Source organism: Meles meles, chromosome 19 (assembly GCF_922984935.1).
Source record: "Meles meles chromosome 19, mMelMel3.1 paternal haplotype, whole genome shotgun sequence".
NCBI classification, from domain to species: Eukaryota; Metazoa; Chordata; class Mammalia; order Carnivora; family Mustelidae; genus Meles; species Meles meles.
Genome location: NC_060084.1, coordinates 57,589,495 through 57,724,582, shown reverse-complemented (window position 1 = coordinate 57,724,582; position 135,088 = coordinate 57,589,495). Strand labels below are relative to the sequence as shown.

Below are 135,088 nucleotides of genomic sequence, written 5' to 3'. Positions count from 1 at the left end.
GGCCACACGGAATTACCCACACCCTAATGACTGAGGGGCTTTGGTAGGGTCGGCCCATGAAGGTCAGGAAAACCAGCAGGAGCGACCTGATTTGGGCGCAGGTCTGTGACCGAGCTCGCGAGAGGGCTCTGGGGCAGCGCCTGGAGGAGCGCGATGCGTCGCCGTGGCCCAGCTGTCGACTTCACTGCGCCCGGCGCTTGCCCAGCGCGCGTTTGGTGCAGTGACCGCCGTACTACCGCACGGAGCGAGCCCGCGGCGTCCTCTCCAGCCAGCACAACTGCGACAAAACACATTTCGTCTTCCTCATCGGACAGACTCGAGGGCCGCGGCTGGTTCTGAAAACCCGGATCTGGGGGCGCGGGGGGCAACCACTCCACGGCAGCCAGGCCCCCGCCTGTTTGGGGCGGGGCGGGGCACCATTCCGGCACCTAACCGTCGCGACGCTGTCCGCTGTTCGAGAAGCCGCGTCCGGTCTCGCAAGGGAGCGAGCCGGGGCTCGGAGAGACGGACGACGAGCCCGTCACACAGCCTCCGCGGAGCTCCAAGAACGGTCCGTGCAACCCCGACCCGGGCGCCTCACGGAGGGCGCTCACACCCCGACGCTGACCCCCGCGCCCCCCCGCCCCCGACGCGCCCCGAGAGCGTCTGCTCCGCAACGCGCGGAAGCCCCCACCCGCCGCTTTAGAACGCCTCTACCACTCCCGAGAGCTGCGGCGTGGGACTCCGCGCGCCTGCGCAGCAAACCTCCCTCCGCCCCCGCGCACGTCCGCCCGCACGCATGCGTGTTCCAATACTCCCGACCGCGTTCCTGACCAACGCTCCCACCGGAGACACAGGGAGCTGAGGCCCCGCCTCCGCTGTCGCCCGTACGCATGCGCATCCTAATCCGCAAAAACTTCCTCACACCCAGGCCAGTCCCGAGACCGGGGGAAAGGAGACCACGCTTTTTTTGGGTAAGGGCTTCTGGTTCGTTCCTAACCCAGGCATTCCCGGTTCTACATTCGTCCCTCGATACTGAAACTCTGCCTCACGCTGGGCAGGGCGGCGGGGCGTTCGGGACTCTGAGACCACGGTCGCGGAGGCACGCATGCGCACACCGCAGCGGAGCAGACTCCCAGAAGCCACCGCGGCACGTGGGCGAGGTCGGACTGTGAAGCGGACTTTCGGGTCTGCACGGAACCTGGGAGAACTTGGGCGGGTGCTGGGCCTCTCGCTAATTGGGGGTGGTCTTCACCACACCGCTTGTTGCCAGGACGGGTATGGGGCTTGGGCGAGGCGGCCTGCGCTCAGATCCGCTCATTCCGTGTCCAGTAACGTAAAATTTCCCAAGTGTTGACCTGTGATACGGCTTCAGGTAATGGTGGCGTGCAGGGCTCCGTAGGGAGGACCGTGCGGCCAGATGCAGGTGACTGGAACCTCTGAGTCACCGTGTGCGGTTTTGGGGAAGGAAGACCAGCTGTGACCAGCCCTACCCTGACTCGTTCTCCGTGAGCAGCTGGGAGTGGAACCAAACTCGTGGCAGGCTCGGGCGGAGGCAGATGAGGCGGCGCGTTTGCGCCCGTGTTGGAGGCACTGCCAGGAAACAAAACTGAGTGAACTGAAGGTCCGATCGCCTTCATGAAGCGATGCCTGCACCTGGCAGCGAACTAGCGAGTACCCGGAGCACCAAGGAGGGCCGCGTAGGAAGGACTTTATCGGAAGCGGGTGGGCCGAGAGGGTTATTAGCAAAAGAAAAGGGTTGTTCGGGGCAAGGCCATCTTCCCTTGGAGGAAGGGCGGGGATCCTATTTTAGTATATGTGCTGCGGAAGCGAGCACTGGGCGGGGATCCTAATTCGGTGGGCCACCTCTTCCTTTGGGGGACAGAGGACCCCTGTGACAAATGACCGTTATGGTGACCCGGAGGTTCCTGCCTGACAGGTTAAAACTGCATTTCTGGGAGAGGACAAAAGTGCATTGGGGTTAGTTAGTACGGCCCCGATTTGGTGACGTGGCCTCAGTGACACCATTTGGGGCCAAAGGTTTTCTTTTTTTTTTTTTTTTTTTTTTTTTTAGATTTATTTATTTGACAGATAGAGATTACAAGTAGGCAGAGAGGCAGGCAGAGAGAGAGAGAGGAGGAAGCAGGCTCCCAGCCAAGCAGAGAGCCCGATGCGGGGCTCGATCCCAGGACCCTGGGATCATGACCTGAGCTGAAGGCAGAGGCTTTAACCCGCTGAGCCACCCAGGCGCCCCCAGAGGTTTTCTTTTTAAATGTCTTTAACGTTTGTGGCTACATAACAAAATCAACCCAAAATGGAGTAGTAGCTAGGGCGAGGACCACTTTATTATTTCCTGTTTCTGGGGGTGAGGAGTTCAAACTCGGCGGGATAGGAACGATTTACCTGTTATTCGGTACCTGCTGGCTTGGATACCGAAGATGGCCGCTTCGTTCAAAGCGTGAAACCAAACTGGAAGTCCCGTGGCTAGGCCTCTGTTTCCGCTGCCAGTGGGTTCCTCAGCTTTATTTCATGTAGTCTCAGACCGTGTCCCTCTTCACTTGGTCTCTTATGCCTTTCCTGCAGGATGGCTGGACTCCTCCCCTGGGCTTCCCTGAGGATAAAACAGCCTTCGTAGTTTCTGACCTGGAGCTGGCACTGCGTCACTTCTGTCACGTTCTCTTGATGAAAGCAAGTTGTAGGCCCAACCCACATTGAAGGAAGGGGGAACTGCATTTCATTTGGCAAAAAGAGTGAGTTAGCCTGATAGCCTTCCTAGAGATCCACTAAACGTAACCTGCTTTAGATTGTCTAAAGTGGAATTGATTACAAGTGGCTTTCAGTAGAATCTGGGTGTGTTCATATGCATATGTAGGATTCTAGAAACCACTGTGATAGGTATTCAGTTCTTTTTAATCACCCTGTTTATCTTGAACTTTTCCCTTATCATTAAATATTTTTCTTTTTTTTAGATTTTTATTTTTTTATTTATTTGACAGACAGAGATCACAAATAGGCAGAGAGAGGGGGAAGCAGGCTCCCTGCTGAGCAGAGAGCCTGATGCCAGGATCGATCTCAGGACTCTGGGACCATGACCTGAGCCGAAGGCAGAGGCTTTAAACCACTGAGCCACCCAGGCGCCCCATTAAATATTTTTCTGCACCCAGATTGTAATGAACAAATAGTATGTCACAGTATTGCCCTTTAGTGATAAAGCTAAGCTGCTCTTAAGAGACACAGATTTCTGATCAGTTCCTTTTCGTGCCTCCGAACTTCCTATTATTCAATTAGATTCTTTTAAGAAAGTGTTTGTCATTTCAGGGATCAGTGACATTCAAAGATATGGTCATTGGCTTCTCCAAGGAAGAATGGAGATCACTGAACTCTGATCAAAGAGATTTGTACATTACTGTGATGTTGGAGAATTACCAGAATTTGGTTTGGGTGGGTAAGGGCATCCAACCCTTAATTCAGCATCTGATCTTGGATGTGTCGTCTTGTTTTGCTGGGAATTTTTGGTGAGGTTCTGATCTTCCATGAAATGTAAGTGGCTGTCTTTATCCCATCTGCCAGATATTCACCAGGACTTTTCTCATTTTATAATGGCCTCTATCCCAGAGTCCTGGGATAGAGCCCCACATCCGGAATCTCTGCTCAACAGGGGGCTTGCTTCCCCCTCCCACCTCTCTGCCTACCTCTCTGCCTACTTGTGATCTCTCTGTCTCTGTCAAATAAATAAATAATCTTAAAAAAATTTTTTTTAAATATGGCTGTATCCAAACACTTAAGTAACAACAGCTTGGCCAACACTTGCTATTTTCACAAGTCTTTCATTTCTACGTCTGATGTAGTTTCACCGTAAGAGCATGGGAGACTGCCCTGAATAATAGGAAAAGAAGAGATGAGAGGCCCAGTGCCAGGTGGGTATGAGGAACCAGGTCGGGGTAAGCCATGCATATCACAGGCCAGCTGTTCTAGAGGGCAGGATCTTCAGGGTATGAAAGATGCTCTCTTCAGCAGTTTCAGACATGTGTGGAAATTGAGGCTTCTTGAATTTGCGCTCCTACAGGAGTAGTGGTCATCTTCTGAGATCACCCAGCATTTACATCAACCTTTATAAATGCTACAGCCTCAGAAATTATAGGTGTGTCTTTCTTCATTAATCTTTGATAAGGTTCTTGCTCTTGCTCTTTTTTCTCTCTCTCTCTCTCAAATAAATAAAATTAAAAATAAAAATATAGGAACTTGGGACGCCTGGGTGGCTCAGTTGGTTAAGTGGCTGCCTTCGGCTCAGGTCATGATCCCAGCGTCCTGGGATCGAGTCCCACATCGGGCTCCTTGCTCCACAGGGAGCCTGCTTCTCCCTCTGCCACTCTGTCTGCCTGTGCTCTATCTCTCTCTGACAAATAAATAAATAAAATCTTGAAAAAATATATAGGAACTTAAAATTTTTACTGTTTTTTTAAAAGATTTCTTAAAAATTTATTTATTTGACAGAGATCACAAGTAGGCAGAGAGAGAGGAGGGAGCAGTCTCCCTGCTGAGCAGAGAGCTCGATGCGGGGCTCTATCCCAGCACCCTGGGATCATGACCTGAGCCAAAGGCAGAGGCTTTAACCCACTGAGCCACCCAGGTGCCCCAATTTTTACTGTTTTTTTTTTAAGCTTTTTTTTCTTTCACTTCTTAAGATTTTGTTTATTTGAGAGACAGCACAAGCAGTGGGGAGAGGGAGAAGCAGGCTCTAGGCCGAGCAGGGAGCCCAGCGCAGGGCTCGAGCCCAGGACCCTGAGATCATGACCTGAGCTGAAGGCAGAGGCTTTAACCCACTGAGCCACCCAGGCGCCCCTCAATTTTACTTTTGAGTAGAGGAACTAAGGCACGCTTCCATGGACCGGTCCAAACCAGAAACTTTCATTAGAAAGATCTACATTGGTTGTTTTGAGATACAGGAGTGAATACAGCTTTAGTTTTGAATCTTGGTGATACTTAAGTGGATAGAAAGTGAGGAAATGAAGCACACGTGTGATGTATTTATTAAGGAATCATTTAGAGTTGAGCTCTAGCTTGACCTATAAGCTGGAAATGTGTAACCGGGTTTCAGTAGATGAAACTGGACCCAAGATGAATGTGTATTTCGTACACGTGTATACATATATACCACACAGTCTGGTGATACAGCCCTAGGAACAGAAGAAATGGATTGCCTATGGGTAGCAGAGAATCCACGATTGATTAGTCAATAGTAGGAGAAAGAAAAATGTCCTATGTTATAATTCTAAGGCCTAATACAAGTGATGGATTTACACAGCCAAAGAGCTGTAGGACCTGGCTCTCCAGATACCACATTACAGGCACCTTGATCTTGGACTTCCCAAACTGCACAACTTTGAGAAACGTTTGTTCAAGCCACTCAGCCAGGCATTTTGTTACAGTCGGTTCAAGCTAAGAAAACCTATAGCCAACATCGTATTTATGGATGCTTATCTCCTCAGATTGAGAATCACAAGGAAGTCTGCTCTCACTGCTTGTATTAAACATTGTCCTGGAAGTTTTAGCCAGTGTAGTAAGGCAAGGAAAAAAACAGAAGGCGGATCAGAAAGGAAGCAGTAAAACTCTCTGCAGATGGCATGATCATGTAGAAAGTCCTATGTCCTATGTATTGTACAGAAAGTTACTTTAGAGCTAAGTGAGTTTAGTAAGGCAGCACATTATAAGATCAATATATAAAAACCAGTCACTGGGGCACCTGGGTGGCTCAGTGGGTTAAAGCCTCTGCCTTCCGCTCAGGTCATGATCCCAGGGTCCTGGGATCGAGCCCCAAATCAGGCTCTCTGCTCAGCAGGGAGCCTGCTCCCCCCCTCCCCCCCGCCTGCCTCTCTGCCTACTTGTGATGTCTGTTAAATGAATAAATAAAATCTTAAAAAAAAAAGTCACATTTCTATCTGCTAACATTAAAAAATTAAAATTAAAATACCACTTGCAATAGCACCAAAAATAGGATATATTTAAAAAATCTGTACATTAAGAACTACAAAATTCAGGTGAGAGAAATATTGAAGAAATAGCTATGTTACATTCATCCACTGGAAATCTCAATATTATTAAGACATCACTTCTCACCAAATTTCATTTATGTGGTCAGCACCATCTCATTCAAAAATAGAATTCAACAAGCTGATTCCATAATTCACGGGGAAATGCAAAAGCTACAGTAATCAAGACAAATATTGGCATAAAGAAAAAGAGGTTAATGAGACGGACTAGAGTCCAGAAATAAACTGGTACATACGTCGTCAATTGATTTGGGGGGGAAAAGGCTAAGGCAAAGTCAACTCAGTAGAGAGTGAAAAGTGTTTTTTCAATTGGTCCTGGAACAACTCAATATGTATATGTAAATAACAACTTTGATCCGTGCCACTTTGTACCATATACAGAAATTAACTCCTAAATAGAGCTAAATGTAAAACTTTAAAACTAGAAAACTTTCAGGAAAAAGTATTTGTGACCTTAGATTAGACAAAGATTTCTTTGCTATTTCACCATAAAATATAAAAATTATAAATATAACCTCATCAAAATTAAGAATTTCTGGGGTGCCTTAGTGGCTCAGCTGGATGTCTGACTGTTGATCTCAGCTCTGGTCATGATCTCAGGGTCATGCGTTCAGGCCCCATGTTAGACTCCACACCCAGTGCGGAGCCTACTTCAAAAATTTCAGATTTTCTACCCCTCAAAAAACACAGCTAATATAATGAAAAGACAACAGCCTAGAGAAAATTATTTACATATCACATATGTACATAGGTACTTGTATCCGGAACATATACAGAACACTCAAGACTCAAGGCAGACAAACCAATTTATAAATGGGTAACAGAATTGAGCAGATACTTCACTAAAGATTAAGTAATGGCAAATGGTCACGTAAAAACATGCTCAGGGTGCCTGGGTGGCTCAGTGGATTAAAGCCTCTGCTTTGGGCTCAGGTCATGATCCCAGGGTCCTGGAATTGAGCCCCACATCTGGTTCTCTGCTCAGCAGGGAGCCTGCTTCCCTTCCTCTCTCTCTGCCTGCCTCTCTGCCTACTTGTGATCTCTCTCTGTCAAGTAAATAAATAAAATCTTTTTAAAAAAATGCTCAGTATCATTAGTCATTAAGTAAATACAGATTAAAACCACAATGAGATACCATGATACACATTAGCATCTGAAATTAGAGGGAAGGACTATATACCAACATTGCAATATTGAATAAATGTGGAAAAATACTAAATTAGTGTACTGTTTATAAGCATGTCAAAGTGTATGTTAATATATGACACTTAGAAGGAGTAATGTTAATGTATTAGAAATCACTTTCACACATAATTATTGACAATTAGGGGCACCTGGCTGGCTCAGTTAAGCATCTGTCTTCTGCTGGGGTCATGGTCCCCAAGGCCCTGGGATGGAGCCCTGCATTGGGCACCTGAAGCAGGGGTCTGCTTCTCCCTCTCCCTGGCACTTCCCCTGCTTGTGTTCTCTGTCAAATAAATAGAATCTCCAAAAGTAAAAGAGCTTTATGCCTAAAGAAATTCCCACATATATGGCATTTAAAGGTTTACTTTCTCATATGCATCCTTTTATGTAGCTTAAGGTAATGGGTTACCAAAATTTCTCCACTTACATGGTTGCTTGCCAGCATGGATTTTCCAAAGAATAATAATTGACACGTAGTATTGGGAGACTTTCCTTTTTTTTTTTTTTTAAAGATTTTTATTTATTTATTTGACAGAGATCACAAGTAGGCAGAGAGGCAGGCAGAGAGAGAGGAGGAAGCAGGCTCCCTGCTGAGCAGAGAGCCAGATGCGGGGCTCGATCCCAGGACCCTGAGATCATGACCTGAGCTGAAGGCAGAGGCTTTAAACCACTGAGCCACCCAGGTGCCCCTGGGAGACTTTTCTACATTACCATTTTAATACGGTCTTTAGTGATGAATGTGACAATGTGAATCTGCTGATAAGTATAACATGAGTTGAACAAATAAACATTTCCACACTGGACAAAGTTTGTACATAACCATAAATTATTTGTTGTTCCATAAGGGGGAAAAAAACAGTGAAATCTTTACTTATTTATAGGAATTTTCTGTAGCATGAATTCCTTACGGTTGAGGAAGATGACAGTGTCTGAAGGCCTTCCCACATTACTACATATATAAAGAATGATGCTGAATAAGTTGTGAACCCTGACTAAAGGCTTTGCCACATTCCTTACATACATAGGGCTTTTCACCAGTGTGAATTCTCTGACACTGAATAACTAGTGTTAGTGATTAAAAGCTTTTCCACATTCAGTACATTGATATGGGTTCTCACCATATAGTTGCTAATATATCCATGAAATTATAAAATCCAACTAAAAGTTTCCATTACACTTACATGGTTTTTCGCTAGTCTGAATTCCCTGGTGATGATAAAGTTGTGAGCCCTGCATAAAGGCCTTCCTACAAACCTTACATTCATAAGGTGACTCGCCAGTATAGATCCTCTGATCTGAGGGAGATATGAATGATGACTGAAGGCCTTTCCACATTCATTACATTTATATGACTTCTCATCAGCATGGATACTTTGATGTTCATTAAATTGTGTGATAACTCTAATGGCTTTCCCGTATTCCTTACAGTCAGGGTTTTTCTCCAGTATGAATTCTCTCATGTTGAATAATTAGTGAGAAGTGACAAAAAGCTTTTATGCATTCAGCATATTGATAGAATTTCCCCCCAGTATGAGCTCGATGGTGTATGTTAAGTTTTGAGAGCCAAATACAGCATTAAAAAAAAAATCCTTATATTCATAGGTTTTCTCACCAGTATGAATTCTCTAAATTTGGGTAAGGAGTGAAATAAGACTAAAGCCCTTTCCGCATTCTTTACCTTCATAGGGTCTTTCCCAGTGTGAATTCTATGATGCTGAGGAAGACCAGAACAGTGATGGAAAGACTTCCCATATTGCTTGCATTCATAAGGTTTTTCAGAATAATTTAACTCCTTAATAAGGAACCAGCATGATGGCCAAGCTGCTTCAAAGGAGAAGTCCATTAAGTGAATAGACAGACAACACAAAGAAATGCTGAAATGAGCATGCTAATACATCAAGAACTGGTTAATGCTATACAGAGTCTGAAAATCATAGCATCTGGGGTTATTTTTTTCTGCTGGCCAGCAGTGTCCAACTTAACAAGCTAACTGCATGAGTCTTGGTCCTAATCGATAATAAACAGTAAGTCAAACAAAGGTACAAATCCTCTAGAAAATGAAATAGCCCTTTGCCATACTTGTTAGGCAATTTCCTAGCATGATATTTAAAAAGCATGAGTCTTGCCTACCAAAATTCCCTCACATCTAGGAATTTACCCTGATGATACACTTCCAGCAACATGAAAATGCATATGCACAAGACCATTCATTACAGCGTGCTCATCATTTTAAAATACTGGAAACAGGGGCGCCTGGGTGGCTCAGTGGGTTAAGCCGCTGCCTTTGGCTCAGGTCATGATCTCAGGGTCCTGGGATCGAGTCCCGCATCGGGCGCTCTGCTCAGCAGGGAGCCTGCTTCTCTCTCTGCCTGCCTCTCTGTCTACTTGTGATCTCTCTCTCTGTCAAATAAATAAATAAATAAATCTAAAAAAAAATTTTAAAACATTTTAAAAAAATAAAATAAAATACTGGAAACAATCTAAACACCCACATCCAGGGGAGGGGTTCAGTAAACTATGATCTATCTACACACAGTGTTACGCAGCTGCATACAAAAATGAAAAAAACTCCACAAAATTATAATTTCCAAGATATATTCTCAAGTCGAAAAAGCTAAGTGCAGAAGAGTATATAGAATATGTGACACTTTCTGTAAGAAAGACTATATAAGAAAATATACCTATGTCTACTCCTTTGTACACAAGAAATACCGGAAGAAAAAGAATGTAAACTACAGAGGGAGTGGGGATGAAGTTGAAGAGAGGAGAGTGGGGGCATCTGGGTGCTCAGTCAGTTGAGCATCTGACTCTTAGTTTCAGCCCAGATCATGATCTCGGGGTGGTGAGATCAAGCCCTGCATCAGGCTCTGCACTCAGCAGGGGGTCTGCTTGGGATTTCCTTCCTTTCCTCTCCCTCTGCCTCTCTCTCTCAAATAAAAATAAATAAATCTAAGTAAATTTTAAAAATCTTAAAATACATTAAAAAAGGAGTAGGTAGCAGGAATGAGGGGAGATGCCATACTTTTCTAAAAGTATGCTTTTTTGTACAGTTCTGACTCCTAGAACAATGGTAATGTTTCACACAGCCTCCACATAAATAACCAAAATAGAACACAAACAGTGATGAGTGAACCTGCCTCTACCACAAGTGAATACAGCCCCAGTGAAGTGAGTGGGGAAAAAAGAACTAACTTAAGTGTATTTAGACAGCAGTATTTTGACTATGCACTGTAAGGCTAAAAACAAAAAAACCTCACACACAAATAATGTACTCTTACTCTAGTTAATGTATTTCTCATGGGGTATGCTAATAACTACAAAAAATTTGATTATATAGAATTTTTTAAGATGCTAAAAAACGTTTGGCAGCAGAAATGATAGGCTAGTGTAATCCTACATCTGAGGATGAATCAGAAGCAACTTTAGGGCCCAGGTCAATACAGAGTCTTACTCAAAATGGAAAATGAGAAAACGTGGCTCAGTTTGTTAAGCGACTGCCTTCAGCTCAGGTCATGATCCTGGAGTTCAAGAACCGAGTCCCGCATCGGGCTCCCTGCTCAGTGGAGAGTCTGCTTCTCCCTCTGACCCTCCCCCACCCCCATGCTCTGTCTCTCATTCTCTCTCAAATAAATAAATAAAATCTTTTTAAAAAGATAAGGTATATGATAATACCAACACTAATTTTTAATAGAAGAAAGAGAAGAGTGGGTTGGCTGGGTGGCTCAGTTGGTTAAGCATCCAACTCTTGACTTCAGCTCAGGTCATGATCTCAGGGTTGCGACACTGAGCCCTGTGTCAGGCTCCACCCTGGGTATGGAGCCTGCTTAAGATTCTCCCTCCCTCTGCCCCTTTCCCTCCCTCTCTAAAAAGAGAAAGGGTGAAAGAATGTACAAAATCTGAATCTGGAAAAACATGTCAAAGGAAAAAAAATCATTGGACAGTAGCCAAAATAAGCTATTTGTGGAAACATAGTTTTAGATGAAAATAATGACCCAACTATTAAAAAAAAAGAAGAGGGGAGAAGCTGGGAAGAAATAATGTTCCCTGGGTACATAAAGTCATACTTCAAAGAAAGCACCTTCCTCTTTGAATGGAGACAGGCTCAGGGAGTGGTGTGTGTGAGTACAAGAGAGGCCCCTCCAGGAGCTCATGCTGATAGGAGTAATACCCTGTTCGGAACACCAGGGACTCTGACGGGATCTTTCCAGGCATCTTCTCCACTTGATCTTAGCCAAAAGGCCGAGAAGCGATTCCAGGCATCTTCTCAAAGGGGCTCCATCCCCTTCACCTTCTGGGCCATTACCTACAGTGCCACTTCTTAATAATGCCCTTCTTAATAATCCTTCACTCACCTGGCATGGGCTTCCCATCACATCTCTTTCTGCCCACCAGGATTCCTTCCGTGGTTCCAGTAAGGAGATCACGTTTGGCTTAGAAATAGAAAATCCTGTGTACCCAAGAAGAAATGCAGTAGAGTCACAAAGGGGGGTATCTCAGAATTAATTTCCAGTTCCTGGTTACCAGAAAATAAGGCCAGAGAAGAGAAGGAAGTCATTTTTGGAATGGAGAAGAAGCTTCTTTAGGTGTTATCCTACAGAACTATCCGTCCCCATTCTGTACAATCTCGTTGAGAGCAGAGTGGAAATTCAGCCAGAGTCTTGAAAGGCACCTCAGAAATCCACACCAAAGCCAGTGGTCAAATTACACCCTTCCAGGGTCCTAACATCTTACCTAGAGATGAAATTGCTTAAGTTCTCCAGCATTCTGTCTCTGCACAAATCCTAGCAGGGTCCGGCCTGCCCCCTCAACCTGAGAAGACTGTCGCCACATTCTTATACATCACTGACCCTTGAAACAACAAACCAAGAATGTGTGCCATTGAATTAAATATTTATGACTAGAAAAACAGAAGGATGGTAACGGACATGGCAGAGCTGAGGCTGGCGAGCACAGTAAGGCAGCCGTGGCAATTCAAGGGAAGGGTCTGTACTCGGTGTTTCTGTTGAGAGCAGCACAACTTCCTTCATCAAGGGACATATGTCCATCGAAAGACACTTCAAAGAACAAAAAGACCTCAAGTTCAATGCTTCCCCAATCAATTAAACTCTAGAAGTTCAATGCACAACTTCCTAATATGTCTGAATTGTCTTTATTCCTTCTGTTCGGAAATTAGAGAACGAATATGAGAACATTGATGTATTTTTAAGAGTTTGCGTGGTTTCATAATGTTTCAAGAAAATCCAAACGAGAGAAAGGGTTCTCAGGGGCAATTCCGCACCCAGAAGACAGCTGGCAACACCTGCAGCCATTCTGCTTAGCACCACGGAGATAGGGATGTTGCTGGCACCGAGTGGGTAGAGACCAGAGATGCTGCTGACCATTCACCAATCTATAAGATAGCACAGCCACGAACTACAAGCCTTAAATATCATTAGTACTGAGCTTGAGAAATTCTGAGCAAGAGAAACTTTTTTTACATGGAATCATTGCAAAATGGTTAACAGAGTCTGTTAGGAATTACGAGTGGTGAATTATTTTAAAATACATTGAAGAGGGGTGCCTGCGTGGCTCAGTGGGTTAGGGCCTCTGTCTTCGGCTTGGGTCATGATCTCGGGGTCCTGGGGTTGAGCCCTGCATTGGGCTCTCTGCTCGGTGGGGAGCCTGCTTCCCCCTCTCTCTCTGCCTGCCTCTATGCCTATAAATAAATAAAATCTTTTAAAAAATAAATAAAATAAAATACATTGAAGAGTCGGGTTCATCATTGTCTGAATGTTGCCTTTCCTTACTAGGTCAACTTCTTTAATCCAGATTTATTTTCACTCACTGTACACTTTCCCATGACATTGCACTAAGTGGCTCAACCTTTCTTTTATTTGGGGGCCCTTGAGGGTTGAACATGAGATCTTTAGGGACATTCCTAGCTCTGCTGATTTATGATTTTCAACACCTCACATACTCTGGCTAGTCTCACCTAGCCCATCCACAAGTGTGTTTTTTCCTTGTCCTTGCACAATAGAATACTTATGGGGGGGTGTGATCCAGGCTCACACAGATGGGGCCCACCACCCACACATGCAGTTCAACACGGATCCGACCTTGGGTCAGGCGTCCATCTGAAGGGACTGCAGGGCAATGTCTCTATAACCAAATTCCCAATGCCACCCCCAATCCAAAAGGTCTGAAAAAGCACTGTCATCACATCCTGAGGCTGAGACCTGTCTTAATCTGTTCTGGCTGCTGTAACAAAATACCTCAGTTTGGATGGCGTGTTTACAACAGAAGTTTGTTTTTCGCAGTTCCGGAGGCTGGGAGTCCAAGACCAAGGTGGCAGCAGGACTGAGCTCTGGTGAAGGCCCTCTCGCAGGTTGCAGATGGCCAACTCCACATTACATCCTCACATGGTGGAAGAGGGTAAGGGATCTCTCTAGAGACTCTTTTATAGGGACATTAATCCCGTTCGTCCTGACCTAGTCACTAAAATACCATCACATATGGACTGGAAGAACATTCGGACCACAGCAGAGACCACCACCACCACTGCCCATCCTGTCTAACTAGGAAACCCTGGTCTGAGATTACCACTGAAGCATTATTATGTGTGGTTCCTTTAAACACCGATTAGTCCATTAAACTGTATTTCACATAGGAGTCTTTCACGCTTCACCAAAGCAACGCATTTCTGGTCCATCGAGTCTCCTGCAGAACTGAGTCCACGCGAGATGCAAACACACGAACCCAGGTCAGAGAGAGAGGGATTCTTAGCAAGAGCTTAGGGTTATTTGATCCTTCCATGCATAGGGTGAAACTTAGGCAGGAAATCCCAAAAAATTTTCCTACATTCATATAAAATAAGCACAGTTCAAGGAAGGAGAAAGAAAGCATGACTCACCTAGGCCATGGCTTTCAGAAAAGCAAGGACCATTGAGTCTCCTTCAGGTTCCTCTCCTGGGGAAGGGTGAGTCCTGACAAGGCAGAACCAAGGAGGAAATAAAACATGAACAGTCAGGCTTGCCTCCCAAAACAGGTTGCAATTCTCTTCTTCTCTCATCTCATGTCCACCTTCCAATGTTCATGAAAATACTGTGCATTTTGGACAGACTTCGAACACATACCCCACTCCCAAATTCTGCTCCTCCCATGTTACTTGTCCTGCATGATTATAATTTTAATTCTTGGGACACCTGGGTGGCTCAGTAGGTTAAGCATCTGCCGTCCACTCAGGTCATGATCTCAGGGTCCTGTCACTGAGTCCCACATCAGGCTCCCTGCTCAGTGGGGAGCTGCTTCTTCTCTCTCTCCCTGTGTTGCTCTCCCTACTTGTACTGTCAAACAAAAATTTAAAATGTTAAAAAAAATTAAAAGGGGGCACCTGGGTGGCTCAGTGATTTAGGCCTCTGCCTTTCGCTCAGGTCGTGATCCCAGCATCCTGGGATCGAGCCCCGCATCGGGCTCTCTGCTTGGCAGGGAGCCTGCTTCCTCCTCTCTCTCTCTCTCTATGCCTGCCTCTCTCCCTACTTGTGATCTCTATCTGTCAAATAAATAAAATCTTTAAAAAAAATTAAAAGATTTTATTTATTTGAGACAGAGAGCAAGGGAGCACAGAGGGAGAGAGAGAAGCAGACTCCCCACTGAGCAGAGAGCCCAATGTGGGGCTCGATCCCAAGACCCCGAGATCATAATCTGAGCCTAAGGCAGAAGCTTAACTGATTAAACCGTCTAGGCACCACTACCTGAGTATATTTAAGTTGAAATGGAAATCATGAGTGGGTCTGGCAGAAAGTAATGTAGGCATCAAATAAATGACATAAGAGCAAAACTAAAGGCTTCAGACTCAGTTTATGTTAGTGAAATGGAGGAAATGTGAAAGGATAAGCTGTGAAGGAAAGGAGAAAGAAAGCAAGAGCGTTCTCTTCTTGGAGGAGAGTGGCAAAGGCAATTAATGGTGGGTGAGGAGGTTTAATATTGCTTTCGTTCTGCCCAAATAATGATTAAGAATGGGGAGAGGGACACCTGGGTGGCTCAATTGGTTAAGCAACAGCCTTCAGCTCAGGTCATGATCTTGGGAGTCCTGGGATCGAGTCCTGCATCGGGCTCCCTGCTCAGCGGGAAGTCTGCTTCTCCCTCTGACCCTTTCTCCTCTCTCACTCTCTCTCAAATAAATAACCTAAAAGAAGAAGAAGAAAAAGAAAAGAAAAGGGAGATAACCACTACCTAAGCACAGTGGGACATTCCAACTTAGCAAAAGGGGAAATAATCAGGCAACATAAGGAAAGGGAAAGACCAAAATAACACAGATAGGACATACAATGTAAAATGAAAGAGATGAGGTTGAATTACATCAAAATGTGAATTTTAGGGGTGCCTGGGTGGCTCAGTGGGTTAAAGCCTCTGCCTTCGGCTCAGGTCACGATCTCAGGGTCCTGGCATCAAGCTCTGCATCAGGATCTCTGCTCAGTGGGGAGCCTGCTTCCCCCTCTCTCTGCCTGCCTCTCTGCCTACTTGTGATCTGTCAAATAAATAAAATCTTTTTAAAAAATGAATTTTATACCAAAAAAATCATACTTTGAATTTTTAAAAATCAGCTGTTTCTTTTTTCCAGTTTTAAGAAATAACTGAAATGACAGGGGTTGAAAATAAGGGATGAGCAAAAATGTACCAGGTGAACAAAGACAAATCATTATTAGTAGTGTTACCCAGTATGGAAATAAAATGCCAAAGGATCTCACTAGGCCAGGGTTGGCAAACTTTTTATCTGAAGGGCCAGTCAATATAGACTTTGTGGTTAGTCTTTGTTGCAACCACTCAGTTGTGCTGTTGCAAAAGCAACAGTGCAAAAGCAGTAGAAGATGTGTAAATAAATGAGCATGGCTGTGTTCCAATAAAGCTTTATTTATAAAACAGGCAGCAGGCCAGATTTGGTTTGTCAACCCCTACACTTGGCAGAGTAGGATATTATATAATGATAAAAGGTACAATTCATCAATAGAGGTCAAGTTGCAGGTCTTTAAAAATCCAGCAACATAAATTAAAAAGTAAAAATCTGTGAAAATTCAAGATTTGGGTTTAAAAAATTAATTTTAGGAAATTCTGATCCAGTGTACCAAATTACCTAAGAACCTGGAGGATTTTATCATTATAGTTCACTGGCTTAAACAGAATCTTATAACCAAGAAAAGTAGAATATATACTCTTTTTCAGTGTTACAGAATATATACAAAAATCCATCCTCTATCTAGCCACCAGGAGAAATGTCAAATTCAAAGAAGTAGGTATTTTCAGGCCACATTTACCAATCATAGTAAAATAAAATTTGAAGTTACATAATTTAGGATGGTTTTGGCTACATGTTTACAAAACAACTAAAAGTAATTTCAGCAATGAAGGGTTTTTTTTGTTGTTGTTGTTTTTGTTTTAAACATAACGAGGCTTCACAGAGCTCCAGAATTGGCCTGGTGGCTCTGGGTCAGCTTCTCTGAGCTCCTCAGTTTTCTCCTTTTGGTTCCAACATGGCTACAACAGCTCCGGGCATTATGTTCTCACAGGAGAATATTTAAAAGCAGGTGAGAGGAGAGGGAGTCTTCCTAATAGATCTGTCTCTTCTGAATGAGGAAAATCTTTCCCAGAAGCCCCTACAGATCCCTAGAACATACAGGCCATCCTGAGCTGCAGAAGAGACTGAAAAGTTCGCATCTGATATCATCAGAGTATAAGGCAAGACACAGATGCTGCCAGTAGGAAAGGGAATCGGGTATGGGTGCTATGTAGCCAACCAGCCCCTTCTGTTTGAGACAGGAGTGATGAAAGATAATCTAAAACAACATGGAAATCGAGAAGTACTAGCTTAAATTTTGTTTATTCTTGGGTCAGGGAGAAATAAAAACTGAGATTATTGTAAGATAACCAGTTTCTAATTTCATTATTTTTATTTTGTACCAATTTGTTCTTTCATCGCCTTAGTGTTTGGGACTGTCTTTTCTGGCTTCTTAAATAGTACACTTAATATATTTGAGGATAATCTTTCAGGTTTTCATGCTTTGCATGCATTTAAAAACCATACAAATTCTTCTGAGTAACCTTGTCCACATCCTACAACTCCTGGAATGTGAATCTCTCAATGGTAGTTCTTTTCATTATCATGCATGATAATCTGCATGATTTATTTCTTTATTAATCCAAGAGTATGGGGTAATCTGGCTGGCTTAGTCAGTAGAGTATGTGACTCTTGATCTCAGGGTCGTGAGTTTGAGGTCCACATTGGGTGTGGTGCCTACTTTAAAAAAAAAAAAAGTTGAACCCAAGAGTAATTTGGGTGGGTTTTCTTTCTAATCACCAAGAAAATTAAAACTTTTGGCTGTTATTGGGATGCCTCGGTGGCTCAGTCGGTTAAGCATCTGCGTCCAGCTCAGGTCATTACCCCAGGGTCTTGGGATCAAGTTCTGCATTGGATTCCTTGCTCAGCAGGGAGCCTGCTTCTCCCTCTGCCTGTGCTCGCTCGCTCACTCTGACAGACGAATAAATAGAATCTTTAAAAAAAAAACAAAAAACTTTTGGCTGTTGTTAAAGTTATTACAGTGCGGTTAAAAAATGTGATCCTGTAATATGTCAGAGACGAAATGTTTTTCAACCTTCCCTTGCTTCTTTAATAATCATGGTCTAAACAATTTATAACCATAGATTTTTCATTATGAACCTTACGACTCAGGATAAAGGACAGCTTGAAGGCATTCCTGTTTGCAGTACATTTTTCAAGTCTTTCTCCAAAATACAAGGAGTAAGTTGGGCCTTGCCTAAGCTAATGGGCTCTCCCCATTGCTTCCACTGATATGGCTGCTTGCTAACATAAACTCTCTGATGATTAGTAAAGGATAAGTGCTGATGGAAGGCTTTTCTACATTTATTATATTCCTTTGGGTTTCCTTCTTACGCATTCTCTGATGCTGAACAGTAGTTGAATCATGATGTAAAGTCCTCCCACGTCCCTTATAGTCACAGGATTTTCCCTCAGTATGAATCCCCTGATGCTGAATCAGTTGTGAGCAGTGACTGAAGGCCTTCCCGCATTCCTTACACTCGTACGGCTTCTCACCCGTATGAATTCTGTAATGTACAGTAAGATGTGAGACCCGTTTGAAAGCCCTACTGCAGACTCTGCATTGGTAGGGTTTCTCTCCAGTGTGAATTCTCTGATGTTGCTTCAGTTGTGAGCTCACCCTGAAGGCCTTCCCACATGCCTTGCATTCATAGGGTTTCTCACCAGTATGGATTCTCTGATGTCTAATAAGCGTTGAGCCTTGGTTAAAGGCCTTCCCACATTCCTTACATTCATAGAGTTTCTTGCCTGTATGAATAGTCTGATGCTGAATCAGCTGAGACCGATGACTAAAGGTCTTCCCACACTCCTTGCATGCATAGGGTTTTTCACCAGTATGAATTCTATAATGTACTTTAAGATGGGAGATCCTGTTGAAGGCCTTGCCACATTCCTTACATTGATAGGGTTTCTCACCAGTATGAATTCGTTGATGTTCAATCAGCTGTGAGCTTCGGCTAAAGGCCTTTGCACAATCCTTACATTCATAAGGCTTCTCACCAGTATGAACTCTCTGATGTTGTATGAAATTTGAGCCAGAATTGAAGGCCTTTCCACATTCGTTACATTCATAGGGCTTCTTGCCAGAATGAATATTCTCATGTTGAATTAGTCGTGAGCCGTATTTAAAGGCCTTGCCACATTCCTTACATTTATAGGGTTTCTCATTAGCATGAATGCCTTGATGATTAATAAGGAAGTCTTCCTGCCAGAAGTCTTTTCTACATTCGTTATATTCGTAAGGTTTTTCTTCAGGATGAATTTTCTGATAAAAAGGAAAGGATGCTTGTTGGTTTAAAGTGGGTATTTCTTCATGATTGATCACCACTTGACTCAGATGTCCATCCACATTTCCCTGTTGTTCGTCAAACTGGCTTCTGCATTCCCAATCATCTTGGAACCTCGAGCACTCAAGTCTGTAACTTGTAAGGCTTTCCATTATCTCCCACTGTGGCAACTGCATTTCATAAATGTGCTGCTCTGGGGAGGAAGCCTGGCTATCACACTGGGACTCCGAGACTGAAAAAAACAGGAAAACAAAAAACCAAGTATGTGGTTTTTTTCCCATTTCCAGAAAAAGGAACTTCTGTAGTGAAAACCAGAAAACTTAAACCCATGATTATACCTATAAGCGCTTGAATGTGGCTGGGCAATTAGAAAATGGGTAAGTAGAACAGAGACAGAGGAAATACCATAAATTGAGATGAAGTAGTCAGAGGGAGGTTATAAGACTAGATCCAAAGTGTTAGTGTGGATCAGAATCACCTCGGAACCATGTGTTTTTTGTTTTTTTTTTTAAATGAATGTTTCGGGGCATCTGGGTAGCTCAGTGGGTTAAACGTCTGCCTTCGGCTCAGGTCATGATCCCGGGATCCTGGGATTGAGTCCCGCATCCAGTTCCCTGCTCAGCGGGGAGCCTGCTTCTCCCTCTCCCACTACCCCTGCTTGTGTTCCCTCTCTGTGTCTTTCTCTGTCAAATAAAGAAATAAAATCCTTTTAAAAAAATGAATGTTTCTATGAACCCCTGGAGAACACATACAATCTAGAGTGACAGACGAAATCACCGGGTGCCTGGGGCTGGGAAAACGAGCAGTCATGTGGAAGAAGCACAAGGGAACTTTTCAGGGAGATGACAGTGTTCTCTAGTCTGTGGTTACAGTTATGCCAAGTGTATAGATGAGTCCAAACTCATCAAAATATTGTACTTAAAATATATGCATTTTATTGACTATAAATTACACCTCCATAAAGAGATTTTTAAAAATGATGGGGAAGGGTGGCTGGATCTTCATCTGGCAGGGGGTACACGACAGCACATCCGCTTGCGAGGGGAAGTGGTAGGAAGGGAGGCTGGTCTCGCCTCTCCACCGGGAGCTACAGTAACACAGTTGTGGTGTCCTGCTGTGATGTTTTCTATCTCTGAAGTTCAACTGAATACCATGGCTTAGACCTGGTGGTCTAAACCAGCCTCTCCGGGACCTTTCCATTGCCTAAATGTGACCCTGGAAAAAGAAGGGCTCTGTTCCTTGTTTAGAAGATCAGGCCCCAATTTAATGGGGCGAGTTATTTGGAGCAACATTCTTTGCTGCCTATTCCGACTGCAAGGAAAAGTCAAATGGTGTACTCGATCCTGGTTTTAGCTATGACGTGCTTTCAGCTGCAGCAGCCTGTTTTATGTAATCACAGCAACCGATCCCATTTGGCTAATAAAGAATTAGTTAGAGCTTAATGCAAGGAACTGTGGGGAGAGCAAATGGGTGCTTTTGAATGTGCTTATAAAATGTAGCAGACAGGAGTGCCCAGGGGTGCTCAGCCAGTTATGCAACTGCCTTCAGCTAGGGTCATGACCCCAGGGTCCTGGGATGGAGTCCTACATCGGGCTCTCTGCTCAGTGGGGAGCCTGCCTCTCCCTCCGCCTGCCGCCCCCTCTGCTTGTGCTCTCTGCCAAATAAATAAATAAGATCTTTAAAAGAAAAAAAAAAAAGTGTAGTAGGCAGATGACCAAAGAAGACTTTATAGGAACAGGTCTGCTTCATATGGTGGCATACCACAGAACATTATTCACTTGGTTATCTGTGAAAGTATTAAGGAAAAACTCCTAAAATAAAAAATTAGTTTGACAATGAAACATGATGAAGAGTCTATGAAAGAAATATCAGTTTGTGGGAATGACGCTGCTGTCATCTCAAAAACTCGTACTATAACCCCAACGCGTCCATGTGAAGTTGTAAGAATAAGACTACGTGAAGAGGACACAAAGTATAGATATTTTTTTTCAGACACCATGTGTGGTTGTTCAGAAGGAAGGTTCTGGGTCTATTCACTGTGGTCTGGTAATTCTGGTGAGAGAGATTCTGAATCAGCCACGATGATGGCAACCCGTGAATTAGTGGTTGACCTACTCAATGACGAGCAACATCCGCCCACCATCCTTTAAATGACAACCAGAAGACCGCAGTGGAACATGGGCCCTTAAAGCCAGCCTGGCAGAAACAGAAGACAAATTTGGGAACGCTTACCTATGCCCAAATGGGAATTTGGTTTTAGGAATTAAAGTAAGGCACATTACTTGTTTTTTGGGCAATGTGGGAAAAAACCCTGGCTGCCTCCAAGAACAGGCCACTAAAAACACTCCTCTCTCTAGAACACCACTTTTTCCATTTTTCTATCACAGACATCTGACACAGTTGTGTTGATTTATGGCAGAGTATGATATTGTTTATTATATGAGCCCTTTCCCACTCATCTAAATTAAGCCATCCCTAACCATATACTGTGTTGGAAGCATCCAAAGGTAATACTGACAGTCACAATTTTCTGACTTCTGGCTTCTGTTCAGCTCCCTATTAAGTTGCAAAATTGCAACAAAAATAGTGAGGTCTCTTCTGTATTAACTTAACGTTTTCCTGACAGAGACTGGCAGAGTACTGTAAAGTTCATTACTTAGCATTAGTAGTCACTGTTTCCAACAACCGAAGAAATATGTCTAAAAATCTAACATATAGTCTCAGCATCAAGATATTTTAGTTTACTTGGGGCACCTGGGTGGCTCAGTGGGTTAAAGCCTCTGCCTTCGGCTCAGGTCATGATCTCAGGGTCCTGGGATCGAGCCCCGCATCGGGCTCTCTGCTCAGTGGGGAGTCTGCTTCCCTTCCTCTCTCTGCCTGCCTCTCTGCCTACTTGTGATCTCTCTGTCAAATAAATAAAATCTTTAAAAAAAAAAAAAAGATATTTTAGTTTACTCATATGAACCTGAAGGGATCCCAACAGTCAAAATAATCTTGAAAAAGAACAAAGTTGGAGGTCTCACACTTCCTGATTTCAAAACATACTACAAAGCCAAAGTAATCAAAACAGTGTGGTACTAGCATAAAGTCCAGATATATAGACAAATGGAAGAGAAGAGAGAGCCCAGAAATAAACCTCCATGCATATGGTCAAATGATCTTTGCTAGGGAGCCAAGACAACACAATGAGGAAAGGACAGTCTCTTCCACAAATGATTCTGAAGAAACTGGATATCCACATGCAAAAGAAGGAAGCAGGACCCTTACCTTACATCATATACAAAAATTAACTCAAAATGGATTAAATACCTAAATGTAAGACCTAAAAATGTGACTTCCTAGAAGAAAGCACAGGGAGAATGTGCAATGTCACGACATTGCATTTGGCAATGATTTCTTGGATAAGGCACTAAAGGCCAGGTAACAGAAGCAAAAATAGACAAATGAGACTGCCTCAAATGTAAAAGCTTTCATGCATCAAAGGAAATAGTCAGCAAAGTGAAAAAAAAAAAAAAAGAAGAAAAGAAAAAAAGGTATACCTTCAGAAAAGGAAAAGGAGAAAATATTTCTAAATCATGTATTTGACAACAGGTTACTATCCAGGATATACAAAGAACACCTACAATTCAACAACAAAAAACTACCCTATTCAAAAATTGGCAAAGAACTTGAATAGACATTTCTCCAAAGAAGGTATACAAATGGCAAAGAAGCATATGAAAACATGCTCAGCATCACTAATCATTAGAGAAATGCAAATCAAAACTATAATGAGATAAGGCTACAAAGCCATTAGGATGGTCACTATCAAAACAAAACAAAACAGGGTCGCCTGGGTGGCTCAGTGGGTTAAAGCCTCTGCCTTTGGCTCAGGTCATGGTTTGGGGTCCTGGGATCGAGCCCCGCATCGGGCTCTCTGCTCAAGCGGGGAGCCTACTTCCTCCTCTCTCTCTGCCTGCCTCTCTGCCTACTTGTGATCTCTGTCTGTCAAATAAATAAATAAAATCTTTAAAAACAAAACAAAACAAAACAGAAAGCAACAGGTGTTGATGAGGATTTGGAGAAACTGGAACCACTGTGCACTGATTGTGGGAATGTAAACGGTGCCATCACTATACAGTATGGAGGGGCACCTGGGTGGCTCAGTCGGCTAAGCATCCAACTTGGGTTTTGGCTTAGGTTGTGATCTGAGGATCAAGCCCTACGTCAGGCCCCTTGCTCAGCAAAGATTCGCTCCCTCAGCGCCTCCCAGCAGCTCTCACGTAAGCTTTCACGCTCTAAAAATAAATAAATAAATCTTTAAAAAAAGAAAGGAAGGAAAGAAAATGACAGTATGGAGGGGCACCTCCTGGCTCATTTAAAAGAACACGCAACTCTTGATCTCAGGGTCATGAGTTTGAGCCCATGTTGGGTGTAGATTACTAAAAAAGAAATAACTTTAAAAAAAACAAACAGTATGGAGAGTTCTAAATATAGAATTACCATATGATATAGAAAGTCTACTTGAGTATACATCCCAAAGAACTGAGAGAATCTGAAAGAGACACCTGAACACCCGTGTTTACTACATTATTCACAGCAGCCAAGAGGTAAAAGCCACCTAAATGTCCACTGACAGATGAATGGAGAAAAAAAAATCATGTGCATTAAAATGCAAGGAAATCCTGCCACATGTTACAACACGGATTAACCTTAAGGACATGATGCTAAACGAAGAAGCCAGACTCAAAAGGCCACGTATTATATGATTCCATTTATGTGAAATGTCCATAAGAAGCAATTCCATGGAGATAGGAAGCAGATTACAGGTTGCCTGGCTGAGGGGAGAGGGCAACCAGGAGTGACTAAGTAAGTATGGGGCTTTCTCTGGGCTGTGTTCAGGAAAGACACGCTTCTCAACACAACTCTACTACTACCTATACGTCCCTTCTGATCCCTCTGGTGACAAAATGTGTGCGGGTTTCTCCCTCACACCAAGCAATTCTCCAACTCTAGCAGATACCAATTGGGTGTCCTACAGATTAAGTCCATTTTCACACTGTCTCCCTGCAGAGAGCATCAGATCCCACAGGTTAAGAGCTCAGGCCACAGACCACCACTGCTCCCTTTACCCCCCCACCCCAGTAAACTGGAGGTTCCCACCACCCCTCCTGGGGGTTCCATCATTTGACAGAATGCCTTACAGAACTGAGGAAATGGTTTACTTACTAGATTACCAGGTTACTACAAAGGCTATAACTCAGGCTCAGTCAGATGAAAGAAATGCAGAGAACAAGGTATAGGGCGAGGAGTTTGGAGATCCCAAACCCTCTACAGGAACACCACCCTCCCAGCACCGCCACGTGTTCCCTGACCCAGAAGCTCTCCAAACACTGTACTCTAGGGACTTTTTTAAATGGAAGCTTCATTACATAGGCAGGATTGATTAAAATCATTGCCCTTCAGTGATTCAGTCAGAACTCCAGTCTCTCCAGCGTTTGGGGACGGAGCTGAGAGTTCCAACCCTCTAATTACAAAACTGGTTTCGCTCTCAAACAGTCCCACATCCTAAGTGATCCAGGTGGCCCCAAGCACAGTCATCTCATCAGCATACAAGAAGACACTTAGTACCTCAGAGACTCCAAGGGTTTAAGAGTCGTGTGCCAGCAGCAAAGGGGTGAGAACCACAGGGTGATAAAAATATTGTGAAACTAGATAATGGGGACAGTGCACAACACTGTGAATGTACTAAATGCCAATGTACTATTCCCTTTATCTTATGTATTTATTTTTGAAGATTTTATTTCTTTCTTTAGAGAGCACGAGTAGGGGGAGGGGCAAAGGGAGAGAGAATCGCAAGCAAACTGTGCGCTGAGCATGGAGACCGACGCAGGGCTCGATCACCACCCCGAGATCTTGTCCTGAGCCGAAATCAAGAGTCAAATGCGCAGCCCACTGAGCCATCCAGGTGCCCCTGTACTGTTCTCTTTAAAATGGTTTAAAAGGTGAATTTTCTTATGTGTATTTTACAGTACTTTTTTTTTAAATAAAAAGAGAATTTTCCAGGAAAAAATATAAATTACCACAACTGACTCAAGAAATGCAACATTTGAATGTTTAGATTCAATATTCAATATTAGGAGTTTAGTATTAGGAAATCAATTCATGTAACTCGACTTCACAGGTTAAAAAAAGAAAATTTAATATGAAAAGGCGGATGCTTCTTTAACCAAATAAAATCTCTCTCTTTCATTCCTAGATATATTATGCTTAATGAGAAGACACAAAAAACATTCCTACTAAGGTCAAGAACATGATTAGGATGTAAACTACCCCCATTAACAATGTTCAGGGTACTACATAATCAGTTTTCTAGTCAAGCAAAAGAAAAAAAAACCCAAGGGCTATAAAAATGCAAAAAGATTACCATCATTTACAGATGATGTGACTGACTGACTACTTGGAAAGCTCAAACTGTTTAAAATAATGAGAAAATTCTGGGGCGCCTGGGTGGCTCAGTGGGTTAAAGCCTCTGCCTTCGGCTCAGGTCATGATCCCAGGGTCCTGGGATCGAGCCCCACATCTGGCTCTCTGCTCAGCAGGGAGCCTGCTTCCCCCTCTCTGTCTCTGCCTGCCTCTCAGCCTATCTCTGTCTTTCAAATAAATAAATAAAATCTTTAAAAAAAAAAAATAATGAGAAAATTCAGCACGTTGGGTTAACTACAAAATTAATCTGAAGATGTGAATGGTTTCTGCCATATACAAAACACAACTGGTTGGGTTATAATAGCGATGATAGAGCCCCATTTCCAGAAACAGCAATAAAAAAATAATACCCAGCAATAAATATAATAAACCATGTACAAGATCCATACTAACAAAACCTTAAGACTACCAGGAGGTGGACATAAATGAAGGGAAAAACCCATCATGCTCTTAAAGAGATTAAAATCAATAAAAAGACAAGTTTTTTCCTCAATCTGTAAATTTACTGTGATCTCAAGTAAGAATAACAACATGATTTTTTTAAAACTGGTATTCTAATTTGAAAGTTCAGATGGGAAAATAAAGGAGGGGAGCCAGGAAAATTCTGAAAAATAATGAGGAGGAACTAGTCTACCAGATACTTAAAACCTTCAATGATGAAAACTGCTATTGGACACGCAGACGAAGAGATTAATGAGACAGAACCAGAAATCCAAAAACAGATGCAGAGCTAACAGAGTGGATGAGAAACGTGGCTACACAGATAAGTGGCGAAAAGATAAAATCAGTTAACAGATGCTGTTTGCATAAATGGATGACCACTGGGAGATACTGGGAAATGCTGTCTGGCACGCAGGATACCCCACAGGGATCCTCGCCAGCAGCACAAATGCGCAAGGAAAAATCACAGAAGACTCATGTACAATGTCGAAGGGGGACGTCCTCTTTGATTATGATGTACACCCACAGAGTCAGTGACAAAGAAGTCAGTAAAACTCAGCCCCTCAAACAATCAAACATGTGCTGTCAAACTAAAATGACAAACACCAAAGCAGAAATGACATTACGGTGTGGCTGGCAGAATGGCCTCCCAAAGGTACTAAGTCCGAATCCCCAGAACCCGCGAATACCGTAGCTTATACAGCAGCACATACTGTTCTCTTCTTCTCTCTTTTTTTTAGAAGATTTTATTTATTTATTTGCAGGAGAGAGAGAGAAAGAGAGAGAGAGATTGCACAAGCAGGGAAGTGGCAGGCAGAGGGGGAGGCAGACTCCCCGCAAGGAGCCGGATGCGGGACTCGATCCCAGGACCCTGGGATCATGACCAGAGCTGAAGGCAGATGCTTAACCAACTGAGCCACCCAGGAGCCCCCATATCTTCTCTCCTGATGCTCCTCTGCACCAAACTTCGCTCGCTCCCAGGGGCCAACTACCACCTCCGTGTGGATGAACCCACCGCGTCCGTAACGTTTGGTTCCTCGTTCCCCACCCGACAACCTCCGACAGTACACTGCATGTGGTGAAAAGTGTTTCCGGTGGGAACTTTATCAACCAACAACACATTCTTGGTCTCGTGTCATCCCACTTGAACTCTGGTTCTCCATCAGGGAAGACTTTGCCCCTGGGCAGCATCGGGCTGTATCCGGAACATTTCTGTCACAGCTGAATGGAGGAGGATTCCTAGCAACTAGTGAGTAGAAGCCACAGAGGCTGCCAATCACCCCACCGTCCACTGGATGCCCGCGCCCCACCCCCCTGCACCGTGTCAACACTGCGGAGGCTGAGGACCTCCGTCCAGAGCGAGAACACCCCAGGCAGAGGGAAAAGCAAGGGAGCAGCCCTGAGGCAGGACACGCCTGCGGCCTCAAAGCCTTGGCCAAGCGCTCAGGCTGCCACAGCAGAGCTAGGCAACTGTGACGGAGACCATACAGGGCCTGAAACATTTACTGTCTGGCCCTTAAGAGAAAACACTTGCCAACTCCTACATTAAAGGAATAGCAAAGAGGCTTGTGTGGCTGGAGTGGAATGAGCCACAAGGAGAGAAGCAGGAGAGGACATACAGAGGAAGCAGGAGGCCGATCAGAGAGCAACACAATCCAACAGAACTTTCTATGATGCTAAAAATGTTCCATGCTGCCCTGATATGGTGGCCCCTAGCGACTCGAGGCTACGGAGCATTTGAAATGTGGCTACAGGCTACATGGAGTGGAATGTTACATTTTATTTAATTTTAAAGTTAAAATTTAACTGCACATGTACCTGGAGGCTATCTTATTGGATGGCAGATAGAGGCTTCCAGGCCACGGTATTGATTCTGGATTTTCTCTTGAGTGAGATGGGAATTTGCTAGTAGGTCTTGAGCAGAGATGCACTATACCCGCACTGAAGTTTTGAGCTCCCTCTGGCTGCTGTGTGGACAATACACTGTAGTGGGCCAGAACAGAAGCAGAGGGATGGGGAGGAGGCTACTGCAGCAGTCCAAGCCAGAGATGATGGCGCCATGGGTGGAATGGTGCCAGTGGTATCGTGAGAAGTGGTTAAGTTCTGGCCGTATTTCAAGGTAGAGTCAACAGGACTTGCTGACAGACCGAATGAGAAAAGTCAAGAATGCTTTAAGAGTTTTTGACTTGAGCAAGTAGAAGAATTGAGGATCCAATTACTAGAGTGTGGAAGAAAGAGGGAAGAGCAAATTGTTAGGGAGGATCAAGGACTCCTTTCTGGACTTATTAAGTTCAAAGTCCCCAGTGAAAAGTAAGTGGGTATGATGAGAAGGCAGCTGAAGGGGTGGAAACACTCTGTGTCTGCACTGTCCAATGCGGTAGGCACCGCCTACCAAACTTTTGACCTGCGTAAGGACAACTGAAGTACTGATCTTTTTTAAAGTACTTAATTGTAATTAATTTAAATTATAACAGCCACATGGGGCCAGTGGCTCTGTACTGGTCAACACAGGCACAAACAGTATTTAAAGCATGGTAATGGAGAAGATCCTGAGGGAAGGAAAAATAAACAGGAAAGAAGAAAACCAAGTCTGAGCCCTGGAGAGGCTCCAATATTTAAAGAAAATGAGAAAATCCCCTCAAACGAGGCTGAAGGCGGTTTAATGAGGAGGTAGTGATGACCCAAATACACAGAAATGTTTCAGGAAAAAGGGAAGTGCCGACAGGCTACAAAAGACGGTAACTGGCACCTGACCTCTGAGTTTGGCATCTTGGAGGGAAAATGTTCTACCTCAAAGGTCCTCTTTTCTCATACACCCAGCAGACGGTGACCTGTGGTGCCTTCTGTCTTCCCACACTGGCCTCACTCACCTGGACACCGGCCTCTTCCTGCCGCTTCCTCTACCAGCCAGGGCTCTCGGCCTTGCTCCAGGAAGGAGATCACGTCGGGTTTGTAGACGGCAAGACCTGGAGGTGGAAAAAAAACATGCCACCAGGCTATGGTGCTGGGCCCCCGAACTCAGATCCAGGACCTGGTCAGTGAGCAGGAGAGGCGGTTGCAGGAGAGCCCAGAGGAGGACGTGACAGTCACCCGCGGGAGTGGGGAGAGGCAGCAGCAGCCCAGGGAGCTGCTCTTTGACCACTCTACAGGTTCCCGGAAACGGATCAGGAACAGACCTGCTGAGGGTAATGCAGAAACCAGCCGGCCAGGCCGTCTTACCCAGTGAGACCAGGTTGCTATAGGTTTCCAGCATCACGTCTCTGTACAGAAGCCTCTGAGTGGGCGCCAGCCGTTCCCATTCTTCTCGGGAGAAGACTACGGCCACGTCCCTGAACAGGTCTGACTCCTGAAACAATAGGCAGGTGTGTTACTGGCACATTTCAAGGAAATGCTGCTTGGCGGGATGAGAGGAGAAGGAGGAGGTCTTTGCAGGAATGGGGTGTTCCGGTGAAAAAGAAGGCAGATCCTGGAGTCCTCCAGTGTGAGCCGGTGACCAGAGAGGGCGGGCATGAGTAAAACAGTGTCGTCGAAATGTTTTTTTTGAGATTTTATTCATTTATTTGACAGACAGAGATCACAAGCAGGCAGAGAGGCAGGCAGAGAGAGAGAGGAGGAAGCAGGCTCCCTGCGGAGCAGAGAGCCCGATGCAGGGCCTGATCCCAGGACCCTGGGATCATGACCTGAGCCGAAGGCAGAGGCTTTAACCCACTGAGCCACCCAGCACCCATGTCGTCAAAATGTTCTTGAGCATTCCTTTTTCCTACAAACCCAAGCTCTGTACAGAGATCTGAGAGGAAAATGAAAATTCAACCAAGCGGAGTTTCCCCACTCGTGACAAGCAGGGTAGCAGAGCACGTCACCTACTCTGTCCTTGGTGTATCATAAATTCTCAGTAAGAGACCTGTAATTTCTCCTTTTGTACAATAACAACAGAAGAAAACAATTTTTGATAGACTTACCCTCAAATGTTCTATTAAAGAAATGTTTTCTAGTTTGGAAAATGAGATTTTCATGTACACTGAGAAATAGTTGAAGACATAGGTTCATCAGGGGCGCCTGGGTGGCTCAGTGGCTTAAGCCTCTGCCTTCAGCTCGGGTCATGATCTCAGGGTCCTGGGATCGAGCCCCGTGTCGGGCTCCCTGCTCAGCAGGGAGCCTGCTTCCCCCCTCTCTCTGCCTGCCTCTCTGCCTACTTGTGATCTCTCTCTCTCTCTTTGTCAAATAAATAAATAAAATCTTAAAAAAAAAAGACACAGGTTCATCATTATGTTAAAGCATATCAAAGCATTCTTCCTTACGGGAAAAATCGTAAATGAGGATTACTCTTATTAGTTGGACGATTTTCTATCAAGCGATGAAATGACTCAGCCACCCTCTTATTTTAGATGCAGAGTTTGGATCAGACCTCTGAAGGCTCTTCCAAGCTCTGCCCATCAGGATTCTGAAAAATTCACCCGTCTGGTAGGTTACCTCACAATGCCCTCACCTCTGTGCCCTTCTCGTTCTCAAGCTGAAGAAGCTGCTATAGAATGACCCAAATGCTCTTTGTCCGACCTCAGACAGGACCTAAAATCTGGCATCTAATGTCCCCCAGATACCCAGTTAAGCCTCAATTACACACCCAGTCACCAGTCCCTCCCAAAGCAGGAGATCGTGCCTCACACTGAAACTGAGACCAAGCAAGACCTATCCCCATGCTTTTCCATGTCATATCCCTCATAAGCATTCATCTCCATTTCATCCAACCTTGGTTTTTATTTTATCAAGGAAATGGGTTTCCGCTCCATCTAGCCTCCTGACAGAACAGCACACCATCAGAAGATACAGAATGCTACACAGAATGAACCCACGGGCATTGGTCAGAGAGGAGCGGGCAGTGGGAGAGGAGACTAGCTGCCTGGTCTTTTTAGTCCCTAAAATGGGAAGCTCCGAGGAGAGGATTCTTGGATGAAACCCAGGTGGGAGGCTTCACGATAAACAAAGCAAATATTTACATGATTTTAAAACTCACAAGGGACATGACTTTAAGAATTTCATGGGCTGATGTGTCCTCCTCCTGGTTCCTCTCTCGGGGAAGGGCAGAGTCCTGAGATGGCAGAGCTGGGGGAGGAAAGAGCAAACATGAGAAGCCAAGCTTGCCTTACAGCTCCCAGAATGCCATGGTTACAAGTCCCCACCTTTTTACCCCCCGCTCCCCACAAAAACTAGAGTTGGAACACTGTGGCCCTTACCCAACTCTAGGAAGCATAGCTTTAGCTGTCGCAATGAGACAGTGGCCCTTTCTTCCCACTTTCCCTAAATATCCAGAGAATCCCACCTTCTTATTGATGCAGATCTGTGATGGGGATGCTCAGTCCTGGTCCAGTGACTAAGACCACATGGTGTCCCAAGGCCAAGCAAGGCTGTCCTCAGGCCAGGGAGCACAGTCTGCCTAATCGGCATCAGCCCAGCCCACACTGAAGCCTTCCCAGAAATAGTAGACCCTTTAACTGTCTCATGTCCCCAGTGTAACACCTCCCTGGCTCCTTACCCAACTTCCAAATTCACGAAGAACCTTACAGCCCTACCTAAGGCCTGGTGGACATCACTTTGTGGACCCTGCCTTGAGCCCACAGAGGGCGTGTGGTTGCAATGGGCAGATTAGATGGCTCCATTACCATCAAATAAATGTGCTCCTGCACAGAGACGAACAGTGAGCAAAGCTGTGTGCACAAAATTTACTGGAAAACAGAACAAAAATGAGTACCTAAAAGCCCACAAGTAGGCAGCTGGTTGAATCACTGTTGGCAGAGCCTCATGAGGGAACACCGACAACTGTCGAAAATGATGTGGGGAAACGTTAACAAGGGTGTCTTTACGCTACATGAGAACATTCTGCAAAAGAGGTCAAACCCCTCACCTGGTGGCACATGGGCTTAAAAACAGAAATGGAAAAAAAGAATCCAAGTATGAAGAACGATGTCATTCAAGCACTTGGCGAGCTCGTCGTCAGACGAGCAGTGTTCTACAAAGGAACGCACAACAACGCCCGGCACGTTCCAAATATTTACCTCTACTGAAGTAATTACTTCTATTGAAGTCCCGGATCGCTCCTGAACAGGTAACAGACACTTTTTCTTATTGTGACCACTGCCCGAGCATTATCTGTAGCAGATTTATCATATCTTATGACACGAGCGACCCATTTCCCCGCTGTCGAACACAACTTGTAAAAGTACGAGATCATCTAAAATGGTCTCAAATTGAAGCCTGGGCTTCTGAACGAGTCGTGCTCAATATTTTGAAGTCTTTGCAACTGTTTGAGAATGTCATGAAACAAGATTTTGTTCCACATTAAAAAAAAAAAAAAAAGCAAAAGTCACGCGTAGGAAAGGCTGTAAATATCCACCAGCATTTCTGGGAGTCGGGGACCCTTCACACCCACCTAAGCGGTCCGGACAACCGGGCTATGAGCCTGGACGCGGAAAGGGGGCGCTCGCGGCGAGCGCGCGCCGCGGAGGCCGACGGGAAATGTAGTCCAGAGCCCGGGAAGCTGGAGACCGACGCTGGGGCGAGACGTTCGGGTTCTTCCCAGGCCGAGACCCGCCCGGCCGTGGCACCCGCTCCCGCGGGGACCCCGGTGAGCCTGGCAAGCTCCAAAGCCCCTCACCTGCCGCCTCCTCGGATTCAGGTGCCACCGTGACCACGCTCCGCGGAGCCCCGGCTGCGTTTCCTCCTCGATATCCGCGGGCCCGCCGCCTGGAGCCGGAAGATGGCGCAGGCGCACAAAGCACCGCCGATGCTGCCTCGCGAGTGGGTCGTCGCCGCAGTCTCTTCTGGGAAACGTAGTCTCCAGGCGCGAAGGCACAGCCGAGCCTCAAGGCCGGATCTCACCGTGCTTTGGGGTGGGCGGGGCGCGGGCGCGTGTGGCGGCGCCTAGTGCTCGAGGGGGCGCGTTGCAGTCTGGGGTCCCCGGGCCAGTGTGTGCGCGTCGCGTGCGTGTGTGCACGCGCTCGGCTCTCTGGTGGCGGGGCGACGGGCGTCGTTGGGTGTGGCTGGTACCGGCCCACGCTGGGTACACGCTCGTGGGAGACGGTCGCAGCGTCTGTGAAATGTCATTTAGTCAGTCGTCACTTCCGCGGAGCAGTCGTTTTACCAGAAGGTTCTGAGGAGGGAAAAAGCCCGGGCTGATCTGAGAGCTACTTTTTTTTTTTTTTAAAGATTTTATTTACTTATTAGACAAAGATGACAAGTAGGCAGAGAGGCAGGCAGAGAGAGAGAGAGGAGGAAGCAGACTCCCCGCCGAGCGGAGAGCCCGATGCGGGGCTCGATCCCAGGACCCTGAGATCATGACCTGAGCCGAAGGCAGTGGCTTAACCCACGGAGCCACCCAGGCGCCCCTGAGCGCTACTTTTACCCGTTACCGTCTGTTTCCAAGCAAACGTGGTTCAGGAAGGAGAGCGCGGGGTGAGCCGAAAGGCTCCAGACCCCGTTTTCACCGTCGATTTTAGCGATCCCCGCGCCGGTGTGGGCCGTGGAGAGCCGCAGTCCCGCCCATCCCCGCGCGTCCGCCAGAGCTGTCGAGCCTCCCGCTGGGGGTGGCAGCTCGGTCACGTCCTCTGGCGCTGCGCGCAGCTCGACTTAGGCGTGAGGAAGCGGGAGAAGCCCCGGGTGTTTGCGCAGCGGAGCCCCCGCGGTCGCGCGTGGCGGGGCTGCCCGCGCGCTGCTCGCCCGGCCCGGGAGGCGCCCGAGGAACGAGGCCTCCTTCCCGTCCGCGCTGTCCCCGAGCCGCCGGAGTCAGGCGCTCCCGCGCAGGTGCTGGCCTTGTTGCTCTTAGGACACGTCCTAGTGACGTGTCGCTGGCAAGTGAATGACACGACGGGATGACAGGTGCGTCCTCCGCTCCGAAGCGTCTGCGTCGTCGCACACTTCCCGGGGGTCCGCTCCCCTGAGTTAACCTGGAAGCTCAGCTCGAGCGCAGTAAAAGTGCCGCCGTGTTTTCCCGCTCGGAGGTGCACACGCGGCGGTAATAAAACGCTGGGTGCCAGGAGTCCTCTGCCAGAGAGAAGCCGGACGGTGAGCGGACCCTGCCAGGGGCTGCCGCGTGCTAGGGGCGCCTGCCAGCCGGTCAGAGCATCCTGTCCCCTCCTGACCTCCGCGCGGCGAGTGCGAGCCCCACGCCCAGGGTAGACATTGCTTCTGGATAAGAATCTCAGGGGCGCCTGCGTGGCTCAGTCAGTTAAGCCTGTACCTTTGGCTCAGGTCGTGATCCTGGGGTCCTGGGATCGAGTCCCGAGTCGGACTCCCTGCTCAGGGGGGATCCCGTTTCTCCCTGTGTGTGCGCTCATCTCTCTCTCTCTCCCCCTCAAAATCTTTTTTTAATAAAATATTGAAAAAAATAAAGCATTCTAAAAACTTTGCCTAATTTAGATGAATGGATAAAGAAGGGGTGGGATATGTACAATAACGGAATATTACTTGGCCATTAAAAAGAATGAAACCTTGGGGCGCCTGGGTGGCTCAGTCATTAAGCCTCTGCCTTCGGTTCAGGACACGATCGCAGGGTCCTGGGACCCAGCGCTGCATCGGGCTCCCTGCTCAGTGGGAAGCCTGCTTCTCCCTCTCTCACTTCTCCTGCCTGTGATCCCTCTCTTGCTGTGTCTGTCAAATAAAATCTTTTTTAAAAAATGAAACCTTGCCATTTGCAACCATATGGATGTATCTAGAGGGGATGATGCTAAGTGAAAGACAAATACCATATAATTTTATTCTTATGCGGCATTTAAGAGACAAAGAAAAAAAGACTTAAATATAAAGAACAAACTGATGGTTACCTGAGAGGCGGTGGGTCGGGTGGTGGGCAAAACTGATTAAGGAGGTTAAGACTACCCTTATCTTGATGAGCACTGAGTAATGTATTGAATTGTGGAATTGCTATATCATACACCTGCAACTAATGTAATACTGTGTGTTAAATATGCCAAAAAAACTTTAAATTTAAAAACTTAAATATAGAAAAAAGTTTTTTTTTAATTTTTAATTTTTTAATAAACTTATAATATATTTTTAGCCCCAGGGGTACAGGTCTGTGAATCACTAGGTTTACACACTTCATAGCACTCACCACAGCACACACAACCCCCAGTGTCCATAACCCCACCACCCTTTCCTGATCCCCCACCCCCTAGAAAAAAAATTTTTTAATGATTGTAACTTTCTGGTATTGGCTCTTGAATTGCTAAACAGCCGAAGAAAATAGAAAGTCAGAAATACTACCAAATACAGAGGGAAATTTAGTGTATAATAGTTGGCAAATCACTGGGGTAAAAATGGACTTTTTAATAAATAACCTTGGGGAATAACTAGATAACTAGATCGTCATTTAGGAAAAAAAGTAAAATTGGATTCATACTTCACATCATGCAAAAGAATAAACTCCAAATCGATCAGAGGTTTTAAATTCATACAAGTACCAGAAACGTACAGAGTTGCCTTCATTTGTAGCCTGGATGTGTGAAAAGACTTTCTAGTGATGATGAAAAATCCAGACTTGAAAGGACTGGTACCACTGAGAATGTAAAACTAAAACACTTTTGTATGGCAAACTACACCATAAGCAAAGGCAACAGACAAATGACAGGAGAATATTTACAACCTTGTATATATCAGATAATATACAAAAGACAAAAACCAAAAAACTTCAAGCACCTTCTGAACTAATTTAGAAATTGTCCTCATAATAACATGGGTGTCATGATTTGGAAGCAATTCTGTATGCATTGTAGCATTCAATAAATGTATTGATGGGAGCTGGTGTTTTACTATGGCACAAGAGAGATAAATAAGGGGTGATGGAAGGTAAAGAAGAAGCTGTGATGTTGGATTGATATAAACTCGTGATTAAAAATGTGGATGTTGGGGCGCCTGGGTGGCTCAGTGGGTTAAAACCTCTGCCTTAGGCTCAGGTCATGGTCCCAGGGTCCTGGGATTGAGCCCCACGTCAGGCTCTCTGCTCAGCAGGGAGCCTGCTTCCTCCTCTCTCTCTCTCTGCCTGCCTCTCTGCCTAGTTGTGATTTCTCTCTGTCAAATAAATAAAATATATTTTTTTTAAATGTGGGTGTTGGGGCAGTTGGGTGGCTCAGTGGCTTAAGGCCTCTGCCTTCAGCTCAGGTCATGATCCCAGGGTCCTGGGATCGAGCCCCTCATCGGGCTCTCTGCTCAGCAGGGAGCCTGCTTTTCCCTCTCCCTCTGCCTGCCTCTCTGCCTACTTGTGATCTCTCTGTCAAATAAATAAAATCTTTTTAAAAAATGTGGATGTCTATCTCACCCAGATGATCAAGGTTAACATCACTAGTGATATCATTTTGATAGTGCATACTTTTGACGAGATGTGATGAAAATGGCATTTAACCTCTGTGGTCTTGCTCTCCAAAACATATAACCATAGTAGAATTAGAAAACATCAGACAAATGCCAGTTCAGGAGCATTCTACATAATATGTGACCAGAACTCCTCAAAACTGTGAAGTTCAGTAAAAACAAGGAAAGTCTGAGAAACCCTACAACCAAGAGCAGTCTAAGGGGACATGACTGCTAAAAATAATGGATCCTGAATTAGATCCTGGAACAGAAAAAGGACAGTAGATAAAAACTATGAAAATTACATAGGAATAAAGTATGGACATTAGTTAGTAACATACCAATTTTGGCTCATTAATTATAACAAAAGCACCATACTACCATAAGATGTTAATAGTAGGGGACAGAGGTACAGGGTGTTTGGGAATTCTGTACTATCTTTGCAGTTTTTCTATAAATCAAAAACTTCCAAAAAAAGAAAAAGCTTGAACTTCCTCATTAAACTCTTATCATTTCCTTTCAAAAATGTGTTTTGGGGCGCCTGGCTGGCTCAGTGGGTTAAAGCCTCTGCCTTTGGCTCATGTCATGATCCCAGGGTCCTAGGATTGAGCCCTGCATCGGGCTCTCTGCTTAGCGGGGAGCTGCTTCCTCCTCTCTACCTGCCTCTCTGCCTACTTGTGATCTCTGTTTGTCAAATAAATAAATAAAGTCTTTTTTAAAATGTGTTTTTATATTTTCTGTTTCTATTTGGTGAATGGGCCTGGAAGCAGTGATACCCCAGAGTAATGAACATAAAAACCTAGCGCCCAGACCTTGGTTTCTAAATACCATTCTCCAGTAAAAGAAACCAAAGCTTCTTGGAGAAGTGTCTGATTCTAGGACTGGAAGAGGGAAAGTACATGATGAGTATGGGATATTTTCCTGTGCCAAAAAAATAGGGCAATGCTCAAAACACGGGGAGGGTTCCCTGCCTTGAGCAATGATAGTGTAATAGCACTAAACCTGCCATTACACTCTAAACAAAAAACTAGATAATGTGTAGGAAACAAGTCTTTTCAGATATTGACAAGTAGTGCAAGACTTTGATCCCCGAGAGAACGGAAGTAAATGAGATCCCATCATTGCAATGGCTTTCTCTCTGAAGACCTATTCCATACCACAGAATAAAGAGGAGGAACCAAGGCAGAGCACCAATTTGCTACAATGACACAAACCAACAGTTTGGGAAGCCAGAGTGACTGGACTTTGTGAGGCAGAGTGTGGAGGAAGAGTTGGTATTTCCACGAAACAAGACCTCAGTATCTGAGGGTGGGGGAAAGGCGCCCTGTGCCTTTGTTGTTGTGGAGTTGTGGAGGAGCCAACGTGGTGGAACTTTAGAGAAAGCTTTGGAGACGGACATTTGCTTCATGACATCACGAGGCCACAAGCCCTCATGGAACCAGAACCAAACAGAGTCTGAGCTGGCACCTGGAGGAGAGGGTGGGACAGTTCCTGGAGAAGGTCACTGGGCCATTTCAGGCTTGTGCTAGGCCAGACATTTCCAAGAAATTACCTCAGAGGATAGAATTAACATCAGGGCCCTTGGTCAGACTTGTAGGGTGGGTGGGTTGGCTGTGCCTCCAAGGCTCTGAGCTTCAGGCAGAGGGACGACCTCACTGGGAACAAATACGAGCTGGGCTGCAAAGCCACGACATGCTGCAGGCATGGAGGCCCTGGTCCCCGAGCAAGGCTGGGCTCAGTAGCCAGCCAGCGTGGACAGACTGGACTCAGATCGCAGGTAGATGAACTGAGCTGCCTTCTCGGCTTGTCCTGACTTGTGGGGTAAGGACGACATTTCCCATAAGTGACTGTGGCTCCAGGCCCACCATCTCCCTCTTCTGCTGAATGTCCACCTCGGGCCTAATCTGGGAACAGAATGGCACCAGAGAAGAAGAAAGGGGTTGTATTTTGTGTGTGTGTGTGTGTGTGTGTATGTATATATATATATATATATATATTTTTTTTTTTTTTTTTTAATATTTTATGCACCTGAGAGAGAAAGAGCAAGGGAGAAGGGGAGGGAGAAGCAGGCTCCATTCCAGGACCCTGAGATCATGACCTGAACCAAAGGCAGATGCTTAACGACTGAGCCACCCAGGTGCCCCTGGATCTTGTACATATTTTAATGGTAGAGTGACAGGATTGGCTGATTTATTGGGTGAAATAGCAAGAGAAAGAGAAGTGAAAGATAACGTGAGGAAACTCCAAGCTGAGTAACGGGAAGAACGAATGTCCTTAACTGAGATAGAACACTGGAAAGGGGTGCATCTTTGGAGGTAAGAATGGGTGGTTAGGAATGTGATAGATTGAAATGACTGTGAGACACACAAGTGGAAATATTGAGTTATCATTTTAGGGGCAGTGTCTGGGCTAGAATCTTAAGTTAGAAAATACTCTTATCACGTAGCTAGTTTCTGTTGTTATGTACTGAGGCCAACCAATGTTTTCATTTATTCTACCCTTTATTTTGCTCAGGAGTTGTTTTCCTACCATAAATTATAAATGTTCTTTATTTTTCTGTAGAACGTTATGTGGATATCTAAAAATGCATGTACTTCGATCTGTTTGCAATTTGTTATGCTGTAAAGTGTGATGAATCAATGTTATCTGTAATATTTGTACTTTGAAGATTTATTAAAGTTTTCCTCACAGTCTATAAATAATTGTACATACTACATCGCTCTTTTAAAAGAATGAGTAGGGGCACGTGCGTGGCTCAGTTCGTTGGGCTGGGCATGGAACCTGCTTAAAATTCTCTCTCTCCCTCTCCCTCTATCCATGCTATGATTTCGTGACCTTATTTCAGAGAACTGTGTGTATGTTGTATCTTTTTCAAGGTTTATTCATTCATTAGAGAGAGAGGAGCAGGAGAAGGTGCAGAGGGAAAGGATCTCATGCAGACTCCCTGCTGAACGTAGAGCCTGATGGAAGGTTCAATCTCATGACGCTGAGATGACGACCTGAGCCGAAATCAAGAGTTGGATGCGCTCAACTGACTGAGCCACAAGACGCCCCGAAATGTGCGTGTTTTAACCAGACTTAGAGTTGTGCAACTAAACTGCCTGCCATCACTGCCTATTCACACTAGAAACCTGAGTGGCACCCTGAACTCCGCTCTGCCTCATACACCAAACCCGCTGAGTTTACTTTCCATTAGAGAGTTTTTCTTTCCTGGTGAACAGAACGCATTTGGTCAGTGCTATAGACTGAATGTTTATGGCCTTTAAAATTCATGTGTTGAAAGCTAATTCCCATTGTGGTTGTATCAGGAGGAGGTTCCTTTGGGAGACAATGAAGTCACTAGGCGGAGCCCTCATGGATGGGATTAGCGCCCTTAGAACAGAGGCCCTGGAAATCTCCCTTGTCCTTTCTACCATGTGAGGGCACAGGGAGAAGACGGCTGTCCATGTACCAGGAAAAGGGCCTTTTCTGTATACTGTACTGTACCTTACACATCCCTTCATCTGGAAGTATCTGTATCCTTTATCGTATCTTTTTAGAATAAACGGATAAATAGTAAGTAAACTTCTGACTCTGTAAGCCATTCTAACAGATTAATCAAACTCGAGAAGGGGGTCATGGGAACCTCCAACTTACAGCTGATTGGTCAGAAGCATTGGTTATAACTGGGACTTGAGCCCTTAATCTGTGCGATGTGATGCTAAACTCAGGCACATCGGGTCAGAATTGAGCTACATTTTAGGGCTCTCTGCTGGTGTTGCGGAATTGCTTGACGATGGGGGGAGAAAAGCCCTCACATTTCTGGTGTCAGGATACTGAGATGAGTAGTAAAGGAGAGTGTAGGTTGTCTTTACAATAACTTAACAAAGTATGTTTGGTGCATTTAAAGAAGTGCTAAGAGGGAACTTTATAGCACTAAATGCTTACATTAGAAATAAGGAAAGGTCTCAAGTCACTATTCTAAGTTTCTACATCAAGAAACTGGGAGAGCAAAAATGAACCCAAACCAAGTAGAAGGAAATAAAAGCAAGGTCTTTTGTAGACATAGATAAGCTTTTTCTAAAATTTACATGGAAAAGCATGCTCTAAAGTAGCTAAAATAATTTTGGCAAAGAAGAACAAAGTGGGAGAAATTACCCAACACCAATACTTAACTCCACTGGTGCAAGACAATGTGTAAATGGACATGTAATCAAGACCAGGTAGCAGAGACCAAGCGATATAAAGATAGGGTCAAGGGAACAAAAGAGAATCCAGAAGTGAGCCCACACAAATATACCCAACTAATTTTTATTTTCAGTTACTATTTTTCTGAGAGAGAGAGGGAGTGCTCATAGGTGCAAGCAGGGCAGGGGTAGAGGGAGAGGCAGAGAGAGAATCCTAAACAGACTCCACATCCTGTGCGGAGACCCATGCTGGGCTTGATCCCAAACCGAGGTCATGACTTGAGCTGAAATCAAGAATGGGACGTTTAGGGGCGCCGAGGTGGCTCAGTGGCTTAAATCCTCTGCCTTCGGCTCAGGTCACGATCCCAGGGTCCTGGGATCAAGTCCTGCATTGAGCCGGGCATCTGGCTCTCCACTCAGCGGGAAGCCTGCTTCTCTTCCTCTCTTTCTCTGCCTGTGATCTCTGTCCGTTAAATAAATAAAATCTTCAAAAAAAAAAAAACAAACACAACTTAAAAAAAAAAAAGAATGGGACATTTAACTGACTGAGCCACCCAGGCACCCCTCAACTAATTTTTAATAATTTTAATAATGTTTAACAATTCTTAGCAATTGCATTGAAATATAATTCACACACCATGCAATCTGCCTATCTGAAGTGTACAATTTAATGGTTTATTATATTCATAGGGTTGTATAACTCACCACAGTCCAACTTAAAAGTATTTTTGTCATTCATCACAAAAAGAAATCTGTATCCATTAGTTGTCATTCTTTGTCTCCTCCCATCAGTTCTAAGCAACCACTAAAATGCTTTCTGTCTCAATGAATGTGTGTATTCTAGTTATTTCCTATAAGTAGACTCATACAATATGTGGTCCTTTGTGATTGGTTCCTCTCACATAGTGTAGTTTTCAAGGTTCATCCATGTAGCATGTATATTGGCACTTTATTACTTTTATCACTTTTTATGGGTGAATAGTAACGGGCACTTGGGTGGTTTACACTCTGCCGACTATGAATACCAATGCTATGAACATTTCTATACTAACTTTTGCATGTATGTAAGTTTTCACTTTTCTTAGGTATGTACATAGGACTGAAATTGCTGGGATCACAGGGTAACTCTGTGCTTAACTTTCTGTAGAACTTCTAGAATGTTTTCCAAAGTAGTTGCATCATATTAATTCCCACCATCAGCATTGTGGGGGTTAAATTTCTCCCCATCCTTACCAACACGTTATCTAACTTTGATTCTAGCCATCCCAGTGGGTGGTAAGTGGTGTGCCATTGTGGTTTTGATTTGTATTTCTCAAGGGCAATGGATGATGAGTCCCTTTTCATGTGCTTATGGAGCATTTGTGTATCTTCTTTGGAGAAATGTCGATTCAAATCCTTTGTACATTTTTAAATTGTTATTTGTGTTAGTTGTGTTCTTTTTTTTTTTTTTTTTAAAGATTTTATTTATTTATTTGACAGAGAGAGATCGCAAGTAGACAGAGAGGCAGGCAGAGAGAGAGAGAGAGAGGGAAGCAGGCTCCCTGCTGAGCAGAGAGCCCAATGCGGGACTCCATCCCAGAACCCTGAGATCATGACCTGAGCCGAAGCAGCGGCTTAACCCACTGAGCCACCCAGGCGCCCATCAGTTGTGTTCTTTACACACATTCTGGGATACAAGTCCTTGTTAGATACCTGAACTTACTATTTTTTCTTCTTTTTCTTTCTTTCTTCCTTCTTCTTCTTCCTTTTTTTTTTAAAGACAGAGAGAAATCAGGGGAGGAGGGGTAGAGGGAAAGGGAGAGATCATTTTAAGCAGGCTCCATCTCACAACACTGAGATCATGACCTGAGCTGAAATCAAGAATGGGACATTTAGCCGACTGAGCCACCCAAGCGCCCCTGAACCAATTTCTGATGAAGGTACAAAAGCAATTTAATGGAGGAAGGTTAGCCTTTCCAACAAATAGTGCTGGAGTCATTACACATCCATAGCCAATAAAGGAAAAAAAAAAAAAAAACTTTAACCCCCTGCTTCTTAAAAAATTAAAATAGACCAGATTTAAATTTGCTCCAGTACTAACCAATGAAAAAATAAATGGACTGCATCTTCATTGTGACAACTGAGGCAAAATAAATGGGTCCTTCTTGTTTTTTTAAGATTTTATTTATTTATTTGACAGACAGAGATCACAAGTAGGCAGAAAGGCTGGCAGGGGTGGGGGGGGAGCAGGCATAGAGCCCGATGTGGGGCTCCATCCCAGGACCCTGAGATCATGACCTGAGCCAAAGGCAGAGGCTTTAACCCACTGAGCCACCCAGGCGACCCTAAATGGGTCCTTTGTGTCCGAAGATTCTGTATTTATTTCTACTTCCGAAGATTATGTAGTTTATGACATTAAACTTAGATGTTGGGCAGACATGTTTCTTGATTATCAATTTGAAATTGAAAACTGTATTTCTTATATTTATCAAAGTAAATTTGATTCACTTAGTGACCACCGCCAAGATTCATAGAGGGTTCTGCCCGCAAAAGAAACTTAAGAGATAACGGCTGAGAAGAAAAATGTTACCACAGGCTTTCAGGCTAAAGACACCCAATCTCTATACACTTGTGAAATGTAGAAACGGCTGCAGAAACCTGGAAGTTACCGAAACGCCTTCACTTACGTAAGGTTTGTCTGTATGGTCTGAAACAGCAAGGGGGAGATCATCAGAACTTCAAAACTCAAACGCAAAACCAACTGCAATTTTCCTTGTGTTCCTTCTACTTTTTACACAGGAACAGTTTCCCAGTGTCGCCGTCTTAGTGCAACTGCAACAGCTCCGTTCCTCCTTTAAAAAATACAGGACCGGGGGCGCCTGGGTGGCTCAGTGGTTAAAGCCTCTGCCTTCCGCTCAGGTCATGATCTCAGGGTCCTGGGATCGAGCCCCACATCGGGCTCTCTGCTCAGCCGGGAGCCCGCTTCCTCCTCTCCTTCTGCCTGCCTCTCTGCCTACTTGTGATCTCTGTCAAATAAATAAATAAGGTATTTTTTAGAAACCTACAGGACCCACCAGCACGTTGAGGTCCGGCCTCCTCGTCACAGGGTTCTGACGAAGCCGGACAGTCCTCACTTCCGCTCGCGGCCGTGCTGTCTTCGTCCGTCGTTCTGCGACCGTTCACGTTTCAGGGAATCTTCCGAGAACGATCTGCGTTTTAAACCTCCTCGCTGTGAACTGTCATCGCACGCGCTTCTCGTCGCGGGTGGCTGCGGCGGAAGCACTGGGGCGCGGAACCCCACTTGGGCAGGGCTGAGGCCCCAACAGGAGCGCGGCTGGCGCAGAACGGACCGAACGACCGGTCACGCCGCTTCTCTTCACAACACCTGTCCTTCCGCGTCTGTATCTTCTCCGGCGACTTCCTCCCGCCGCAGGAGGGTGTGGGCTCTTCTCCCCGGCTCAGGCGTGTCCCCAGCGCCTATAACATGCCTGGCACACAGTCGGTGCTCAATAAGTGGCTGATGAGACAAGAAAGCCAGAAAGGGAACGAAGGGCACGAGACCCCCCGCGAGCCGCGCTCCCGCCCACCCGCACACACCCCCCGGGGAGCCCCCTGCTGCGCGCCCCGCCCGACCACCCAGCGCGGCCAGCTCCCTTCTCCCAGCCCGACCAGCGGCCCCGCCCACCGCGCAGGAGCACCTCGCTCCCCTCCCCCCCACCCCCCGCAGCTCGTACCCCGGCTTGGGTGCCTTCGGGGACCGGGCTCGCTGCGCCTGTGCACTCCGAACCGGCCGGTCCGGGACTGGGCAGGACCCGGTCGTTCTGGCGGGGCTGAGCCGGGCCTGTGTCTGGGTTGGGAGGCCGGGGGCTTGGAGAGCGCGCCGCACGACTCGGGGGCAGGAGCAGGAACCGCCGGCCGGGCCCCACGGAGGGCAGTCCCAGGATGCCCTGCGCCGCGCCGGGCCCGGACTCCACTTCCCAGCGGCCCCTGCGACCGGCTCCGCTGCCCGCCAGAGCGCCGCGGCCCTTTTGTGAGCCTGCCGGTCTGGCCCAGAGCGAAGCCCCGCCCCAGCCCGCGGGGCGCTGGGCTCCCGGCGGCCGCCGGCGCGGAGGGAGGTGCCGACCCGCGGGGAGGAGGCGGTGAGGACGCCGGGGGCGGGCGCGCGCCCCGGCAGGCCTGTGGGACTGGAGCGGGCATGCGAGGGGCCCTGGGACCGTGGGAGACCGTGTCGCCCTGTGCGACACCATGTCACCGTGTGCGTGCCCCTGTGTGTGACTGTGCGAACGTCTGTGACCATGACAGTGACGGTGAGTGTGCGGCTGTGTGGCCGGCCATGGGAGACGGCGTGAGGCTGTGGGACCTTATGTTGCTGTGACAGTGCGACAAACTGGGCGGGCACGGGTGCCAGGCTGCCGGGAGAGCTGCCCGCCCGAGGACTGTGTGGCTCCGGCGGGGGCGGGGGCGGGACGGGTGCTTGGGGAGGCCAGGGTGCTCCAGGCGGGGAGGCTGTGTCGGGCAGGAGAGCCTAAGAGGGACTGCGATGGAGGGGAACGCTCGGGTAGGGAAGGAGAGGGGAGCCCCCACTCCGGGTCTGGAGGGCCGGCGAGCAGGCTCCAGCCTTCTATGGCACGGAAGGAAGATCTTTCCTTTCCTCTCGTAGACTCTTCATGTATGTTCATGGACAGCCCACCTACTGTGTGCTGTCCATGAACATGCATGACTCCTGGTAGCGAGCGCAAAGCTATGCCCACCACTATGCTAAATGCCTCCTGTGGACCGTCTCAGGGTCCTCCCAGCAACAGTTTCACCGAGGGGAAACAGGTTTGGAGCGGTTACTGGGTCATACAGGTTGCAGAGCTAGTGCGCGGAGGGTAGGTGTTCTGATCCCCAGACCTGGCGGTTCTTAGCATTATGCGGCTTTGGAGATAACTGCTTCACTCTCCAAGGTAGTGAGGTTTAGTGGAAAACCACTCTTGAGGAGTTTCGGTGACTATTAATGCATAGTCCCCTCCCTCAGCTCTTCTTGAGGAAACTGCTCAGAAAAGTTAAGAGATTGGGTTCCCGGTGCCGTATGTCATAAATCAGGACAGCAAGCAGAGTGCTCTGGCTCTTTGGCCCACGGTCCTCCAGACTACAGGACCCCTCTGATGCCTACTCTGCGTAAAGATGCTTCCTCTGAGGCATCGTTTGTAGCTTTATCTTATTTTGAAGTAAGGGTGGTATAGCATGTTCTCTTTACGATCATTATCTGGTGGGAAGACTAAAAAAAAGTCAGGCCTGGATTCCAGTCAGGCTCACTTACTACCTCCGAGCCTTGGATCATTTCAGTAATTTCACTGACGGACACCTTTCCTGTGTGAAGGGGGGAAATAATACTGACTTGATAGTGCCATTTGTGGTTTCTTTCTACCTCTCCAGCCTTATTTTTGCAGGCACCACCCTTCTAGTGAGGAGCGTGAAGTGGGAGGACAGAGGAGCTGTCATAAATTCTTAAATTCGTAAAGCCATGTCCAAGGTAAGGGAGGATTTCTTCTCCCTGAGGTGCTTTGTTTTTCAGGTTTCATAGAAACATGCTTTTCTTCTGAAATTTCCGGGCTAACAAAGCCGCATTCTTTCAGTGACCTTGTCCTCATGTTCTCCCAATCCAGTAAAATGTGGTCCCCAGTGAGAAGGTCCTTTTTTCCTCAGCGTTTTCATCTTCATTCAAGGAACAGTTGAGCACTCCTGCAGGTTAGGTGTTCTGTTGGGAGCTCTCAGAAGCAAAAACACACTCCTCGGTGGGATAGGAGAGACTTCTGTGTAAGGAGTTTGACTCACAGAGGTTAGGGTACATTTTGACGTGGCCATTAGCTTAGAGCTTTTTCACAGACCTAGGTTTGAGAGGAAGGCAAGACAAGACAAGGGCTGTTGGGCTATCTTAGTCCTGATACATGACAAGATCTCTTGCTCAAGGTGATGTTGAAGAGTAGTATGTGTTGGGTTTTGAGTATTAAAGTGTGGGTCATGTAGGGCACCCTATCAGCTCTGAAGAATAAGGTTCCATGGAGTAGTAAGGTCATGTTACAGGCACATTCTGAGTTATTAGTGGACTACAGCTAGGATATTCTAGGTCATCCAGTTAAGATTAGTGGGATTATTTATGGAAAAATAGGACTTTCTTTTGAAAAAATGAGAATAGGAGAGAGTATTTGAATCTACATTTTAAAATGGCTGCATACATCTATAATGAAACAATAAATAGTATGAAATGGGAGCCAGAAGAAATAAATGAAAAGATCAATATCTAATGTCCAGAAACAAATACAAGTATAAATAAGAATAGAAAATATTTATTCCTTCACTGAATATAGAGTTATTTAAAGACTTACTGCTATATACTACACGCTGGAAATAAACACTGTCTTTGTTTTCATGGAGTTAAATGTCTACTAGTTTGTTTATTATATGATAAAAGTGATGTTATTTTATTCTTTTTTTTTTTCTTAAGATTTTTATTTGTCAGAGAGAGAGAGCACAAGCAGGGGGAGCAGCAGGCAGAGGGAGAAGCAGGCTCACCACCAAGCAAGGAGCCTAATGTGGGACTCATCCCAGGACCCTGGGATCATGACCCAAGCCGAAGACAGACGCCTAACTGACTGAGCCACCCAAGTGTCCCTGTGATGTTATTTTTAATCAGTGGAGACAGAATGGATTATTCATTTAGAAAAAAGATTTCTTCCTCACCCTTGAAGTTAAGTACATTCTATAGGTTAAATGTAAAAAATAAAACCATATGAACTGCTAGATGAAAATATAGAGAATGGCTGTAAAGAGGAAGATGAACCAGAAGCAGCAATCGACTAGAGCAACACTGTCCAGCAGCACTTCCTATGGTAAGGGATGTGTGGGCGGCTCAGTCAGTTAAGTGTCCGCCTTCAGCTCAGGTCATGATTCCAGGGTCCTGGGATCGATCCCCACCCACCTTGGGCTCCTTGCTTGAGGGGAACCTGCTTCTCCCTCTCCTCCCAGCTCAGTGCTGTCTCTCTAATAAATAAATAAAATCTTTAAAAAAGAAAAAAAAAACTTCCTGCGATGATTGACAGAAATGTTCTATATTTGCACTGTCCCATAGAGTAGCCACTAGCTACCTGTGGCTATGGAACACTTTGATATACTTGTGTAACTGAGGAACTCAATCTTTAACATTAATTTTTTTCAATGAATTTTTATTTTAGAATACTTTTAAATTCCAGAAAAATAATGAATAGTAGAGAATATATACCACACTCAATTTCCCTTATTTCTTTAACGTTAATTGATTTAAATCTAAATAGCCACATGTGACCAGTAGCTGTGTATTGGGCAGCATAGATCTAGGCTAATAAAATAATAGAGCCGGGTGAATATAAAATAAAATATACCAGGTGAGCCTGGGTGCCTCAGTAGTTAAGCGTCTGCCTTCGGCTCAGGTCATGATCCCAGGGTCCTAGAATCGAGGCCCTCATCAGGCTCTCTGCTCAGCGGGAAGCTTGCTTCTCCCTCTCCCACTCCCCCTGCTTGTGTTCCCTCTCTCGCTGTGTCTCTATCAAATAAATAAATAAATAAAATCTTTAAAAAAAGATAATATATACCAAGTTTTGGGTGATCTTGTCCAAGTCATTCATTTTACAGATGAGGAGAAACAGGCCAAGGGAGGAAAATGACATACCGACGTCACTAGTGAGTGCATCAGATGTAGGGAGTTGTAACATATGTTGAGGGTCAGCATAAACAGAGGCTGGTGAGTGATGATCTGAAGAGCGCGTAGAAAATACTGACAGACTGGGGAACAGTGATGGAGTACATTGTTTCCCTTTGCCTGGAACCTCACTGGCTTCCCAGTGTCCTCTCCACAGTCTACAAGGCCCTGCATGATCCCCCTGTTGGCTACCCCAGACCTCATTTTCTCCAGGTCTTTACCTTCCTGTGCTCCAGTCACACTGGTCAGCTTGCTGTTCCTCACGCGTACAAGTGCTTTCCTGTCTTCCGACCTTTGCATTTGCTCCTCCCTCTTTTGTAATTCTCTTCCCTTACGTCCGGGCTTGGTTTATTCTCACCTTTAGATTGTTGTTTAAACATTACCGCTTCACTGAGGTTTACCTTGACCATCTCACCGAAAACAAACACACTTCACTCTCAGTCACCCTGGTTTTTTGTCATAGTGTTTAACACTACCTGACATTGTACAACCTGATGTTTAATGTCTTTCTCCTCTGTTAGAATCTTAACTCCACACGCAGAGGAATTGCATTTTGTTTACCTTTGTACTCCCAGTGCTTGGAACACTGTAGGTAGTAGGTATTCGGTAAATATTCGTCAAACTAATACATGAATGAACAAGACTGTGAGTTCTTCATCTGTGAGTAAGATCAGAGAGGTAAGAGCCAGCTACCTCTTTTCTCCTGCTGCGAAACTGGTAACGGAAAAAGCAGAAAGCAGAGGGTACGACCTGTAGACCAGACAGAGCCCATCAGCCCAAATGCTGTTTCCGGGACCCCGCCCCAGACCTTATGAATCAGGCTCTGATGGGGAGGCCCAGCAAACTGCATTTTTAGTAAGTCCAAGGATCCTTGCAACACAAGGTTTTTGAAAGCCTCTCGTTTCTAAAGATTTAAAGGGTGCCTCTATAAACACCACTTTCTTGGTTGTCAGCTGTGTGCCTCTCAGCTCTGTACCTGCCATGATTCTCTGTACTCACAGGAAGGCACTTGAGTGGCCGTGTGCTTTCCGTGATTCTGTGTGCCTCCCCAAATCCCGTGTCTCCATCAAAACATTGATTTATAAAGAAATCCAGTCTGAGAATCTTTGTCTTTTAATTAGTGTTTAGTACATTTTCATTTAATGTAATTACTGACGTATTTAAGCCGGTCATATTGCCGTTTGTTTTCTACTCACTCCATCTCTTCTTTGTCCCTTTATTTCTCCTTGTTTGCCTTCTTTTGGATAAATCAAGTACTTTCTCCTTATTATCTTATTAATTACACAGTATTATTCTTTAAGTGGATATTTACCCATTTCTAATTATGTAATTATCTTCTTTCTTTCTTCCTTCTGTAATCTTCCTTCTATAATTAGTATTCTTACTACTTTCCTGAACAAAAAAAGACCTCGATAGTGGTTTAATTCTAACTTATTAATAGTTGTAGATGTTATATTTATAGTTATTCCTTTGAGGCTCTTGATTTTTATTTCCATTTCCTTCTACTCAAAGAACAATTAGTATTTCTTTGAGTGCAGGTCAACAGTTTAGTCCCAGACTGAATTATCTTTTCATTAGCTCCTAGTCTTGCTAGATCAAAAAGTGTAATTTAAAATTTTTTCTGAGGTCAAGTAAGTTTGGGAAATCCTAGTCTCAGTGGAGAGAATACCTCCTTGGATTTATTTTAAGGAAACAGAGACCTCTGTTGAATCTTTAATTCATACAGTAGTATTATATGAGAACTGTACTGTAACATTTAAAAATAGTGTGCATCACTGTTCTCACATAGTGAAAAAATCAGATTCATATAAATGAAAATAAACAGGGAGTTAGTAAAGATATGGCATATTTATACCACGTAATGTTAACCATTTAACAAAAGTGATGTTATAGTGAACTCGGATAGATAATCATCAACATGTCCGTATAAGGAAATATTTGAACAAATATACACTAGCTGTAAATTTTTATTGTTTCCAGGAAGTAGGGTGACAGTGGTGGGTAGATGTGGGGATAGAGGACTTGCAATTTATAAAAAGGAAAAATCACTGAGGGTAGAAATATTGGACATTATTTGTTAAGTTTCCTTAATGATTATAAATTGTACTAAATTCCTGTTTTATCAAATAAAAATAAATACTAAAACATTTTAAAGATATTCAAGTCCCATTGAATGGCTAAGAGGAAAAGGTCAATCAGACAGTTGAAACCTGGAATCCATTAGTTTGTGTGTGAAGCTAAACAAGGTTTCTTAAGAACTTTAGCTAGCAAAAGCTGCCTCGTCTGTTTACTGAAGAAATGTGTGTAGAACATTTTTGTTTGCACAAAATATTAGTTTATATTGAAGTGTTTGAGTTTTAATGGAATTGATGACTGACAGTAGCCAGTCTTGTCTAGGACAAGTTTCATCTTTTAAGACTCAGTTCATGTTTCCTTCCTTCCTTGAAGCTTTTACTCACTTCCCGTATTTCCTGGTGTTAAGTGTTTTAGAAATGGAGGCATGTAAGATCAAGCCAATGCAAGTAACTGATGTTTCTTGGAGGCATACTTCTGCTTCCCTTATAGTCTCCTTAAACATTTTTGTCCATTACTTGGGCACTAGCAATTCACATATGAACTCGTTTTCTCCATTAAAAATGTTTCTGCATAAAATCATTGATGTGCTTAAATGCATCTTCAATTGGACCATTACTCTGCAGAGTCACACTTAATAGGAGTGATGCTCATATTTGATAACCACTGAGGCAAGGGCACACACCAGAACTTACCCCAGCTGGGATACTGGAGGCTGCTGCTACGCTGGGCGTTCCCCCTTAAGTTGCTGGGCTGTGGGAGATCTGTGATGGTCACCAGCAGGGCTCAGTGCAGCAGCTGTTTACCAACCAGTGGCATTGTTTCAGTATTTAACGAGTCAGTTCAGCTCTTCAGCTGAATTAACGGTACAGTTAATTGCATCTGTGTATTAGCCCAGATAAGGAGCACGCTCTGCTCTCTGACATGCCACACCACAGCGACGTAAAGCAAACCGCATATGTAAGCCCTAGTAAGTCTGCAGCGGATGTACCTCATGAGGAAGAACACTGGTTTTGAATTTTTAGGAAGCAGACGAGGTCTTATTCCAGGTTATAAAGATCCTTTATTCAACGGAGTATTACTTGAGAACTGTACTTTAACATTTTAAAAACTCTCACTCATTGGACCTGCACAACTGGGTATGTTCCTCTAGTGAGAGCTGTAAGGATTTTTTGTCGTACTTCATGATCACATCTGAAATGTTCACTATCTAATAGTGCTTAAAATTACTATTATTTTGTCTTTGTTACAGCTACCAACTGTCTTTGCAACTCAGTGGGGTTATCAAGAGCTGCTGAATAATCTTACTGCCCCAGTGGTTCTCTTACCGCATACATTCATTTATGTTTCATTTTTGCAAAATCACTATAGAACTTGCTTAAATTTTTATTACTTGTATGTTTAGTTTTAGGAAATCAGTATTACAAGCATCAAATATATTTATGTATGTACCCTACTGATCCAGCTGGAACATTAGCCATTCCATTAAAGCGCTCGGGAAAGGTAGGTTTAGATCATGTACAACTTACAGGGCGAAACTCATGTTCCTGCCTCCTCCTTAAAGCTTTTCTTCACTGCTCTGGTCTATCCTGATTTTCCATATTGAGAAATGCATTAGCATTTAGTATGAATAACAATTATTTTGCTCATTTGCTCTTTTCCCCATCAATAGAGACTATGTTAGAAATAGTGTACTTTCCACGAGAAAATATTAAAACCAAGCACAGAGAAATAATTTTAGAAATTGCTTGACATGTGTTGCAGAGAACCAAAAATATTGCTAGAAAGTTTTGCTATATGCAATATTTCTCTCCAAAAGTACAAATGAACTCTTCGAACTATGCCAATCTGAGGTGAAAAGGTTAGTTGAGCATAAAAGAACATATTTATGTCATTTCAGGATTTGGTGACATTTGGGGATGTGGCTGTAGATTTCTCTCAAGAGGAGTGGAAATGGCTGAACCCTGCTCAGAGGAATCTGTACAGAAAGGTGATGTTGGAGAACTACAGGAGCCTGGTATCACTGGGTAAGGAGCTTCCCCAGAATTTAGAATCTGCACATAGGGCTGCTTTCCAATGTTTGGGAAGCCTCCGATGTACTTCACTAAGTTTCCCTTTCTTGTGCTTCCCAAAATAGGCTGAGTTTGTAGAACTGGCAGCTTCACTGGACTGTTGTTACAACGTCACTTTCCCCTTTCTTCAGAATACTTCACCTCGCCCTCTGCTTCCTTCTATCACACCGTTGACTTCCTGATGACAAACACCCTGATCCGGTTTAGGGGCCCAGCTAATTCCCCCTTTATTTCTTGTAAGCAGGAGTTTCAGTTTCTAAGCCAGATGTGATCTCATTACTGGAACAAGGAAAAGAACCCTGGATGGTGAAGAAGGAGGGGATAAGAGGCACGTGCCCTGGTGAGTGAGAAAGAACTAGAAGGGTAGAAGAGGCCATTGTGAGGAAAAGCTCAGCTGTTCTGAGAGGTTCCTGCTTATCATTGATGTTTCCTGGGTAATTTTCCTTAAAGGCGTAAGGCCTGGGAGGAAGCACTGAGGTGCCATTGGCATGATCTCCCTAACTTATTCTCCTTGTATATATTCTCTCACAAGTTATGATCTTCTCTGAGAACCTTTTCCTATTCTCTGGATCCAAAATGTCAGTGTCTGCTTGTTCTTGCTTTTTAGTTTTGCATAAGTTGCTCCATCATACTTTAAAAAAAGGTAGACACAGCAATGTCTATTTTTTCATTTTCAATCACTCATTCCTTTTAGAATGAAGGTTTGATTCATTCATTTTTTTTTAAAGATTTTATTTATTTATTTGACAGATAGAGATCACAAGTAGGGAGAGAGGCAGGCAGGCAGAGAGAGAGAGGAGGAAGCAGGCTCCCTGCCAAGCAGAGAGCCCGATGCGGGGCTTGATCCCAGAACCCCGGGATCATGACCTGAGCGAAAGGCAGAGGCTTTAACCCACTGAGCCACCCAGGCGCCCCTGATTCATTCATTTATTCACTTATTCTTTTACCAAGATTCATTGAGTGTTTACTTTGAGAAAATAATTCTCAAGATTATTCAGAGGCTTATTAACCATCACAGAAAGAATTTCCAGTTATATTTTCAAGTCTGGATAACTGGAAAGTGAGACGGTTTAATACAAAAAAGAATATACTGGAAGGGGGAAAAGATGATCATCTGACTTAGGACATGAGACTTTTTACAAGATGGGGAAACTTCTGAGTGAAGAAACACAACATGCCACTAGATGGGGACAGGCTCAGAAAAAAAGTGATATAGAGATGCTAGTATGAATGGATGAGATCACTTAGTTTTACAGTTTGAGATAAATCCTGGCATTGGGGCCTTTGTGGGAAAGTGGATCTTTGACAACTTTCTCAATGTTCTCTCTGGTAAATAGTCTCTGTACAGTTTCTGTGTTGGGTGAAATTTTACAAATTTTTACTTTTCCAAATAACTGTCTCTTAATTTATGTTATCAAATGTATTTCCATGAATCTGAAGAATATAATCTTATAATTCTTTTTTAAAGCTATAGTTTTCAATTTTGTACAGCTATTCTTTTAAAAAAATTATTAGGTAAGCTAGACTTAATTTTATTTTTAAAATCCATCTTATGAATTTATTAGTGTTACCATTATTCACTTTCCCAATTCTTTATTTTCTGCTTTCCCTAATGCAATTATTCTCATTTTCTTAGGTTTATTTTTTTCTCCATTTTGCTGAAACAAATGCTTAATCTGTTTGTTTACTTGTCTTATTCACTAAATTATTAAGGGCTATGAATTTTCCTCTGAAATATGGCTTCAGCTGTCCTCCAGATATTCTAATACTATTTTTGTTATTGCTGTTTCCTAGATAACCTACTTTAAAAAAACTTCTCTTTTACATGAGAGTTGTTTAAAAGTAAGTTTTCTGGGGGCACCTGGATGGCTCAGTCAGTTGAGCATCCATCTCTTGATTTTGGGTTAGGTTATGACCGTGGAGTCATGGGATTGAGCCCTGGGTGGGGCTCTCCGCTGAATGGGAAGTGTGAGTGTCTCTCTCTCCCTCTCCCCTTCCCCGCTCATATTCACATGCTCTCTCTCTCTCTTTCTGTGCAATGAATACATAAATCTTTAAAAAAATTTCTTGTTTTAATGTATTTTAATCAAACAAGACTCATATTAATTCTTTGACACTTAAGGATTTTGTATGGCATAATATATAGTTGGTGTCTGTAAAATGTTCCATAGGTTCCAAGGTTAAGTTCTATTTTCATTGTTAAGAGTTTTACTTTTTCTGTGTTATTGAAGTCTGTCTTTACTTACCTTTCTTGTTTCCATCTATTTTTTTCTTAATAACTTTATTAAGGAATTATTACATGCAGTAAATTGCATCCATATACTCCTACAATGTGATGAATTCTGACTGTTGTATACACCCATGAAACCATCACCACAGTCAAGACATACAGTATTTCCATCACCCCAAAAACTGCCTATGCCACCTTGCAGTCCATTTTTGTCCTCCTGACTTCAAACACTAATCTGATCTTTGTCATTTTAGACTAGTTTCCATCTGAACTAAATGGATTCATATAGTATATATTACTGTGTCTGGCTTATTTTCCTCATAATTTTGAAAATCACCCATGTTTTTGCATGTATGGCTACTTTATGCATTTTATTGCTGAGTAGTAGTCTACTGTGTAGATATCCCACGTTCTGTGTTTCCTTTCATCTGTTCATGGGCATTTGGGTTGTTTCCAGGTTTTGGCTATTATAAACAAACATGCTGTGAAGCTGTCATTTACAGGACTTTGTGTGCATGTATGTTTTCATTTCTCTTGGGTAAATATCTGAACATGCAGAGAGTCATACAAAAGGAATAGGTTTAACTTTCTAAGAAGCTGCCAGTTTTCCAAAGTGTACCATTTTCATCCCCAACAGCAATGTATGAGACTTCCATTTCCTCCATATCTTCACACCTTTGTATTTTCAGTTTTTACTTTTATTCATTCTAATGGTTGTGTTGTGGTATCTCATTGTGGTTTTAATATGCAGTTCTCTGATGACATAAATTTGAATGTCTTTTCATGTGCTTATTGGCCATTCATATCTTTTGTTAAGTGTTCAAATCTTTTGCCCATGTTTTATTGCTTTTTCTCATGACTAAATTTTTTTTTAAGATTTTATTTATTTACTTCTTTGACAGAGAGAGATCACAAGTAGGCAGAGAGGCAGGCAGAGAGAGGAAGGGAAGCAGGCTCCCTGCTGAGCAGAGAGCCTGATGTGGGACTCGATCCCAGGACCCTGAGACCATGACCTGAGCTGAAGGGAGAGGCTTTAACCCACTGAGCCACCCTGGTGCCCCATATATATGCATATTTTTAATCATATGGTATTTTTTGGTGGTAATATAAATAGAAGTCTTTAAATTTTTTAAAAAATTTTTGAAGATTTTACTTATTTATGTGAAAGAGAGAGAATGACAGAGAGAGTACACGAGAGCGGGTAGGGTCAGAGGGAGAAGCAGACTCCCCACCCAACAGGGAGCACAATGCGGGACTCGATCCTGGGACTCCAAGATCATGACCTGGCCGAAGGCAGTCACTTAACCAACTAAGCCACCCAGGTACCCTATAAATAGAATTCTTAAGAATTACATTTTCCACTTGCTTGTTGCTAGTATGCAAAAATGTAAATTGATTTTTATATTAACTTTATATCTTATGATCTCGATAGATTTATATCTGCAGTTTATTTCTTCCTTTCTAATCTTACAGGTTTTTGTTTTTTTTTCTTGACTTACTGCAGTAGCAAGGACATCTTCTACAATGTTGAATAGAATTATTAGGAGTAGATATACTTGGATTATTCTCAATCTTAAGGGAAAATGCATTCAGTCTTTCACCATTAAGTTGATGTTTCATAGATGCCCTTTATCAGTTTGACAAAGTTTTCTATTCCTGGTTTTGCTAAGAAATTTTATAATAAATAGATGTTGAATTTAGCCAAGTACTCTTTCTACATCTATTGAAATGATCATATGATTTTCCACCTTTAATCTGTTAATGTGGCGAATTACACTGGCTTTCACATATTAAACCAATCTTGTATTCCTGGCATAAGCTCTTCTTGGTAATTATACTTTCATATTTTCCTGGATTTGATTTGCAGTAATTTTACTAAAGGTTTTACATTTATGTTCATGTATTACATTGTTTTGTAAACCATTAATAGGAACTTTGGTTTTATTGTAAATGAGAGAAACATGGGGCGCCTGGGTGGCTCAGTGGGTTAAAGCCTCTGACTTTGGCTTGGATTGTGATCCCAGGGTCCTGGGATCGAACCTCACATCGGGCTCTCTGCTTGGCGGGGAGCCTCCTTCCCCCCACCCCCCACCTGCTTCTCTGCCTACTTGTGATCTCTCTGTCAAATAAATAAATTTAAAAAAATAAAAAAACAAATGTGAAACATCACTGTAAAGTCTTGAGCAGAATACATGATTTGATTGGGGAATGGAAAGAAGGTGGCAGGTTAAGCCCTGTGAAAGGTTCATAAAATCAAGCAGTTTGATACAAAATTACTTTTTGTAAGTAGGCTCCACACTCTGGAGCCCAATGTGGGGCTTGAACTCAAAATCCTGAGATCAAGACCTGAACTGAGATCAAGATTTGGACACTGAACTGACTAAAACGCCCAGGTACCCTATATAAAGTTACTTTTTTTTTTCTTTAAAGATTTTGTTTATTTATTTGACAGAGATCACAGGTAGGCAGAGAGGCAGCCAGAGAGAGAGGAAGGGAAGCAGGCTCCCCGCTGAGCAGAGAGCTGGATGCGGGGCTCGATCCCAGGACCCTGGGATCATGACCTGAGCTGAAGGCAGAGGCTTTAACCCACTGAGCCACCCAGGAGCCCAAATAAAGTTACTTTTATGTGAAGGCATTTTAGCTTTGGGTTCAAAAACTCAAAATTTACATTTCATGGGTACCTGGGTGGCTCATTTGGTTACGCATCTCCTTTGGCTCAGGTCCTGGGATAGAATCCTGCATTGAGGTTCCCGCTCAGTGGGGAGTCTGCTTCTTCCTCTCCCTCTGCCCTTCCCCCAACTGTGCTCACCAGCTCTCTCGAATAAATATTTTTTAAAAATTTACATTTTGTTGGAATATATCACATAGAAAATGTGAAGACTTTTTTTAAAAAGTAGGCTGCAAACCCAATTTGGGACTTGAACTCATGACCCCAAGATAAAGAGTCACATGCTCCACTGACTGAGCCAGCCATATGCCCCCAAAAGACATTTTCTAAGCTACAAAAGTTTAGCCATAGTTGGCATGTACAAACTAAAGCAAATAATAGTACCTGGTGTATCTCTGGGTTTGGGGATCTTATGAAAGTTTTTTTCCAGCCACACTGACCTTATGAAATTGACTTTTTAAAGATAATGAACTTAGCTTGAATGAAGTATAACCTGAGGCAAGGAAGGAAGGGTATTTGGAGACTCTAATATTAAATTACATATAAAATTATTGGGATTTTAAACAGCTTCTTCAGTTTCCAATTTATATCCTAATTCTTAGTTTTTCTTTCTTTATAATCTCATACGTTTTATGTTAAGGATTTTTATTATTTATTTGATAGAGAGAGACACAGTGAGAGAGGAAACACAGCAGGGTGAGTGGGAGAGGGAGAAGCAGACTCCCCACTGAGCAGGGAGCCCAATGCGGGGCTCAAACGCAGGACCCTGGGATCACGAACTGAGCCAAAGGCAGACGATCAACAACTGAGGCACCCAGGTGCCCTAATCTCATACTCTTTAGACTGCACCTTAACAGCTGTTAAATCCCCAAACTTTTTATGTATTTTATTCACCAATTTTTCTTTTAGAAGTTCTTCTCTTCTGATGAACAAATACAAAAGACGTTTGTTTTCTTGATATCTTTTAGATTGGGAGTATACATTTGAAAACAATGAGTTTTCATCAAAGCAAGTTATTTATGAAGAAACATCCAAACTAGTGAAAATGGGAAGAAGCCATCTTAGTTACAGCCTTGACTGCCCCAGTTTGAGAGAAGACTGTAAAAGTGAGGACTGGCTTAAGAACCAGTCAGGAAGTCAGGAAGTACATTCCAGACAACTGATCATCACTCATAAAGGAATCCTTACTGAAGATCCAAGTAATGAACATACTAAATCTTGGCAAACTTTCCATCAGGATGCAATATTTGATATAAAAAAGACTTTTCCCACCAAAGAAAGAGTACATAAGCATGAACCACAAAAGAGAAGTTACCGGAAAAAATCTGTTGAAATGAAACATAAGAAAGTCTATATACAGAAGAAACTTTTGAAATGTAATGAATGTGAGAAAGTTTTCAATCAGAGCTCATCCCTTACTCTTCATCAGAGAATTCATACTGGAGAGAAACCCTATGCATGTGTTGAATGTGGGAAAACCTTCAGCCAGAGTGCAAACCTCGCTCAACATAAGAGAATACATACTGGTGAGAAACCCTATGAATGTAAAGAATGTAGGAAAGCCTTCAGCCAGAACGCACACCTTGCTCAACATCAGAGAGTTCATACTGGAGAGAGACCTTATCAGTGTAAAGAATGTAAAAAAGCTTTCAGCCAAATTGCACACCTGGCTCAACATCAGAGAGTTCACACTGGAGAGAGACCTTTTGAATGTATTGAATGTGGAAAAGCCTTCAGTAACGGTTCATTTCTTGCTCAGCATCAGAGAATTCATACAGGAGAGAAACCCTATGTATGTAATGTGTGTGGGAAAGCCTTTAGCCATCGTGGATACCTAATTGTACATCAGAGAATTCATACTGGAGAGAGACCGTATGAATGTAAGGAATGTAGGAAATCTTTCAGCCAATATGCACACCTTGCTCAACATCAGAGAGTTCATACTGGAGAAAAACCTTATGAATGTAAAGTATGCAGGAAAGCCTTCAGCCAGATTGCATACCTTGATCAACATCAGAGGGTTCACACTGGAGAGAAACCCTATGAGTGTGTTGAATGTGGGAAGGCCTTTAGCAATAGTTCGTCACTTGCACAACATCAGAGAAGTCATACTGGAGAAAAACCTTATATGTGCAAGGAATGTAGGAAAACATTTAGCCAGAATGCAGGCCTTGCTCAACATAAGCGAATTCATACTGGAGAGAAACCTTATGAATGTAACATTTGTGGGAAGGCCTTTAGCTATAGCGGATCTCTTACTCTACATCAAAGAATTCATACAGGAGAGAGACCCTATGAATGTAAGGATTGCAGAAAATCTTTCAGGCAGCGTGCCCATCTTGCCCAGCATGAGAGAATTCATACTATGGAGTCATTCTTGACCCCTTCCACTCCCTCACCGTCCATGTCCAGTCAGTTGCCAAGACCCGTCGGTTTTATCTCCTAAATATGCCTTGAATCTGACTCCTTTAATCCATTTCCATTCCATCATCTTTGTCCAATACACAGTAATCTACTTCATATGCACTATGGGAATAGCTTCTGATTGGTCTCCCTGTGTTTACCATTTCCTTTGTCAGTTGCCTCCACTGTGGTCAAACTTGTATTTTAAAAGTTCATATCACTTCCTCATTGATACCCTTTACTGGTACCCCATAGTTCTTAGGTTAAAGCACACATTCCTCAGAATAGCCTAAAAGACCCTCTGCCCCAAATACCTTGTCCCAGTATACCTTCCAAAGAATGTATTTCATGTCAAAATCCATCTCATTCTTTGGCTATTTATCCAGAATTAAGAACTCATATTCCAGCATCAAACCAATCCAGGTTCTGATCCCTGCTCTTCCGTTTTCTAAACCTCTAGATTCAGAGAAACATTTTGTTCTTTGTAAGGTTCAGTCTTCTTATTTATATTATGGAAATAATAATAGTACTACCTCAAAAGTTGACGGGAGGATTAAATGAGAGAATGCGTGTAAATTGCTCAGAGTGCCTAGCATAATCATTTAATAAATGTTACCATAAAATAAAAAGATTCTGTGGTATACAAGAGGACCTGATCATCTCAGCAAGGTTCATTTGAGAAGTAACAAAATCAGCGGCAGTTCAAGACTGAAGAGATTATAAAGAACTGGGATTAGGAACAGTTCTGAAGGTAGGTGATAAGGGTATCTAACACAGTAGCACTAATGATAAAGTCCATAATGATATAGAGTAAGTTATGACTTTGTTGGTAAGAAGAACTAACTTCATTAGATACTCAACAGTTCTAAGAAGCCAGATTTTAAAAATCAGAAGTAGTAAGTAGGATTTACTGAGATATATTCATCATTTGCAGTAAGACAAAGGCAAAATAGATATTTTTAAAGAGACAAAAAAATAAATAACCAAAGAATAGAAAATAGAATATAAATTTGATACCCTCTCCTAATTCCAGGTGGTTGAACTGTATTAAATCCATGTTGTTTAAAACTGAAAATATTGTTAAGGTAGTTTTAAACTATAACTCCTAAAACTAGAGGAGAAGAAAATTATAGACCAATACTCATAAACTGGTGGCCCACAAACATGTTTGACTTGGTACTTATCAAGTTTACGATGAATTAAAAAAAAAAAAAGAATACAAATACCTTTATTTGGGCATGTGTTTTCCAGTTCTCCACAGTTCAAACCATTCCTCCTTCCTGTATAATGGACTTATTTTACATTTTGTATTACTTCCTGACTCCTGGAGGCTTTGAATATGCAATCACTTTAGTAACTAATTCACATATGAATACAGGTACAAAGAAAATGATGAAATGGAGGGTGAAAAGGAAGACTTGAATAGACATTTTATCCTGCAGGGGAAGACTATTCTCAAGATGTTAGGAGGCCCAAAATTAATCTACAGATTCTTTGTACCTATCAAAATCCTAAGAAGAATTTTTTAAGGTTTGAAACATTGTGTGCATGTGAACATACACACATATACATTCATACAAACACATATATAAATAAAGGTAATTTGTCAGTGGCTTAACAGTATCGGTAAAATTGATTCTGCTCTGTACAAAACCAGTTTCTTCAATCTTTTATCCAAATGTGTATGAGTTATGAGAGGACACAGTAACATAATTCATAATCAAAGAGTGAAAACAAATCTTCCTAAACAAGACATGAGATCCAGAAGCAACACACATAAGATTCTAGGTTTGACTACGTAAGAACTTTATTAGGCTTTTATACAGCCAAGAGTATAAACATAGAGTTTTTAAATATCAGTATTAGAAGCAATTATTATAACATACATGAAATCCATATCCTTAACATAAAAGTGTTCCTACAAATCACTTAGAAAATGACACTACTATTCCCATGGCAAAGGATATAAAGAAGAAACAGAAAATGAATGTAAGATAAATATTGAACGTCACTAGAATCAGAAGAAATACAAGTTAAACCAATGAACTATCCATCTGTCAATATCAGATTGATAAAAAATACACACTGCAAAAACAGGAAAGGAATACGTGTGGGAGTATGAATTTGTACACATTTTTGGAAAGGCAACTTGTCAATATCAGAATTTTCATTAGAAAAATCAAGATTTTCTTTTGTAGTTAACAAACAGTATATAAATTTACCTTCCTTCCATATCCCATTAAATGGATAATATAATGTAAAAGATACCAAACAAAGTCCAGAAAACAGGGTTATCAGTGGATGAAAGGGGGAACAAATAAAAGACAAAAGGGAGGAAAGTGTTCCTTCATGAAATGTAGCAGAGGCTGCTGAGGCCTGAAATGTCAGTCACAGGAGCCACTCTGCCCGAATGCTGGTACATCCCTAGAGGACTATGAACTTCAAGCTGGTTTGTATATAGAGGCTGGGGGTTGTGGGGGAGGTTGGTAAAAAGGAGAAACAATGACAAGACTGTGAAAGGCTTTTCTGTGTGGAAGCCAACAGTTTCCATACTCCACCCTGTCTTCTATAAATTGAACAGGATCCTTACTTCACACCATCCACAAAAAGGGAGTTCCAGTTGATTAAAATCTTAAATGTAAAACTAACAAGTAAAAGTATTATAAGAAAATAATAGTAGGATACATTAATTGGTGTTGGACATAGGTTTGTAAAAAAGAAAATGCTCTTAAAATATAAAATAACAAAAAGGAGGAAGTTATTTGTAATATAGTACAAAGGGAAAGATGTAAGAACACCTATATAAGCAAAGGCCAACTAAGCAAGTATAAAAATGGACAAAATAGGAGAACAGGCAAATCGTAGAAGACACAGGTGGCTGGCCAGTCTCTGCCTAACCTCACTCGTATTGAGACGCCAACTGAAACAGCGCACTCTCAAAGTGGCAGCCGCACGGAGCAGGAAGAACTCACTGCTCCTTTGGAGGCAGTGAAGTTGTTAAGATGTTCACCACAGTCCCTCTGGAGGGCAGTATGGTTAGTACGTGAAACACTGGAAACAATCTAAATTTCCATGGGGCCTGACCAGAAATATTAGCAGCAGTTTGAAAGAATGCACCAAGGATACGGACTTGGATGGATTTGACTAAAGGACATTGAAACGGCAAATTTTATAGACTTGCGTAGTATTAAATGTTTTTAAAACTTTTCTAATGCATTTATATAAGTATGCAAATGTTTTGAGAAGGTTCTGGAGAGACACACCCAAATGATTAGTGTTCCTTCTAGGGGGAGACTGGGATTGGATATTCTGGTTAAGAGGACCTTTCCTATTCAGGGAAACTGATCCATATGTACCTAGGGTAAACAAGCCATATCATTTTTTTTTTAAAGTAATTTCTACACCCAGTGTGGGGCTCAAACAACACCAGGACAAGAGTCACATACTCTATTGACTGAGCCAGCCAGATGCCACAAGCCATATCATTCTTAAATATTGTAACAGTTAAGGATCATAACATAGGAAGAAAACTATCAGGATGATAAGGACCAAAAGACAGCACTAAACGTACAGTGAAGAAAGTTATGTAATGATAGAAGAAAACTAAAAATTTATGTCAGATTTGAACAGGTAAATATGGAAAGCTATAAAAAAAAAAAAAAGAATTAGAGGGGCGCCTGGGTGGTTCAGTTGGTTAAAAGTCTGTTATCGGCTCAGGTCATGATCTTCTTGGGATCAAGCTCCGTGTCAGGCTCCCTGGTGAGCAGGGACTCTGCTTCTCTCTCTGCCCCTCCCCAGGCTTGTGTTCTCTCAAATAAATAATTTTTTAAAAAAAAGATAGAATTGTATACCTGAACTAATATTTAAACAATGCTAACTAAATGCTGGAATTAAAATGTTTAAGGGGCGCCTGGGTGGCTCAGTGGGTTAAGCCGCTGCCTTCGGCTCAGGTCATGATCTCAGGGTCCTGGGATCGAGTCCCACATCGGGCTCTCTGCTTGGCGGGGAGCCTGCTTCCCCTTCTCTCTCTCTGCCTGCTTGAGATCTCTCTCTCTCTGTCAAATAAATAAATATTAAAAAAAATAATAATAAATGTTTAAAAATCACTTTTTTAAGGAAGAATATGTACAGAAAATAATCACCCGTTTTCTAGGAAGAAAAGATAAGTCAGAACTCCTAAGAATGAAAAGATGTTATTGCTGTAATAAACTTAATAGAAATTAAAAAAAAATATTTTTATTTCTTTATTTAACAGAGAGAGAGATCACAAGTTTGCAGAGAGGCAGGCAGAGCGAGAGGGGGAAGCAGGCTCCCTGCTGAGCAGAGAGTCCGATGTGGGGCTCGATCCCAGGACCCTGAGATCATGACCTGAGCCGAAGGCAGAGGCTTAACCCGCTGAGCTACCCAGGCACCCCCTTAATAGAAGTTTTAAGGAAAATTAAGAAAACTTTCCAAATTCATAAAAAGAAAATAAGAAACAAAAGGACATAGAAGTTTAATGAATAGGAGTTTCAGAAAAGTTTACAGAGAAAATATAAGGGATATACCAAACAAATGATTGAGAATCTTTCCAAACTGAAGAAAGTTATGAATGTTCAGCTTGGAATAGCTCACTGAGTGTTGGGCAGGCTGAACTGGCAAAACCCACAATTACAACAGAAAAAAAGATATTGAGAAATATGCTTGTGAAATTTCAGAATACTGAAGATGAAACTATCCTAAAAAGCTTTAAAAAAAATGAATATCTCCTAAAAAGAACATTCAAAATAGTGTTCGCCTTCCCTCCTGTTAGCAGTATTAGCTAACAGAACACGGGACAGCACCTTCCAAGGTCTGAGGTAAAATTACTTTGACTCTAAAAGTCTATACCCAAGCAACAATAAAGCACGAGGTCAAACACTGATATTCTGTATATGTAGTTTTCTTCGGTTTACTCTCCTTTACCCTTTATTAGGGTATAAAGGATCAGCTTTAGTGAAATGTAGATGGAGCAGGAAGGAGGCAACAGGAAAGGCTTCAATAAACAATGGAGCTAACCTGGGAAAGTGGAGTTGAGGATGACTAGGATGATGGCTCTACAACAGACCAAATTTCCGGAGGCTAGGAACTCAGGGACCCCGTGAACCTTCAGGAAGATTGGAACAGGTGACGTTAAGTATGAAGTTGGAGGAGTTTAGCAATATGCTGAAGACAAGTTTTCCTTAGGAAGAAGGAAAGAAAGGCAGTTATTGGTTCTGGGAAAAACAAAGGGGAAACTATACCCGTTATCAGGTCTGTATATAAAACAGGCCCACATGAAATGTGGTGTGATTCTGGAAAATAGAATATAAAAAAATTAACTCTATTCAACTGATACTAGGAAGAGACTCCTTTAAGCGCAGACTGGGGTCCTAACACCGGACCTACAGAGAAATGTAACCACATATTACTTGGCTCTGACTGTTCAGAGAATATTTACCTCATCATAATGACCAAGTGCTATTTTATTTCCAAGTTTATAATATATAGATAAGTCACATAAGTCTGTCTCTGTATATATACAGACCTATTTATTGTCTTTTTAATAATGTAAAAGGCAAAATGTAGCTGGTAGACTGGATGGTGGGCGGTTGATAGCAGTAATGAGACTGACTGAGTCGAGGCTAAGGGCCAATATTCTGATAGAGGGGATTCAAGAGATCTGTATAAAGCTGACAGAATAAGAAATAAAGGTTAGCTGTATTTCAAAGTAAAATACAACAGAAGAGTGAATATATAATTCACTTGGTGGGATTAGTTAATTCTTACCGTTCCTAAGAAAGATTACTAAAAAGTCTATAAAGTTGATAACTGGAGAAACAGCAACTGCTATAAAGATTCCGACAGAGGGGCGCCTGCGTGGCCCAGGCAGTGGCGTCTGCCTTCCGCTCAGGTCATGATCTCAGGGTCCTGAGATCAAGCTCTGGATCTGGCTCCCCACTTAGCAGGGAGTCGGCTTGCTCCTCCGCCACTCTCCCTGCTCCGCTCACGCTCGCGCGCTCTCTCTCTCTCTCTCTCACACGCACACAAAGATTCTGATAGAAACCTAATTCCAGTTAGCTCAGGAAAAGGTATTTGCTGGTCCCTGTAACTGAAGGGTGTAATGTGAACATGCTACGGCTTCAGGCAAGTGCTCTGACTCGTCAGAGATTAATTGCTCTGCTTTGAGTTGTTTCATTCTCTGTCAGGCTCTTTCTTGGTGGTGGTGGGGGGCGGTGGCATCTGATATTAGACTTAAAAGGTCCTTGGAGCTTTTCGTTGTTGTTGTTTTTAAATTTATTTATCTGACAGAGAGAGCACACAAGGAGGGGGAGGGCCTGACGCAGAGGGAGAAGCAGGCTCTCAGCTAGCAGGGAGCCCAACATGGGGCTCGATCTCAGGACCCTGGGATCATGACCTGAGCCGAAGGCAGACCCTTAACCGAATGAACCACGCAGTCACCCCTCTTTAAAGCTTTTAATCTCGAAAGGAAGATGATCTTCTTCCTCTTAGCCTCCATGTCAGAGAAAATTAAGATTTATTCAGTTTAGGCTGTGTGTCCACTCTGGACCAACCACTGGGTCCACGGCATGGGACACTCTGGCCAGTCTGCATTCAGTGCACATGCCTCCAGCAGCAGGGTTACGTCTGGATCGAACAGTTCGCAAAATTCCTGTGGAAGGGGGGCAGGGTGGAGGGAGGTTGAGATTCATTTCCCGTAAAGAAAAAACTTGACCTGGGGCACCTGGGTGGCTCAGTGGGTTAAGTCTCTGCCTTCAGCTCAGGTCATGGTCTCAGGGTCCTGGGATCCAGCCCCGCATGGGCTCTCTGCTCAGCGGGGAGTCTGCTTCCCTCCCTACCCCACCCCCCGCCCCGCCTCTGTGCCTACTTCTGATCTCTCTCTCTGTCAAATAAATAAATAAATAAATAAAAAGAAAAAACTTGACCTGAACTGACATGAGGGCATTTATCGATTACCTAAATGTGTGAATATTTGTATGTTTTGCTGCAGAAAGAGTGTTTGATTAGGTGGTGCTGCCTCAGACCCTGCAGCAAGGATAAACTAAATTGCCGCGGGCCAAATGGCCTCAGTGCTCTGTGACTTGTAATGCAGCTATCTTGCCAGTAACCCTCAAATGGCTGCATGCTAGAAAAGGCCACCTCAACAGCAGGAGACAGGGCTTGGGTGACAAGTGGTTGAGCCTCATCACCTGGACAATTCCTGCCAGAAGACTACAGGGGAGCCCCTTTTAAAACCCTCCAAAGGAGGCTTCCTTCACAGAAGGTGTCAGAGACAACCAACAGAGAGCGAAGCTGTTTCCATAAAGGACAGAAGACCTGATCCACAGAGGATTGCCTTTAAGTGAAGAAACCTCATTTTCACCCCACCCTTCCACTGTAAGTGCTACATACTCATAAGGAGGCAAAATCAAACGTATTTACGAGGCCCCTCTAAATGTACTTACTAATTTCGGAATTTAAAGAAGCGGAGGGGTGCCTGGGCTGCTCAGTCAGTTATGTGTCCAACTCCTGATTTCGGCGCAGATCACGATCTCAGGGTTGGGGGATTGAGTTCCATGCTGGGCATGGAGCCTGCTCGGGATTCTCTCCCTCTCTGCCCCTCCCCCTCTCTAACAAGTTGAAAATAAGAGGAGGTGCAACCAAGATGTATCTATTCACTTCTCCTTTCTCAAACCAAATCAACAGGAATAAGAAAAATACAGGAATACCATCTTCGATGAAGTGAAGAAATATCTACAATTCTGAACCTCAAAATCCTAAGGAAATGCTGCTAAATGTGGTAAGAATCCTGAGAGGAGGGCGCCTGTGTGGCTCAGTTGGTTGGGCAACTGCCTTCGGCTCAGGTCATGATCCCGGAGTTCTGGGATCCAGTCCCGCGGTGGGCCCTCAGCTCCCGAGGGAGTCTGCTTCTCCCTCTGACCCTCTCCCTTCTCATGCTCTCTCTCACTGTCTCTCTCTCAAATAAATAAATAAAATCTTGAAAAAAAAAAGAATCCTGAGAGGAAACGGATACTGTATTGAAAAGTGTTAAGTCCCACTAAAGCAGTGTTGTATCTGGAAAGGCAAAAAAGAAAAGGCCCTCTGCAGGGTGCCTGGGTGGCTCAGTCAGCTGTGTGTCTGGCTCTGCACTCCGCACAAAGTCGGCTTTTCTTTCTCCCTCTCCCTCTGCTCCTCCCTGCCCCACCTCCTCTCTCAAATAAATACAATCTTGTATTTAAGATCCAAGCGCTTTGACTGGAACCAGTGTTACTTCGAAAGTCTGACTTTAGAAGCCTGCCTAAACTATTTGCAGTTGCAGAGTGGCCAGCTACGGTCTGAGTTGAGGAGATGGATCTGGGAGTCAGGGAGATTGAAGTGGCTGGAGATCCTAGAATGAAGTGCCTTAGAGCTTGAAGAGAAAAAAAACCCTTAGAACATCAGAATTTTTAATCTGTTTGAAAACTAGTTTTTACCTAACCACTAACTGGTGCATGCATGTGGGGAAATCACCTGAATTGCCTGGGGAAAGAATGGACAGAATTACAAGGAGAAATGGACAAATCCCAAAATTATATTAAGAGATTCTGACACACATCTGTTATAAAAACAAGTAGAAAATCACAAAGGATATCGAAGACTTGAATGCACTATCGGCCAACTTGATATAATTATCATTTTAAAAACCCTCCACCCAAGAATAGAATACAAATTAATTTCATATGCACCCAGAATAGTTACTGAAATAGACCATATTCCAGGCTTTAAGGTGTATCTCAATAAACTTGAAAGGACTCAGGTCACACAAAATATGCTTCCAGACCAGAAGGGATTAGACATCAGTAAACGAAACATACTTGGAGAATCTCCAAACGTTTGGACCTAAATGGTAACCCTTGGGTCAAGACAGAAATCAAGAGGAAAATAGGAGGTATTTTAAATTGAATAATTTAGAACACAGCATGTCAAAATGTGTGGGATGCAACTAAGAGTTCTTAGAAGGAAATATAATAGTACTGAAGTTATAAAATTTTGAAAGCCCCAAGTGACCTTAATTTCCCCCTTAATTAGGAAATGAAGAGCAATGAAACACAAAGTTAGCATAAAAATGGAAATAATAACAGAAATGAGATTGGAAACAGAGAAATAAAAAGGTCAATAAAACCAATGTATCTTCATTCAGACTGCTGAAAAAAACACACAAGTTAAAAATAAGTAAAATACACAAGTTATTACTATCTGGCATGGCAAAGGTGACATCACCACAAATTCTAGTCATGAAATGGTAAGAGAATGTTGCGAACTTTATGGAAATAATTTGACAACTTAGGTGAAGGGAAAATGGGGAATGGGGAAAATTTCTTGAAACTACCAAGCTTTCTCAAGAAGAAACAGATAACCCGAAGTTATTTTTAAAATGTAATTTGTAAAAAATATCTTATTTGACAGAGAGAGTATAAGCAGGGGAACTGGCAGGCAGAAAGGGAAGGAGAAGCAGACTCCCTGCTGAGCAGGGAGCCCGATGCAGGACTCGATTCCAGGACTGTTCCACCACCTCAGCCAAAGGCAGACGCTTAACCAACTGAGCCACCCAGGAGCCTCTGTAATTTGTAATGTAAGTCTCCCAAATATTTTCAGATATCTTACTGTTGTTAGATTAGTTCTGCAACAGACAGGGAATGTACTTTATATAACTTTAACACTTAAAATTTGTTTTGTGGTCTTGTGTACTTCTTCATGTGTACAATGTATTCTGCTCTTGTGGTGTTTTATAAATGTCAACGAGGTAACTTGGTTAATTGTGTTGTTCAGGTCTTCTGTATTCTGATTTTGTGTCTACTTGTTCTATTAATAGCTGAAGACAATGGTGAAATCCCAATAGTGAATTGGTCTATTTGCCCTTTCTGTTTTCTCACTTGTGTAACTTGTACTTCTACAACTTGATATTTAGATTGTTGTTTACCTGAAAATTGATTCCTTTGTTATATAATGTTTCTCTTTATCCCTGATTACATTTGTTATTCTAAAGTCAGATTCATCTGATACCAATATAGTGATTCCAACTTTCTTTTTATTAGTGTTTTCATGATCTGTCTTTTCCCCACTAGTTAACTTTTAATGATTTATGCCTGTATAAAGTGTGTTTCTGCTAGCATACAATAGGGTCCTGCTTTTCCATTCAGTCTTACAATCTCTTGTCTTAACTGGTATGCTTAGACTATCTGTATTTCTTTTTAAGATTTCATTTATTTATTTACTTATTTATTTCAGAGAAAGAGAGATCAGAAGCAGGGGAAGGGGCAGAGGGAGAAGCACACTCCACGCTGAGCAGGGAACCCAATACAGGGCTCAATTCCATGACTCTGGGAACATGACCTGACCCAAAGTCAGATGATTAACTAAGCCACCCAGGTGCCCCTAAACCATCTGCATTTGATGTAAATAAATAAATATACACACACACACACACATAACTGATATTTTATATATATATATATTTTAATCCAAATATATATATATTTGGATTAAAATCAATCCATCCTCTTAACCATTTTCTAATTGTTCTGTTCATTCTTTGGCTTTTGTTCTTTTTTTGCCTTCTACTGGGTTAACTGAATATTTTTACATTATTCCACCTTATTCTATTAACAAATTTACCTCTTTAAAAAATTTTAGTGGTTACACTAGAGTTAACATGTATCTTTAATTAACCAGAATGTAATATCAAGTAATGTGCCACTTAACAAGATCCTTCCCAGTTTCGGGATCCCTCCCATCCTTTGCACTTGTCATGAATTTTATTTTTACATGCAATAAACACACAAAGCATGTTAGTTTTAAAGTTATCTTTTGAACATTTACATAAGCAAAGAAAAATCATTTTACCTTCATTTATTCTATTTCTCTTCTTTCCTTTTGTGTATACCCAAGAATCTGTTGTGGTTTCACATTCCTTCTGCTTCAAGAACTTCATTTATTTCAGATAGGTCTTCTGGCAATGTATTGTTTTTGAGAAGGTCTTCATTCCTCTATCAATTGAAACACATTTCCATGAAGTTTCAATAAAGACAGCTTTCTCCTTCCAGCACTTTACAAATGTCATTATTGTCCTCTAGTTTGCATTACTTCTAAGTCTATGTAATTCTTTTTATTTTTTTAAAGATTTTATTTATTTGAGAGAGAGAAAATGAGAGGGGAGAGGTCAGGGACAGCAGCTGACTCCCTGCTGAGCGGGGAGCCCCATGTGGGACTAGATCCTAGGACTCCAGGATCATGACCTGAGCCGAAGGCAGCTGCTTAACCAACTGAGCCACCCAGGTGCCCCTACTGTAATTCTTTTTCCCCCCTAAGTCTGCTGTAATTCTTACCATTATCCCTCTGTAATTAAAAAATCTTTCTTGGTATTCTCTGAGCTATGTATATGTTCTGGTGTCATCAGTCATTATTTTATCTTCAAATATTTCTTCCCCATTTTCTCTGGTCCTTCTGGGATTCCAGCTATGCATGTGTTGGAACAGTAGATCCTTCCCCCACAGCCCTTGGATGTTCTTTTTTGTCATCTCCCTGCACCCCTTGCCCCTCGCCCCAAGTTGCTCTGGCTTGGGGGATTTTCAAGTTCACGTATTCTTTCCTTGGCTGTGGCAAGTATATTGATAAGCCTGCTGAAGGCACAGTTTGTGGTCATTTTTAGTATTTCCATCATTCATCTCTCTGCTCAAATGACCCATGTTATTTGCTGTTGTGCAACTTTATTAGAACCTTTAACATATTAAAAATTCTGTCAGTCCAACACCTATGTACTTCTCAGTAGTTCTGGGTTGTTCTTTCACTTGGTGGGGGTGGGGAGTGTAGATTCTTCTTGCTTTTTTTGCATGTCTTAATTTTGCTCCCCTCCCGCTCCAGGCCCCAAGCTAGGAATCTTGCACAGAACAGTAGAAAGAGGTAAATGGACTTCCTAGAAATGGTTGTGTCATTTCTTCTGTTAAGCTTCTTGTGTGTGTGGCATGGGGGGGGGGTGTCATTAATATAGACAGGAACTGGACTAGGTTTAAGTTTGGCTGTTGCTATGGTTACCCAGAGTTTAGCAGTCTTCAAACATTACTAATGATTTCTTAAAATGGGAGCCTGTTTTCCCAAGGGTTTATCTCAATAAACCTGGGTCACCTGCAGGTTTAAGTGTTCCCTGTCAATTACATCTCAGAGGAAATCAGGATATACTAGAGTATTTTCATTAATCCATTTATTAACTCGATATCTAGTAAGTGCCAACCACTTTCTATGTGCCAGTCACTGTACTAAATACCGAAATTTCTAATTCCTTTAATACTCTCCAACCTTCTATGACTATTTTGTGCATCTGTACTTTCTTTGCCCTCAGCAGCCTTCCAACTTGTGTGCCTTGCCAACTTTAATGTCCTATTCTTCCTTTAATATGGTCACTATCTCCAAGTGACCATGTCCCCCTGTTCTCTATTCACCTTGGAGTTCACCATCTTCTTCTCTATATTACCTGTGTACTGGATATGTTTCCACATTCTAATATGCTGTATTCCCTTGTAAATTCTAAGTGTCTGTAAGCAAGAACACTGTATTATCAGTTTACTAGGTTTGTGACCAATGATTTGGAATCAATCTCTACGGCTGACTGACAGAAGAATTAAACAAAGGGAAGGGCATGGAAGGGGAGGGAGAACAGACATGCCTCTCCATGAGCCTTTTCTATATTATCTGCTCACCTACTTGCTCCAAATGTCAGAGACAGTTTATGCTGATTTTACAGAACTATGACAAGTGTAAATGAAAATTAACTGTTACCCTGTACGCATGCTTACCCTCTGCAAATCTGGATGTTATTTTCTCAGCTGTGGTCAGAATCAGAGTGACCCAAAGCCATGTGGTCATACATTCCACAGTTACCTTAACAGGATACGGGTGGTTTTACAAATGGCTTTTGCAGAACAGTGCAAGTATATACAGCCCAGTAACCAAAAAACTGATTTTATTTCTCACATACTTTGCACAAGCTGGAAACAGAGACTGAAAGCTATTATATATGGTGATTAGCAGACAGGAAAAGAGCCTGGTACATAAATCCAGGGATTCCCCCCCCCCCCATGTATTAGCCATTCCAGATGCCGTAACAAAATACCACAGACGAGGTAACTTAAACAAAAGAAACCTATCTTAGTGTTGGAGGCTAAAAGTCCGAGGTCAGGGTGTCACATGGTTGGATGTAGTGAGGACTACCTTCCTGGCTTATACACAGCCATCTTCTTGCAGTATCTTCATAAACTAGAAAGAGCAAGATCTCTGGCATCCTTTTCTTAAAAGACACTGATCCTATCATGATGCACTTGCATAACCTCATCTATTCCCTAAATTATCTCCCAAAGGTCCCATTTCAAAATACCATCACATTAGAGGTTAGGGGTTTGACATATGCATTTTGAGAGGACATATTCAAGGAATGGCATCTCATTTTCCACCAATCACTTATTACACTCCAGGGATGTTACAGGAAAATACCAATGTTTATTTATATAAATATAGACAACTTTATTTTTAGTAAAACATAACAAATAAATTCTCCCTGCTTTTAACTTCTCATTTCTCTGCTTTCTTTTTTCCCATCAGTTTGTCTCAGGTTTTTCACACGATGAATGTCACACATCTTCATTTGGAGATAATATGGCAATCACTCAACTGATTCACACAATTATGAGGACTATCTTTAACCACCTGAAGACTCACTCTTCTCTCACCCATAATTTTCTGCGAGCTGGAAGCAGACCCTGGTTTGCCCAGGAAATCTCTTACATGTGATAGCTCCAGTCCTAAGAGACAAACTTAAACTCATTCTTCATGTGACCTTAAATCAGGCTCAAAGGCCCATCCACAAATATGGACTCTGTAGTTCTACTTTGTTGTGTGTGACTAATGAAACAGCTTTAAATTACACTGGAAATAAAATATCAGTAATTCTTATCACATGAAGAGTGGTATTCATTAAAAATGACTGATCAAATCATATGAGTTTGCTACTTTGAAGTTAGGGCCTATGATAAGGTCACTGACTCAGCTGATCACAAATCATCTGGTCAAAGTCACCAATGACTTCTGCTCTTTGGCTTTCACAGTGGGACACATCATCAAATGGTCCCATTTTTACAAAACTTATGTTATAGACAAGTGCATTTTCCAATGCCTTGGTCTCTGCTACTTTGAAGGCCTCACTCTATGCTTTCCCATATTTAAAACAAACTTAGGCTTTTTCTTCAGAATGTGTATTCTGATGTCGAATCAGGGATGAACTCCGACTATATGCCTTCCCACATTTACTGCATTCATATGGTTTCTCTGAAGAATGACTTCTCTGATGCCGAATAAGATCCGAACCACTGCTAAAGGCCTTCCCACATTCATTACATTCATACGGTTTCTCTCCAGTATGACTTCTTTCATGCAGAATAAGGGATGTCCGTTGGCTAAAGGCTTTCCCACATGTTTTGCATGTATATGGTTTTTCTCCAGTGTGAATTCTTTCATGTTGGGCAAGGTGTGCGCTCTGACTGAAAGCCTTCCCACACTGATCACATTCATATGGTCTATCTTCAGTATGAATTCTTTTATGTCGAGTAAGAGATATTCGGTGACTGAAGGCTTTTCCACATTCCTCACACTGATAGGGTTTTTCTCCAGTATGAATTCTCTGATGTTCAATAAGAAATGACTGTCGGCCAAAAACTTTACTACATTTATTGCATTTGAAAGGTTTCTCTTCAGAATGAATGTTTTGATGTATTTTAAGGTTGGCAGTTCCAGAAAACATCTTTCCACATTCCTTACATTCAAACAGTTTCTTTTTCCTTGTATGAACTTTCTGATGTTGAATAAGGGATGAATGCCGATTACAGACCTTCTCACATTTACTACATCTGTACAATTTCTCTCCGTTATGAATTCTTAGATGTAGAATAAGGGTTGAAAACCGCCTGAAGACCCTCTCGCATTTATCACATTTGTAGGTTTTCTTTGACATATGAATTCTCTGATGAAGCATAATGGATGAAATCCTATTAAAAGATTTTCCACATGCTCTGCATTTATAAGGATTCTCTAAATGGTGACTTTTCTGCTGTGGACTCTGACTTAAGGCCTTCTCACTTTCATGGGTCTTCTCTCCAGTATGATTTCTTTTATGTATAACAAGGGCTGATTTCTTATTGAAGCCTCTCCCACATTTATTGCATTTGTATCTTTTCTTTCCACTGTGAATTTTCTTATGAAGTAACAGGGATGACATTCGAATGAAGTCTTTTCCACACTTTCCACACTGGTGGATGTTCTCAACAAAATTAATTTTCTGGCCCACACTGAGAGGTGGGCACTGACTCAAGGCCTTCCCACAGTCAGAGATTTCCTTTCCATTATGAACCTTCCCATGTAGAATAAGAGATGTTCTCTGAATGAAGCTTTCTCCACATTTACCACATTCATAGCTTTTCCTTCCGTTGTGAATTTTCTGATGAAGAATGAGGGATGAAATCTGTCTGAAAGCTTTTCTACAATTACTGCATTCATAAGGCTTCTCTCCAGTATGAGATTTCTGATGAAGTTTAAGAGATAAGCTTTGACCAAAGGTTTTCCCACAGCCATTACATTTTAAAGATTTCTTCCCTGAATGCACCTTCCTGGGTTTTATTAGAACTGAACTCTTCTTGCAGCCCCTCTTTCCAGTGGGAACCTTCTGTGAAGCAGAAACTGGTTTCTGATAGATGCTTTGCCCAGATTTGTTGCCCAGATTTGGATGTAACTTCTTGGTCTCACATTTAGACCCTGAGTCTGAAAGACATCAGTGCAGTCATTATCAATGATGATAATACCACCAATACTTCTCAAACACATAATAACAATGATGACGGCAAAGACAGTAACTTTTTAGTGTCTCATTGTAATTTTAACATAGTAAGGGCTTTTTTTTTTTTTTAAATAAACTTTATTTATTTATTTGACAGAGAGAGAGAGCTCACAAGCATACAGAGTAGCAGGGAGAGGGAGAAGCCAGCTCCCTGGCTGAGCAAGGAGCTTGATGTGGTCTCAATTCTAGGACTCTGGGATCATGACCAGAGCCGAAAGCAGACGCATAACCAACTGAGCCACCCAGGCATCGTAAGAGTTTTATAGAAATATTTAATAATTAGAATTCAGGAAATCTTACAATTTGAAATTAAGAAAATCAAAGGTTTATTTGTAGGATAAATTTGTACCATATACCACATTAAACTCCATAGTTATTCATTGGATGAATGTACTTTTATTATTTGCAATGTCCAAAATGACAGAAGATAAACTACAGATGGAAGGTAAGCTAGTAGTTGCCTGGGGGTGGAGGTGAGAATAGGGATTAATGTAAATGGACATGAAAAGTTTTATTAGGTTGACAAAAATATTCTAAAACTAGATCATGGTGATGGCTATACAACTTGCTAAATTTATCAAAATTTGCCACTGAACTATACACTTAAAATGGGTGAATTTTACAATATGTAAATTATGTCTCAATAAAGTAAAATTTTTTGCGAAGTTGTAAATTTTTAAAATGTATTCTTAAGGGGTGCCTGGGTGGCTCAGTGGGTTAAAGCCTCTGCCTTCGGCTCAGGTCATGATCCCTGAGTCCTGGGATCCAGCCCCACATCCGGCTCTCTGCTCAGCAGGGAGCCTGCTTCCTTTCCTCTCTCTCTGCCTGACTCTCTGCCTGCTTGTGATCTCTGTCTGTCAAATAAATAAATAAAATCTTAAAAAAAAAAAATGTATTCTTAAAATCAAATATTAAAAAAAAACACAAAAAAACAAAAAACAATCAGACTTCTGATTTTCGACTCCTCATGTAAGAGGCTTGCAAAGCACAACTTCGAACTAACAAGTAGAAAGTTAAACAGGTTGTAAAACCAGCTCTTCTTGGACCCGTAAGAGAGGAAAAAGTACAAACTACTGCCTCTAACTCCAGTTGCTGCTAGCCATCTGTCCCTCCTAGGGGGTAGGAGGGATAGGTATAGGCTGAGAAACTTGTGATATTCATACTCGAGAGGCAAAGGCACCTAAAAGACTGAGCCCTAATTCTAGGACGACAGAATGCTTCCCATCCCAAAACACCTTACCCACAACATCACAAAAGGGCTGTTTACATCAGTTCTTTATACCTGGCCATTAAGAAAAAAATTACAAGGCATACCAAAAGGCAAAACACACAATTTGAAAAGACAGAGCAAGCATCAAAACCAGACTCAGGTATGGCAGGGATGCTGGAATATCAGACCAGAAATTCAAAAATGATTAATATGTTAAGGACTCTAACGGGTAAACTATACAGCATATTAGAAGAGACGGGCAATGTGGGCAAAGAGATGGAAATGCTAAGAATCAAAGCAAAATAATACCGATCAAAAACACTACAATAGAAAAAAAGAATGCTTGGATGGGCTTATTAGTAGATTCAACATACCTAAAGAAAGATTCTGTGAGCTAACTTATCAACAGAATCCTTAAAAACCAGAAAGCAAAGTAAATAAAGACTGGAAAAAACAAAAACAAAAACAAACCGGGACGAATGGGTGGCTCAGTTGGTTGGACGACTGCCTTCAGCTCGGGTCATGATCCTGGAGTCCCGGGATCGAGTCCCACATCGGGCTCCCAGTACCACAGGGAGTCTGCTTCTCCCTCTGACCTTCTCCTCACTCATGCTCTCTCTCACTGCCTCTCTCTCAAATAAATAAATAAAATCTTTAAAAAAAAAAAACAAAAACAAACCAAAAACCCAGACTACCCAAAGACTTTGGGACAACTACAAAAAAAGGTTAACAAATGGGTTATGAGAATGCCAGGATAAAAAAAAAAGAGAAAAGGGGGCGCCTGGGTGGCTCAGTGGGTTAAAGTCTCCGCCTTCGGCTTGGGTCATGATTCCAGGGTCCTGGGATCGAGTCCCGCATCGGGCTCTCTGCCTGCCTCTCTGCCTACTTGTGATCTCTGTCAAATAAATAAAATATTAAAAAAAAAAAAAAATGAATGGGTCAACCAAGAACTTAAAGAAGAATTGAAAAAATTCATGGAAACAAATGATAATGAAAACAACAACGGTTCAAAATCTGTCGGACACAGCAAAGGCAGTCCTGAGAGGAAAATATATAGTGATACAAGCCTTTCTCAAGAAACAAGAAACGTCTCAAATACACAACCTAACCCTACACCTAAAGGAGCTGGAGAAAGAGCAAAAAAGAAAGCCTAAACCCAGCAGGAGAAATAATAAAGATCAGAGCAGAAATAAATGAAATAGAAACAAACAAACAAAAAAAACAATGAACAAATCAACGAAACTAGGAGCTGGTTCTTTGAAAGAATTAATGAGATTGATAAACCCCTGGCCACACTTATCAAGAAGAAAAGAGAAAGACCCAAATAAATAAAATCATGAATGAAAGAGGAGAGATCACAACCAACACCAGAGAAATACAAACAACTATAAGAACATATTATGAGCAATTATACGCCAGCAAATTTGATAATCTGGAAGAAACGGATGCATTCCTAGAGACACATAAACTGCCAAAACTGAACCAGGAAGAAATGGAAAACCTGAACTGCTCCATACCCAGTAAGGAGATAGAAGCAGTCATCAAAAATCTTCCAACAAACAAGAGCCCAGGGCCGACGGCTTCCCAGGGGAATTCTTCTAAACATTTAAAGAAGAATTAATTCCTGGAGCACCTGGGTGTCTCAGTGGGTTAAAGCCTCTGCCTTCGGCTCAGGTCATGATCCCAGGGTCCTGGGATTAAGACCCACATTAGGCTCTCTGCTCAGCAGGGAGCCTGCTTCCCTTCCCCTCTCTCTCTGTCTGCCTCTCTGCCTACTTGTGATCTGTCTGTCAAATAAATAAATAAAATCTTTAATAAAATAAAGAATTAATTCCTATTCTCCTGAAACTGTTCCAAAAGATATAGAAATGGAAGGAAAATTTCCAAACTCATTTTATGAGGCCAGCATCACTTTGATCCCAAAACCAGACAAAGAAGTAATTCTCTCAAAAAAGAGAATTACAGACCAATATCCTTGATGAACACAGATGTGAAAATTTTCACCAAAGTACTAGTCAGTATGATCCAACAGTACATAAAAACCATTATTCACCATGACAAAGTGGGATTTTTCCAGGGCTACAAGGTTGGTTCAACATCTGCAAATCAATGTGACACAATACATTAATAAAAGAAAGAACAAGAACCATATGATACTCTCAATAGATGCTGAAAAAGCTTTTGACAAAGTACAGCATCCTTTCTTGATCAAAACTATTCAAAGTGTAGGGACAGAGGGTACATACCTCAATATCATCAAAGCCATCTATGGAAAACCCACAGCGAAAATCATTCTCAATGGAGAAAAACAGAGTTTTTCCGCTAAGGTCAGAAACACGGCAGGGATGTCCATTATCACCACTGCTATTCAACATAGTACTAGAAGTCCTAGCCTCAGCAATCAGAGAACAAAAAGAAATTAAAGACATCCAAATCAGCAAAGAATCCAAATCTGCTAGAACTTGTACAGGAATTCAGTAAAGTGTCAGGATATAATACCAATGCACAGAAATCAGTTGCATTTCTATATACCAACAGCAAGACAGAAGAAAGATAAATTGAAGAGTCCATCCCATTTACAATTGCACTCAAAACCGTAAGATACCTAGGAACAAACCTAACCAAAGAGGCAAAGAACTAGGAGCACCTGGGTGGCTCAGTAGGTTAAAGCTTCTGCCTTCCGCTCAGGTCATAGTCCCCGGGTCCTGGGATCAAGCCCCGCATCAGGCTCTCTGCTCAGCAGGGAGCCCACTTCCTACCCTTATCTGCCTGCCTCTCTGCCTACTTGTGATCTCTGTCAAATAAATAAACAAAATCTTAAAAAAACAAAACAAAAACAAAAACACCAAAAAGGCAAAGAACCTATACTCAGAAAACTATAAAGTACTCATGAAAGAAATTGAGGAAGACACAAAGAAATGGAAAAATGTTCTATGCTCATGGATTGGAAGAACAAATATTGTGAAAATGTCTAAGCTACCTAAAGCAATCTACATGTTAATGCAATCCCTATCAAAATACCATCCATTTTTTTTCAAAGAAATGGACAAATAATCCTAAAATGTATATGGAACCAAAAAAGACCTTGAATAGCCAGAGGAATGTTGAAAAAGAAAGCCGAAGTTGGTGGCATCACAATTCCAGACTTCAAGCTCTATTACAAAGCTGTCATCATGACAGTATGGTACTGGCACAAAAACAGACACATGGATCAATGGAACAAAAAAGAAAGTCCAGAAATAGATCCTCAACTCTATGGTCAACTAATCTTCGACAAGGCAGGAAAGAAAGTCTAATGGAAAAAAGACAGTCTCTTCAACAAATTGTGTTGGGAAAATTGGACAGCCACATGCAGAAAAATGAAACTGGACCATTTCCTATACCACACACAAAAATAGACTCGAAATGGATGAAGGACTTCAATGTGAGAAAGGAATCCATCAAAATCCTTGAGGAGAACACAGGCAGCAACCTCGTCAATCTCAGCTCAGCAACTTCTTCCTAGGAAGATCGCCAAAGGCAAGGGAAGCAAGGACAAAAATGAATTATTGGGACTTCATCAAGATCAAAAGCTTCTGCACAGCGAAGGAAACAGTTAACAAAACCAAAAGACAACTGACAGAATGGGAGAAGATATTTGTAAACGACATATCAGATAAAGGGCTAGTATCCAAAATCTATAAGGAACTTATCAAACTCAACACCCAAAGAACAAATAATCCAATCAAGAAATGGGCAGAGAACAAGAACAGACATTTCTGCAAAGAAGACATCCAGATGGCCAACAGACACATGAAAAAGTGCTCCACATCACTTGGTATCAGGGAAATACAAATCAAAACCACAATGAGATATCACCTCACACCAGTCAGAATGGCTAAAATTAACAAATCAGGAAATGAGAGATGCTGGTGAGGATCTGGAGAAAGGGGAACCCTCCTACACTGTTGGTGGGAATGCAAGCTGGTGCAGCCACTCTGGAAAACAGCATGGAGGTTCCTCAAAAAGCTGAAAATAGAGCTACCCTATGACCCAGCAATCGCACTACTAGGTATTTACCCTAAAGATACAAATGTAATTATCCGAAGGGGCACATGCACCCGAACGTTCACAGCAGCAATGTCCACAATAGCCAAACTATGGAAAGAACATAGATGTCCATCAACAGATGAATGGATAAAGAAGATGTGGTATATATACACAATGGAATACTATGCAGCCATCAAAAGAAATGAAACCTTACCATTTGCGACGACGTGGATGGAACTAGAAGGTATTGTGGTTAGGGCAATAAGTCAATCAGAGAAAGACAATTATCATATGACCTCCCTGATATGGGGAAGTTGAGAGGCAATGTGGGGGGCTTGGGGGACAGGAGAGGAATAAATGAAGTAAGATGGGATGGGGAGGGAGACAAACCGTAAGAGACTCTTAATCTCACAAAACAAACTGAGGGTTGCCGGGGGAAGGGGGCTACAGTGAGGGTGGTTGGGTTATGGACACTAGGGAAGGTATGTGCTATGGTGAGTGCTATCAAGTGTGTAAACCTGGCAATTCACAGACCTGTATCCCTGGGCTAATAATACATTATATGTTAATAAAAAAATAAAATTAAAAAAAAAACAAAAACCTCACTTTAGATATAAAGACACATAATGAAAGTAAATGACTGGAGAAAAATATACCATGCTAACACAAATCAAAAGACAGCGGGAGTAGCTATATTAATTTTGGACAGACAAGACTTAAAAGCACTGAAAGATATCATGGACAAAGAGGGGGCATTATATAATGACAAAGGAATCAGTTCTTCAGAAGACATAACAATTCTTAACGGGTATATGCCAAACAACAAAATATCACTCTATCATAGTTAAGAGACTTCAATACCCCTCTCTCATAAATGAACAGATCGAGTAAGCAGAAAATCAATTAGGGAACTCAATCATACCTTCATTCAACTGGATATAAGTGGCATCCGTAGACCACTTCATGCAAGAATAGGAGAAGTCACATTATTCTCAAGCTCACAGAGAACATTCAACAAGATGGATCACACTCTGAGCCTTAAAACATACCTTAACAAATAACAGAAATGACGTAATGCTCTCAGACCACAGGGAAATTAAAACTAGGTATCAGTAACAGAAAGATCACTAGAAAATCCCTAACTACATCAAGATTAAATAATGTATTTCAAAACAACACATAAAATCACAAAAGAAATTTTTAAATATTTTGAACTAAATGAAAATAAAAGAGAACTTTGGGGTTCCTGGGTGGCTCAGTCAGTTGGACACTACTGACTGTTTCTTTTGACACACAGATGTTGCTACAAAGCAACAGTTATTAAGACAGTGGGGTAGTGGAAAAAAGATACCAAGAGAACAGAATAGAAAGCCACGAAATATACTCTTGCATATCTAGTCAAATGATTTTCAACAAGGGAGCCAAGATGAGGAAAGGACAGTCTCTTCTACAAACAGTGTTGAGAAAACTGGATTATTTATATGCAAAAGAATGATCTTGGATTGGACCCTTACCTTACACCTTATACAAAAATTAACTCAAAAAAGATTAAAGACCTAAATGTAAGACCTAAAATTATTGAACTCTTAGAAGAAAACATTGGAGGAAAAGGTTTAGGATATTAGATTTGGCACTGATTTCTCAGATATGATACCAAAAAAGCACAGGCAAATAAAAACAAACACAAACAAATAAAAAAACCCAGACAAATGGAACTACATTAGCATGTCAAAAGAAACAATCAGAGTGTGAAAAGGCAATCTATGGAATAAGAAAAAATAATTACAAATCACCAGGTAAGGGACTAATATACAGAATATATAAAAAACTATAACTCATCAACAAATAACAACCCTATTTTTAAAAATGGGCAAAGGACTTGAATAGACACTTCTCCAAGGAAGATAAACACATGGCCAATAAACACATGAAAAGATGCTCAACCTCACTAATCATTAGGGAAATGCAAATCAAACCTATAATATCACCTCATGCCCGTAAGGATGGCCACTACCAAAAAAACCCAAAAAAATCACAAGTGTTGACAAGAAGTTGAAACACCTACATACTGTTGATGGAAATGACAGATAGTGCAGCCACTATGGAAAACAGAACGGAGGATCCCCAGATAATGATAAATAGAACTATTTAAAATAATAATAATAATAAAAAATAAAACTATGATATGATCCACCAACTCCCACCTCTGGGTACATATCCAAAAAAAATTGAAATCGGGATCTTAAATATCTATCTGTACTCCCGTGTTCATTGGAACATGATTCACAGTAGCCAAGAAGCAGAACAACCCAAACAGCCACTGATAAATGGATTTAAAAAAGTATGATATATACCGTGAAATATTATGCAGCCTTAAAAAAAAAAAAAAAAAGAAAATCCTGTCACATGCTACAATATGGATGAACCTCAAGGATATTATGCTCAGCAAACAAAGTCACTTACAAAAAGACAAATACTGTATGACTCCATTTATACAAAGGATCCATGGTAATCAAAATCAGAAAAATACAAAGAAAGGTGGGTACCAAGGGCTAGGTGGAAGGATGGAGGAAGAATTAGTGTTTTGTGAATATAGTTTCTAACGTTTTAACAAGATGGAAAAGTTCTGGATATCTGTTGCACAACAATGTGACTATATATAACTATATATACATATACACACACATATTTTTTTAAGATTTTTTTTTTATTTGACAGAGAGAGATCACAAGTAGGCAAAGCGGCAGGCAGAGAGAGACAGAGGAGGAAGCAGACTCCACACTGAGTGGAGAGCCTGATGTGGGGCTCGATCCCAGGACCCTGGACCATGACCCGAGCTGAAGGCAGAGGCCCAACCCACTGAGCCACCCAGGCGCCCCAACTATATATTTTTAAATGGTTAAGATGATAAATTCTATGTCATGAATTTTTTTACAATTAAAAAAAACTCAGGGGTGCCTGTCAGTTAAGAGTCTGACTCTATCTCAGGGCCATAAGTTCAAGCCCCATGTTGGGTTCCATGTTAGGTGTGGACCCTACTTAACAACAACAAAAAAACAGTCATAAAACTGTTAAGTAAGTAAAAGTAACCTAACCAAAGTAAAATCTATCAGAAAAGGGAATGAGTTCTTAGAAAGTAATCAAAATGAACAGTTGTGGAAAATTTTTTTTTTAAGAATGAAGAAAATGATGCAGGTTTGAAATTACCATGAGCAATGCTGTCACGAGAGAAGGCGGAACATGCCGACGCAGGGAATGTGATAGGTGGGGATGAGGCATTAAGAGCTGAGCTTCTGAGACCAGACTGTGGGGTTCAAACCCAGCTCTGCTGTCACTTCCTAGCTGGGCTACCTTAGGCAAGTCACTGAACGTCTTTGATACTTGATTTCCTCATATATAAGACAGGAACAGTAACAGTACTTACCATACAGGACCGGGAGGAACCTATACTCAGAAGCACATCTGGTGCGTAGGAAGGGTTTATTAAATGTTGGTTATTCTCCTTCTGGGGGCTCACACCAAAGAGACTAGAATTTACAGGCCTGGGGCCTTTAAGGTATGGAAACTGGCAGTTTGCAAACATCTCCAAGAGGCCACCGTCTCAGGATGGAGGGTATGCTTATGACGGCGACACGTAAGCCTCAGTTCTCGATTCTCAGTCACTCACCCACGCCCCGGCGCTTCCTCACTGGCTCCACCATCCAAGGCGCTCTCCCTTTCTCCAGCAAGGTGATCACATTTGGCCTCCGAAAGGAAAGTCCTACATTCAAGAAAAACATCAGAACTGAGCATGACATGGATGCACAGACGTCAGAGCCAAGCCCCATGTCAACAGGAATAAGGACTCGGGAGCACGAAGGGAGCACAGAGGATGTGAAGGGCAGGCAGAGGAGGAGGAGGAGGAAAGTTCAGTCACAGCAAGCAGAACTGCTCATTTCTAAGCCTACAAAGCCACTTATGCTCTTGAAAAATCAGACCAGAAACTCCGGAGGCTGGCTATTAAGCCGCTGCCTGCCCTTCAGCTCCCAATCCCACCCTTTTCTGATCTGTTTTGTGTGCAGGGGTTGGGGCTCTGCAAACTACGCTTCTTCACCAGACGCTCCCTGTCGGCATCCATCAACAGGGCTCTGCTGGTTTTAATTCTGCTTCTTTTTTCCCCACACTCTCAGAACTAGCCTCATCCTGACCCTTCATGAGTGTAAACAGACTAGTCAGCACACCTCTGCCTTCAGGAGTCTGAATCCCTTCCTCTAAGTCCTAACCGCCACCCCCCCCCCCCAAACTTCCCCTTGTATCCCTAGCCCAAGGATGGTGGCTGCATCCTGCGGTTACCATCTCTGCATTACCTCTGTCTACTATTCTCCTGTTAACCACAGCTGTTAAGTAGATTCCTCCTATTAAATTCTCTTAAAACAACCAGATGTCCTCAAAAGGTTACATATATAATTACTATATGACAGCAATTCCACTCCTATGTGTATACCCAGAAGAAATGAAAATACACAACCACACAGAAACTCATATATTAATACTCACAGAGCACATTCATAATTGCCACAGAGTGAAAAACTACTCAAATGCCCATCAACCGATGAATGGATACACAAAATGTGGACTACTACTGGCCATGAAACGGAAGGGGGTATAGACAATATGCTACAACGCAGATGAACCTCAAAACTATAATGTTAAGTGATGGAAGCCAGACACAAAGGATCACATACTTATGACTCCATTTCTATGAAAGGCCAATAATAGAAAAATTTATAGACAGAAACCAGATTAGTATCTGCCTAATCTGGAGGAATTAGTGGGCAAGGGGAAATGAAAACTAATTGTTAATGGATATGGGGTTTCTTTTGGGGTAACGAAAATGTTCTAGAACTGACTGGTGATGGACGTACAGCTCTGTGTATACATTAAAAACCACTGAATTATATACTTTGTATGTATTACATGTGAATTATACACAAATAGAGCTGTTTTGTTTTGTTTTTTTTAAGATTTTACTAATTTATTTTACAGAGATCACAAGTATGCAGAGAGGTAGGCAGAGAGAGAGAGAGAGAGGAGGAAGTAGGCTCCTCACCGAGCACAGAGCCTGATGTGGGGCTTGATCCCAGGACCCTGGGATCATGACCCGAGCCGAAGGCAGAGGCTTTAACCCACTGAGCCACCCAGGCACCCCACAAATACAGCTGTTAAAAAACAAAACTGCAGTGGCTTCTGTTTCCTAACTAGATTAATTTATGTCCCACAATGGGTTGATTATGGATTACAGGGTGGAAAGAGTCTTACCGACAGAGACCAGGTTCTGGTAGTTTTCCAACATGACATCTTCATACAGGTCTTTCTGAATGGGGCTCAGCCATTCCCACTCCTCCTGGGAGAAGTAGATGGCCAAATCCCCAAATGTCACTGGCACCTGAAACAGAAAATCACATGTCCTTTCACCACAGGCTTATGCTTCCAAATGACTGGAGACAACAAGGAACTTGTCCCAAACATGGGAGATCCATGGTGCCAGGAATCTTCGGGAAACATTTGACTTTCGGAGGCCAAGAGAAGGTGCATTAAATAAGACATAACACAATACAATATGATGTAGCTATTGTTAAAAACTATGTCCCATAAATAGCAGTATCAACTTGAATTTACTGGGCAGTGACAAAGGAAAGGCATTTTTCTAAGCTCCCTGCAGGTACTGACTCATGTTAGCCAGTGACCACAGCACTGGTCAGAGAATCACAGCAATGTTACAGATCAGGAAGTGGGAGACCCAGAGATAGGAGCATCACTTATGGAAGGAAGGTCCACAACTAGTGAATGGAGGACCCAGAGTTCAATCTGGGCAATCTGGCTTGTGATTAATGTCCCTAATTATACACTCTCTAAAGAGCCAAAGGTTCTTTGTAGATGTAACCAAGATTACTGATCACTTGACCTTAAATAGGGAGATTATCCTGGATTATCTAGGCAGATGATGTAATCACAGGAGTCCGTAACAGTAGGGAAATTTTCTCCAACTGGAAGAGCGGAGTGGAAAAGAAGTCAGAAATCTGAAGCCTGATTTGATCTGCTATTGCTGGCTTGAAGATGCGGGGGGCGGGGGGGGGCATGTAGAAAGCAGAAGAAACTGAATATGCTAATAAACAGTGAGTTCTGAAGAGCCTCAGATGTGACCTGAGCCTCAGGTCTGACCACACAGCAAGTCAACACCTTTTTTTCAGCCTTGTGAGACTGAAAGCAGAGGACCCAGCCACGCTGCACTATGCCTGATCTCTGACCCACAAATTGTGCGCCATAAATACGTGTTCTGAGCAGCCAACTTTGTGGAAAAAGTGTTTGTTAGAGAAATCGCATTCAAGATGCTTATTTTAGAAAATCACTGCATCATCTAAAGTGGTGAAACTTTTTTTTTTTTAAAGACTTTATTTATTTGACAGACAGAGTAGGCAGAGAGGCAGGCAGAGAGAGAGAGAGCAGGGAACCAGGCTCCCCGCTGAGCAGAGAGCGCGATGCGGGGCTTGATCCCAGGACCCTGAGATCATGACCTGAGCTGAAAGCAGAGGCTTTAACCCACTGAGCCACCCAGGCGCCCCTGTAGCATGTTTTTTAACAGAAGCTTGACTCACTGGCCTGATTGCAAAGAACCCAATCTGAATGAAAGGTTATGTGGAATCTCTGAAATCAGAGAGATCTCCTCCTTGTAAATATGCGCTATACAGATAAAAACAAAGAGACATTAACAGATTAACTCTAGAGCACAACCTTGAATCCTCCTCTACCTCAGCAGCTGCTGCCTGGGCACTCCTGTCTACCTTGAGAAATGATGGTGGCTCTCCTCTTCCATCTATGGAACAGCCGAGGCACACAACCTGGAGATGCTAAACAAACAGGCCAATAGCCAGATGCATACTGAGAAAAAAGGAGAGGAGGGCGCTGAGTGGTTACATGGGCTGCTGGAGCTCTTCTCATCCTCCTACCCTCCATGGTTGATGGGAGGAAACAAAGACCAGAACTTGGATGGGATTCTGTCAGGCAGGAAGTTTCCATGGAAGGAAAGCAAATGACCCATGTCCTACAAGATGGAAGTTCCCCGCAAGAACAGTGACTATTTACCTTGGACTTGGACTTCCCTCGCGCAGCAGGCATCCTTTCCTCCCCCTTGAGGGTCCGCATTTGGAGAAGGGCAGAGTGCAGAGAAGGTGGGGCTGTGGGAGAAGAGAAATCATGAGGATAACAGGGCCTTCTGGGTAGTTCCAGAGTCTCTAGGATAAGAACTCCCTGGTCTGTCACCTTGGTCACACATGCATGCGCAAGCACACATACACACAGGTGCATAGACACACATGAAAGGAGGTCAGAATATCTTCTGCAGCATTCCTGACCCTTGTCAGGGAAGGGGCAGAGCCAATGCTGCTTCCAAGATCACAGAAGGCTCCAAATCAGGAGGCAAATGAGACACGAAGACAGCTCTCCATCTGTTTGACAAACACTTGCTGAGTGTCTACTATGTGCCAGGCATTGTCCCAGGTGCTGAGGAAAGAGCAGAGTTAGACCAGAATTACCAGCTCCCCTGTACCTTACACTCCACCAGGGATGGCAAGTTCATACAGAACACAGTGTCAGCTGAGATCATTGGTATATAAACAACCCCCCCCCCAAACAGCGCTGGGGTGGAGAGATGGTTGAGGGAGGCTTCTCCCAGGATGCAACACCGAGTCGAGGTGCGACTGTAGTACAAGTGTTAGGCACTTGGATGCTTGGGAAAGAGCATTCTGGGTAGAGGTACAACAGGTGCAAAGGCCCTGCAGCAGGTGTGTACTTGGTGTGTGGAGGAAAGTAAATGGTGTGCTTAAGCAGAATGAGTGAGATGGAGAACTCTGAGATGACTGAGTTCAGGAGGGGCCACATCACCAAGGGGTTGTGAGTGGTCTGGAACTGATCCTAAGCATAAGACATCATTGAGGGAGCAGGAGTCTGAGGAATGGCGTATGAGACTTAACATTTAACAAAATTTGATGGGGGCGCCTGGGTGGCTCAGTGGATTAAGCCGCTGCCTTCGGATCAGGTCATGACCTCAGGGTCCTGGGATCGAGCCCCACATCGGGCTCTCTGCTCCGCAGGGAGCCTGCTTCCTCCTCTCTCTCTGCCTGCCTCTCTGCCTACTGGTGATCTCTCTCTCTGTGTCAAATAAAAAAAAAAAAAAAAATTAAAAAAATCTTTAACAAAATTTGATGAGTGGCTATGTGGTGAATACACTGTGTATGTTGGTGAGAGGTGGAGGGGATGCAAGCGCTGAAGAGGCAATTCATCAGCAGGTATGTGTAAATCCGACAGGGAAATTCGGTGGGATGGACTAGGCCCCTCGATCACTGTGTCACTCTGCACCTATGCTGTTCTACATGCAGTAGCTACCGGAGACAACTGAATTCTGGAAATAAGGCTACTGCAATGGAGTGTTTAATGTTATTGAGTTTCACTTAATTACTAAAGTCTTAATAAAATAATAAGTATTAAAAGCAATGAATTAAAATTTAATCTAAAATTAAAAACTGATCCTCAATTTAATTACTGTAGAACTTTGAAGAATGTTTGAAACAACCCATGTGTGAATCTACTTTTCCAATGATAATTTTTATTTAAAGATTTTCTTTATTTATTTGTCAGAGAAAGAGAGACAGCATGCGCGCACAAGCAGGGGGAGAGGGAGGCAGAAGGAGAAGCAGGCTCCCTGCTGAGCAAGGAGCCCAATGTGGGACTTGATCCCAGGACCCTGGGATCATGACCCGAGCCGAAGGCAGCGGCTTAACCGACTGCGCCACCCAGGCATCCCTCCAATGATAAATTTTATGAAATTTAAATATAGATCAAGAGGCGCCTGGGCACACTCCAAATCCACAGGGACAGAAGCTCCCGCACCTGGTATCTGCCCAGACCTCAACTATGTAGCTCACCTAGGTAGCTCCTCATCTGTACCCTTTACATGGCTCAGTTGGTTAACGTTTGCCTTCGGCTCAGGCCATGATCTTCTGGTCCCTGGATTGAGTCCCATATCTGGCTCCCTGCTCAGCAGGGAGTCTGCTTCTTCCTCTCTCTCTCCCCTTGCTTGTACTCTCTCTCTCAACAGATAAATAAATACAGATCAAACAGTAAAAATTAAGTGTCTGAGTTGAGGTGTGTTGCATATGTAAAACACAGATTTCAAAGACTTAGTATAAAAAATGTAAAATATTTCATATATTTTTTTAAGATTTTATTTATTTATTTGACAGACAGAGATCACAGGTAGGCAGAGAGAGAGGAGGAAGCAGCCTCCCCGCTGATCAGAGAGCCCGATGCGGGGCTCGATCCCAGGACCCTGGGATCATGACCTGAGCTGAAGGCAGAGGCTTAACCCACTGAGCCACCCAGATGCCCCAAATATTTCGTATTTTTGTTTATGCTGATCACAAGTTGATGTTTAGGATATATTAAGTTAAATAAAATGTGCTAAGATTAACTGTAACGATTGTTTCTTTCCACTTTTTTCAATGTGGCTGCTAGAAAATTTAAAATTTATGTCTTACATTACATTTCCACACTGCTCTATACTGGAGTCTATACTATTCTATTGCCTCATTTTCTTCATCGCACAACCTGCCTCCCTAGAACAGCTTATGTTTGTGTTTGCGTGGGGACAATCTCCCCCACCTTGACTTGGGTATCATGAGAGCAAGCTACTTTGACTGTTTTATTCACTGTTCTCCTGGGAGCTGAGAATGTGCCTGGCACAGTAGAGTGCTCAAGAAATACTTGCTGGTTAAATCAGTAACCAGTCCAGAACGCTTCCTGGCATGATGAAACTGGGGTGACATTTTATGTCAACATCATCTTACAGAGAAACATTTCTGGAAGCAGTCACTCCAACTCTCTAAATTTGTCTTCTGGAGAAGGCCACAATCTACAGAAGGCAGAAATGGAGTGTACTTTATACATCTCCTTTTTGAAAACTTTGAAATCTAGAGAAAAGAATAGTACAATGAACACCCGATTCCTTTCCTACCAAATGTTAACATTTTCCTTTTTTTCTGAAATCATTTCAAAGTTATAAATACAATAAAAATTCACGTCTAAATGGTTCAGCACATACTTCTAAAGAATGCCATCAACATACTTCAGTGCAATAGTGCAATAGTGAGTATGTCATAAAAATCTTTTGATTTTTCTTTTCTATTTATTTATTTATTTGAGAGACAGCACAAGCGAGCACAAGTGGTGTGAGGGTCAGAGGGAGAAGCAGACTCCCTGTTGAGCAGGGAACCTTATGTGGGACTCAATCCCAGGACTTCAGGATCATGACCTGAGCCAAAGGCAGACATTTAACAACTTAGCCAACCGAGGCACTTTTTGATTTTTCTATGAAAAAGGTACAGTAGCATACAGTCTGGAATATGGAAATTTGAATGTTTCTCTCTACAGATGTTCTTTTTTTTTCTCTCTTGAGGGTGGAGTTAGGGAGGCCAAATGAAACCAAGGCCATCATTATGTTTAAAATTTGAGAATGGGGGGTGCGTGGGTGGTACAGTGGGTTAGGCTTCTGCCTTCGGCTCAGGTCATGATCTCAGGGTCCTGGGATCGAGTCCCACATTGGGCTCTCTGCTCAGCGGGGAGCCTGCTTCCCCCTCTCTCTCTGCCTGCCTCTCTGCCTACTTGTGATCTCTGTCAAAAAAAATAAATAAAATCTTAAAAAAAAAAAGAAAAAGAAAAAGAATTTGAGAATGGGTATCTTTTGATCCAGTGCAAGTCCTAAGATCACCCTGTACTGTTTAAAGGAACTCAGTCAGAAGAACATTTAGTTTATCATGCTTCTCCCTTTACAAAGAGAAAAACAGTAATAGTTAGCAATACTGATAATACTAAGATTAATACTAAAATGAATACTGAGTGCTTAAACATGCAAGGTATCACTTTATGAAGATTATCATTTAATCCTCACTCCATTAACACCATTTCCAGATGAGGAAAATGAAGCACAGAGTAGGGATCACTTGCTCAAGGTCATAGGGTGGAAAGTGGCAGAGCCAGGATTCAAGCTGAGGTTAACCCAGATACCCTTGCTAACTCTCTGGGTCAGAGGGAAGGGCTGTGTTAAACACATCACTCTGAGGGCACCTGGGTGGCTCAGTCCATTAAGCATCTGAGTCCTGATTTCAGTTCATGATCTCTAGGTTGTCAGATCAAGCCCCACGTCAGGCTACACATCAGCAGGGAGTCTGCTTGAAATCCTCTCCCTCTAGCACTGCCCTTCCCACACTCTTTCACACTCACTCTCTCACAGTCTAAAATAAATCTTTAAAAAAATAAGTAAACACATTACGCTGGAGCCAGACCACTTGGGTGTGTGATAACTATTTTCATTTAGGTGTGCTACCATGGGCACGTTACTTAACATCTCTACCATTTTCCTCCCCTGTTAATGAGAACAATACAGAACTACTGGGATTGTCATGAGGACTAACAGAAGTTGAATTAAGGTCCTACATCTCTCTCCTTCCTCATGCAGCCCTCCTTAACAGTCCCAGAATGTGCTACCACAGCCCTGCCTCAGTTCCTCGCTCATTTTGCTCTATGCTCCGATCTTCTCTGCCAGTCTCACCCTAACTCTTCTAATAACACTGCAACCTGCAACCCACCTTCTACCGATCATGCTCGGTCTCCCTTGTCCAGCCTTGACTTCTCTTTTCTCCAAAACTCTGATCACTAATGTGCTATTTCTGAGAAAATAAAAAAGGTATATATTGGTCTCTGTCCCCTTCCTTGATAGCACAGAACTGCTAAAACCCTTATGAATTTATAAGTGATAAGAACACTAGAAACGTCTCTTGTTCTAATGAGGTGACTCTGGGTGGGCTCCTGGACAGGGTCTTGTCACCAGAAAAGACCAAGCCGTGAGTAGAAGCATTAATGACTGATCATGCTTCCAAGAGGAAGCCTCCATAAAATCCCTATAGTATGGGGTCTGGAGAGCTTTCAGACTGGTAAACACATCCATGCTGGAAGGGCAGCACACCCCAAATCCACAGGGACAGAAGTTCCCACACTTGGTATCCGCCCAGACCTCATCTATGTAGCTCACCTATGTAGCTCTTCATCTGTACCCTTTACATAACCTTTACTAAACTGTCAAGTATTTTTCCACTCTGTTCTATGAGCTGGTCCAGCAAATCGGTTGAACTGGAGGAGGCTACTGATTTGTAGCCATGCTGGACAGAAGCTGTGGGGAGCCTGGGACCTACTATTGTGATTGGTCTGTGAAGTAGAGGGGCAGTCTCATGGGACTGAGTCTGAAACCCATGGGATTGAGCCCGAAATCCATGGGATCATGCACTATCTCCAGGGAGATAGAGTGGTTAGAACTGAGTTAAATTATAGGACGCCCGGGTGGTGTTGCAAAATTGCCTCATGAGGGAAAAACCCCACACATTTGGTGTCAGAAGGGCCGTGCTGTAGCGTGAGTAAAGGACACACATGGGGGAAGACTGGGTCCTTCCCCAAAACACTATGTAACTTGTTTGTTTAGTCCATCTGGTGCTACAGTCTGTCTCCATCCACTTAAGTGCACATCCCAAGTGCCATGGCCTGGTGCCTTCACTTCTTCAAAGAGCTGTCCCAGGCCCCCTTAGGTAGGGAAGAGGGACCTCTTCAACCTGAGTGCAGTTCTTTGGGTGGGATCCTAGTATCATGGTCAGTGCTCAGCTAAGGGTAGCTGAATTTATCATTATTGTTGTTGTTAGGGTGGGGTGGGGCCAGTGCTCTGGGCTGTGAGTCTAGGAAAGACTGAGTCACTGCACTGTCCCCTTGCTCTGGGGAAGTGCTCAGGTATGTGTGTTGAATATGCTCATCCCTGGGTGACAGCATCACCTCCTTAGCTAATAAGTAAAAGAAAGACTATATTTTGTATAGACAAAAGACTATACAAGATATTCTTTTTAATTTTTTTTTTTTTTTTTTTTTTTCATTTGAGACAGAGAAAGAGCGCACAAGTAGGGAGGACAGTCAGAGAGAGAGGGAGAAGCAGACTCTCTGCTGAGCAGGGAGCCCTATGTGGGGCTCGATCCCAGGATCACCTTGATTTCCTGATTTCACCTTGAAATCATGACCTGAGCTGAAGGCAGATGCTGAACTGAGCACCCCCAGGTGCCCCAAGATATTTTATTTTAAAAAAACTTTTAAAAATATTTATTTGAAAGAAAAAGAATACAAATGGGGGAGGGGCAGAGAGAGTATCAGACTTTTACTGAGCAGGACGCCTGATGTGGGGCTCAATCCTAGGACCGTGAGATCATGACCCGAGCTAGCCACCCAGGCACCTCTGTACTAGATATTTTAAACAAATCACATGATCTTCTCCCATCTTTGGAGCCAAAAGGGAACCTCAACATGGACCTGCCTATTGTCACAAAGCTTTAAGTAATGGCACCTAGGCTTGAGCACTACCAACATGCAGCACAATCTGCCCTCCTGGTGTGACAAAGGAGTCTATGCATGATTTACTCCCGCTCTCCACTCTGGTGGGGTTTAGAAGACACATCAGTATGGCACCACAGTTACGAGACGTTTACCTTTGTTATATCAGAGTGGCCACAGGACTTGGGGAGATTCAAGTTAAGGTTGAGGAGCTGTAACTCAGTGACCAACCAATTGGTCTGGCCTTCCATTCTGTGACTATGCTGAGCAAGGCTACCCTCATGCAGAAAGTGGAGACAAAGGTGCCTACCCGGAGTCTTAAGATGCCTAAATTCTCTCTGCATTAGACTCCAGGGCAGGGTTATCTGGGTGATTTGTAGCACCTGCCAATTTCCATGGTGTAAACACTCCCGTGAGGGCCCCACTGTAAGCTACCAAACTCATGTCACTGAGCACAGAACTGGGGAAAGGTTTGTGATTTAGTGTGAACCAGGCCCAGCACTCCACTACCACAAAGTCTCTTAGAACAAAGCTGTATTCTTTGTCTGGGAGATCTCCTACTTTTAACTAACATCCCCAAACTGTAATGGTAATGCCCAGTTCTGTGGTCCAGGACAGAACCCAATGCAGCTTTATCATTATAGAAAACTTCTGCTGGGTGGTTCTATTTCATTTTGAAACATCTGCATGACTGGCATCCTACATCATAATAAACCTGAGCTTGTATTGATATAAACATCCTACTTTAAACTATTTACCAGTTAAGTACATCCCTTGGCTTTTCCCTTCCAATTCCTCAAGTAGAACAGATTATTGCAGGAAGTGGCATCGTGTCCATCTTGTGGTTTCTCAATGCTGTACGCACTAACCCCAAATTAGAAAACCACAATTCTTGCCCACAGAACAATTTTCTCCGAGAAACTGAGCACTGCTGGGGAGGAAGGAACAGCAGTTTGATATTAGGTAATTCTGGATTCAAAATCTGTATCTGCCAAATACTGGGGTAAAGAAAACCTTTAGCTGTTAGACGTTTACATGAGCTACCTTTACAGGAGCTATCTTCAGTAACAGGCACACAGTAATTTCTCACCTTCCTTATCCCTTTTATTTCAGTATACACCAAGCACCCAAAAGACCAATGAAGCCTGAAACCCACTCAGAAGGCTGTGGGTAGAATTCTCATACAGTGCAGGCAGGAGAGAAACGAGCACAACCTCAGTGGAGGGTAATTTGGCAAATCTTTGAAAATTTAAAGTACACATCACCTGTAACACAGTAAACCTCATTTCCGGTACTTGTTTTTGGAAGTCCTTGCATGTGGATAAAATGACACACAAAGGTATTCATTACGGCAAGGCTTGTAGGAATAGGCAGTATGGTTCTACAATTAAGGGCATGAGCCTGGAGGCTGTCTGGGTTCAACTTCCAACTCTGCAACCCTTCTCTAGGTGAACTCTTGTTCCTCTCTAGGCCTCTGCTTCCTCAATTGACAAATGGGGCAAGTAACAATGACCCCACAGGGCTGTTTGGAAGATTAAATGAATGAAACCATGTAACACATTTAGAGCAGTGCCAGTGCTTACCAAATATAAGTTATTAAAAGACTGGAGATAACCAAAATGCCCATCAATAGAAAAATGGCTAAGTGCTTCTCCCTCTCCTTCTGCCCTAACCTATCCCCTCCCCCGGCTCATGCAAGCTGGGTGCATGTGCTCTCTCTCTTACAAATAAATAAAATCTTTTTTTTTTAAAGATTTTATTAATTTATATGACAGATATCACAAGTAGGCAGAGAGATAGGCAGAGACAGAGAGGGGGGAAGCAGGCTCCCTGCTGAAGCAGAGAGCCCGACGCGGGGCTCAACCCCAGGACCCCGGGATCATGACCTGAGCCGAAGGCAGACGCTTTAACCCACTGAGCCACCCAGGTTCCCCAAATAAAATCTTTAAAAAAAAAAAAAGAAAAAAAGTAAATAAAATCTTTCCAAGGTGATGCTAATAGGAAGTCATAGTTCATTTTATTTTTTAAAGATTTTATTTATTTTCGTGGGAGAGAGAGACAGAGCACAAGAGGGAAGAGGAGCAGAAAGAGAGGGAAAAGCAGGCTCTCAGCCGAGCAGGGAGCCACACAGGGGGCTTGACCCCAGCATCCCTGGATGATGACCTGAGCCAAAGGCAGACGTTTAACCTGAGCCACCCGGGAACCCCAGGAAGCCATAGTTCAGAAGCATTACACCTGTCTCTATGAGCTTCAGGGGCCAGGGCAGAAGATCAGATCCAGCCCCCACCCCCAAACCCAGACCTTAGTGCTGAAGAAGAAAAGTCTGTGATAAGCTCAAAGCCAAACTCTTGGATTCCCTGATCAAAGGATACCACCAAGTCACTGCTGGTGGCCCTTACCAGCTTTGGAGCTGAATGAGATGGGAAATCTGGGTGTTGATCCTGGGCTTCCCTTCATCATCCCTTCACCCTGCTTTCCTCTCCAACCACTTATGACTGCTCAATATAAACTGAATTGTCTTCCTATGAAATGTACACTGCAGATGAGTAGTCATCTGTCTTGCCAGTTAACCAGCACAGTGCCTGCCTGACCCATGGCAGGCCACTACACCACAGAATAAGTGAAGCCTCTCAGAGCCTACCCAGACTGCAGACCACAAATACTCTCTCACCTAGAGATCATCATCCCTTTATCCCCTCTCTCCTCCAGCCCCCCCACTCTCCTCCCTATCCTCACACCTCAGTATAGTCCACGGTGTGCCCTCATCATGGCTCTATACACCAGTGACTTTGCCCTTCAGGGGACACCTGGCAATGTGTGGAAACATTTCTGCTTTCACAGCCCGTAGAGGAGGGGGATGTGTTGCTGCCATCTGGTGTGCAGAAACCTGGGATAAGGCTAAACATCCTACAACAGGCAGAGCAGGCCCTCCCCACCACACATACACACCCCTAAAGAAAAAATTACCTGGCCCAAAGTATCCACAATGCAAAGAATGAAAAACCCTGGTCTGACACAGAAACATCTCCCAATCCTGTGTTATTGGGAAATACTCCTCCCTGGGCCCTGCTACTTCCCAACCCAGGATATTCAGCTCACAGGCTCCTCGGGACATCTCCATCCTAGAAGATCCGGGACTCCTGGTCTCCCCTCCCACACCCCATTACTGCCCTCCCAGGAACCCGACCAGAAAATTCTGGACCTACCTAGCCTAGACTTTAGGGTTATTTTATATGATCCCGAAACCTTCGCTCTGGGCTCAACTTCTGCTTTTTTTCCCCTGGATCTTGCTCCCTTGGTGGGTGTGAGCTCCTCGGGGTCATTATTTAATAATCAAGCACTCACTTGTGTTGCTCACTGTCCACAAGCCCAAGATCACCACTACTATCACCGCTGGGGAGAGAAACCTCTCTGGAAGTTGCACGAGTGGTGAGTCACGGAACCTGGAGTCCCCTGTTAGAAAGGAGAGGAGCGCCCGGCAGCCAGAGGTCCCCGACGCCACGCGGGCCTTGCTCTCCCTTCCCCGCCACACTGAGGCAGCTGCGCTACCGGGAGCACCGCGCTGCACTGCGGGACCTTACTCTCAGGCTCTGAGACCGAAGCCCCCCCAGCATTCAGCACCGCGACCCTACCTCCGCCCCCGAACCTCACACGACACCCAGCGCTACGACCCACGGCACCCACAGCTCTGCGCCGGGGTCGCACCCGTGTCACTGGCTGGCCTCTCCCGCGCTGGGGCGCCCGCTTCCGCGCGCCCTCCCTCTCACCGAGGGACACTCCCGCCTCCCCCTACCCCAGCGAGGCGGGCAGCACGCGCAGCCGCGCAGAACTCTCCCGCCGGGACAGAGACGCCAGCGCAACACCACAGGCGTCCCACAGGGCGAGCACCCGCCGCCAGGTCTGAGGCACCGCACGAACGCGCTCCGCCAACAGGTGCCTCCGTGCCGCCCGCACGCGCCCGCCGCCCGCACCCACCAGCGTCCGCTCCCCCCTCCCAAACGCCCCGTGCCGCACAAGGAACCCCACGGTCCCGAAACACGCGCCCGTTCCCACACCTGCCGTCCGTCTCCCGCACGCAGCCGCCACCACGTATCCCGAACAGTGCCAGCCTCTACTGGCGCGTAGCTCGAGCCCCGCGTCGCGCCCCCCACCGTCCCGGGCCCGCGACCCCGCACCACCCCCGACCTACCACCCCGCGCCGCCTCACGACCCCGCACCACCCCCGACCTGCCACCCCCGCGCCTCCTCACGACCTCGCACAACCTCACCACCTCACAGACACGCATTCACACTCACTTCAGTCCTCAGGGGTCGCGTCCGCATAGCGCCCGCTCCAAAACCTGCGCGGCATCCAGGAACCCCCTGCGCCTGCGCACTCGTCTCCGTAACCCCAGACTCACCAGCCGGCCCCGCCCCCTCACACCAGCAACCCGTCGACCGGCCGCCGGCCCGCCCCCTGGGCGTCCCCAAGAACGCTCAACCCCGCCCCTAAACAAAGCCACGCGGCACGCACGCGCTCACTCACCTCTCCCCGGACCTTCCCACAAGCTGGGGCCTGAGCCGCACCCCCCCCCCGCCCGCCCCCGCAAGGCACGTACGTAAGCACTGCCGCGCAATCAGAGCGGCCCTGGGGGCGCCGCCCCACGCACCGCGCCAGGCCCCGCCCCTCCACCATCCCACGCAGCACACGGGGCCGCGCGCACGCACAAACCCTACCGTACAGTCCGCGGACTCGCTCCTCCTGCTAAGTCACGTAGACGCACTCAGGAGCGGTCGTTCCGTGATTCACCCAGCGTCCGCAGCTGGCCACACTCATCCCGTGCACACCCGTAGATGCCCGTGCGGAGGCTTCTCGACCCAGCGCCCTCCCCTCCGCACTGCAGGACTCACCCGCGGGTGCTGCCGCGCGCACTCACGCGTGCGCACTGCGAGCTCAGGCTGCACGTCCTCGGGGCCTTCGGGGCGCCGCGCTGTGCGGCTCCGGAGGGCCAGGACTAAACGTGCGATTGAGGGACCCGGGCTTGCGCTGGCAGAGATCTGTAAGGCCGCAGGCGAAGCGACCCGCAGGAAGGACAGAGGAGGGATGCTCCTCCAGGCCCGCAGGGAATCCCACTGGCGCCTACGTAGAACGAAGAACCCCAACGTCCTTTGCGTGCGGCCTCCCTGGCCCGCAGCCTACGTTTCCCGGGAGCTCCTGCGGCGCGTGATGACGTCACGGTCGGGCGCAGCAGCTGCGTTCGAGGCCCCGCCCCCTCTGTGGCAGGGGTTCTGAGAGGCGGGGGGGCGTGTGCTCCGGGCCCGCCCCCGCCCCCGCCGTCTGGGCGTCTGCGAGCGCAAGGGCTAGGGTGGGTCGTTGTGTGTGTCGCGGGTCGTGCGTGCGGCCCGCAGGCGTGCGGACTCTGCCTGCTTTCGCACGACGGCAGAGTAACTGTGACACGGATTCGTGGGGCCCAGGAGCTACGCTCCCACCTGACCCTGGGTCCCGGCCCTCGAGGCGGTGGGGCGGTACGCGTGCAGAGGCTGCGTCTGTGCAGGCGCGCGCTCGTGTAAGGAGGTGTGTGAAACCACCGTGGTGACCGCGTGTGCAGGCTCCGTTCTTCTCCCCACCCTCAGACCGTCCTCTGACCCCGGCGGGCTCCTCCGCTCCTGATTCCGACCCAGCGGCCGCGACGACTCCGACGCCCGCGGTCAGGAGCCCAGTGCCCGGGCCCGCGCCCACCCCCGACCAGACGCCAGCGCCCAGTGCGCCCGTCGGAGGTTCCCGTGACCCGCCTCGCCGGGTTCGACCGACACGCGAATAGCGGTGCACGCGGCTCGGACAAACGTCCACTCACTAGGTCGCCAGCGGTCCTAAAACGGCCGGACGGAGTAGCGGAACGGGGCTCCCGGCTTCCGCCGTGGCGGGGCCTCCGCGTGTTCGCCAGCCTGGAGGGCCCGGACGGAGGCTTCGTTACGTCGGCATGGCCGTCGGTGACTGGACTGTTTCCAGCCCCTCTCCCTTCCACAGAGGTGGGGGGTGGGAGTGAAAGCTCGGGCCCTCTAGTCACTTGGTTGGCTCCCCTGACCACCAGCCCCCACCCTAGGAGTCCCTTGTCCCTCACCCCACGCCCACTCCCACACTGCGGTGCCTTTAACATGACAAAAGACGCCTTTCACTCTCTCCTCCCTTAGGAATTCCAAGGGTTTGGGGAGCTCAGCGCCAGGAAGGGGCAAAGGACAAGGACCTACTTACTGCAAAGCACGGCATTGCAGCCTGTGTGGTGCAAACCCAGGGTTTGTGGCTGCGCCAGCCTGACCCGATGAATGACCGAGTTCCTGGGGCTAGATTCTAAGAGGAATGTGTAAGAAATGTGTAAGGGACTAATTTTTGGATTCCCAATTGTGTGACAAGGCAGTGGTGATAGGAAAATAGCAGTTACCGGGGATCATTTTTAGGACTTTTACTACCACCCCGGCTGCTAGCACCTAGCACATCACAGTCCCCGGTCAAAAGTGTCATTTCCACCTAAGGTTTGTTTTTGTTTGTTTTTAAGATTTTATTGATGTATCAGAGAGAGAGAGTACATGAATGGGGGTGGAGGAGGGAAGGGGGAGAGAGAGAGAGGGAGAAACAGACTCCCCCCTAGCAGGGAGCCCAGTGTGGGACTCCATCCCAGGACCCCAAGATGGTAACCTCGGTTGAAGGCAGATCCTCAACCGACGGAGCCACCCAGGAATCCCACACTTAAGGTTTTATTTAATCCTTTTAACCCTACTCAGAGTTGTTTCTACTGAAATCTCTGGTTTCCAGGTGCATAAATGGAGGCACAAGGAGGTTAGGAAAGTACTCACCCAAAGGCACAGGGCTAGCAAAGGTCAGAGCGGATTTCCGAATCTAGGTTCTGGGGACTCCAAAACCCCTGTCCTGTTCACCCCTTCAGGGGTTTTTCCTTGGAGGAAGCTGCTTCTTGAACAGGAAGATTCTTCTGTGCACCCGGTAGTGCTGGAACAAAGGGGATGGCCAAGAAAATCAAGAAAACCTGCAATCTGGCAGTTCTTCGTGTTTTCCTTAGACCACCTCCCAAGAGTGAGTATCGTTCTTTCTGCGGTTTAGAGAAACTTTGGTTGGAAAGTTTGGGAAGCCGTGCACCGAGGAGAGGAGAGCTTTATGAATCCGGACACTGCGTGGCTATAGAGAAACCAGAGGGCCAGGGCTGAGATGTCCTAAATCCTGGTAAGGCCCTGTTCTGCCCGTTTCTCTGAATGAGGCAGCCGTCCCCCAAGAATCCTGTGAATGTGTGGAAGGCAACAAGCTTGTACGAGAACCAGGCCCACAATCCATTCCGTGTGTTTTGTTCTGTCGGTTTCTCTCTGGCCTCTGGAATTCGGCTGACACCTTGAAGCTAACACCTGCAGTTGGGGAAGGTGCTTTCCCTCAGGAGTTCACCGAGGGGGGGCATCCACAGGCCCTGAGGCTGCTAAGGGAATTCGGGAATGAAGGCATGGATAAATAAATCCCGATAGGTCAAGCGCACAAACCTGAGCTTCAGAGACTGCGCAATTTCTTAACAAATGAAATTTTGAGAGCCCTGGGTCAAGCCAGAAATTTCCGGCACAAAGTCACAATGATATTCCAAACCTTGATCTTAAGTCACTTTTGTATTTCATTTATTCTTTTATTTATTCAGTATATTCTTTAGTTTCTATTATGTGGCAAGTATTTTGCCAAGCTGGTATAAAATAGTGGAATCGTAACTAAATAGAGGTGGTCTCCACAATGGTGGAGATTGATGTAGGAAAGATGTTAGGGTTCAAAGCCAATGTCCAAGAAAGAATTCCTAAGACGTCTTTGGTGCAAAAAGGTGGTTTTATTAAAGCCTGGGCACAGGACCTGTGGGCAGAAAGAGCCAGGCAGGGGGGCACTTGGCTGGCTCAGTGGGTGAAACACCTGCCTTTGGCTCAGGTCATGGTCCCAGGGTCATGGGATTGGGTCCTGCACTGGGCTCCCTGCTTCTCCCCCTGCCCCTGCCCCAAATCATGCTCTCTGCTCTCTCTCAAAAATAAATAAAATCTTAAAAAAAAAAGAAAGAAAGAAAGAAAGAAAAGAACTGCACTGGGGTCAGGAGGAGTGGCTCATTATATACTTTCAAGTTGGGAGGGGGTGAGGGATAGTGTAAGTCTCTACAGAATTTTGGAAGCAAGATTTTCAGAACGTTCAGAGGGCTAGGTATTGTTAGAAAAAGGCCATTTATTACCGTCTAATAAAACCTGAGTCATGAGACCCTTCAGATCTATATTGGTGGGTCATACACTTGGGAGATGAATGCCAACATGTATTTGAGGGGGTTTCTTTTGGAAACTTCCTTTATCTCTATGTAGAGATAAAGGAAGTTTCCAAAAGAATTTTTTTTTTAAGATTTTATTTATTTGACAGAGAGACAGTGAGAGCAGGAACACAAATGGGGTGGGGGGAGGGGAGAGGGAGAAGCAGGCTTCGCACTGAGCAGGGAGCAGGAATGCAGGGCTCAATCCCAGGATTCCAGGATCATGACCTGAGCCAAAGGCAGGCTTGGCTTCACGACTGAGCCACCCAGGCGGCCCTCCAACGGAATTTTTATATGTTAAAGGAGACTTACAGGATGGGGGGCGGGGGGGGGGGGTTGGTCTAGTGGAATTGCCTTTTACACTTAGCTAAGTGTCAACATCCTGGCAGCTCAGTTCCTAGAGGAAGGTCACTCTGCCTTTTTCAAGGACTTGTCAGTGGGCTGTAAGTAATAAGGAAATTCAGTAATTTTTCTCCTGCCTTTGTTTCTCACATCAGAACTAGAGAAGAAAGCATTCTGGAGGATTTAGGAAAGGAAAGAAAGGATGTCTCTTTCTCTGATAGAAGAGAGTCCTACAGAGGGATATGCCAGTCACATGTAGCATCTGCTTCTTGTCTGAGCGGACTTGCTGCCCTCTAGCCTCAGAGAAGGCCGGTATAGTCTCTCATGCCAGCTTTCCCGGGCACTGACTCACAGAGCCTTTGAGCCAAGGGTAACAGCTGCCTATTTTGAGATGTTTTGTTGTGTGATAAAAACAAACTCACTAGGGGCGCCTGGGTGGCTCAGTGGGTTATAGCCTCTGCCTTTGGCTCAGGTCTTGATCCCGGGGTCCTGGGATCGAGCCCCGCATCCGGTTCTCTGCTCTGCCGAGAATTTTAATAAAATTAAAAAAAGAAAAAGGAAAAATAATTTAAAAACAAACTAAAGATGTAAACAAAAACAAAATTATAAACCTATGTATACATGTCTATAGAAAATGTTTTATATCCAAAACTTACAACTTACAAAATTTGTAAGTATGAATATATAAAATATTTTATGAAAAGCATAAAACTATAAAACTAAACAAAAACTTGAAATTATAAATACATGTGCTCATACATAATTTTTATGTTCAATTGTTTTGAAAGTGTGCAATTTTCACAATTTTTATTTATATTTTCCTTTTTATCCTAGAGTTGTTTAATGGAAATATTTTATAATTTCTTGTTGTAAGCATCTTTTATTTATGTTTTCATTTTCCCCTTTAAGTCTCTTCACTTCCTGCATGTGCGCATAAATGCCACTTGTCATTTCGATTTTTGGAGGATGGATGCATTCCTTGTAACCTGACCAAATATATGCTCATAGGAAAAGGATTCTATGTATGTTTGAAAAGAGATTTATTTTCTTTTTCTCTTCTTTTTTTTCTTTAAGATTTTGTTCATCCATGAGAGAGCGAGCGAGTGAGCGAGCGCATGAGCAGGGAAGAGGCACGAGGAGAGGGAGAAGCAGATCCCCACCCAGCCAGGAGCCAGGAGCCTGACATGCGGCTCCATCCCAGGACCCTGGAATCATGGCCTGAGCCGAAGGCAGACGCTCAACCATCCGAGCCACCCAGGCGCCCCAGAGGTTTATTTTCTGTTGTCTGTGGTCTGCTCACTTCCTGGCCCTGCGTAGGAAAATTCTGAAGAAATGAAGGCAGAGACAGGCTACCCCAAAGGTGTCCCTGGGTAGACTTTGAGCCCTTAGTTAGGCTCCGAGGGAATCAGGAGAAACCGTGGCTACCTGAACGCTCTTCATTATAAACTTGCTCAGAGAAACAACTGGGAGGAAACAGACCAGACTGTTGACAGTGGCCATCTGTGTAGAACACCAATTATTTTCAGTATTCACCCTGATAGCTTACCCTCCCCTCCCCTCTTTTTTCCTAAAATAAGAAGTTCTCACTCTTCCCAGTGTAAAGCCAGACCACATTATTACGGCTAAATAACGGGAAGTCACACTTATCCATTTACCACAATTCTATCTGATAATAAATAAATTATCTTTGAGATATTTCTCCCTCTAAGTATAATGACTAAGCAGAAAGGGATGTGGTTGGAACCACTGAAGAGCTTTGGGTCCCCTAATCGCTGACAGTTCAGTTCCTCCGGCTGGACCCCTTCCTGCGGAAATCAAAGAGCGAAGCCCCAGGCACAGACCTGGGCTTCTCCCTCAAGGGGGGCCCCACGGGAGCACTCAGGGCGACTTCCCAGCAGCTCCCACCCCGGCAGCACTGTCTCCCTCAAAGAAGGAGCCACAGTTGTTGGAAGGTCCTGGTTAAAACTGCCCAGCTCTAAAAAAAAAAAAAATAAAAAACAAAAACAAAAAAACTGCCCAGCTCTGAGCAGGGCAAGTCGGTGGGCGGCAAAGGAGACAGGACAAGCGGGATGCCCCTCATTCTAACTGTGCCGTGTCCGTGGGGCCCAGCGCGGGGGGGAGGGTGCGCGTCTATCCCAGGAGATCCATCTCTCAGTGCCATCCTCAAATATTCCTGGACTACGCGAGCAGATTAATTGGGTATCCGGAAAGCATGAGTTCCTCTCTCTGGAACTTGAGAGAGAGAAATGGCCCATTTCCTTTGCTCGCAAAGGAGAGATCAACCATAGCGCCCTTTTTATTCAGAGGGATGAAAAGGATTCTGGAGGGAATGAACAAGCACAGACAGTATTTGCAGTACTGAGGTTTGTTTTTTTTTTTCTTTTTAAGGTTTTATTTATTTGAGAGAGACAGAGAAAGAGAATGAGAGAGAACCCTAGCAGGGGGAGCAGCAGAGGGAGAGGGAGAAGCAGGCCCCCCGCTGAGCAGGGAGCCCGATGTGGGACTCCATCCCAGGACCCCAGAATCATGACCTGAGCCGAAGGCAGACGCCTCACTGACTAAGCTGCCCAGGTGCCCCAACACTGATGCTTTTCCTGGTGGCAAAATCATATGCACTTTGGATCTCGTTGCACATAGCTTGATGACTGATTTCTTACTCACCCTGGTCATTTTCATGTGCGTGACGTGCTCCTGGCAGCTAGGCGGACCCCGGCGCGTTGGGGGGCACTCAGCAGCCAGATGCAATGGAGAGACCAATCACAGCCTTTCTCACCGCCAGTGGCTCTAACCCACGGGGCAACGAGGTGGCCTATACGGAGAGTTTGGCTTGACACGGTTCAGGGAGGGGTTCTACTGTTCCACAGTGTCCGGTGGGCCGAGGCCAGGGGCACTGCCAAATCTCTCTCAGTGGACACAACTGCTCTCCCTGAAGAGCTGCTGTAACTGAATTTCGCCACTGAGGGGGCTCACAGCCCTGCCTTATATGGACAGAAACTTCTTCCACATGACTTTTCAACGGATTCATAGTTCTGTGTTTTGCAGTATACTCTGACTTAGCCAATCCTCTCAACCACTCATACGCTTTCTCCTTTAAATATACTGTCATTCCCGGGGTGCCTGGGTGGCTTGGTTGGCAAAGTGTCTGCCTTCGGCTCAGGTCATGATCCTGGGGTCCTGGGATCAAGTCCTGAGTCAGGCTCCCTGCTCAGTGGGGAGCCTGCTTCTTCCCCTGCTTGTGCTCTCTCTCTGTCAAATAAATAAAATCTTAAAAAAAAAAAAAAAAAAAAAGCCTTCCTCCAGGCTGAAGGGGGCACCAGGCCCCCTCGAAAAGGATGCCTCACCCACTCCGTGGGCTGAGATGCCCGTCGGGACTCTGCTGCGGTGCCTTCTGGGCTCTGCACCGGCCTCCAGCCCACCTGAGCGAGGGGCTCCCAGGCCTCCCTCAGAGACGCCTGGCGATGTGCTTATCAGCGGCGTCTTCGATCTGACTCTGATCCAAAGTTACTCCCTCCTGCACTTCACCTCAAGACCACTTTGCAGAGCTCTGCCATGTGAACCGGGAAGGGGGGGGGCATGGGTTACGGGGACGAGGTTGTGGGGGGCTAGCCATGCCCGCAGGGACATTTCCCATGACACACAACTCCTTGTCAACTTCCATTCCAGTCTGCTGTGTCTTACTCGTGATTCCCCGGGTGTCCCTATTCTGGACTTCAGGGACATGGTGCCCCTGGCCCTTCAGAAGACCGAATCTGCCTTGGTCACAATGGCCGCATTCCTAACCACAGCCATCACGGCAGCCTCCCTCCGGCTCTGGTGGCTGGAGCAACCAGATCGACTCTTTCCATTCCAGTGGCAGGATATCTGGGACTTTACAAAATTCCCCTGGTGAGTAGTCCTGTGACCTCCATTATTATGCTTAACTACCTCCCTATTACAAGCATCACTGGCTTCCTTTTCTTTCAAAAAATTTATTTATTTGAGAGAGAGCACAAGCGGGGTGAGGAACGGAGGGAGAGGGAGCGCGTCCTCAGACAGACTCCCCGCTGCCACGGGCTCCGTCCCATGACCCTGAGATCATGACCCGAGCTGAAATCAAGAACCTAATGCCCAACCGGCCGAGCCATCCAGGCGCCCCTGTCTTCTTATTTTTATGGAACCAGTCAATTCTTTTGAGCCTCCTGGTCCTACACTACAAAGTGAGGAAAACGACAGTCTTCCTGGAGGCTGTGGAAGGACGGGGCAATGACGTGAAGTGTGAGGGGTGAGGACAGGCGAAGTTCCAGCGTGGCGGCATTTTGATTCTTCCCTCCTCCTCGTCTTCATCCATCTCTTCCTTCACCTTCCTGTTATCACTGGCAGTTCTGTGTACCACAGGCTGAAGTATCCGAAATCGTATTAAGATCTCACACCCTCTGATCATCAGGCTACCAGCCTTTCAGATGCTTGGGTGACAGTCGTATCTTGCCCAAGAGATATTGTTCACACATCGCAACCGTTACAAAAATGGTCACGATAGTGGCAACCCTTGAAGAAGCATGCTGATGTTCCTGGGATTTTTCTAAGAAATTCTCATCTTGGAGAATCTGCGGTAGAGACGAATTGTGCCTTCACTCCTGGCTGCGGATTTCAGAAGCCGTGAGCCCCAACCCCTGTACCAGCCAGGAGGGGGAAAGAGCAATGGTGCTTGGAGTGTTCTCAAAAGAAAGCCTGATTTCACTCTCCGTCCTTTCGTGTGTTCCTACCTGGCTGTCAGAGGTCTGTACCCATGTTTTCAGGCTTCAGACTTGGATTCAAACGCAGCTTTTAAAAAGAAAGATATACAAATGGCAAATGAACACCAAATGAACACCAAATGAACACCAAAAACAATTGTCCGGCCCTCTGAATGACTTACTCACGGGACATATTTCAAAAAATGCTATGGAAGGATATTCTCTCTTCCTCTTTAATCTAGCTGTGTTCAGTGCCCGATAAATGGGGCTAGCCAGCCAGAGAGAGAGAGAGAGAGATTCTGAATTATGTCCAGCATGCTGAAAGATGGGACAGAGGCACCGTGGTGCAGTGCGGTGGTTGCCATAGAAACCGAGATACATTCCAATTAAAGTAGCATTCTCGAAAGGGGAAGTGGGATTTGAATTTTAACTTATGAGATATTTACCCACCACACCATGCCTGAAAATGACACCCTTTCAACAAAAGAGAAAAGAGTGTTGAGAAGCCTGGGGATCTGTTCCGTTGGCGTCAGACATGCAAGTTTTATATCGCGCTCTCCCTGGTATCCATGTTTTCTCTCACTCTTCCCAAATCATTGTACCCTTCATCCTGCTTCTTCTTCTTCCTTTTTTTTTTTTTTTAAGATTTTATTTATTTGAGAGAGAGCGCGCACATGAGCAGGGGTGGGGGAAGCAGAGCGAGAGGGACAAGCAGATTCGCTGCTGAGCACGGATCCCAACACGGGACTGGATCCCAGGACCCCAGGTTCACGACCTGAGCCAAAGGCAGACAGTTAACCAGCTGAGCCAGCCAAGTGTCCACCCTTCAACTTTCTTGATGCAAAGAAATGTCAATTTTACTATAAATTAAAAAAAAAAATCCACAGAAATAAAATCTTTTTAAAAAGGTGAGGGAGAGCCTGACTGGCTCAGTCTGTGGGGCATGCAACTCTTGATCTCAGGATTGTGAGTTCAAGCCCCACACTGGGTAAAGAGAGAAAAAAATAAAACTTTTTTTTTAAAAAAGAGAATCCACATAAAATACAAATCCGTAAGAAATAAAATAGTACCCTTAATTTAAGATTGAATCAGGAGTGAAGAAAAATGGGGCAGGGACAACTTGAAGACCCAGACATCATGAGTCCTCATACCCAGGGCTCCTCCCTTACTTCTGGAGAGTCCATTTCACAAAGTCCACGGAAAAGAAATCTCCCTCGATGCCAGAGAGTTATCCTTGCTAAGTTTGAAATTATGGAGAGATGTTTCCAGAAGGTTCGGCAGTCTTTATGCCAGTGCCGCCTCAAAGGCAAGGACATTCAGCAAGAGTGCCATCAGGCTGGTGGCCGGGAGGGGTCCCACAGGCAGATGTCTTGTGTCCAGCAGTGTGATCCCGTTCACTCGCCACGGTGTTTGGGGTGTGGAAGGCGCCGAGCAACAGTGGCCGCAGACAACACGGTTTCTCTGTTGTCTGTGGCGGCTTTTGCACAACAGTGACAGTGTCCGACAATTGTGACAGAGGCTGGGTGCTGGCAAGGCTGAACTATTTGCCATGTAAGCCCTTTATAGTAATAAAGTTGGACGATTCCTGACTTGCACAGGTGAATGAAGTCTAATTATTTATAACGGGAAGGACTGGAACACCCAGTGCTTTGTTCTTTGGGTCCTTCACGTTTCTCCATTTTCCAGCAAATTCTCTGCCCTAATATAATACGGCATTGCAAAATCCCGTACCCTCCTTGTTTCATCTTCTGGAATACTGCATCACAAGATACGGCTCGGAAGAGGGGGCAGATACTGTCTGTCCCTCATCTGCTCTATGCGTTTGCATCTGGGGTGTTTATTAATAACAACAATAATGAGTGTCAACATGTCATGCCTTTTTTAGAAGAAGCCAGAAAAGAAATGATAAAAACAAATGGAAATGGTTACTTCCAGAGAATCCATGGAAATGAGATGTGAGTGAAACCTCCCTTTGTCTAACTTTTTATATAAATTTCACTTTTTAAAATTTCACTTTAAAATATTTTATTTATTTATTGACAGAGCACAAACAGGGAGCAGTGGGCAGAAGGAGAAGCAGGCTCCCCGCCAAATGGGGAGCCCGATGCAGGGCTCGATCCCAGGACCCTGAGACTATGACCTGAGCTGAAGGCAGATGCTTAACGACTGAACTACCCAGGCGTCCCTAAATTTGACTTTTGAACCATGTGGACATTGTATATATTGAACCTTAAAAAATAACTCTTTTATTTTTTAAAGAGTTTATTTATTGGGGTGTCTGGGTGGCTCAGTTGGTGGAGTGTCCCAACTCTTGATTTCAGCTCAACTGAGGGCTTCCAACTCTTGATTTCTGGATCCTGAGATGAGCCTCGTGTCTGGCTCAGTGCTCAGCACGGGGTTGGCTTGTCCCTCTCTCTCCCCCTCTGCCCTTCCTTGCACTTGTGCATACTCTCTAAAGTAAATAAATAAAAATTTAAAAATGAAACAATTCTACAGGCGCCTGGGTGGCTTAAGCATCTGCCTTAGGCTCGGGTTGTGATCTCAGGGTCCTGGGATCGAGGCCCTCATCAGGCTCCCTGCGCAGCAGTCGTCTTCTCCTTCTGCCCCAGTCCCCCACTTTGAGTTCTCCCTCTCTCAAATTAATAAATATCTTTTTTAAAACTCTAAAGATTTATTTAGAAAGAGTGTACAAGCAGAACGGGGAGCAGAGAGAGAGGGAGAAAATCTCAAACAGACTCCACACTGAGCACAGAGCCTGATGTGGGCTCGAACTCACAACCCCGAGATCATGACTGAAGCCAAAATCAAGAGTCGGACACTTAACCAACTGAGCCTCCCAGGCACTCCAAGAGTCAATTTTATAAACATCTAAAGCTGTGTGACCTTGAGGAGGGTACTGAACCTCTCTGTGCCTGTCTGGGTAACAGCAGAGTCCGCCTCAATGACTTGGTATAGAAACTCAATGAAATCATTTATATATTGCACTTGGCAAAACATCTAACTTGTGCCTAGGGCTAAAGAAATGGTCATGATTATAAACTATTGGCGCTTTAAGGCTGAGCTAATAATCACTATCCTTCAAGTTGCAGGGAAAATGATATGACAATAATGCAGGTAAAGCATGGGACACGTAACAGGCACTTAAAAAGCCACTGGAATGTTTAGGTTCTCCAGAGAACTGGACCAGTATGGTGCAGACGAAGAGATTTATTATGACGAGTTGGCTCGTGTGTTTACGGGGTCTGAGAAGACCCACAGCCTGCCGTTGGCATGCTGGACACCCAGGAAAGCCTGTGTTGCACATTCCAGGGTCAGGGTCAGTCTGAGAGAATCTGCCCTTCGCCCACTGATTTGGGCTTTTTGTGCTATTTGGGCCCGCAGCCAGCTGGGTGCTGCCCGGCAGAAAGCAGAGCACCTTCCACATTAGTCAGTCTGCAGATACAGATGCCAACGTCTTCTGGAAGCATCTTCAGACTCCCCCAGAGCTCAGCTTTAACCGAGTATCTGAGCTGTCCACGATCCAATCAAGTTGACACATAAAATTCACCACCGCGGTCACCAAAAACGGGGTGAGGGCCCAACTGATTTTAGTGAAAATCCTGCAAGACCAAACAAATAGGTGTCACGAGATGGTGGGCCACAGGCCACACAGCCTCTGATGTGTTTGGCCACCACGATGCTCACGAAACGATTTCTCTGAGTATCCATCTCTAAAAACAGGGACACTTTCCACATGAGTTGGGATTTCTTGGGGGGGAAAAACCACAATTGAGGGGAATTCTAGGTCTGCATCCCTGCGTGGCAGGCTTCTGGGGATTTGGGATGGATTCTATCTTCAACTATCCCCATCGCTCCCCATGACTCCCAGCCTGCCAGCATCCCTCACCTGCACTACCTGCCTGGTGGGAACCGAGTTCGAGAACCCTGACTCGCAAGCAACCCCCCTCCGAGCTCGGCCGCACAATGGCGGGATGTGGCCACCAGGTGGCACTACGGCGTGTACCGTTCAACCACTAGAGGGCGTGCGAGTACTCCCCCCGGAGGCCCGGCAGTTTTCAGAAAGCAACTCCCATTGGAGGCGGTCCTACTGGGTGCTGGGAGCACCAGGTGTGACTTCCTTAGTCCTCACAAAGGAGCTGTTCCTGCAGGGCAGCAGGGGGAACTGAGACTCAGAGAGAGGCTGCATTTGTAAGACCAGGCAAAGCATCTCTCCTGGTGACCAGAGGGGTTTAAGGACCTACTGTGTGTCCCGGGTTTGGCTGAACTGCTGCTGTTCAGGGTGTGCTCAGCAGACGGCACCTTGTGGCTCTTATTATCGGAGTTGCTGAGTCATGATAACTAGATGCATCTGACCGTCAGCCCTGTGGCAGCTCCCGACAGTGAGGGAACCGGACACTGGGCTGGTCCACAGCACCCTGAGTCACGGCCACACCACTCAGCCTCCTTGGCAGCCGATGTGCGTAGAACATGGGCAGAGTGACGTACCACCTTTACCCTCTTTCACCCAATCTGTCCCTTCCTTTACACCGCATGGCACTTCTTCCCAGAAGTCCTCCTGGAGCAACCCTGGCCCTGCCTTCCCCTCTCCCGGTGTGGGGGAAGGAAGTACTGACTTGCTTGTGGTGCCTTGAGATCCTATACTTTTCCTCATCACAGCACGTGCCACACTCATGGCTGTGCATTCATCAGTCTGCCCACCGCCTGCCCACACCACCCCAACCCAAAGGACGCTGGGGTGCAGCTGTCACCCTCGCCCCAGCGTGGGCTCTGAGTTGCAGGAATGAATGAGGAGGTCCTTCTTGGGCTAAGATGTCCTGGCTGCCAGCCTGGACTGAGCACCGAAGGAGCTCCTTCTCCCTTCCCATCTGACTGAGATATCATCGACACATAATAGGTAATACCGTGTGAGTTTAAGTTACACAGTGTGGGGACTCCACATCCTTGTATTGCCAAAATTATCGCTACTGTTCACTAACGCCTCTGTCCAGCTGTGCAATTACCGTTTCCTTAAAAACTGGAGCAGCACTGGGTGCCGGTGGCCCAGTCCGGGGAAGCATCCTTCAGCTCAGGCCATGATCCCAGGCTCCTGGGACCCAGTCTCACATCGGGCTCCCTGCTCAGCGGGGAGTCTGCTTCTCCCTTTGCTCCTCGCCTGGCTCATGATCTCTCTCTCTCTCTCTTTCTCTCAAATAAAATCTTAAAAGAAAAAAAATTGGAGCAGCACCCGCTGGGGCCAAATGAAGCCCAATCTCTGGGATGGAGCCCCCACGTGACCCCAAAGTAAATGGAAGCGTGCGGCGCAGGCCCTGGTGCTTCTGTCACGATCTCGTTCAAGTCAAAAGAAAGCAGGAGCCTTTCTCGGAGGAATGGGGCCCCAGGAATCTAGAAAGGGGTTCCACGTTCTGACTCTGCCGCTAACTGCAATGCCTGTTGTCTGGGGGTGTTGCTAGTAATTCCCCGACACCAGTGGGGTGTCCTACAATTCAACTCAGTTCTGACGCTGTTACCACACAGTGCATCACATCCCACAGGTGAAGATCTTGGTCCCATAAGACTGCCCCCCCCCAACCTTCAGGTTGTCCCCTGGGCTTCTGACCAACCAGCTGTCACTCAGAGGGTCCCAGGACCCCCTCTTCAGGCTCAATTAATTTGCTAGAGCAGCTCACAGAATTCAGAAAAACATCCGACTCACTAGAAAACTGGTTTCTTATAAAGCAGGTAACTCGAGAGCAGCCAGATGGGAGAGATGCTTAGGGCAAGGTATGGAGGAAGGGGGTGCGCCCCACACCTGCCCTCGCTCACCAACCTGGAAGCCCACAGAAGCCCGCCCTTTCAGGGTTTCGTGGGGGTGCATTATACAGGCATCACTGATGAAATCACTGGCCATTGGTGTTGGATTCAACCTCCGGCCCCTCTCCCAAGCCCAGAGGTCAGGGATGGGACTGGAAGTTGCCACTGGCCAAGACTTGGTTGCTTGGTTCCCTTGGCAACCAGACCCTCCCCTGGGTGTTTGGCCAAAGTCCCCTCATACATCAGTTAAAGGCACCTTCGTCACTCATCAATTCTCAGGAATTCCCAGGTTTTAGGAGCTCTGTGCCAGGAATGGCATGAGGACCAAATAAATATTTGGTTTTATAAATCACTGTAATATCATTCTAATCAGAGGTGGGAAATATCACGGCTAATTGGGGAGGCTCTGACATTCAGCAGACGTGCTGGTTCTACCCAGCCGAGAAAGCCTGCTCTGGGCGTGACTTTCTTACCGGCGAATTGGGGACTGTCAAGGGTAAACTACATGCGCGGGTTACAGTGAAGGTTTAGTAAACAGCAAAGCGTGTCTGCTTTACACACTTTGCCACATAATGAAGAGTCAGTACACCGCAACTATCATTAGTGATACGAAGTCTATTAAACAGCTAATATGCATCATTTTTAAAAAGGTTTTTATTTACTTATGAGAGAGTGAGAGAAAGCATAAGTGGGAGTGGGGGCAGGTAGAGGCAGCGGGAGAAGCAGGCTCCCCGATGAGCTGGAAGCCGGACGTGGGGCTCGATCCCCGGACCCTGAGATCAAGAGCTGAGCAGAAAGCAGACTCTTAACTGACTGACCCACCCCGATGCCCTAAGCTGATTTTTTAAAGCAGGTTATTTTTTAAAAATTATTTTATCTATTTACTTGACAGAGAGATCACAAGTAGGCAGAGCAGCAAGCAGAGGGAGAGGGAGAAGCAGGCTCTACGCTGAGCAGAGAGCCTGATGTGGGGCTCAATCCCAGGACCCGAGATTATGACCTGAGCCCAAGGCAGAGGCTTAACCCACTGAGCCACCCAGGCGCCCAAAGCAGGTTATTTTTAAGAAACTGCAAACACAAGACAAGCTCTAAAAACTGAGTCATGGTGACACTTTGTAAGTGACATTTACGTTTCTAAGGGAAATCTCCATTTGTGAGGGTGTCTCTGTGTAAGAGGGCGAGGATTCAAAATTTCTAGGAACTTCCAATCAATGGAAAATCTGCACAAGGACCTGCTCTTGCTCGCTGGGCTTTTCAAGGTCACCTTCCATGACTGACTCCCACCACCTTCTGTCTCCAGGGAAGCCGGTGTTAGAGGTGATGGCTTCAACCACTTCACTTACTCCGTTTTCCTGGGTCTCTCCCTTGTGCACAGGAGGTACAAACCTTATGAAGCTTTTGGTCTCCTCCTGTTAATCTGTCTTATACCAATTTAATGATCAGACCAGCCAAAGAACCTAGAGGGGAAGGGCACACTTTTCTGCCCCTCTGAGTCAGCTGCTTGGGGACGGAAGTGAGGGCCAGGTATTGGCATTTCGCTTGGACCCTGAGAAACACCCCAACTGGCAGCTCATGTCGGCGTTAATAAAGTAGGGGCATTGCCTAGATCAGTGGTCAGTCTGGGTCTTCTTAAGCGATCCAACCATTACCAAATGACCTCTTGCCTACGTGAGGAGGTGGTAGGGTGGACAGCAGCCTCCTCCCATACCTTCCCTGCCCCGCAGCAGGAACGCTGCTGCTGGAACACCACCAGCCTAGCTCTAGACCTGCTCTCGTGGGCGAGCGGAGAAATAAGCAGTAAAAGCATTACAGCGAATCCTCTGGGGCTGGACTTCACTGCATGCGGTATGATGTGGCGCCCACGTCACACACCAGCCCCCCGATGAGGGGCTCCTGGCCCATCTTCGCTTCTGCACAAGTTGGCTACAGATTCAGAGGCTCCCACTAGTGTGGGGCTGGTACAAGTCAGGAAAGCACTATATTTATGGTTACACCTTTATTACAAAATATATTGTGGGGAGGAAAAATGACAGACTCAGAGAGAGAAAGGTCTGGTCCCTTCATCACTTCATACAGACGCCATCCATCCCAGGGGCTCCACCACAAAGACCTCATCCAAACCCAATCACTTCCCAAAGGCCCCACCTGTGAACACCAAAATGTTAACACTTAGGGATTCAACAAATGGATGGGGCGGGGGGTGGACACAACAGCTTCTAGAAGCTGGAAGAAGCAAAGAAACAGAGCCTTCCGTGGGCTGTTCACTTAGCACAAGGGGTAACTTGACAACTGTTCGGGGTAAATTCTCTACCTTTCCGAGGGTTTTCTGGATGGCCTAAGAATTAAACCAACACGGGACAGATGCACAGGGGAAAACCAAATTTAATTCGGAACATGCAGGATCCCCACATACACGAGAGGTTCCAAGACAGAGAGGAAGGCTGAGGCAGGTCTCCATGCCACGCAGAGCTGGGGGCCGGGGCCTCAGAGGGCAGCAGGGCAGTAAGAACACACGTGTGGTAATAGATGTCTGCCCTGCCGTGCAGATGGGGCCCTCAGATAAAACCCGTCTTTGGTAATAGCTCTAATTCTGGAAAAGACCCCCAATTCAGAGTCTTCTAGGTAGTTAAGTGAAGGGCAAAAGTATCTCTGGGGCCTACAGGGTCTCAATAGCCTTCAGCCCCAAACAGTCCACAGGCCAAAGCCAAAGTGGGCCAAAGGCCTCTTTAGGATTTAGGAAGGAAAACATTAATGAATGTTAGAGCACAGCACATCAGTTATAGACGGTCTGGTCAGTGTTTCTCAACTGTACCACACATTAGAATCTTCTGAGGAGTTCTACAACACCGTGCACTGGGTTCTGACCATGACAATTTGAACGCTCTCTAGCGGTGGACTGGGCACAGTATTATTTTTTTACAGCTCCCAAGTGGCTCTGAGGTACAACCAAGATTGAGAACCAATGAATCTACAAAGTTTTGGTGTTTTTTTTTTTTTTTAATTTGACAGACAGAGATTTCAAGTAGGCAGAGAGGTAGGCAGAGAGAGAGAGAGGAGGAAGCTGGCTCCCTGTGGAGCAGAGAACCCAGATCCCAGGACCCTGGGATCATGACCTGAGCCGAAGGCAGAGGCTTTAACCCACTGAGCCACCCATGTGCCCCAAGTTTTGGGGTTTTTTAAGATTTCATTTTTAAGGGACGCCTGGGTGGCTCAGTCAGTGAAGCGTCTACCTTCAGTTCAGGTCATGATCCCAGGATACTGGGATAGAGCCCCGCGTCAGGCTCCTTGCTCAGTGGGGAGCCTGCTTTTCCCTCTCCCTTTGCCTGCTTTTCTCCCTGTTTGTACACGCTCTCTCTGTGTCAAATAAATAAATAAAATCTTAAAAAAAAAAAGATTTTATTTTCACATAATCTCTACAGCCAACATGGGGCTCAAACTCACAACCCCCAGATCAACAGTGGCATGCTCCACCCACTGAGCCACCCAGGTGCCCCTCTACAAAGTGTATTTTTAAAATGAAACTTCAGGGCGCCTGGGTGGCTCAGTTGGTTAAGCAACTGCCTTCAGCTCAGGTCATGATCCCAGAGTCCCAGAATCAAGTCCTGCATTGGGCTCCCAGCTCTGCGGAGAGTCTGTTTCTCCCCTCTAATGCTCTCTCAAATAAACAAAATCTTTTGGGAAAAAAAAGATGAAATTTCATTGTTCTGCCCAAATGGAAACCCTGCATCACTTGCCATAAGAAACTCCTAACAGTATACACAGTGAAAAAGGGATATAACCTGATATAAGGGGATTGGTGAGCATTAGAACTGCTACAGATAAATTTACTCCTTCACTGAGAAGACTTGAAAAAGATCTGAAAAAAATAACAACTTCCTGATTCAGAATTACCACGCTTTATGCCTCCGGGGTTCACGAGGGCACTGACTTAGTTAGACCCTGATTTCAGACACAGGGTGAGGGAAACATGAGTTGGTCCAATGTTGCTAAACGATTTTAAGACAAATAGTAGGGACGCCTGGGTTGCTCAGTGGCTAAGCGTCTGCCTTCGGCTCAGGTCATGATCCCAGGGTACTGGGATCAAGCCCATATTGGGCTCCCTGCTTCCCTCTCTCCCACTTCCCCTGCTTCTGTTCTGTCTCTCGCTGTGTCTCTCTCTGTCAAATAAATAAATAAAATCTTAAAAAACAGACAAACAAATACTAGGAAGTGAAGGCATATCTGAGACTAGGAAGAAAAGACGCTGGATACTACAAAGGGAGGGTAAAGCGGGGCCAGGACAGGGCGGCAGATCTGACTGCGTTTTGCAGATGGCGCGAAGATGGAAGCAGGGTCAGGGGCAGTGCCTAGGCCGGGAGCTAGACTGGGAAGTCCGTGCCCAGCCCCCTCCACGCGAGGAAAGGCCGAGCGCACCCAGCACGGGAACTGGCCGGGGCCAGCCGGCAGCGCAAGCGACAAGGACACATCTTCGGAATTCCCGCGTCCTGCTACCCGACCCTGCGCCATCCCTCCGGGAGGACGGCCATTGGCGGTGCGCGGAGACGCGAGACCAGCATAACGAAACCCACTAGGCCCACTTCTCAGATCAAGGCACCGAGACTCCAGAGCGAGGAAGGGACTCGTCCGGGTCCCCAGAGACCACGACACCCACACGTGAGCGGTCCCTGTGCACGGGCACCGCCCGACGGTTCCATCAGACGCTCCAGTTCCATCATCAGCCCCGTTCAGATGGGTACACTGAGGCACGGGAGTGTGTGCACCCCGCCCGGGGTCTCGGAGCTACTGAGGGGCAGCGGCGCTTCAAAGGTCACTTCACAAAGGGGAAACCGAGGCCCACCGAGGACGAGCGGGTTCCGGCCTAAACTTCCCTAGGCGGGGGCGGGGGTTCACAAGGGGGGGTCGCCCCGAGGAGGGGACGCGGCTCGGAATCCACGACCTCCTCAAACCCGGCCTCTCCCCGCCGCGGGGAGCCACAACGTCACACGGGGGGGTGGGGGCTGTGACCGGGAAACCCGGGCTTAGAGCCGCGGTTCGCACTCACCTCCCGAGGCCGACCTTCGGAGCCCACACTTCCGGGAACGGGGCCGGGAGCAGCTCGCCGGCGCGGACTCGGCGTCCCTCCACCAGCGCGACCTGCGACAGCGCCCGGGGGACCGCGGCTCGCGCAGCCCTGGACCAGCGACGAAGGCGCGCGGGGCCCATTCAGTGCGCATGTGCGGCTTTGAATGACAAAGCCGGCGTGCGGCGTCTCTGCCAATCGGAAGCCTCCTTCCAGCCTCCTTCCAGCCCCGCCTCATTCGCCAGGCGTCCGGCGTCCGGCTGTCTCCAGGGCAACCGTCAGACCGCCAGTCTAAGAAAGAGGGGCCCAGCGACTTCTGGGTGTTGTAGTCTCTGAGGGGCAGAGAAACGGGAGGCGTCGCGGAATGAGAAAGGTCTCCGACGCCGGCGTTCCTGCTTCCTTTCCCCGGCCCCGCTTGCCAGGTCCTGCCACCGGGGCCGACCGGTTCGCGGGCCTTGGGGTCGGTTGTGGGGGCGTCGCGGGCAGCTTCTCTGTCACCATGGTAACACCCCGGGCTAGCGGCCCGCCTCTTAGGCGCTGACGTCACGTAGCCCTGAGAGAGGGCGGTGGGCGCATGCGCCGGGGGAGGGAGAAATGGGGCGGGCCCGTGGGAGGAGCCAGAGAGTGAGGGCGGAGTTAGGACCCGCACTTGGCCCAGAAGCGAACCTGGGAAGTCCATCCACACCATTTTCCACTTCGAGGAAACTATGAGCTCATCAAAGTGTGCCTGAAGAATTAGATATTTTCGGGACGCCTGGGTGGCTCAGTTGGTTAGGCCGCTGCCTTCGGCTCAGGTCATGATCCTGGGGTCCTGGGATCGAGTCACGCATCGGGCTCCTTGCTTGGCAGGGAGCCTGCTTCCTCTCTCTCTGCCTGCCTCTCTGCCTACTTGTGTGTACTCTCTCTCTCTGACAAATAAATAAAGAATTTATTTGGATATTTTCATTGTAAATTTTATTCGGCGATAATTTTACATTTAGAGAAAGGTTTCAGGTAGAAGGTGCCCACATGGCCCTGTCCCCCAGCTTCCCCTGCGTTAACCTCCCAGGACCGCAGCACGTTTGTGCACAGAAGCTCGCATCTGAGCAAGGCTATTAACTGAGCTCCAGCCCATTCCCATGGTCCCATTCTGCCCTCCGGGGTCCTTTTCTATTCCGGGAGCCACGCGGCGTGGAGTTGCCAGGTCTCCCCAGCTTCCTCTGATCCGCAGCCCTTTTCTCAGAATTTCCTTGTTTGCCGTGACCTTGACAGTACTGAAGGGTCCTAGCCAGGTGTCCTGCAAAACGTCCTCCAGTGCTTGCTCGAGACCACACTTAGCTTACGACTAGGAACCGACTCTTTAACTTCAACTGAACATTTAACTTTGCTAGTTGAGTCAATGATTGCACAAACTTTAAGTGTGTTTAGAACAATCTGGATATGTGCATCCACTTTTTCAGCTAAATTTCATGAAATCTAATTACACATCAGTGCTGTCTGGTGAAAAACGAGCATTCAAGCTGAGCTGTGCTGTAAGTGAAAAATGCATACCGGATTTCAAAGGCTTACTACAAAAAGAAGGATATTTATTTGACCGACAGAGATCACAAGTAGGCAGAGAGGCAGGCAGAGAGAGGGGGTGGGAAGCAGGCTCCCTGCTGAGCAGAGTCGGATGCGGGACTCGATCCCAGGATCCCAGGATCATGACCTGAGCCGAAGGCAGAGGCTTTAACCCACTGAGCCACCCAGGTGCCCCCTCAAAGAAGGATATAAGCCAAAGCATTAATAGTGGTTTTATCTGTTAAGTATTAAAATGATATTTTGGATATATTGAGTTAAATCATATATACTACTGATTCACATTGATTTCACCTGTTTGTTTTTACATTTTTCTGGCTTTTTTGAGATACAGTTGACAGATAACATTGTATAGTTTTAGGGGGTGCAACAGGATTATTTGATACATGTATATATTGTATATATCCATAATAAGATTAGTTACCATCTCCATCATCTCATAAAATTACCTCTTCGTGTGTTTGTGTGTGTGTGTGTGTTCAGGACCTTTACGATCTACTCTCTTAGCAACCTCCAAGTCTATAATACCGTATTGGTCTAATGTCATATATTACGCTCCCAAAACTTAACTCATCTGTAATTGGAAGTGTGAACCTTTTGACCAGAATCATTTTACTTTTTAACGTGCCCCCTAGAAAGTTTTAAGTCCCGTGGCTCACGTGAGATTTTGATTGCTGCCTAGGTAACAATATAACTAACCCTTACTGAGAACAATGTCAGGCCTTGTGTTTGACAAATACTATTTCACTTAACCTTGAAAATAACCCTGTGAGGAAGGTTCCATAGAACCTTTCGTAAGCAGACCCCACTGCTGGGTGACTTCTGGGGTAACTGATGTTGGCATCCCCTCTCTCAGACACAGTGGGTGTTCCTGGCGGCAGGAAGCCCAAGGCGCGCAAACTGCTTTCTTAAATGCCTGAAGGGGGCGCTTGGCCTACTCAGTCGGTGCAGCAAGTGACTCTTTTTTTTTTTTTTTTTTAAGATTTTATTTATTTACTTGACAGACAGAGATCACAAGTAGGCAGAGAGGCAGGCAGAGAGAGAGAGAAAGGGAAGCAGGCTCCCTGCCGAGCAGAAAGCTGATGCGGGAATCCCAGGACCCTGGGATCATGACCCTGAGCCAAAGGCAGAGGCTTTAACCCACTGAGCCACCCAGGCACCCCAGCAAGTGACTCTTGATCTCAGGGTTGTGAGTTTGAGCCCCAGGCTGAGTGCAGAGATTACTTAAAATAAAATAAAATCTTTAAAGAAAAAAAAAAAACCAAATGGGGCACCTGGGTGCCTCAGTCGGTTAAGTGTCCAGCTCTTGATACCAGCTCAGGTCATGATCTCCGAGTCATGAACCTGAACCCCAATTGGGCTCCACACTGGGTGTGGCGCCTGCTTGAGTCTCTTCCTCTCCCTCTGCCCCTCCCCCTGCTTGTGCTTGCTCATTCTCTCTCTCTCTCTCTAAAAAACAAAACAAAAATGTGTTAAATTCAAATGGGCAAGATAGCTGCAAGAACGACTTTTTTCTCTTGTTCTCTAGAAGATTTCTACCTTCCAATTGCTCCGCAGGAGTGCTTGTGGTTCTGCTCCTGCTTGAAGGGACAAATTGAAAACTGTAGGTCCACAGACCCATACTAAACACTAAACAAAACCTTGGTTCTCTTGGACCAAATGAGTGTACATCTGTGCGTCTTAAAGTGTTTTTAGTTGCCTATTTTTAAAAAGATTTTATTTATTTATTTTACAGAGATTTATTTACAGAGCACAAGCAGGGGGAGCAGCAGAGGGAGAGAGAGAAGCAGGCTCCCCAATGAGCAGGGAACTTGATGCAGGATTCGGAGCTCGATCCCAGGACCCTGAGCCGAAGGCAGACACCTAACCGAAGGAGCCACCCAGGCACCCCTTCAACTGCCTATTTTAATGAACTTTAAAAAAAAAAAGATTTTATTTATTTATTTGACAGAGACAGACAGATCACAAGTAGGCAGAGAGGCAGGTGGGGGGGTTGGGTGGGGTGGGAAGCAGGCTCCCCGCTGAGCAGGAAGCCTGATACAGGACTCGATCCCAGGACCCCCGAGATCATGACCTGAGCTGAAGGCAGAAGCTTAACCCACTGAGCCACCCAGGCGTCCCCCCCCCTTTTTTTTTTAATATTTTATTGATTTATTTAACAGAGAGAGACAGATCACAAGTCGGCAGAGAGACAGGCAGAGACGGGGGGAAGCAGGCTCCCCGATGAGCAGAGAGCCTGATGTGGGGCTCGATCCTAGGAGCCTGAGATCATGACCTGAGCTGAAGGCAGAGGTTTAACCCACTGAGCCACCCAGGTGCCCCCCAGGCGCCCCTTTAATGAACTTTTTGCTGAACCAACCAATGACTGCTTCTGATCATGATGATGGGAAGGATTCTACTCCTCAATATCCCCATATTACAGATGACAAAATGAGGCATTGATAGACAATAATTTCCCCAAAGTTGCAATCCAGTAAGGGGCGGGAGCTGGAATTTATTCTCAAGAAACCTGTCTCCTACAAACCATAAGAGACTCTTAATCTCACAAAACACACTGAGGGTTGCTGGGGGTAGGAGGGTAGGGAGAGGGTGTTTGGGTGATGGACACTGGGGAGGGTATGTTCTATGGTGAGTGCTGTGAAATACGTAAGCCTAATGATTCACAGACCTGCACCCCTGGGACAAATAATACATTATATGTTAATTAAAAAAATAGAAAAAAAAAAAAAAGAAACCTGTCTCCTTGTTAGAGCCCGAGCTCTGAGCCAGGATCACAGACATCCTCCAATGCAATAGGGCAACAAAGCCCGTAGGCTGGAGAGCTGGGAACAGCTTAGTCTTGGGCTCACTCCACCTTCAGATCCCTATTTCCTCAGTCTTTGTACAAAATAAATAAATAAAAATAAATAAATAAAAATACTTTGTGATGAGTCAAACCTGGTCAAACCCCAGCACCGTCACTTGACCCTGGACTAATCATCATCCCTCTGGGCTGTATTTTCTTCACCTCGGCAGCAGGCAGCCTAGCAGAAGTTCCTTGAAGGTTATCGCCGGAAATGGCATATATGATTCTGGGCACTCTTGGCCCCTCGTGAATGGAAGAACTGAGCCTTCAACTGCTTCAGCTAGTGTAGGTTTAATCAGAGAAACAGTGGGGGAGGTTGAGCAAGGCCAGGGAGATCAGTTGTGGGGAGACCCCTGGTGCTCACTCACCCTGGGCCTGTTGGGACCCTCAGGGACACCTTCTCGCAGTGCCTCTGGGCAGACAGGTGTCGCCCTCAGAGGACCCCAGTTCTTCACCCTCCAAACTGGCCTTCTGGGGCCGGCAGGCTTCTCGGGAGGCGAGACTACAGGGCAGATGAAGGACTGGCCAGGGCCAAGCTGAGACGGAGCAGGGTTGCTAGAAAGAGCAGCAGGGGTCGGTCCTGAGGGGGTAGACAGAGAGCAGAGAAAGGCAGGTGTGCCTACCAATCGGAACACGGGGCCCTAAGTCTGGGGGGGGGGGGGTAGGGGTCCTTCCGTCACTCCCAGCAGGTGCCTCCTCCTCCCACGGGTTCTTGCCTCTCAGTGGGAACGGTCCACCCCTCCAGTTCCATATTTCCCCTCACAGCTAGGCCTTCCACTCCCCTGCTTGCCACTTACCCTTCCCATGGTGAGCTCGGTGACCATGGGGACCTCCCCTGCGGCAGCCCGTGGGTCCCCCACCCCCTTCTGTCCCTGGCCCTTGGGTGCTCCTGACCCCTCCGATCCCTCACCCCTCCATGCCTCAGACCCCAACATCCCCATACTCTGCCATCCCCAGCCCCCAACCTCCATGCCCCGCCCCTCTGACCCGCAGCCCCCCTGCGGCCCCAGGTTCACTGTACCCCCAGCTGGGCACACAGGAGCCTGGAGGGAGTATGTAAGGTTTGCCCTGTGTACTGGGGCCCCCAGGATTGATCAGGTGGACTTCTTCCTCCTGGGGGGTCTCACGGTGTAGTGTAGGGGTCCACAGGCAACAACCTCAGCGTGACTCCAGTCTCCCCGACTTTTTATAGTTTTTAAAATTGAGGTAAAATCTGCATCACATAAATTTCACTATTTAACCCTTGTAATGAATCAAGGATCTGTCCTGGAGCGGCTCCTTAGTACACTGAACGGAACTCCTGGGTGGCCCAGCCCTTCCACGGCTCTACGTGTGCCCGAAAGAAGGGAAAACAAGGGTTCGAGCAAAAAGGTGCACACAGATGTTCGAAGCGCCGCTCTCCACCACAGTCAGAAGGTGACAACAACCCAAAGGTCCTTCAGCTGTTGGACGGATAAACAAAATGTGGTCTAGCTGTCCGACGAACTGCGACTCAGCGGTAAGAAAGAACAAAGAACCGAGCCCTGCACCTTGAAGATGACCTTGAAAACAGGCTCTTCGGCAAATGAAGCCTGATGCAAAGGTGTCCAGACCAAGCTCGCCCACAGGGACGCCGGGAGTTGACCAGCGTTTGGGGAAATGCTCCATAGCTGGACGGTGGTGAAGCCTGCCCCCACGCCGTGAGGGGTAAGCGTTAACTGTTGGTGAGCACAACTCCAAGATCCTCCACCTGGGGTTCCCTTCTCAGCCTCAAGGCAACGGGGCCAAGCCCCCCACCCCAGTTGTGGACAAAATGCCCTTCCCAGCTATAACATACCTGATGTCCTCTTCGGTGTTGCAGTAGTGACAGTAACACTTGGGAGGTTGACGAGGAAGTGAACCAGAAACAGGAAGACACGGTTGGTCAGGGTGAGGCAGGTCAAGTTCCTCCCCTCCCTTTTCCTCTACTCCTTCCTTCCTTTCTTTCCTGTCCCCCCCTTTGCTCTCACTGTGACATCCTGGGGGCTCCCTGATCCATCAGGCTCACGTCCCACATTCTCCCCCATCTCCTAAGGTGGGGGGGTATCAGCCCCTAACGGGGAGTTTTCGCAGCCTCCTCACTGCTGACATCTGGACCAGATCCCTGCCGTGGGGGTTGCTGTCCTGCGCCATGTAGGATGTCTAAGACCACCCACTAAATGCCATGGCTCCCCCTCCCCAGGCAGGACCACCAACAGTGTCTCTAGACGCTACTGCGTCCTCTGGGTGACAAGGTTATCCCCACCGCCAGGTGGAGAACCACCCAAACCCAACCCAGCTCATTGGTACCATTTCCCTCCCCCAACCCAGCCAAGCCGCCAGCACTTCTTGTAGACCTGCTCCGAGGTCCTCCTCATGCCCACTCCCATCACCACACATCCTGCCCAGGGAAGCAGGGCCGCCTCCTCGCCGTCTCTCTGCTTCCCCTCTTGCCCTGATGCCATATCACTGTCCGCACGCAGAAGCCACAGTGACCTTCCCGCACTTGGACTCAGATCTCGCGGATGGCTCTCCACCAAACTTGGAATGAAAGCTTCCTTCGTGGCATGGTCTGGGAGGCCCCTTCGGGATCTGAACCCCCACTGCCCCTCTCAACTCCCGCACATCTTCCCTTGGTCCCTCAAAGGCACGTTTTGGCCTTGGGGTCCTCGCCTTGCATGTTCTCTCAGCTCGCAACAGCTGTCCCTGCAATTCTCAAGGCCGCTTCTCAGGTCCCCCCTCCTTCTCTGGAGGAGGTGCCCACTGCCCTACAGGCTGCGAGAGGTTCCCTGGATTTCTTCCTTTCCTGGGGCTCCTGGCTCATTTCCTGTCTGTCCTGCCCCTATCATGTGATCTCTGTGGGTCCAGGGACTTCGTGGGGCCGTGTAGTCCCCAGCGTCCAGCAAGGGACCTGCTGCGTATACAAACACTTGGAGGCGTGATGAACTGAACCACTGCTTGGCTGTGGTCTTCCAGGTCCTGATCCACACTCTGTCCCCTTACCTCTGTGTAATTCTTAGGAAATGACTGGGTCCTTAAGAACCTGCCTTCCGTGGAGAGAGACAGAGGCAGAGGCAGAGAGGAGGAGTGGACGATAGTGTTTCAGAGGATCGTCTGGGGCTGTGTCAGTACAGAAGGGGGTCGTTTCTATTCAAGCTTGAGGTTGAAGGCTGGGAGGAGGGGGCCATGGAGAGCGGTGGGGAGGAGCTGTGGGGAGGAGGGAGGAGGGAAGGGGTAAGGGTGGGCAGGAAGGAGGGCTGGTTCTATTCACAGAGGGGCGTCTCTCCTACCCCTTCACTTGCTTGGCAGTTCCTCACGCCCTCCCTCCTCTTGCTCCCCCTCCCCCACTCCCTTCGGTAAGGGCTCCTTCTTACCCAGTCTCCTTTGTTGTAGGACACGAACAAGAAGGTGACCATCATGTAGGCGCATTTTAAAATGTTCCATCTGGTCCGCTTGGCTGGCGGCTTCTTGGGGGCGGTGGTGGCCAGGGAGAGCTTCTCTGGGAGGACCCGGAGGGAATGAAGCCAGCTGAAGGTGTGCCCTTCCCGCCTGGAAATCCCTGCCCTTCCCGAACTCCACGCTACATCTCCACCTGCCTGCTCCTCCAAGGGACATTTGGGTCTCCTGCTGCCGGTTCCCCCTCCCTCCGCTCGGCCCCAAGGCGCCTGCCTCACCAGCTGTCCTCCTCTCCTCCTCGAAGCCCTCAGCCACAAGGGTGCCAGGAGGATCTTTCTAACTTGGACCTAACCTGGTGTGCCAATGTCCCTTGCCCTCCCCAGCAGGCTTTCCTGCTCTTCTCATTCTAAACATTTTAGCAGAGTATAACATGCAGAAAACCTCTGATTTTTTCGACTGTGTACGCAGTAACGTCTCCCTAAGAGCCATCTGCCCCCGGGAGTGTGTGTTTGTTTTTGTGGGAAGTTAGTTTGATTACAGACTCGGTTTCTTAGACAAAGCATTATTCAGATAGTCCAGCCTTCTTCTGTTTCACTTTTGGTCCTCAGCGTTTTTTTAGGATTTTGTCCGTTTTGTCTACACTTGCCATCTTACCAGCATAAGGTCTTTCAAACTATTCTCTTTATTATTCTTTTAATACCTGCAGGATCCCTCCTTTCTGATTTTGGTGATTGTTTCTCCTGTTTTTATGTTTCTCATCAGCAATACTAGAGAACTACATTTTTATCAGTCTTTTCCAAAGGACCAGCTGTTAGCACTGTTGATTACTAGTGTACACTTTTTTCCGTTGGCTTTTTATCACTTCCTTTATTCTGCTTGGGTTTAATCTCATTCTCTTTTTTGAAATTCTTTTTTTTTTTTTAGATTTTATTTATTTATTTGACAGAGAGAGATCACAAGCAGACAGAGAGGCAGGCAGAGAGAGAGAGAGGGAAGCAGGCTCGCTGCCGAGCAGAGAGCCCGATGCGGGACTCGATCCCAGGACCCTGAGATCATGACCTGAGCCGAAGGCAGCGGCTTAACCCACTGAGCCACCCAGGCACCCTCTTTTTTGAAATTCTTTAAATAGGTACTCACATCATCGATTTTCTGCGTTTCCACCTTCCTTCCCTCCTTTCTCTTAATGTACACATTTATGATTATAAATTTCTCTCTGAGCAAAGCTTTGTCGGGGCACCTGGGTGGCTCAGTCAGTTAAGCGTCTGACTTCGGCTCAGGTCATGATTTCAGGGTTCTGGAATCGAACTCCATGTCCAGCCCCTCATCACACTGGGTCCTGTGCTCAGTGGGGAGTCTACTTGTCCCTCTCCCTCTACCCCTCCCCTACTTAAGCTCATGTGCTCTCTGATACAAATAAATAACATCTTTTTGGGGGAAAAAAAAAGCTTTGGGGAACCTGGGTGGCTCAGTTGTCCAACTCAATTTTGTCTCAGGTCATGCTCTCAGGGTCCTGGGATCGAGCCCCACATCAGGCTGCCTGCTGAGCAGGGAGCCTGCTTCCCCCTCTCTCTGCCTGCCTCTCTGCCTACTTGTGATCTCTCTCTCTTTCTCTGTCAAATAAATAAAATCTTTAAAAAAGAATAATAAACAATAAATGACTTCAACCTGAAGTTGACTGAGGCTCGTTTTGTGAACAAACGTGCAGCCAATTTCGGTAAGGAAAGTAATCCCACGTTCACTGAAGAGGCTGTGCATTCCCGTGGGGTTGGGTTCAGAGTTTCCACGTCAGTCACGTCATGTTTGCTCGTCGCTCTCTAGACGTTCCATAGGCAGTTTTATCTACCTGTCCCGTCACCTGTTGCAAGAGGTGTCCAAGTTGCCCACTATGTCGTGGATGCCTCTACTTCTTCTTGTCGTTTGCCCTGCTTTTCCTTTTATGCAAAAACCGGCTGCTGTGTGAAAACAGATTGAGAACTGGCATGTTTTCCCGGTGGATTAATCTCTTTCTCAATTTCAGCGTCCCTCTTTGTCCCTCGGAACACTTCTTGACTCTGAACCAGCAGTGTCTGGTGTCAGAATCGTATGCTGGCTTCCTTTTACTTCAGAGACTTATGTCTTATGGGAGGACTTTCCTTTCAAATTCTGTCTCTTTAAGGGAGGGAGAAGTTAAAAATATTCTTTGTCTGTGGTTTTAAACTATTTTGTGGCAAGTTTCCTAGAAGTAGTTTCCTTTATAGTCATTCCCCTTGGGGTTCTCAGAACTCTTTTTTTTAAGATTTTTCTTAAGTCATCTCTACCCCCCGCGTGGGACTCAAACTCACGACCCCAAGATCAAGAGTTGCATGAGTCTCCAACTGAGCCCAACCAGACGCCCCTCTCAGAACTTTTAAAAATCTGTTGTTGATGGTTATTTTTTACCAAAATGCAAAATTCTTAGCCATTAACTCTTGACATATCACTTCAGTTTCATTTTCTCTCTCTTCAGTTTCTTAAATTCTCACTTCGCGTATGTCGCAGCTTCACTGGGTCTAAGTCTTGTGTGTGTTGTGTATTTTCTGCTCATTTAGCCACCGTGGCTCCCTTTGAGTATTTCCCCTTGACCCATTCTCTAGCTCCCTGATCGTGCTCTCAGCTGTTACGACCAACCCCTGAATTCGTCATTTCAGTTATATACTTTCAGTTCTGGAATTGTCACTTGACTATTTTTTTTTAATAAACTATAATTCCCTAGTGAAATTCTTCATCTAATTTGTGAACTTAATAACAGCAAGCTTTCTTTAAGTACTTCTGGCCACTATCTGGGCCACCCGGAGCCTCAATTTTCTTGCCCGGCTTCTTCTCTCTCGGTTTTCGGCCACGCAGCCCTGACGCTGGGGACTGACATGTCATTTCCAGGGGGAACAGGAATGGGTCCCACGCCTACCTCAGTGTGGTGGGTCTCCTTGGCACCCGTGAGCAGCACGAAGGAGCAGGGTGGCCCGAGGGCTCTGGCTGCCCTTCCCACCGACACCTTCACGGGCACAGACACCCAGCCCGTGGTTACTTGGAGGCTTCTCTTCTTGCAGCTTTTTCGGAAACCGGGAGGAAGGAGCTCACTGTCCTCGGGGCAGGAAAAGGTACAAATGCACAACTTACCTCCTTCCTTACCTCCTTCCTTGCAACCGCTTGTTTCTTCTAAAAGCGAACAAGGAGAAGAAGAAGGAGAAGAGGAAATCATCAAGGGAGCATGAAAGGGAGAGAAGCAGTGCCTCCGGGTGCCTCGGATGGGGATGGGAGAGGATGCCGTGGCCTCCTCGTGGCCGTGGTCCACAGGCACTTGCCTGCCTCGTGGCCTTGGCCCATTCTGTTCCCTGTGCCTGGAGCACCCTGGCACGGCCAGCAGCAAGGCAGTCGACCTGGCTCCCTGCTGAACTGTCACTTGCCCTCAGCTCCCGCTAGAAACCTGTCAACCTCTCCCACACTGTCTTTCCTTCTCCCTCTCTCCTCCGTGTCCACAGGACTCACCCACCTCCAGCAGACGCTTCACCTACTTCCTTTACTTATATTGTTCAAATGCAAGCTCACGCAGGCACCTATTTCCACCCGTTTGGTTCCCTACTCTTTCTGGCTCCTAGAGCCAGATGTGGCCCAGAGGAGTTAGTCTTCACCAGCATTTGTGGGAGGAACAACCAAAATGTTGAACCACTCATGATGGAGCCACAAAGGTGAGAGGGGGAGTGCGGGGTTCGGTGATCTCTAAATTTCTCTTCCCACGCTGAGAAGAGGAGCGAAGAGCTCTGTGTCTCGGTGCACGGGCGTGAAGGCAAGCAGAAGGGCCAAACGGCTCGCGCACTACTCACCATTCAACACCTGGAGGCTGAGCAAACCTGCAGAAGACAGCGCCACCTGAGCACCGCGAGGGGCGGCATGAACAGTGCCCTCGAGTCCCCAATCTGACAAGCTCAACACAAGCTCTCTCTCCTCCAGGAAGCCCTCCTGGATTCCAGGCACCTCCCTCGGGACACGGATCCCTACTGCCTTATAACCATCGTCTCCCCCAACAGACTACGAGTTGGCACAGATGTGCGAGCGTGTGGGGTTCATCTTTGGGGTTCTCGCTGCCCCACAGGGTCCTGGCACATACCCTGGCACAAGCCAGACAAGCTTCCCACCGAACCCCCCCAGCGTGCTCGGAATGGGATTCTTACCTAGGATCTCTGGTGTTGCCCATGCAGGGGAAACGGTGTCCGGGAGGCAATCCATGGGGGCGGATGAAGTCCAGAGTGTTGAGTCCGAGAGTCATGAGAGACGAGGCCATAAGGAGGAAACATCACCATCACCAGATCAGAAGGTGGGGGGACTGGGAGCCCATGAGAGCAGAGCCCGGGGTGAGGGGCGTGGTGATCAGTTAGGACTTGGCAGTGAACAGGGGAGACCATCCAAAGCCTTGTTGTCTGGGTCGGGGAGAAGCGAACGGCTAAAGACACCTGCATTGGATTGGGGTTAAGCTGGGAAGGCAGCCACCAGCCCTCCCCTTATATTTAGTGTCCCGTGTTGTAAGTCCCTCGCAGACTTGGGATGAAAAATGCTGACTTTGCGAAGACGTTGTGGGGGAGGACAGAGCTTGATTCCTCAAAGGTGCCGCCTCCAGGGCCCGACATTTGGGAAATTCTTACTGGATTTTCATTACTATCCTCATTGTCATCACCATTTCATCGCCATATCCCTGAGGTGAGGGGGGAGGTTGGTTCCCATAGGACACCCCACCTTTTTGAAAGTCAAAGTAGGACAGCAATTTTTTTCAAGTCCCTGGATTTTAAAGAAATTTCTCTAGAGATGATCCGTGGCTAGGAATGGACCCCTTCACAGAGACAAAAAAGGGAACAAAGCTGGGGGAGGGGGACGACGTGAAACCAGAATCTTACTTTTCAGTACTGCTGAGATGCAGGCAGCAAGAAGGCGAACATCCAGTAGGGGTCGTTGGGCACCGACAGAAACAGAAAGGAGGGGACTGAGGTCTTAATGGCTCCTTCCGAGCTCACCCCACCCTGATGGTTCCCAAAGAGACCCTCCCCTAGGAGGGAAAGGAGGGGATCCCCCAGATTTCATGGGATGCTCTGGGGACCAGTGTGGGTTGCTTCTACTACACTTGTCCCCTTTGGAGACACATCTGTCCAGGTGGCCAGAAGCTGCAGGTACCCGAGGAGATGGGGGAATTCACCCCCCAGAGATTAGAAAGATTATCTGCAAAGGATCCCCTTGATCCATTTTATCTCATTTCTCTGCTGAGGTCAGGAAAGAGTGGGCTGTACCTCTTACATGTAACTCAATACGTCCTTGAATTCTGGGGCAGTGGTCCTCGGGTTTTGAGAATCTGATAAGGTCTGGAGACCTCATATGCATACGTGCTCACATACCCGGTCATACCTGCAGCCTCGGACCCACCCGAGTCCCAGGCACCCAGTCCCGATGATCCCCACAGCCTCGAGGGGCAGGTGGACCCTACAGCTCACCCCGAGCCTCCTGCAGAGGTAGGGGCAGTAGGTGTAGACTGAGATCCCCCAGCAGAGGGTCTCTCTCAACCTGGGCCCTAAATCGAAGAGAGCAATTCAAAGACCCCCTTCTCTTTCTTGTTTCCTATACTTCATAGCACCCAAACACACCCCAATAACCCCTAAAAAAAGAAAAATAACTCACTTTTCACTGGAGGGTGCAGCAGAACCGGAAGTCAGGAAGTCAGTATGGAAAAGAGTGGGCAAGCGAGTAAGACCACATTAACAGCGCCCCAACGCCATTATCCCTTCATTAAACAACCTTAAAATTACTTTCAACTTTTTATTGTGTATTAATTATGAACTCACAAAATATTGCAAAAATAGTACACACAGGGATCCTGTGTGATGGCCGTCCAGCTTCTCCCAATGGTGGCATCTTATGTAACCAGAGGACATTGTCAAAACAGTAAACTGATGTGAGCACTATGCCAGTGCTCAGACAATAGAACGTGCTCAGATCACCAGTTTCCTTGTGCACTCTTTTAAAAAACATTTTTGTTTTATTGAATCCTCATCTATCTCATAGCCATAGGGAAGCCATCTTAAAATAACACGGACATCATCACCTTGCTTTATGAGTGAAAGAAGGGAGACCCACACCGTCACCAAGGGCGTTTAGAAGAGCCACATTGTGACCCAACACAGGTGGGTACCAGGGATTCACCATCTCTCCACCTGAAGGGGAGAGTAGAGGTGGGACTTGGGACTGAAGATTGAGGGGAACGCACCACTTCTTTATCTGTCCAATTGAGCCCCCGTAAATTATGATGGGCCCCACGAAATAATCTGCTTATGGAGTGGATGTTGGTGGGTCCGTATGAGTAGACTAGCCTGTCCAAGGATCACCACCTGGGAAGCTTGTTACAAACAAGGAGCCTGGGGCGCCTGGGTGGCTCAGTGGGTTAAGCCTCTGCCTTCGGCTCAGGTCATGTTCTCAGGGTCCTGGGATTATTCTCAGGCCCCGCATCGGGCTCTCTGCTCAGCAGGGAGCCTGCCCCCCCCCCGCCGCCTGCCTTTCTGCCTACTTGTGATCTCTGCCTGTCGAATAAATATATAAAATCTTTAAAAAAAAAAAAAAACCAAACAAACAAAAAACCAAGGAGCCTGAAGCTCTGCCCCAGATGTCCTGATTCTCCAGGTAATTTGAGATGGGATCCTAATTTTGAATAAAGACCCTATGAGGCATTGCTCCGGTTCAAAGATCAACAAACATCTTCTTTTTTTAAAACTAGGCTCCACACCTACTGTGGAGCCCATCACAGGGCTTGAACTCATGACCCTGAGATCAAGAGCCAGACACTTAACCGACTGAGCACCCCCAGGTGCCCCAACAAACATCTTCTTTCCATAAAGGGCTAGATAGTAGCTGTTTTAGGCTTGGCGGGTCAGCAGTCGTAGTGGTGACTATGCGAGTGTCCTGACAGCAAGAACACAGCCATAGAGGATGCATAAATGGATGTGCGTGATTTGGTGTCAATAAAACTTTATTGTAAAAAAACAGGAAGTGGGCCAGCTCTAGTTGGCCAACTCCTGCTCTAGCTCAGTGGTTCTCCAACCATCTGAGTCACCTCTTGACAGAACGGGTTCCTCAATCCCTCCTATTGGTATTCTCATGCAAAAACTGTGGGTGAAACTCGGAAAATCATTTTGTTCTGTTCTGTTTTGTTTTGTTTTTTCAACTTTCTGATGATCAGCATTTGGGGGAGTCATGTCTTCTGACTTGAGCTCCCTATGGCTCATAGTGCTGTTGTGAGAACTCACTCATGGCACAGAGACAGACACTCCCCCGTTATTTCTCTTCAACTCCTCCAATTAACAAAGAGAGCAGGCATTAGCCTTTGTAGGGGACGTTCCTTTCCTTCCAGAAACACTTGTGCAGCCCTGTGTCCCAGACCTTCCTCTAGGCCATGGGTTTAAAAGATGGACAAACCCTGGCCTTGGAGGAGGAGGAGAGAAGCTCCCTTTCCCACGCCATCTCCCCCCGAAGGGTTCACCACCTGGTGGCAGCACACCACGGCTGAGCATCTCCAATGGAGTCTGCTTCTACCGACTGTGCTCCTGGCCCCGGGCCAATGTCTAAAGGCCAGGGTCTGGACCAACCCTTTTCCATGTATTTTAAGGAATTTCAAGGCCCAGAGAGGGTTACAAGAATGTAATCTCAAGGACACGGTACTCACTTTCTTCTTCGGTCCTGTCTGGAGGGGAGAACGCAGGCAGCCGGGTCCCGATGGAGGCACGGGGTAGAGAAAGAAATGGGCATTAAGACTGGGAGCCTAGATGCCGGCAGGCGCGTGTCCCTGACCGGTCAGAAGACAGCAGCAGCAAAGGACCCCTGGAGATGAGGCCGATGAAGGCTTGAACTCCATCGTGCAGTCAGTCTCTCTCCCACAGATCTGGATGGAGCTTCTACTGTGTGCAAGGCACAAGGACACATGTGCGGCAAAGCGGACAAGGTCCTGGAGCTCAGGGAGTCAAGTCAGAGAAGCAGTGAAAAGGGCCAGTAGTGTGTCTGGGTGAACCTGCGGGGTTCTGTAGGGGGTGTGGTTGCTGACCTTGGTGGGGGGGCCAGGGAAGGCATCTCGGAGGCACTGTCCCTGTGTCTGAGACCTGAAACACGAGTAGGGTTAGTCGCGGGAGGACTTTGGAAGCGGGGATAGCGATGCATCCCAGGCAGAGGGAACAGCGAGGGCATGGTGCTGGGTAGGAGGGAGCCTGGGCCTTTGGAAGAATTTTGACGGCCCAAGAGTGTGGGGAGCTACACGACACAGAGCCCTGCAGGTGAGCTGAAGACCCTCAGACTCCTTCCTAACAACAGGGATGTGGCATTGCAAGATTTGGACCCTTGTCCAGGTCCCAGCTCTACGCCCACTGGCTTTCTGACCCGCAGCAATGTGCCCCCCCACCCCCACGCCTGTGTCCTTGTCATAAAAATGGAATTCTAGCAGGATGACCAGCCATTCTAGCTTGCCTGGGACCAAAGGGGAGAAGTTCCCAGGAGAGAGAGTCCCTCCCTGCGACTCGTTACTTGCAGACACAAGCGGGTTTCTCCTGGGATCCAGCGGCAGGGAGCCCTCCCCGGCTGATGAACCTGCTCTCTCCAAGCAGCAAAGCCAGCAAAGAGGGGTCTGGAGTCCGGAACCCACAGAGCATGGGCTGGGCGGCTTTGGCAGCTCTAGCCAGCTCCCTGGCACTGAGTTGTTCGTATAGTTTGTCTTAACGTCATAAGCACTAGCCCTGGTTTGCGGGAAGAACACCGACTTGTCCCTGGTCACTCGGCAGGAAAGGAGTGGAGTGGGTTGGAGCTCC

The 135,088-nt window shown here is 45.5% G+C and overlaps 4 protein-coding genes across 13 annotated transcripts in view; 1 reads left to right on the top strand and 3 right to left on the bottom strand.

The window, feature by feature from the left end:
- Positions 1-16,145: 16,145 nt before the first annotated feature.
- ZNF582 (zinc finger protein 582) lies at positions 16,146-32,733 on the bottom strand. Of its 3 annotated transcripts, XM_045987594.1 has the most exons (6): positions 32,647-32,733; positions 31,744-31,811; positions 31,009-31,097; positions 29,217-29,343; positions 28,868-28,963; positions 16,146-19,323 (listed from the first exon to the last, which is right to left on the bottom strand). In XM_045987594.1, the coding sequence occupies exons 3-6, from the start codon at positions 31,015-31,017 to the stop codon at positions 18,002-18,004; spliced, it is 1,554 nt and encodes a 517-aa protein (XP_045843550.1). In that variant the 5' UTR covers positions 31,018-31,097; positions 31,744-31,811; positions 32,647-32,733; the 3' UTR covers positions 16,146-18,001. The 3 variants fall into 3 exon arrangements, with proteins under 3 accessions (XP_045843550.1, XP_045843549.1, XP_045843551.1); XM_045987593.1 differs by lacking the exon at positions 31,744-31,811 and having other exon boundaries at positions 16,147-19,323; positions 32,647-32,720; XM_045987595.1 differs by lacking the exons at positions 16,146-19,323; positions 31,744-31,811 and adding an exon at positions 27,394-27,980 and having other exon boundaries at positions 32,647-32,720.
- Positions 32,734-44,215: 11,482 nt separating this feature from the next.
- ZNF583 (zinc finger protein 583) lies at positions 44,216-60,215 on the top strand. 5 transcript variants are annotated; one of them, XM_045987590.1, is made up of 5 exons: positions 44,216-44,619; positions 45,913-45,995; positions 52,171-52,297; positions 52,584-52,682; positions 58,209-60,215. In XM_045987590.1, exons 2-5 carry the CDS (start codon positions 45,987-45,989, stop codon positions 59,684-59,686), a joined length of 1,713 nt encoding a protein of 570 aa, XP_045843546.1. In that variant the 5' UTR covers positions 44,216-44,619; positions 45,913-45,986; the 3' UTR covers positions 59,687-60,215. The 5 variants fall into 5 exon arrangements, with proteins under 5 accessions (XP_045843546.1, XP_045843545.1, XP_045843547.1 ...); XM_045987589.1 differs by having other exon boundaries at positions 44,216-44,787; XM_045987591.1 differs by lacking the exon at positions 45,913-45,995.
- Positions 60,216-72,537: 12,322 nt separating this feature from the next.
- On the bottom strand, positions 72,538-118,561 carry ZNF667 (zinc finger protein 667). Of its 4 annotated transcripts, none has more exons than XM_045987584.1 (5): positions 118,436-118,561; positions 87,918-88,009; positions 86,094-86,220; positions 84,463-84,555; positions 72,538-75,480 (listed from the first exon to the last, which is right to left on the bottom strand). In XM_045987584.1, exons 2-5 carry the CDS (start codon positions 87,975-87,977, stop codon positions 73,901-73,903), a joined length of 1,860 nt encoding a protein of 619 aa, XP_045843540.1. In that variant the 5' UTR covers positions 87,978-88,009; positions 118,436-118,561; the 3' UTR covers positions 72,538-73,900. The 4 variants fall into 4 exon arrangements, with proteins under 4 accessions (XP_045843540.1, XP_045843539.1, XP_045843538.1 ...); XM_045987583.1 differs by lacking the exon at positions 118,436-118,561 and adding an exon at positions 99,138-100,754; XM_045987582.1 differs by lacking the exon at positions 118,436-118,561 and adding an exon at positions 98,964-100,753.
- Positions 118,562-123,210: 4,649 nt separating this feature from the next.
- Positions 123,211-135,088, bottom strand: part of EDDM13 (epididymal protein 13) — a 17,717-nt gene continuing 5,839 nt past the window's right edge. Inside the window, exons 3-7 of the mRNA XM_045986823.1 lie at positions 130,088-130,114; positions 129,396-129,422; positions 126,227-126,351; positions 124,672-124,709; positions 123,211-123,435 (exon numbers count right to left, since the gene is read on the bottom strand). Coding sequence (XP_045842779.1) covers positions 123,411-123,435; positions 124,672-124,709; positions 126,227-126,351; positions 129,396-129,422; positions 130,088-130,114 — 242 coding nt within the window. The 3' untranslated portion in view covers positions 123,211-123,410. The remainder of the gene's footprint in view (positions 123,436-124,671; positions 124,710-126,226; positions 126,352-129,395; positions 129,423-130,087; positions 130,115-135,088) is intronic.

Bases quoted from the DNA above. Each gene is read 5' to 3' on its own strand.
- ZNF582 (XM_045987594.1), bottom strand. The intron at 28,964-29,216 runs GTAAGACGGCCT...TTCCACCTCCAG, and splicing joins TAGCAACCTGGTCTCACTGG to GTCTTGCCGTCTACAAACCC. The intron at 19,324-28,867 runs GTGAGTGAGGCC...TGTTTTTTTCAG, and splicing joins AGGAAGAGGCCGGTGTCCAG to TCTCGGAGTCCCAGTGTGAT.
- ZNF583 (XM_045987587.1), top strand. The intron at 52,298-52,583 runs GTAAGGAGCTTC...ATTTCTTGTAAG, and splicing joins CAGGAGCCTGGTATCACTGG to CAGGAGTTTCAGTTTCTAAG. The intron at 52,683-58,208 runs GTGAGTGAGAAA...GATATCTTTTAG, and splicing joins GATAAGAGGCACGTGCCCTG to ATTGGGAGTATACATTTGAA.
- ZNF667 (XM_045987584.1), bottom strand. From the start codon at position 87,977: ATGCGGACCCTCAAGGGGGAGGAAAGGATGCCTGCTGCGCGAGGGAAG. The intron at 86,221-87,917 runs GTAAATAGTCAC...TTTCTGTTTCAG, and splicing joins GAGGGAAGTCCAAGTCCAAG to GTGCCAGTGACATTTGGGGA. The intron at 84,556-86,093 runs GTAAGACTCTTT...TCTTGAATGTAG, and splicing joins CCAGAACCTGGTCTCTGTCG to GACTTTCCTTTCGGAGGCCA.